This window comes from Tamandua tetradactyla, chromosome 26 (assembly GCF_023851605.1).
Source record: "Tamandua tetradactyla isolate mTamTet1 chromosome 26, mTamTet1.pri, whole genome shotgun sequence".
Classification (NCBI taxonomy): domain Eukaryota; kingdom Metazoa; phylum Chordata; class Mammalia; order Pilosa; family Myrmecophagidae; genus Tamandua; species Tamandua tetradactyla.
Window position 1 is genome coordinate 5,453,180 of NC_135352.1, and position 128,777 is coordinate 5,581,956.

The 128,777-nt window shown below is 46.9% G+C and overlaps 3 protein-coding genes across 9 annotated transcripts; 2 read left to right on the top strand and 1 right to left on the bottom strand.

The window, feature by feature from the left end:
• The first annotated feature begins 26,209 nt into the window (after window positions 1–26,209).
• Window positions 26,210–70,847, top strand: RAB11FIP1 (RAB11 family interacting protein 1). 7 transcript variants are annotated; one of them, XM_077144235.1, is made up of 6 exons: window positions 26,210–26,658; window positions 39,077–39,519; window positions 40,638–41,424; window positions 42,455–44,308; window positions 45,073–45,181; window positions 67,942–70,847. In XM_077144235.1, exons 1-6 carry the CDS (start codon window positions 26,288–26,290, stop codon window positions 68,158–68,160), a joined length of 3,783 nt encoding a protein of 1,260 aa, XP_077000350.1. In that variant the 5' UTR covers window positions 26,210–26,287; the 3' UTR covers window positions 68,161–70,847. The 7 variants fall into 7 exon arrangements, with proteins under 7 accessions (XP_077000350.1, XP_077000357.1, XP_077000355.1 ...); XM_077144240.1 differs by lacking the exon at window positions 26,210–26,658 and adding an exon at window positions 26,769–26,994; XM_077144237.1 differs by lacking the exon at window positions 26,210–26,658 and adding an exon at window positions 26,769–26,983.
• An 8,077-nt stretch (window positions 70,848–78,924) lies between these two features.
• BRF2 (BRF2 general transcription factor IIIB subunit) lies at window positions 78,925–83,985 on the top strand. Its single transcript, XM_077144373.1, has 4 exons — window positions 78,925–80,153; window positions 80,881–80,940; window positions 81,393–81,714; window positions 82,555–83,985. The coding sequence occupies exons 1-4, from the start codon at window positions 80,000–80,002 to the stop codon at window positions 83,258–83,260; spliced, it is 1,242 nt and encodes a 413-aa protein (XP_077000488.1). The 5' UTR covers window positions 78,925–79,999; the 3' UTR covers window positions 83,261–83,985.
• ADGRA2 (adhesion G protein-coupled receptor A2) lies at window positions 82,199–120,379 on the bottom strand. The gene is made up of 19 exons (XM_077144372.1): window positions 120,089–120,379; window positions 108,948–109,019; window positions 96,684–96,755; window positions 96,389–96,460; window positions 96,152–96,223; window positions 95,715–95,878; window positions 95,035–95,248; window positions 94,455–94,619; window positions 93,657–93,855; window positions 92,976–93,125; window positions 92,698–92,859; window positions 91,648–91,863; window positions 91,226–91,442; window positions 89,202–89,410; window positions 88,406–88,533; window positions 87,961–88,084; window positions 87,370–87,515; window positions 86,756–86,845; window positions 82,199–86,593 (listed from the first exon to the last, which is right to left on the bottom strand). Exons 1-19 carry the CDS (start codon window positions 120,349–120,351, stop codon window positions 85,351–85,353), a joined length of 3,978 nt encoding a protein of 1,325 aa, XP_077000487.1. The 5' UTR covers window positions 120,352–120,379; the 3' UTR covers window positions 82,199–85,350.
• Between the last annotated feature and the right edge of the window lie 8,398 nt (window positions 120,380–128,777).

A 128,777-nucleotide genomic window follows, 5' to 3' on the forward strand; every position in this document is an offset into this window, starting at 1 on the left:
TACTCAGGAGGTCAGTAAATCTGTTAACTCTGAGGGGGTGTAGCTTCCTACTGGCATGCTTGGTTCTTCCCCATTCTGTCTTTGAGGCCAACTCAGCACATCACAAATCCCTCCCGTGGGGACTGAGGGCCCAGGCTTCCCCTCCATAGGCTGCACGTAGCTGCCTCCGTGACCTGGACAGTAGAGCTCAACTGTACTCCTCGGGAAGGAAAAGAATGTACAGATGGTATCATAAACCACTTATCTGGTAAAGCATTAAAATTCCTCTCCCCTGATATGTTGGTGACAAATCTCCAAACCCCTGTGTCATGAGACCCTGCTGAAACTCTGTTCTCATACCCTGTGGTATGTCCTCGTCCTAAATCCTTATAAGCTGCCCCGTTGCCCCTCTGCCTTTGCAGAGCACTATTTCTGTTTACTGGATGGCCACCACCGAACACCCTGTCCTGCTCGTAAGCCCTAATAAAACTCATATCCGGGACAGGCAGTGGTGGCTCCATGGCAGAGTTCTCACCTGCCATGTTGGAGACCCAGGTTCAATTCCTCGTACCTGCCCATGCAAAAAAAAAAAATCATATCTGACTCTGTGCCTAGCGTGTTCTTTGGTTAGCTGTCACAAGGGACATGAAGAAGTGAATTTACCCAATATGGAAAAGATTACCAAAATCTCCATTAGGTCTCTCTGTTCTTTCCCCAAAGACCCTGGCTGGTTACCAGCTGCCTCATTATCCCCCTTCCCTCTTGCCTTTACAACCTTTCTTTGTGACCCTGAGCAGTTCCGAGTTCACCCTCCACTCAGCCCAATCCTGCCTTTAGAAGGCAATTTAGAGAACACCTCTTGCTACTGAAGCCCACTCCCTGGGTCACCACTTCCCCTCACGTCTGGTGCGGTTATCTAATCTTCTTCAAACCAAAGTGGATTGGGGGAGAAGGGTGCTTGCTGCATTCAAGAGAAACAAGTTTTTCTTCATTTCACTGCAATGAAAGAATAAGGATTGCCTAGTGGTTAGGAGAATGTGGTTTGGAGTGAGAAAGACCTAGGTTCCAATCTGTGTTCTGAATTTATCAGACTGACCCTAGGAAAATATTTATCATCCCTGAAGCTCGGTTTTCTCCTGAAAATGGGGATTGAAACACCCACTTTCCTGGGTTGGGGTGGGGTTGACTAAAATCATCAGTGTGGAGAACTTGGCACATAAGTGCCCAATATGAGTTGTTAGAAGTCTTCTGGAAGGTTCTATAGTTATTAAAGGCCTTAGGGGAGAGCTCAAGAGACACCCAAGGTCAGGGCCTCTGTGTAGCCGCCTCCTTCGCATTTCTCCGGCTTCTGGAAATGACTGCGGGTTACAGCCCTTCCCTCATTTGTCTACTTCAATCTTTCTTCCTAGTTCTTTGCTTGAATTTCCCTCTGTGGTGTCTCTGCTGCTTTTTTGTTTTCCTCAACTCACTTAGTCCACAGCTATTGCTACCCAAGAGGCAGGGATCCTTTTAGTCATCGAAAGGCTCAAGGAAGGAGCTGGATAAAGGAAAGCCCAGTTGCTCTTAACCTTTGCTGGGTCAGGGGTTAAGAATCTGATGAAAGCACATGAAATTTGCATACAGTTTCAGGGGTTCTGAGGCTCAGGGTACCCTGTCCCAAGCTTCCCAAGTGTCCTGGGGAGCCAGCTAGTCCAGATGACAGCTCCACAGCACCTTGCTGGGCAGCAACAGAAAAAAATAAGTAAAACTCAACTCTTTCCCCCTTCCCTGTGTTCCTGTTGCCAGGAAATGCCAATGCAAGGAAATAATTGACTTAAGGTGCGGGATAGAGGGACAAAAACAAAATAAACCAGTACTAAATTGAGAAACAGCTGAACTGATGGGGCGTATTTCGTGAGCTCTGTGGGGATTCACAGCATCAACGAAGAAATGGATTACAATTCCAGAAGAACTTTAGGTAGGAGAGGGGGGAATAGACGGTGAGAAGTGGGGGAGAATGGCATCGAAAATGTCACCGTGTGTGATTGTGAAAACCTTGTGTCTGATGCTCCTTTTCTCTACTTTATCAACAGACGAGGAAAACATATGGAATAAAAATAAATAATAGGGGGAACAAATGTTAAAATAAATTTAGATTGAAATGCTAGTGATCAATGAAAGGGAGGGGTAAGGGGTGTGGTATGTATGAATTTTATTTTTTTATCTTTTTATTTCTTTTTCTGAATTGATGTAAATGTTCTAAGAAATTATCATGATGAATATGCAACTATGTGATAATATTGTAAATTATTGATTATATATGTAGAACAGACTGATCATAAGTTAAGAGTGTTTGTTGGTATAGTTTTTTTAAAAAATTAAAAATAAATTTTAAAAATCACCAAAAAAAAAAAAGAAAGAAAGAAAATGTGACAGTGTGACATGTCCTCCATGAGAAATTTTAAGGGTCTGATCTCCCAGACCTGGTCACTTAACCACCACTTCCTCCTAGGAGGTGCAGACACTTGATGACAGGTTTGGGTCTAGGACCTCTTTTTTGCAATGGTAAGTTGGTGGTCAAGGAATAGACGTTTTAAGCTTCAGCCCTGAGGTGGTGACAGTGGTGGAGTTTGCATAAAACTATGAGAAGCTGGTGGGTTTTGTTGGAGTAGGGAGAGGAGGTCAGGAGTGGCCAAGGAGGAGAGGGCACACAGCCACCCCTCTCCCTCTGATCGCCTCAGCAAACATCTCCTCTCTCTGGGTTCCTAGCTTTTCAGACAGCAGGAGGTGCTGTTTAGCAATCTTAGGCACCAACGCTAAGAAGAAACCTGAACTTAGTAACTTGGGAAGCTGGGCACCTCTGCCCCATAACTGTCCCTTACCAAAGTGAAGGGTGTGGGAGATGGAAATCGTCTTGCTCCTTAGGCCCTTTAGAGCTCCCCAGCTGGCCCCAGAGAGGAGGGAGGGCTGGGATCTGTTCTCATGTGTCTTTCCCACATGTCTTGGTATCTCAAATGTCTTTGGAATGTGGTGCAGGTGAAGTGCTGGGTGGTGGCCACAGTGGGGCACAGTGGGAGGGGTGAAGAAATTAGGAAGCATTCTCACGCACCCCATCATCAGCTGGGCTGACTCACCCTCTCCCCAGCTCAGGGTGGCTTCCTTGGCTTGGCCTGGACCTCTCAGACCTAGGACTGCCACCACCACCCCACCCAACCTCCTTTCCTCAGAAAGCTGCTTTTAAACTGCTCTGAGGAGTCCACGGTGAGAACAAACCAAACAATGAGAAAACATCTCCTTAAGCTTTTCTTTTCTTTTTAGTTTTAAATTTCAGGATTTTATCCAGTGAACTCAGGTTCCAGAAAGCCTAAGTGGGGAATCCTTGGTGAGCTGCGGGGCTTTCCGTATGGATTAGAGCATGGGATTAAGTGGGTCTCCTCCTCCCCTCTGGATCAAGATTTGATTGTTTCACTGGCTTTTGCCCCAACAATGGTGGGATTCTGAGGAATGAAAACACAACCCTGGTTTGACAGCTTCGGCAAGTTTTAAACAGTCCAGCACTCCAAAGCATTGAGACTTTCATGGCACAGTGATCTTACTCTTAGCATGCTCTGATATCCCTACCCTTATTTTCCCTCTGCATTGCCTTTTTGATGGTGTTCTAATTTTGTGTTGTTTAACTTCATTTATGAGGGCTTGTAAGCAGTCTTAAATCCTTTAGAAACAGGACATGGTAAAAATAAACTGAAAGAAAAACACAGCTCTAAAAGGTTAGATGCTTTGATATTGGCTGAACCTTGTGCTGATGCAAGGAAGTCACCACATCTCTTGGTGACTGTAACATCCAGAATCTTCCAAAACTGACAGTGGAGAGAGGTTCTCCTTATGGAGAAAGGCAGGAAACAGGTAGCCTTGGCCCTTGACCTCCCAGATTCCTCACCTTTCTCTTGGCACCTCTTGATAACCTCTGCACTTACAACAAGCTTTGGGGTAGAGTGGGGCTGGGGACACACTGGCTCTTTAACCGATTTGCCAGTGTGGGATGCATGACCTTTCCCTTAGCGCCCCCTGGCAGAGTTTCTAAAGCTCTAAACTTATAAAGCTGGAATGCTTAAGATGACTTTTAAAGAGAAAGATTATGCTAGTTCCATCCCTCTATCCTATATTATCGACAGCCCCTTCCAACATGAAAAAGTTAGAATGGGCATAGCCCAAATACCCCTAAAGAGTGGGAGAAAGATCAAAGGAGAAGGTGGAGTTATACAAAAGAGATGGGATTTCATAAGTAAATGTGATGGCTCAATCATTATATTGCTATTTCTTTCAGCCTCCAGTACCTTAGAGCAGCTAGAAAGAAAAACCTAAAATTGTAGAATTGTAACCCATATCAAACTCTGCAATCTGTTCTACAACTAATGGTTGCAATGTTCTTTGAAATGTATTGCTTTTTTGTATATATGTTATTTTGTTCACAAAAAAAGAAAAAAGAGAGAAAGAGGAGTATAACAGAGAAGACAGGATTTAACAAATGAGTATGACTACTGAATCATTATATTGATATTCCTTTTGGTCTCCAGTGTCTTGGGGCAGCTAGAAGAAAAAACAAAAAATCGTGGAGCTATAACCCACACCCAGCTTTAAAATCTGTTCTATAACTACTTGTTAAAATGTACTTGGAAATTCATTGCTTTTTGTGTATGTGTTAAATATTTCACAGTAAAAAAGTTAAAAAAAAAAAAGAGAGAGAAAGACTATGAGATAAGCAAAAAATAAGCAGAAAAGTAGCATGAAGCTAGATCATCAATTGTAGCATATGATTTTTTTGTTCGTTTTTCAGTGGCGATCCTTCTTCCCCAGCCTCTAGCCGGCCTCGCTACTTTCTTGGGATTCATTCACACACCTCCTTCAAATCTACACTGAAGGGAACAACGCCTAGAGCAAGAAATAGGAAATGTCCTTGTCAACCAACAGTCCCCAGGCCCTCCTTCTGTGTTGTATTTTCTATCTGATGATCAGATTTTTGTCCAGATAACTGCTATTTGGAATGACCATCCCTTTCAGGATGTGCCAGTTTGAAAGGATGTATGTACCCTAGAAAAGCCATGTTTTAATCCTAATCCTATTTTGTAAAGGAAATCGTTTCTTCTAATACCTATTAAAGTACTGTATGTTTGAAACTTTAATTATATCATCTCCCTGGAGATGAGACTCAGTCAAGAGTGGTTGTTAAACTGGATTAGGTGGAGACATGTCTTTAGGCCGGTCTTGATTACGTTACTCGAATCCTGTAAAAAAGAGAAAACATTTTGGAGAAAGAAGGAGATTCAGAGACAGCAGAGAACGCTGCAGCACCACAAAGCAGAGAGTCCACCAGCCAGTGACTTTTGGAGATGAAGAAAGAAAACGTGTCCCAGGGAGCTGGAGAGAAAGCCAGCAGATGACGCTGTGTTCGCCATGTGCCCTTCCAGCCAAGAGAGAAACCCTGGCCATGCTCACCATGTGTCTTTCCACTTGAGAGAGAAACGTTGAATAGCATTGGCCTTCTTGAACCAAGGTATTTTTCCCTTGATGCCTTAAATTGGACATTTCTATAGACTTGTTTTAATTGGGACATCTTCTCGGCCTTAGAACTGTAAACTAGCAACTTTTTAAATTCCCCCCTTTTTTTTATTAATTAAAAAAAAAGAAATTAACACAACATTTAGAAATCATTCCATTCTACATATGCACTCAGTAATTCTTAATATCATCACATAGATGTATGATCATCCTTTCTTAGTGCATTTGCATCGATTTAGGAAAAGAACTAGCAAAATAGCAGAAAAAGATAGAGAATGTTAATATAGAGAAGACAATTACAATAATAATAATAATAAAAATATATATATATAAAGGAAAAAGAAAAAAACAAAAACAAAAGATACAAACAAACAAACAACAACAACAAAAAAAACTATAGTTCAGATGTAGCTTCATTCAGTGTTTTAACATAGTTACATTACAATTAGGTATTATTGTGCTGTCCATTTTTGAGTTTTTGTATCTAGTCCTGTTGCACAGTCTGGATCCCTTCAGCTCCAATTACCCATTATCTTACCCTGTTTCTAACTCCTGATGGTCTCTGTTACCAATGATATATTCCAAGTTGATTCTCGAATGTCAGTTCACATCAGTGGGACCATACAGTATTTGTCCTTTAGTTTTTGGCTAGACTCACTCAGCATAATGTTCTCTAGGTCCATCCATGTTATTACATGCTTCATAAGTTTATTCTGTCTTAAGGCTGCATAATATTCCATCGTAGGTATATACCACAGTTTGTTTAGCCACTCTTCTGTTGATGGACATTTTGGCTGTTTCCATCTCTTTGCAATTGTAAATAATGCTGCTATAAACATTGGTGTGCAAATGTCCGTCTGTGTCTTTGCCCTTAAGTCCTTTGAGTAGATACCTAGTAGTGGTATTGTTGGGTCGTAATCCATTCTGCCAGTCTATGTCTTTTGATTGGGGAGTTCAGTCCATTAACTTTTAGTGTTATTACTGTTTGGATAATATTTTCCTCTACCATTTTGCCTTTTGTATTATATATATCATATCTGATTTTCCTTCTTTCTACACTTTTCTCCATACCTCTCTCTTCTGTCTTTTCGTATCTGACTTTAGTGCTCCCTTTAGTATTTCTTGCAGAGCTGGTCTCTTGGTCACAAATTCTCTCAGTGACTTTTTGTCTGTAAATGTTTTAATTTCTCCTTCATTTTTGAAGGACAGTTTTGCTGGATATAGAAGTCTTGGTTGGCAGTTTTTCTCTTTCAGTAATTTAAATATATCATCCCACTGTCTTCTAGCTTCCATGGTTTCTGTTGAGAAATCTACACATAGTCTTATTGGGTTTCCCTTGTATGTGATGGATTGTTTTTCTCTTGCTGCTTTCAAGATCCTCTCTTTCTCTTTGACCTCTGACATTCTAACTAGTAAGTGTCTTGGAGAACGCCTATTTGGGTCTATTCTCTTTGGGGTGCGCTGCACTTCTTGGATCTATAAATTTAGGTCTTTCATAAGAGTTGGGAAATTTTCAGTGATAATTTCTTCCATTAGTTTTTCTCCTCCTTTTCCCTTCTCTTCTCCTTCTGGGACACCCACAACACGTATATTTGTGCGCTTCATATTGTCATTCAGTTCCCTGATCCCCTGCTCAAGTTTTTCCATTCTTTTCCCGATAGTTTCTGTTTCTTTTTGGATTTCAGATGTTCCATCCTCCAGTTCACTAATTGTAGCTTCTGTCTCTTTAAATCTACCATTGTAGGTATCCATTGTTTTTTCCATCTTTTCTGCTTTGTCCTTCACTCCCATAAGTTCTGTGATTTGTTTTTTCAGATTTTCTATTTCTTCTTTTTGTTCAGCCCATGTCTTCTTCATGTCCTCCCTCAATTTATTGATTTGGTTTTTGAAGAGGTTTTCCATTTCTGTTCGTATATTCAGCATTAGTTGTCTCAGCTCCTGTATCTCATTTGAACTATTGGTTTGTTCCTTTGACTGGGCCATATCTTCAATTTTCCGAGCGTGATCCGTTATTTTCTGCTGGTGTCTGGGCATTTAATCAGATTTCCCTGGGTGTGGGACCCAGCTGGTTGAAAGATTTTTCTGTGAAATCTCTGGACTCTGTTTTTCTTATCCTTCCCAGTAGGTGGCGCTCGTGGCGCTCGTCTCTCTGCGGGTTCCACCAGTAAAAGCTGCTGTGGCTCCTTTAACTTTGGAAAACTCTCGCTGTGGGGGCGGGTCGCCAGCCAAAGTGGCTTGGGGAATGGCAATCTGAATCTCGCAGTCGGCCCGGGAAACTGCGCGTGGAGGGTGTGGCGCCGGCCACCGCGGCTTGGGGGAGTGCAGGTCCAAATTGCCTAGCTGGCCCGAGACTCCAAGCATGGCGGGAGGGCCCCGCTATCCAACGTTCCCAGTCAGACCAGGAAACCACGTGTGTGGAAGGGACCCTGGTCACCAGCCGCCCCGGCCCGGGGAAGTGCGTGCCCCTCGGTGATCTCACTGCAGCGGATTCTCCCTGCCCGTTCAGCTGTTCCAGAATGGGGTACACTGTCTTTTTGGTCTCTGTCGTGGCTCCGGGAGCTGTTTTGTATTGTTTCTGTTTCTTTAGTTGCTGTTCTGGAGGAGGAACTAAGACCCGCGCGTCTTACTAAGCCGCCATCTTCTCCGGAAGTCTAAATTCCCCTTTTTAAAAGCCATTCCATTTCTGGTATATTGCATCCAGGCAGCTAGCAAACTAGAACACAGAGTTGTCCATACCAGAATAGCACCACATGGTGACCTGAATATTCACGCAGAAGCAGATAAGGACAGTCATCGTTTGTATATTTTACAGTATAATGCAAATTTGATAATACATATACACTCATATGGTACATACATATATGCGTAGTACATGCATACAGATAGTACATATACATTCATAGAGTCTAATACGCATTTTACAGTATAATTTAATTATATTAGTGTTCTAGTTTGCTAGCTGCTGGAATGCAACACACCAGAAACAGATTGGCTTTTAATAAAAGGGGATTTATTTTGTCAGTTCTTCAGAGGAAAGGCAGCTAATTTTCCACTGAGTTTCTTTCTTACATGGGAAGGCACAGGGTGATCTCTGCTGGCCTTCTCTCCAGGCCCCTGCATTCCAACAACTTTCCCTGGGGTGACTTCTTTCTGCATCTCCAAAGGCCTGGGCTGAGCTGAGCTGCTAGTGCTGAGATGAGGAATGCCAAGCTTCTTAGGCTGTGCTATGTTGAGCTCTCTCATGTAAGTACCAGCCAATTAAGTCAAACATCATTCATTGCAGCAGGCACGCCTCCTAGCTGACTGCAGATGCAATTAGCAACAGATGAGGTTCATGTACCATTGTCTCATGTCCACAGGAACAGAAGGAGGTGCTTTCACCTGGCCAAGTTGACAACTGAATCTAACTACCACGACTAGTTACAAACCAAAGCAGTTCTCAAACTGCAGTACCTCACCTCTTCCTCAGCACGATGGTCCTTCTAACCTCTCTTTTCAGGGTCACTTTCAAACCAAATAATGTTCTGTAACCTCCAGCACTGGGCTTGGCCTTCTCTCGTTAAAAGATGAGCACAGCTGTACTGAACACTTAGAAATATTTTCCTGCCTTTTGTGATGCGTTTCAACCAGGGTTGGAGGTATCTAAGTGTCAAAAAGTCATTGCTATCGAATTGGATTTCAAAGTATTTTAGAGCTATAACAGACATAGAAATTATTTAATGCCATTCTTTGGGAGTACTGAGGCCGGAAATGATTAAATGACTTGCCAAAGGTCCCAGAGCTAAAAAGTCTAGACTAAAATTCTCAGACCATTCCTTTTCCCGTTACAATTCCACATTGGCCTTTTTCATGGGTATTACTTCTGAATACAAGTGTAATTGCGACAAACACTTTCTTGATAGTGTTAGATGATATATACATATAGAATATACACATATAGATATATGTAAGATAATAGAAATATATATAATAAGTTATATATAGTATAAATATATATACTTCTGAATACAAGTGTAATTGTGACAGGCACTTTCTTTTTTTTTTGCATGGGCAGGCACTGGGAATCGAATCTGGATCTCCAGCATGAGAGGCAAGAACTCTGTCTGCTGAGCCACCGTGGCCCACCCCAGTCACTTTCTTGATAGAGTTAGATGATGTATGATATATACACACATATAGACATATGTAAGATAATAGAAATATATTTATAATATATATAATAAATAATGTATTGATATATATAATAAATAACATTTTATTACATAATATAACTATATTGTTACATAAATAATATATTATTTGTATTATATATACAATTTTAGCTGCTGGTGATGGGTATCTTAATATATGCACAGAAGAAAATCTGGACTTCTAGTACATGAAATGAGTAAATCTGCTGGACACGTTGAGGAATTACCAAGGAAGAAAGTGGGAGCAGAAAACTTAATTCCTTCCATTAGATGCAGACCACCAGGGGAAACAAAGAAATTTAGACATGGACCTTACCCTTTAGAAGTTCATGAAGATACATACTTAAATAATGTTAATAGAAAGCAGACTTTGATCAGCACTATCACAATTTAATAAGGAGTTCAGGATCACCGTATGTGAGAAAAGAAAAAGCAAATCATAACACAAACAAGGGAACAACAGTAAGTGCAAGCAAATTCATACATGTTATTTTTCACCGTATGGTAAGTATCTCGTAAACAAGGATGGAGTTATTTAGGATTAATTCCTATACAACTTCCAGCTCAGCTTTCTAGACACAAAGATACTTAATGGTACCTATCTTATCTCTTGGTTTGGTCCCAAGGTTCCAGTTCTCTCCTCTCCTCTGAGCTCCAGACCTCTATATTCAACAGTCTGTTTCAAATCTCCTCTTAGGCATCTCTAAAGTACCCATAGCTATGGAACTTGATCCTCTTCCATGTTCCCATTTCAATGAATGCATCATCCACCCAGTTATGCAAGCCAGAAACCTGGCGCCATTACACTAGACACAATCTCCCTAAGGGCAGGGACCTGTCCATCTCATTTTCTGGTGTATCTTCAAAACCTAGAACGGTGCCTGGCACAGAGCAGGTGCTTACTAAGGCCTGTGAATTCATCTCCTGAAAACTCTCTTGAGAGTATTCATTTCTATCCATTTCCACCCTTTCACTCAGTCCAAGCTGCCAGAACTCTCGCTGGCAGTAATGTCAGAGCCTCCTAACTGGGTTCCCTGAGTCCATGCTCACCATTGGCCTGCCACATTGCAGCCAGTGATCCTTCCAAAGCACAAGTGTGATCACAAGACAAGGTTTTTTGTCACAGCCTCCAAGGCTTCGCATAGTCGGTCTCCTACCACGGTTCCAGCCTCATCTCATTCCAGGAGCCCCTTACTCTCTGGATGCAGCCAGGATAGTTTTTCCCCCACTAAAGCAGCAGAGACTTTTAATTTCTGTTAGAGATCTTATTAAAGGTTAATAAGGTTTCAAATTTGAAAGATTAAATGAAACCTTATCTTTTAAAACACATGCAAGCAGTTCAGTATGGCCCCCCCCACCCTTTTTTTTTTTTACATTTGCATTTGCAGGCACTGGGATTCGAACCCGGGTCTCCGGCATGGCAGTGACTCTTCCTGCTGAGCCACTGTGGCCTGCCCTGTCCTTTTTTATTTTTAAAAGGAAGAAATAAACATGTCTTTATTCACAGATGATATGACTGGATATATAGAAAATCCTGGGGATTCTAAAACAACTAAATTGGAACTAATGATTAGAACAAATAAGTAAATTTAGCGAGATGGCAGGATACATGATCATCAGGCAAAAATCAATTGCAGCATTTGCATAATAAAATTAGTATAACAAAATCATATACTATTGCATCAAAACTATGAAATAATTAGGGATAAATTTAGCAAAATACTGCAAAATTTATACGCTTAAAACTATAAAACATTGCTATACAAATTATAGAGAACCTAAATAAATAGAGGCAAAATTTTTGGATTCAAAGACTCAATATTGTTAAAATATCCCCATTCCCCAAAATGATCTATAGATTGGAATGCAATCTCAACTGAAACAGAATAAAAAAATATTTTTATTGAGATATCTTCACACACACACAGTCCATCCAAAGTATACAATCGGTGGCTCATAATTGTATCACATAGTTGTGTATTCATCACCACGATCATTTTTAGAACATTTGCATCACTCCAGAAAAAGAAATAAAAAGAAAAAAGAAAAAAACTCACTTCCTATACCACTTACCCCTCCTCATCGACTCATAGGTCATACTCATAGGTATTCCAATCTACCCATTTTTTTTTTACCCCTTATCCATCCCCCTCCATATATATATTTATTTTTTGTCCTTACAGAATAGCTTTTTCACATTCCCTTCCATCACTTGCCCTCTCCTGACAAAGGACCTTTGCACATTTTTTTTTCTTTGCCTGGACCATTCTTCCCCTCTTTACTCATTGAGCTTCCACTTAGTTTTCAGATCTCAGTTAAGTGTCACACTTGGAAAAGCCTCCTCATCCTCCCTGAATGGATCTGTGCTGGTTTGAAACAGCTATGTACCCCCCAAAAAACATGTTCTTTTTATTCTAATCTTGGGGGGTGTATTAGTTAGGGTTCTCTAGAGAAACAGAATCAACAGGGAACACTTGCAAATATAAAATTTATAAAACTGTCTCACGTGACCGCAGGAACGCAGAGTCCAAAATCCACAGGGCAGGCTGTGAAGCTGACGACTCTGATGGAGGGTCTGGATGAACTCCACAGGAGAGGCTCACCAGCCAAAACAGGAATGGAACCTGTCTCCTCTGAGTCCTCCTTAAAAGGCTTCCTGTGATTAGAGTAAGCATCACTCATTGTAGAAGACACTCCCCTTTGGCTGATTACAAATGGAATCAGTTGTGGATGCAGCTGACATGATCATGATCTAATTCTATGAAATGTCCTCATTGCAACAGACAGGCCAGCACTTGCCCAATCAGGTAAACAGTTACCACCACTTGGCCAAGTTGGCACATGTCCCTGACCATGACAGGGAGACAGCCATGTTCTTTTAGTCCCGATCCAATACTGTAGAGTGGTACCTCTTGATTATATTATTTCCATGGAGATGGACACACCCAATTGTGGGTATGAACTTTTGATTAGATGGACATATGACTCCACCCATTCAAAATGGTTCTTGATTAGTTTTCTGGAGTTCTTAAAGAACTGACACAGAGAAAAGATGCGGACATTTGGGGAAATGCAGTCATTTAGAGATGCTTTGAAGCTCGGAGAGGAGGCCACTGGAACCAGGAGCTGAAAGCAGCAAAACCTGGGAGCAAAGGGCCAGCAGATCTCCCGCTGTGCCTTCCCATGTGACCAAGAAACCCTGAACGAAATCGGCCTTTCTTCAGAGTCAAGGTATATTCCTCTGGATGCCTCAGTTTGGACATTTTTAAGGTCTTAGAACTGTAACCTTGCAACCTAATCAATCCCCTTTATAAAACCCATTCCATTTCTAGTATATTGTATTCTGGCAGCTTTAGCAAACTAAAACAAAGTCAAAAGTTCCCTATTAGGGATTCTTATATCATCATGGATGATAGTGTTTAAAAACTGCAGGTTACAACCAATTAGTGGGGTGTGACATCATTTCAGTGGCTGCAACTAACACTCTTTCTCCAGTGAAACAGAACACAACAGAACACACTAGAGTGAATCACACATGGTAAGGGTATCATTTCATAAGATGCTTATTTCCATTATAAATACGAGTTATATATATGTTTATGTGTATTAGGTCCTGAAGTAAAATGTTTTTGACTGGGAGGTCATAGTCAAAACAATTTGGAAAACAAGAGATAGTTATATTATATATAATAATATAAATAAAATATTAAGAATTATATTATACATCTTAATAATACTTCCTGGTGCCTACCCATGCAAAAAAAGTTAGAATGGCCAAACCCAAATACCCCTAAAGCGTGGGATAGAAAGATCAACGGTGATGGTGGAGTTATACAGAGAAGGTAAATGAATATAATTGCTGAATCATTATACTAATATTTCTTTTAGTCTCCAATATCTTAGAGCAGCTAGGAGTAAAAAACCTAAAATTGTGGAAATGCAACCCATACCAAACTCTGAAATCTGTTCTAGGCTTTGAAATGTATTGCTTTTTTGTATATATGTTATTTTTTACAAAAAAGAAAAAAAAGTTGAATGTGATGATTAAAAAAATATTTATACCTTTTAGCCTCCTAAGTTCTGGAGCAGCTAGAAGTAAAAATCTGAGATGATGGTAAGGTGGCCCATGACAAATTCTGCGATCTCTCCTATAACTATTTTTTGAAGAGTGCTTTAAAAACTATGGCTTTTTTTGCACTGTATATATGTTATATTATACAATTTTTAAAAGTTAAAAAAAAATAGAGTTCAGAAACAAATCCACACACAATGGTAATATCAAAGGGCTGGTAGCAGAAAGCTGGGTCTTCCAAGAAATGGCCCTCAGTCTGTGAAACACCCACTTTGAAAAAAATGAATCTTGAGCCCCATCTGATAAACAGGTAGGGAACACCTTGTACGTCAATGGAAAACTATGCATTATTCATAGCACACTCTCTGAGTTATGTGATTTTAATTCTATGGAAACTATTCTACAACTCTGTAACCTGTAGATATCTGACAGCAATGCAAAATTCATAAAAATAAATTCTGTCTTGTGAGGCCCAACTTTCACCGTACCAAGCAGGGAAAAACCAGTTTTGCCTTCATTTGCACATTCATTTCACTATTCCTGATCTATAGCTGTGTCTCTCCTTCTGATTCTCCTTTGAACTGGTTGTAACCCTTCATCGGTTTCCCCATTAATGAGTTAAATAAAATCTTTAATACGTATTCACTTTTATATCTATATGAAAGTCATAATGTTATCTTTTCTTGAAAATTATCTTTTCACAATACACAAAAATTAATTCCAGATGGATTGCTAATCTAAATGTTAAAGGTAAAGCAACAAAGCTTTTAGGAGATTATAAAGGAGAATATATTCTTGGTTTTGAGGCAGTAAAGATTTCTAACATTGGACACAAAAGCACTAACCATAAAAGATTGATAAATTGGACTTCATTAAAATTAATAATTTTTTTTCACCAAAAAACACCATCAAAGAGTGAAAAGGCAAGCTGCAGAGTGGGAGAAGATATTTACATTATGCTTTTTTGACAAAGATAAATATATTATATACACACGTATCCTACAAATCCAGAAGACAATCGAAAAGAAAAACTGAAGACATGAATAGGTGCGTTATAAGACATATGCAAATAGCCAATAAAGCTAAGAAAAAGTGCAAAGTCTCAAAGTTATCAAAGAAAGACAAATTAAGACCACTGCATACCACCAATAGGGCAAAATAAAAAAGTTTGACAATACCAGGGTTGACAAGGAAGTGGAGACGTTGCTGGTGGGTGTATTAATTGGTATAACAACTTTGGAAAATTCTTTAGTAATATCTCTTAGTGATGAACAGACACACCCTAGAATCCAGCATTTCCATTTTAGATATTTATGTGTGTGTATATACCAAAAACCTATGAGAATGTTTGATTTTTTATGCTTTAAAAAAAAATTTTTTAGAGAAATCGTGTGCTTATGATGACTCATGCTGTGTATAGCAATTTTATTCCTATTAGTCCTGTATTCGTTTCTTGTACTTACCATCACAAATTAGCACAAATTGAGTGGTTTAATGCAACAGAATTTTATTCTATCACGGTTCATTCTGAAATGAAGGTGTCGGCAGGGCAGCATTTCTGGAAGGATTCTGTACCAACGTCTCTTTTAGCTTCTGGCAGCTGCCAGCCTCCTTAGCTGTGGTCTCATCACTTCAAATTCTGCCTCCTTCATACATCTCTACCTCTTCTATTTGTGTAAACACCCTCTGCTTCATTCTCATAAAGACACTTGTCATTGGATGTAGGGCCCACCCAGAAAATCCAGGATGATCTCCTCATCTCAGGAGTCTTAATGTAATTACATATGCAAGGACTCTTCCAAAGTAAGGTCTTATTCACAGGTTCTGGGGAATAGGACAGGGACATTTTTTTTAACTTTTTTTTAATTGTATAATATAACATATATACAAAGCAAAGAAAGAAAAAAGCAATAGTTTTCAAATCACTCTTCAACAAGTAGCTACAGGAGAGATTCCAGAGTTTGTCACGGGCTACCATACAATTCTCTCAGATTTTTCCTTCTAGTGCTCCAGAACATAGGAGGCTAGAAGGAACAAATATTTTTTTAATCATCACATTCAACTTTTTTTCTTTTTTGTAAAAAATAACATATATACAAAAAAGCAATACATTTCAAAGCCTAGAACAGATTTCAGAGTTTGGTATGGGTTACATTTCCACAATTTTAGGTTTTTACTCCTAGCTGCTCTAAGATATTGGAGACTAAAAGAAATATTAATATAATGATTCAGCAATCATATTCATTTACCTTCTCTGTATAACTCCACCATCACCTTTGATCTTTCTGTCCCTCTCTTTAGGGGTATTTGGGTTATGGTCATTCTAACTTTATTATTATTATTATTATTTTTCATGGGCAGGCACCAGGAATCGAACCAGAGTCTCTGGCTTGGCAGACAAGAACTCTGCCTGCTGAGCCACCGTGGCCTGCCCCCATTCTAACTTTTTCATGTTGGGAGGGGCTGTCAATAATATAGGGTAGGGGGATGGAACTAGCTGAGGTTCTGGAGAGGCTGGGCCCTCTAGATTTCAGGACTTATCTGGTCCAGGGACCCATCTGGAGGTTGTAGGTTTCTGGAAAGTGACCCTAGTGCATGGAACCTTTGTAGAATCTTATATATTGCCCTAGGTGTTCTTTAGGATTGGCTTGAATGGTCCTGGTTGGGGGCTGGCAAGTTATGATAGGTAGCAGTGTCTAACTGAAGCTTGCGTAACAGTGACCTTCAGAGTAGCCTCTTGACTCTATTTGACCTCTCTTAGCCACTGGTATTTTATTAGTTATACTTCTCTTCGCCCTTTTGGTCAGAATGGAATTGTTGATCCCATGGTGCCAGGGCTGGACTCATCCCTGGGAGTCATCTCCCATGCCACCAGGGAGACCTTCCCCCCTGGATATCTAGGGACATATCCTTTCAGGGCCATCATTCAGCTCACTACAAAGCTCCCAACTAGAAAAAAATCTAAGTGTCAAACTGTAGAATGAAAAGGAAATTGTGGTTTATTCAGACATGGAATATTATAAAATAAGGATAAATGTTGTAGTACTAAATGAAAGGAGCCAGACCCAAAATAATACTTAATATAGGATTCCATTTATAGAATGTTCGAAAATAGCAGAACTACCTAGGCCAGATAAGTCCTGAAACTCAGAGTTACAGTTTCTCCAATAACATCAACCAGTTGTGCCCCCTACCCCATAATGTCGGCATCCCTTTACAACATGAAGAAGTGAGAATGGTCACTGCCCAAATATTCCTAAAGACTGGGTGAAGGATTAAAGGAGAAGGAGGGGTTGTGACAGAGAGGACAGGATTTAACAAATGAGTTTGACTACTGAATCATCATATTGATATTTCTTTTTAGTCTCCAGCTTCTTGGAGCAGCTAGAAGGAAAAACTTGAAATTGTGGAACTGTAACCCACACCATACTTTGAAATTTGGTCTATAACTACATGCACAATATACTTTGAAATTTATTGCTCTTTTAATAAATAAAACAAGTCTGTATATATTTTATATTTCACAATAAAAAATGTTTTAAAAAAAATAAGAAAAATAGTAGAATCATTCCATGGAAATGGAAGTTAGGAGAGTGGCCCCTCCTTTGGAGAGGAGGGGAACACAGAGATGGAGAAGGGCTCAAAGGGGTCTCTTGGGATTGCTGATGTCATCTAGTTCATGATCCAGACAATGAAAAATCACCAAAATGAACACTTTTGTGTACTTTTCTGCATATATATTTATATTTTTCTTTAAATGATTATAGACATGCTACATTTTAAAAATCTGCACCTATGTTACACATTTTTCTTCTATGTTCTGTGTATATGTTCACACATTACATTTCAATGCATATGTTTATTTAATATTATGACTATTGGAACAATATTTCATTCTCTTGATGGGTTTAAGCAGGACCAGCTCTCAGAAGTGTTTGTACTTGGGACATTGGATGCCTTTTTAGTCTAGCAGGTCTAACAGTTATCACTAGAAATTTGGGGAGTATAAACAAGTGTTCCTGAAACTAGAGCAGTTGGGGAAAGACCTTGAAGAAAACACAACCCAACGGTGCCATGGAATGGGCTGTATTATAACGTGTCTGCTGGCCTTGGTACCAGTGGCTCTCCCTGCTGCAGGCACCCTCCCCACTCTGAGGATGAGTGGTTGGGGTCGTGGCAGGAGGCATTACTTCAGGGTGGATTATTCAGATTTGGGAAAAGTATCAAGCCTCTTGGGATGGGTAACGGGTGGGGTCTCCTGATGGTGAGTGGAGATTCCTAGGAAGGAGTACAGAGGCAAGTAAGAAGTGAACACTTAGGAGAGACTCTGGTTGGATCTGACATTGGTCTCCAGAAGGGATCCCTAGCTAAAGAGCTTTACTCTGGGTCACTCCTCCTTGGATGCTGTAAAAAGTCATAATTCAGCTCAGCTTCAAGCTGCCAGACCTGCACTATAATTCCTTAGGTTGAAAGTCAACCTACCCAACAGCCTCATGCCATATATTGTGGCATCAAAACGGAAGAGGCTTCAAGGCAGGGAGGGGCTGCTCACATCTGATGTGTCTGATGGGGAGAGGCTGGGAAGGGAGCAAGACCCCGAGGGGGAGCGTCCAAAGAACAATGGCCCAAGGAAGAATAAATACTCAAACTTCTGTTCCACCACCCCCCACCAATGCCAGGAAGCTGACTCTGGACAGGTGGAGTGGAATTTGCCTCTACAATTGTTCTAGTTTGCTAGCTGCCGGAATGCAATATACCAGTAATAGAATGGCTTTTAAAAGGGGGAATTTAATAAGTTGCTAGTTTAAGTCCTAAGACTGAGAAAATGTCCCAATTAAAACAAGTCTATAGAAATGTCCAATCTAAGGCATCCAGGGAAAGATACCTTGGTTACAGAAGGCCGATGAAGTTCAGGGTTTCTTTCTCAAGTGGAAGGGCACATGGTGAACTCATTCAGAGTTCTTCTCTCTTCTGGAAGGGCACATGGTGACCATGGCGTCATCTGCTAGCTTCTTCTCCTGGCTTCCTGTTTCATGAAGCTCCCCAGGAGGCATTTTCCTTCTTCATCTCCAAAGGTCACTGGCTGGTGGCTATGTCATTCTGCTCTCTCAGAAATCTCTCTCATTCTCCAAAATGTTTTCTCTTTTATAGGACTTCAGAAACTAATCAGGACCCATCTGAATGGGTGGAGACATGTCGTCACCTAGTCCAGTTTAACAACCACTCTTGATTAAATCACATCTCCAGGGAGATGATCTAATTACAAGTTTCAAACATACAGCATTGACTAGGGATTAGAAGAAATGGCTGCCTTTACAAAATGGATTTAGGATTACAAAATGGCTTTTCTAGGGTACATACATCATTTCAAACCAGAACAACAATGAACACATATTTCTTTAATAATCAGAAAAAATAAGTACACATTATATTTTAGAAAGATGGTAATTTGGGGTCACTGCTAAAGGTGGCGGTGGCAGGGATGGAATGAACTGACAAAGGTTTAAAAGTTATCCGTGCCTGTTCTACTCAGCTTGAGCTGCTTTCCATTTGCAAGAAATTGGGGGAGCTAGAAAGGGTAATTCAAAGGTGAGAAACATGTTTTTTTTTTTTTTTGCCTGGAGAAGGCTTACAGGCAAATAAAGTAAATGCTGAACCAAAGTACAAGAAATAAACCAGGAAATGAGAAGCAATGGAGAATGAAGAGGCATAAGGGAAGGCTGTGTGCAGAAAGAGGGAAGGTAGGGGGTAAACATTTTCTCTGGCCTTTTCCTTAGGACTTCTCTGAAGAGACTTGACAAACTGCAAAGATAATCCTTTGCATCAGCTAGGATGCAAGCTTTTGTTACAACAAGGTAATGCGATTTGCAAGATGGTAGGAGAACTGGTTAGCTGTGTATCTTTTGGAGGGTGGTGGCGGTAGCTAGAGTCAGTTTTCAACTTGGCCAGGTGAAGGTGTCTAGACCTATTGCTGTGGACGTGAGCCAATGATGTGTGAACCTCATCTGTTGCTGATTACATCTGCAGGTTAGGAGGTGTGCCTGCTGCAATGAATGATGTTTGATTTAATTGGCTGGTGCTTAAATGAGAGAGCTCAATGTAGCACAACTGAAGCAGCTCAGCATACCTCATCTCAGCACTCACAGCTCAGCCCAGGCCTTTGGAGATGCAGAAAGGAATCACCCAGGGGAAAGTTGTTGGAACCCAGGGGTCTGGAGAGAAGGCCAGCAGAGATCACCCTGTGCCTTCCCACGTAAGAAAGAACCTCAGTTGAAAGTTAGCTGCCTTTCCTCTGAAGAACTAATGAAATAATTCCCTTTTATTAAAAACCAATCTGTCTCTGGTGTGCTACATTCTGGCAGCTAGCAAACTAGGACAGGGTGCATGGTCCAGGAATTGAACCCAGGTCTCCTGCATTGAAGGCAAGCATTCTATCACTGACGCACCCTGTCTCCTTTTTGACCATGTTTTTTCCCCTCTATATTGCCAGTCACTGCGGCAGTGGAAAGAAGTCCTGATGGCAGAGACGTGGCCTCCCCATGTCTCCCTGACCCCACAAGGCAGGAAGCTGTGCTGCTTTAGCCCACCCCTTGAAGGTCATCTCTGTCAATCAAGTGGGCAGGCAACCCAGGCAGCTGGGCCAGGAGAAGCCAGAGTGTTGTTTACCAAGCACTCCAGCGAGTGAATCACTGGGTGTGTGGACATTTGTCACCACACCCCAGGGTCTGAGGCAAAGGAGAAAGACGACCAGCCGTTACTAGCTCCTCCCTTGGGATGACACATTAGTCAGTGAGTGGTCTCTAGCTTCCCCAGAGATGATTTCTCAGTTATTGCTCCTATAGTTGAGGGAATAATGAAGAGCTGCAGGGAGGGGTGGTTGGCAGATAACAGGGCAGAGGAAGTTTCTCTCTCTCTCTCTGTTAACCCTGTTTTTCCCCAACCCCTGCAGGGCCCTACAAGACCTCTTAGTGAGGGGAAGTCTTCCCAGCTGTGCCTGAATGCAAATCCAAGCTCTCAGCTCAGTGGCCCTTGCCTCGCTCCTACCTGCAGCCGGTGGAGAGGCCCAGCACGGTTTCGGTGGCTGCCGTCTGAGCTCTCTGCTCAGCTACTCTCGGAGGAGGTCAGGTTTTCCTGTGGAACCTGCCAAGGCACCTTGTCGGTGTGCTCACCGCTGCCTGAAACCTTTTCCTCTTTCCGTCAGAGCTGGAGGCGGGCAGAGTGGGACGAAAGAGCTGTCACCTCCCCGCACCTGGACTGTGGCAGGTGTTTACAAAGACTACGGGAATTCACTGAACCTGGGAGGGTTCAGCACCCGCAGGATGGCCTGGCCCACTGTGAAACGGAGGGAGGGCCCGCCGGTGTCAGCACATCCCCCTGTGTAGACTGTGGGTTTATCACACTGGGAAAAGACCAGTTCTTTTTTTTTTTTTTTTTTAATTTGTTAATAAAACTAATCAACATACAATATGAACATTCTTTTTTTTATCACATAGTTGTATATTCAACATTATGATCATTTCTTAGAACATTTGTATTAATTCAGAAAAAGAAATAAAAAGGAAACAGAAAAAAATTCCTACATACCATACCCCTTACCCCTCCCTTTCACTGATGAATAGCATTTCAATCTACTACATTTATTTGAACAACTGTTCCCCCTATTATTTATCTTTAATCCATATGTTTTACTCATCTGTCCATAAGGTAAATAATAGAAGCATCAGACATAAGGTTTTCACAATCACAGTCACATTGAGAAAGCTATATCATTATACAGTCATCTTCAAGAAAACATGGCTACTGGAACACAGCTCTACATTTTTAGGCAGTTCCCTCCACCCTCTCCATTACATCTTGACTAACAAGGTGACATCTATTTAATGCATAAGAATAACCTCCAGCATAACCTCTCAACTCTGTTTGGAATCTCTCAGCCATTGACACTTTATTTTGTCTCATTTCTCTCTAATCCCCTTTCAGTCCAGAAGGTTTTCTCAATCCCTTGGTGCTGAGTCCCAGCTTATTCTAGGGCTTCTGTCCCATGTTGCCAGGAAGGTCCACACCCCTGGGAGTCATGTCCCACATAGAGAGGGGGAGGGCAGTGAATTTGCTTGTCGTGTTGGCTGAGGGAGAGAGGCCACATCTGAGCAACAAAAGAGGTTCTCTTGGGGGTGTCTCTTAGGCCTAATTTTAAGGAGGCTTAGCCTATTTACGGGGTTAAGTTCATATGAACAAACCTCAAGATTGAGGGCTCAGCCTTTTGCTTTGGTTGTCCCCACTGCTTGTAAGAATATCAAGAATTTTCCACTTGGGCAAGTGGAATTTTCCCCCATTCTCATCATTCCCTCAAGGGTACTTTGCAAATACTTTTTAATTCAGTGTTCAAATTCTTCTGGGATTTATTGGGGCATCACTCTGGACAAACCTAGAAAATCTCATGCCCTACTCAAGGTTCCATGTACTTATGGTGTTCAATTAAGCTGTCCACATACATTATATTAGGAGATGTATTAGTCGAAATATAAATTTTGTACCAAATAAACATTTTTTGCTTTAGTCTCACACATAAGTTAAAGTTTTAAAATATTAATTACCACCTATTTTCAACACCCTGCATTATTGACATTCCTTTGTTATTTCTTATGCAAAACATTTTAAAATTTGTACATTTAGTTACTATCATTCTATACTCTAGGCCTTCCTAGATTATATCATCTCAGTCTTTATCATCTATCTTTCCTTCTGATTTCATTTGTGCCCCCAGCCCTCCTCCCTCTATCATTCTCACACTCAGCTTCATTCAGTGTTCTAACATTATTGTATGACAGTTAGGTAGTATTGTGCTATTCATTTCTGAATTTTTATAATTAGTCCCGTTGCACAATCTTTATCCCTTCAGAAAAAAGACCAATTCTTAAACTGAGTGATCAGTAAGTGAGCCTTGAGGGACCATGGGCTCTGACCCGCAGGAGGGTGGAAAATAACCACCCAGCTCTCTAAAGGGGCAATAAACAGCTCCGGTGCACTTTGTCCTGTGCTAGAGCTCCTGGCTTCTCTCTTCTGGACAAATTTCCAGTTCCATAAGCCCCATTCCTGTGCCTTAACCCCAGCCTGTGTCCAGAATCTAGATGAGAAGGATCTCGATTTCTCCCCATGATGGTTGGGGAGGGGGTAATGGGTTGAGGCAGCCCTGCCCTCCCCACACATACCACCTCTTGCTTTAATCACAGAGTCTATTTGTGTCTGACAGAAACTCAACCACGTGAGGGCATAAGGTGCTAATGATTTTTCCTTCCTCTCGTGCTTCCCCCACCCCTTGTCCTCTAACCCTTTCCATGAGTGGAAGAGATGCTTTGTTTCATACTCAGTAAGTGAGGCTGTCCACAAGGTTTCATTCCTTGTCCTCTTCTACCGTGGGAGCACCACTAAAAACCTGAGTGTGGGTGATGGGGGAGGAGGCAAGACCAGAACTGAGAAACCTACTTCAAGAGTGAGTTTTAACCCCCAATCTGTGATTTTGTACAGCTGGGACATAGTGTAGCAGTGGACAGGTAGGGCATACAGATCAACTTAAAATTTAGGATCAATTTAGAATAGGCCCCAGCTACAGGCAAGGGGTGGGTAGATGGGACTGAAGTCCCCAGGTGAAATGAATGAAGCAGCCCCTGGGCTACTTCTACTCATACCTACCTTACAACCTGAAGTACAGCCTGATCATGTTACTGCTCAAAATCCTATGAAAGCTGGCTCTCCCCAGTCTAACACTATGGGACAAACTTCTCAACCTGGTTTTCATGATTTATAGGAACTGGGCCCACTTACCACGGCTGTCTTATCCCCATGTTCCACTCCTCCAGTGTCCTTCTAAAACAGCCTACATTCCAGCCAAATCGGGTGCCTCTAATCCCCAAATATTCATGAACTCTCTGGACTCCATGACTTTGCTTAAACGTTTCTCCTTCTATTTCTTCCTAAAACACTCTCCCAACTGTTCCCTTCTCTGCCCATCAAATTGTGTATTTTTAAGGCCCAACTCAATGCCACTCACTCATAAAAATCGACCTGCTTAGTGAAATCGCTCTCCTCAAAACATCCAAAGCACGTTTACTCACACGGGACTTCCTTTACAGCATTGTCATGGTGTGCCTTAGAAACTGATTCCATTCAGCTCTGTTCCCATAGGAACTCCTCCCACAGGCCTGGCACAGAGTAAGTTCTCAATAAATCATTATGGTGCTGAAATGAGCCGGGAGGTTGAATGAGATTAGTGGAGCCTTAAGAAGGGGAAATGGCACCCAAACAATAGAGTTCTGGTAGGCTTTCCTGCCCCTTACATAGCTGGTGCCTCCTTCCCTTCTCCTGTCTATCAACATCAAATATTTACGGCATACTAAACATACCTATCCCACACCGTAGCCACCTTTGGTTGCAAATCTGAGAGGCATACACTCTGCCATCCCAATGTTCTACATGGCAAAAGGAAATGTCACATACTCATGGTTGGCTGGAATAAGCTGCAAACTCTTCAAGTCAATAGTACCTCCTAGTACCTACTGTGTACCCAGCTTTCTCCTAGGGTCTGTGAAGGAGACACAAGAGACTAAGCCACCAGGTCCCTGCCCTCAAATGTGCCATAGGAAGTCAAACCTCGGAGAAATCTGAGTGAAGCCTGGCAACAGGTAGAAGTTGGGTAGGCAGAAAGGATAGCAAGGGCAGCCAAGGGGACAACATAGAGAGTTCAGGTCTGGAGGTGGGAAGATTATCTGGGCTAAAGATTTGTTTGTTCATGAGATAAAAGAGCTGGAGTTAGGGTGAGGCTAAAATAGGAAATTCCTGAAATCTCTAAATCTGAGGTTAATGCAGTTGGTGGTTGTTTTCGTTTCCTTTGTTACTAAAGCAAATACCATACAATGGATTGGCTGAAACAACGGGAATTTACTGGCTCAGTCTTGAGGCTAGACATCCAGAATCCAGGCATCAGCAAGGCAATGCTTTCTCTGTGAAGACTGTGGGGTTCTGGTCTGAGGCTGGCTGCTGGGGAACCTTGGCCCTTGGATTTTCTGTCACAGGGCAATGCCCAGGAAGGTGTTTTTCTCCTTTCTCTTCTGGGTTCCTTTGACTTTTGGCTTCTTCCCATGACGTCTCTCTGTCTGAATGTCACTCTGTTTATAAAGGTGTCAAATAATCTGGGTTAAAGTCCAACCTGATTGAGTTGAGGCCACACCTGAACTGAAGGAAACTTCAGGAGATCCCATCTACAATGGGTTCACACCCACCAGGATGACAACCAAGAACATGTTCACACTGCGGTACACAGTTCAGTCCGCCAACGGTGTGAAGCATTGCCGCAGGGTGAAAAGAAGGCTAGAGGAGCGATGTGCAGTGTGGATCAGAGGGTCACGCACCTGGACACCAGCTGGGCAACCAGCAGTAGTCCAAGATCGGGTTCCGGAAGAAGCCAAGGGTGCAATTAGAACATCAGACCAGGAGTTCAGAGACCTGGGTTCCAGTCCTGGATCTGCTGTGGGCTCTTGACCAAGTCCCTTCTCTGTTCTGGGCCTTTCTTTAGATGTGACCTTCACAAACTGACAAGGACAGTTGACCCTGTAAACTGGGACTGGAAATGAAGGCAAGCTGCCATGCTAATGGACATTTGGAAGAATGAAGTGGCTTACTGGGTGCCCAGAGATAAAGAGGAGGGAGGGACAAAAGAGGGCTCCTCCAGGAGAAACGGGGAACCTGGGGAAGTCCCTGGGGTCCTATACTTTGGCAATCCCATTTTCAGTTCCTTCTTTTTTTCCTTTCCCCAGTTTGGCCTCGCCTTATTTGGTAAGGGTAGGGCAAAATGGGACACTCCCACCCGGACATCATCACCCCCTCCCCCCCGTACCTTCCTCTTTTCAGATTTGCAAAGGATCTTCCTCCTTTCCCGTCCACCTGACACCATTTCTGCACCCAACTTCCTCGCCTTCCTTCTCATCTTCATGGTTACCAGGCACTGTGCTAAGAACGTTAATTCATTTTTTTTTTTTTTTTTAGATAATTGTGATTTCATTTTACAGACGAAGGTACTGAGACTTAAAAATGCTAAGTGATCTGCACCGGGTCACTAGCCTACCAAACGACGCTGAGGGGATTAGAAATTAGGTCGGACTCCCAAGTCACGGTTTTGGCAAGGTCCTGTTCGGCCGTGCGACCCTCGGCATCCCGGCAACGCATCGCTCACCCACCGCCTCCCAGACCGGAATTCTGGAAGGCTCAGCCCCTTCCCACGCATTCTCCTGGCTCCCGCCCTCCCCCCGGCATTCCGGGTGCACTGAGCTGCGTGCGCGCCGGAGGCGGGGCGGGAGCGCCGGCAGGTGGGGCGGGGTCCCGACAGGGGAAGGCGGGCCCCGGCGGGGGCGTGGCCGGAAGCTTTAAAGAGGCCCGTAGGGTCGCCCGGGCGCGCCGGAGAGGCTGTGGGGCAGGGTTATCTCCTCTTCGTCCGGGGGTGGGCGGCGGGTCGGTCACCATGTCCCTGGCGGCTTCTGCGGGCCGGGGCCCGGGGGTCGTGTGGTCCCCAACCCACGTGCAGGTGACGGTGCTGCAGGCGCGGGGCCTGCGGGCCAAGGGGCCGGGGGGCACGAGCGACGCGTACGCTGTGATCCAGGTAGGCAAGGAGAAGTACGCCACCTCGGTGTCGGAGCGCAGCCTGGGCGCGCCCGTGTGGCGCGAGGAGGCCACCTTCGAGCTGCCGCCGCTGCTGTCCGCCGGGCCCGCGGCCGCCGCCACCCTGCAGCTCACCGTGCTGCACCGCGCGCTGCTCGGCCTCGACAAGTTCCTGGGCCGCGCGGAGGTGGACCTGCGGGAGCTGCACCGCGACCAGGGCCGCAGGAAGACCCAGTGAGTGCGCGCCGAGGGAGGGGAGCTGAGTGGAGGCAAGGGGCCGGCGGGGGAAGGGGCGGATCTTTGCGGGGGAGGGGGGACGTGTGGCCTCGGCGCTGGGATCCGTTTAGAGCTAGCGTGGCGATCACGGCCTTTTGCGTTCCCGGGGGACTGGTGAGGTGACTCTTCGAGGCGGGCCCCTCGATAAATAACAGTGCTCTCAGTAGCTTCGAGTCCTCGGCTGTTGCGCCCCAGCCCTCGCAGCCTTTGAGCTCTTGGAAACCTGGGGCGGCACCTGGGGCGTTTTGTAACCCGTGGAACGCCACTCCGTGCCTGGCACATAGTAAGCACTTGGTGGGTTTTTGATGAATTGAAAATGTCTGTGGGCAGGGGAGTTTCTCTTATTAATGATAGTGTGTGTGTGTTTACTACATACATTAATGTACGTGGCAGATGCCCTCGCTGGACCGGACACCTGGAGCTGAGATTGGACGGGCCAGGGCGCAGCGAGGGTTAACCGGAGTGAGACCCGCCGCCTCCTGGCCCCCCAAGCTAACCCAGGGACCCAGTGAGAGCATTACAGTGGGGGGTGAGGGGGAGAGGGCGGGGGCGGGGAATGCAGGCCGTCCTATGACAATTACCCCCATTCTCCAAAAAGTTGGTGAGGAGAATTCAGCTCTCCAAAAAGAAGGTTAGAATAATTTGGGCTTTCTTTTGTGGTTGCAAATATTAGCAGTTTGCCCTGGACGCTAGATCAGCCATAATTTCCCGATGATGGCCAGAGCCAGGGTCAGTCTTAGCCAAGCCAGCTGGGAAGTAGGCGTGGCTTTCTTTTGGAGTTTGCTAGGCCCCTCGCTCTGGGCCACTCTTGGGTGGGTGGGGAGGGGGTGCGGGGGTGTGTGTGTGACTGCTCATCTGTACTTCCCCAGTCGAGGGTTCAGGGTCAGGGTATCTCCTTTCCTCCCGGAAGGAGGCAAAAACTAATTCACCCCATGGTGACAAATTTGTTCTCTTTCACAGGTGCTGGGAAAGGATAATGCTTAACCCCAGGGAACAATTGATAGCTATGCTCTGGTATACCAGACGTAAGCCTTGTTTAGTTTACATCGGTACTTTGCTGGATCTTCTAGAATATAAGCCAGTCGTATCTTACCCCCTAAACCCTACCATTTATGAAGCACGCTGAGTCACCTTGTGCCTTTTAGATATGCATGATATTTTAACTTTCTCTTGGGAGGGTTTGAAGTTGGCAGGCTCCCTTGTCCAGAGGGTGAGTCCAGTTTCAGCATGCATGCTTGCAAAGAATATACCCAATTTGCCTGACTGACCCAACGATGCTTTTCTGGACTCAAATCGGATAAAATAGAGAGCCTCGATGTGCAGACGGATTGGAGGATCTCTTGTCATCAATTTACCAGCTATAAGGGGAGCAGTGTCCAGGGCTGAAGCAGTGCTCATTTTCCACCTGATTAAATGACACTGGGGCCTTAGGTTGGCTTTCATTCCCGCTTCACCTGGGTGCTGTAGATATGTAGAAATTAACCTCCAAATCTGCCGTCTGTTTGCCATGGAGTATTTTATGCCCTTGAAAGATAGACTGCATCTCCCTGCCAGAGATGGGAATTCCAGATTCCTGTGTCCGGTACCTGCTTTGATCCTGACTCATTGTTGGGCTTCAGGCTGCTTGGTCTCTAAACACCCAAATTTCCCTATTCATAAGTGGAGCTTGTTGACGGGCTTAACGGATAGCTCAAGATGGTTCTGTATTAATGGAGCCATTGTGTAGATTCAGAAGGCTCTATAACTGCATTGTGAGGGAGGAAAACCTCTTTAAGCTCCATTTTTCAGAAAGGTTCAGCCTCTGCATCTTCATTTTTCTCGTTCTCTCTGATGTAATCCTAAACCTCGTTGGTTACTGCTGTCTCTATCATATGAGCTGATTACACTGAGTCACAGTATCGACTTGCAGAGAGGTGGTGCTTTGTTGATGGTTTTTTTATAACTGCAGAGGAAGGCTTCTTTGCTTCTCTACCATTAGGTGAGATTACAGGCTTCCCACTTATCACTTCCTGGGGTTTTCCAAGGGACTGTGGCAACCCTATTCAGCTAAGCCTGTCTGCTGCCCGGGTACATCACTTGGCTGCCCGAAACAGCTAAGCTTTGGAAAATGAGATCAGCACGTCTTCACTCAAGATAGCACTGGAGATGCAGAAGTTTAACAGAAACTGGTTGGGCCAGGAAAGTCACCTGAACCAGTTATTAATGGTTGACTCCACCTTAGACATTAAAAACCAGAAACAAAAGAAAAACTCAGACCTTGGTTCTATGAGAGTTGTGTGTGTGCATGTGTGTCTGTTTTAGTTTCGAGTGAAAAAGAGGTGCTGCTACAGAGATTGACTTTTGTCCTGGATTCAGAAGCTGAAACTCAAGGCATTAAGAACTAACTGTTTTAATATTTCTGTTTGCTCATTTGATAAGCCCCCATCTATCATATTTATTTGGAGTCAAGAGAATGTGCTTTTTATCTTGTCTCAGAATTTGCAGACCTCAAATTTAATGCGATGACACACCACTAAAACACCAGAGACTGACAAACAGATAGAATACGTTTACTAGGGAAGAGTGCATGCCCTTTGAGTTAAGAAGAAATTGGAACGAATTGGTTTTACACTTAAACATCTGCTAGACATGTGAGATCTCAGTGTGCCTTGATTACATGGGAATCACTTGATTCCATAGTCATACCACAAACCTGAATCAGAGAGGCAGAATCAGATAACCATATGTAGGATTCTTTGCTCAGCTCTCTAGTCTTATGTAGTTGAGATCCAGGGTTGCTAAAACCCTTTTAGCATACTAAGCAACAAAATTGGGGTAAGTGGTCTCTAAGGACAGATTAAAACATCTATTCAGCCTAGTGAATGGAAGGCCCTTGCGTAATTAAATATCATGAAACTTAATAGTGTAACAGTCTTCTAGATAGAAAGAACTTGAATGATGGTTTTTTTATTTCTGTTGAAGACTGGAGAAGGAATTCAGTTGCATATGAAAGGATTTGTATATTGTAAAGGTTAGATAGTTTGAAGTGCTATTAAGTACAGTGAGATGCTGAAATAAGTTGCCAAGAGAAATTTGGATTATCAAAAAGAAATAAGGGCTAGAGAGTTATTTTTCTGGAAGAATTGAGTGCATAGAAATCACTTTGATGACCACTGAGATCTATAATTCACAAATTATGAGAAATCAATGTCTGCGCCTTTAGGCTTCATAAGCACATTTAGAGTTTCATAGCAGACTGGAAAATCCGAGCAAGGTTGTTACTGGTTAAGTCTTTCCTTTCTTGGGATTCCCCTGAAAGGTAACATTGGGTCTTCCTGGAAACCCTCCCACCTCTCCCCAGCCACAGTCCCCTCCCACTCTAGTTCAGAAAACTCATAGCTGTGTGCTTAAGACTGAATTCTCTGTAGGATCTGGGATAAACAACTCTAACCTGCTTAGTAACGGAATGAAATGACTAAGAAAAGGGAGGCTAACCTCACAGTTATTGTTTGACTGATGTAAAAGATGTTGCTTGCTGTTTCTTTTTATGGTATTTATTTGGTTATGATTTCATTTAAAGACATCCAGTTAGCATGGGGTAAACTGCCCTTTTTCCTTCTCATCTCTAAAATTCGTCCTTTTTTTTTTTAGTAAATATTTTTTAATACCTACCACATGCCAGGCATTGGGTAGGCAGTGTAAACAGAGGTGAACAAAACTGGCGTGATCCCTTCCCTCATGAAGCTTAGTCTTGAGTGGGAATGGGAGAGAGACATTTAAACAAATGACCTCATAGATGAAGAATCATGTCTTGTGATTAGTTCTTTGGATGAAGAGGAGAGTGTATTGTAAGAGAAAAGAGCAGGAAAGCCATGATTTAAAGAAGGAGACCTTTGTAAGGTTGAGACCCAAAGAATGAATTTTTCCAGTGAACCATGGAGGGAATAGGGGAAGCAGTCTGTGCAGAGGCTCCAAGGCAGGACCATCTGAGGAGCTGGAGCGGTTGTGTAAAATGATACTGGGGAGCAAGGTAGGACTTGAGTGTGAGACTATTGGAATAATCTAGATGAGAGGTAATGGTGGTTTGGGCTAGACTGAGAGTATGAAGATGGACAGAAGTTGATGGATTTCAGAAATATTTTGGAGGTTCAGTTGACCTGACTTGAGAGCAGTTGGATGCAAGAGGGAGTAAGTGAGAAGAGGTAATAAGAATGGACAAATAAAAAGGAGAGCTTGGCATTAAAAGTGAGCCAGGAATGGTGGCTGCTTTCTTTTCCCAGTAGTCACTTGTGATAAAGGGTGGGGTCACCATTACAAAGGCAGCTTTGGCCAGTGGCATCCAAAGTTGCATCTTCTGTTGGAGTGAATTAGTAGGAAATACCATTGAAACCAGACTGTGTGCACGTGTGTCCTCAAGTATTTATAGCTTTAATACAGGCTAAGTCTTTGTTTTGAAATAGTAGAGCTACTGTGATCTGACTGGTGTGCTCTGACACAGCTGAAGAAGTCAGTACTTCAAGGAATACAGGACTAAGAAAAGGAAAAAATAATATATAACATAAGGAAAGATAAATCCGTTAGTAAAAAATAGAACTGAGGCAAGTAAGTAAACCATTTAAATATTTTTCATAGGAGAGAAGGTAAATGTAGAAAAGAGTCATGCCTTTTCCATTTTGCTTAAACTTACTTTGGTAACTGACTTCTATTGTATTTCTATAACTACCAGCAGAGGATGGTTTTTGTAAAAAGTATCTGATATGTCATGTTAACTAATTATTAACTTAAACATGTTTTGATTACATTATAAGCAATACGAGTTTCTTAAAATGTTATAAACTCCAGCATATATTTGCTGACACCGCTCTTCCTTACCCTGTTATAATCTATTATAATTTTAGGTATCTTTTAAAATGCTGTACCTTTAGGCTTCATAAGCACATTTAGAGTTTCATAACAGGCTGGAAAATCCGAGCACCGTTGTTACTGGTTAAGTCTTTCCTTTCTTGGGATTCCCCTGAAAGATAACTTAATTGCAGTGTGTTCTGGAGCATTGTGCTTCCCACCTTGTACTTTTGGAGAGACACCTAGCTCTGGCTTAGCTCCAGAAGGGTTCAGAGCTTTAGCCCTAGGTGGAGAGAATGATAGGAGGTCATTGTAGGCCTTTTCTTCATTTTAGAGCAACTCCCTCACTTTTGATCTGGAACATGCCTCTGAACCTCAGGGCCCATGAGTTCCCCCCAGATCAACACCTAGACCCCTGAATGGGCCTGTGAAGAAAATGAGCTGCCAAACCATAGTCTGTCTTGGAAAAAACTTGGTCATGGGGTCGGCTTCCCTTGCGGTATCCTGGATCAGGGCTCAAGCCCCAGCCAACTCAGAAAGATCGAACTTGACTTCCACTTGCTTTTCCCTTGGGCCAGGGACACCTCTGTCTTGTTCTTTGCTGTGTGACCTAACACAGGAGCTCAGTAAATGTCTTTGTGAGAGCGCAGAGTGTGTGGGCGGGGGAGGGGGGGCGGTTCTTGTAGGCTCAGAATGGACGTGGAGACTCATTCAATCTTCCTTTGAGTTTAGTGAACAAAGTCTAGAGCTGTCCAAAGTATGAGGTCGAAACCCTGCCCCCACCCTCGGTTTTTCAGTTCTGGGTGTGGCTTCCTTATCACTGCCCTTTCTTAACATCAAAGGAGTGGGTTACCTTCTGCAGCTGGGTGGCTAATGATGCCTTTGGCAAAGGAGGCTGTTTTAGTCACTAATGAGACAAGAAATTCCTTTCCTGCAGGGAGAAGTCTGTAGATAATCTGTTAGAGAAAAATCCAGGGCTTTAGTCTCCAGGGTATCCCTGGGGGACACATTTAGGAATGTGCCTTGGAGAGAAAAAAAGGGCAGCTGTAATTAAGTGTCTTTTCCTGAACGCTGGCCTTTGAGTAGAGTAGGGGGGAAGCATTTATTAGAAATTCCAGGAAAACATTTCTAGAGGTAAGCTGCCACACACGTCACTTTAAGTCCTCTTTTATTTAAAAGGACATGGCTAGCTTCTAGGTAGAACAAGTAGGGCTTAAGAAAACCTGATCTGAAAGGCCTCTTGTTATGGTAAAGAATGGGTGTCCTGTTTGAAGGGCAGCGGCTAGCTGGGTCCTGGGACATTTCTCTAAGTGTGTCGGCTCCTAGAGCAGTGAACTGTGACATATGAGTCTCTAAAATGCAACTTTTCATTTTTACTAATTATTTGTTTTTAAATATACGACTTAAAAATGCCTTTTGGTGGTATTTTTCCCCCCAAGGTTAAGTTTGGACTTAAAAAAAATCACAAATACTCTGCTCCAGCGTCAGAAATTCTCATAGAAAGGAGTATGTGAAGTCGTTTTTTGGGGGGATGAGCGGTTGGAATGTTCTTTTAATGTCTGTCATGCTGAAGTTTACTTGTTTGTTTTTCTTTTGTCCTGGCCAAGGGATAGTGAGCCAGACTATTGCATGCTGTTTCACCCTTAAAGTCTCTTGCCTGAACAAATACATCACTGGTATTTACATTTGGGCTAATCTGATGGTAGACTCTTAATATCTGTGGCTTAAAAACATCCTATCAAATGATATAAAAGATAAGTTGATGAATTTACCATTCTCAGAGAATTTTTTTTTTCCCACATGGGCAGACACTGGGAATCGAACCCAGGCCCTCTGGCATTGCAGGCAAGCATTCCTGCCTGCTGAGCCACCGTGGCCCACCCTGTCAGAGAATCTTAAATGCTGACATCTGCTGTTTCCTTTAGTCTCAGCATACAAGAAGTTTCGTTTTGCTGTCAATTTAGAAAACATGTCTTGATGGATAAACTTAATTAAATATGCCATCTTGAATATGAGATATTTTGGGAGCCCTCTTTTTCTGGTTTCTTCTACCTATGTAGAACCCCTCTTCTGAGGATCATTAAATCTCTTGATAAATTACAGAAAAATATACACGATTATTGTATATAAAAAATTCTGATTTTTTTCTTTGTTTTACTTTTGGAAATTACATGATATAAACCAAATACAAAACTCTCTTCAAATGCAAATGAGTGTACTTTGTATTTGCATGGATAAATTTTGGATATATAGGAATGGGTTGATAGCTTAAATTATCCTTTGAGAACCATCTGAAAGGGGAGATAAACTGTGGTATGTATGCACTTTACAAAATATCATCTAGCCCTTAACAAAGATGGGTATGAAGATTGTAAGGCAATTTTACTTGTGAACAAGTAAAATTTGCATGCTGTTTTAGTTGCTAAAGCTGCCAGAATGCAATATACCAGAAATGGAATGGCTTTTAAAAAGGGAATTTATTATGTTACAAGTTGACTGTTTTAAGGCCATAAAAATGTCCAAACTAAGGTATCCAGAAAAAGATACCTTGACTCAAGAAAGGCCAATGTCTGTCACAAGGGAAGGCATGTGGCTGGCATCTGCTCGTCATTGTTCGTGGTTCTGTTGTTTCCAGCTTCTGATGCCTGTGATTTCCCCTCTGAGCATCTGGGTGCCCTCACTTAGCTCCTCTGGGACACTCAGTGGAATTGAGCCCCTTGTAAAAATATTTTTCAAATTCTCCTATGACATGTTTTGATAACCTTCCAAGAGAATTCTGTAGAGCAAATAATACAGAAAGGCCCAATAGCATTCTTAACCTGCTTTTTCTACTGTGTCTCTTCTACCATGTCTTTTACCAGTTCTGAAGATCGAGTTTGATGACTGTAGATGTTCTTTTGCGGCTGTTAGAATGGCTGCTTGTTTGTAGGGATTAGGCTTTAAAAAAAAAAAAAAAAAAGAAAGAAAGAAAGAGCCATTCGCTGCCCCCATGATTTAACAGGAGCATCCTCCAAGGATGAGCAGAGGCAAAGTTCCGGAATGTACAGGGAAGCCAGGTTGGTTGGCTGTAGTCTGTATTTAATGCTAGGTAATGTTGACCAGCAGCCTTCTTCAATAGTACAACTCGTTAAACCACATAGCTTCTGTAGAATACACTCCACAGACTTTTTATTGGCTGTAAACATCTGTCCCTGTTTGCTAAGGTACCATGAGAAGAAAGAGCAGGGACATTTTGCCCACATGGAGTGACTTTTCCAGAGCCGTTTTAAGATGTTCTCAAACACTAACCAAATGATTTTGAGCCTTGTTAGTATTCCCTGGGGGAAACAGTTGATGAACTGCTTTCTAAAATGTCTTCATCTGAGAAACAGCGAGTGCAGCGTCTGTCCCAGACACGATGGCGGGGTCTTTCCTCCTCTTCCGGCTTCCTTCCTCACCTGAGGCCGTAATCCCCTGCGTTGTGCTTGGTGACCTTGGAGACGTCGTGCTTGGTGACCATGGAGACGGCTGGTGCTCTACGGCCTGGTTGAGATTTTGAACCGGAAGTAGACCGTCCACGGCTGACTGGACGAAAAAAACGATCCCTTGAAATCACTAGAACGTCAGAAGTGTGCAAGTAACACATAAAGCTGGGGGTCCTCCTTGCTTTTGCCTTTCCTGGACCCTTCTTTGTTGAAGTCAAGGATGCTTTTTTTTTTCTGCTGGGGCATCCCTAATTAAGTGTTTTTATCTCCCCTGGGGGTTTAATTTAGCTGTGAAACTTAATTTGTGGAGAAATTGTATACTGTAGCAGGAGTTTCTCTTCATGGATCATTATTTTCTCGTGCTTCAGAAAAGAAAGCGGTTGTCCCAACCTAACAAACACTTCTTGGTATTGGGTGAGTCTGCCCTCTGTTTCCTTGAAAAGTGAGCTTTTCATGGGTTGGGGCCGGGCTCTTTTATCTTGGTGTTTCCAGTCCCTGGCATGCAGTAGATGCTCAAAAAACACACAAAACAGCACACAGAACTTGATTTGTATCTTTGAAACCATCATTTCTCAGTGTGTGTCCGTTCTCTGGAATGTTTTAAGGGAAAACCATGTTTTTTTTCCAGCTCCGGAAAGATTATTTTTGAGACATGCAAATCAGCCCTTTAAAAAAACAATTATTTGGTTATGTAAGAGATCATTTAAAGTGTTAATAGACTGTAAGATTTTTCCAGAATATAAGCTTAAACACACACACACAATCAACCAACTTGCTACATTGGGTTAGGATTTTTTCTATATATTCTGCCTTTTGGACTAGGGAAAGGGACCCAGCCCTGGTTTGTGAGCTGTGGCAAGCTCTCTGGGCCTGCCTAAAAGGTAATCCACCCCCCTACCTCACCCCCCATCCTACCTGGGCCGCCACCCCAGGCTGTGTTGCTCAGCTGGGACTTTATTATTCATGAACAACTTCCGTGAGGGCCGGGAATTAAGTGAACTGAAACCCAGAGGGGCAGACAGGCTTGAAATTGAATTGACGTGTTAAAAGCTACAGAAGGGTGAGACATTGAGGGACCCTGACTTTCACTATTCTTACCAAATTCTACCAGTGTTGGATAGCCTTTGCTTCAAGAGGTTTTGAATTTAGTGATAAGTATAACATGGTGATAGAAGGAATAATTCTGCTCCTTCTTTCCGGCTTTAATAAATTCCGATTTTTTTTTTTTTTTTAATTCTAAACATTTGTATGGAATGCCTACCTGCCTGGTTGCCTGGCTGCTTTTCGCATTCCAAAGCAGCCCTGTGTCTTTTCGTGGCTCCCTGGTATCTGGTTTTACGTTTGCACAGTTGCTGGAGTTTCTGTTCACACCTTCAGGTGGTGTTGGAAGTTTCCAGAACAAATCCCACTTTGATGCTCGGGGATTGGACCTGAGCGTCAGGTGTAACAGCCCCCTAGGGAGATTTCTGGGGTAGGCTGTAACTGCCCACAAAATAAACAGGCTTTGGCATGGTACTTTTGAAATGTGGGCTGGTCCTGAGAACTTTCAAGTGGCCTTTGAAGGCCTGTGGTTGTCTTGCCTGCCATCAGCAGAGTGCCCTGACTGACCCTCTTCCCTGGGTGGGGAGGTGCAACCTCTGCCACGTCGGCTGCTGTGGTCATCAGCTTGGCCCTCAGCAGCTTCCCCATTTCAGGTGCCTGCAATTGGTATTTACAGAAGTTCACCACCCATCATCACCAAGGCTACCAGTCAGCACGTGACTGTTAGAGGAGGAAATTATAAATAATCCTCTCAACATCTGAGTGACAAATATGCAAACTATTCCTGGCCAAGCCTTGGAAAATATATTGAAAAGGCATTAGGCCAGCAGGGCTGACGTTGTCTCTGAAGACCTTGCTTCTTCTAGCACCCAGTGCCGCCCCACTTGGGCCCCCTCCAGCTGTGGAGTGTGGTTTTAAAAACCACAAAAAACTTTTTTCCCCCCGAAGGGTCCGATATTTTATCTCACAGAACTTCATCAGATCTAGGATGCATTTTGTTAATTCAGTGTAAATTCTTGATAACTTTGTGTGTTGGACTTCATGTAATCATGATTGATTGGTTGATAGCAAGCTCTGGGTTCCCCCCTTCTCCTTTTGTGACATTTACATTAGAAGCTTAAATTTGTCTTAAAAAGAATTTAAATCTGAGCCCTTAAAACTGAGCTCTTTGTTTTGCAAAAGATAGAAGATAAGTTTGGAGAGAGAGTGCAAAGTGGGGGTCTTTGTGTAGGAGAACAAATGGGAGCTGTGGAGAAATGCAGAGCTGATTCAGTCCTGGCAGCTTAACAGTTGCATGATCTTATGCAAATTACCTAACTTCTGGGTTTGAAATCGTCATCTGTGGAGTGGGTACAATATACACTTCATACCATTCTCGTGAGACTTTTATGAGGATGTTTCTACATATGAACAGTGCCAGGAATGCTGGAGGAGCTGTTTAAATGTTAGTTTCCCACTTCCCTCTGCCCCTTTCCTTCAAGTGCAGAATGAGCTAAGATCCTGGGGAACACTGAGGTGCCCTTCAGCAAGAGGTGGCTGAAGGTGAAAAAGGAAGTTGTGCTTATTTGAGCAAAACCATCATTTCCTTAAAGGTCCCTGCCCTCAGCTCTTAAGTAGGTCACTGAACCCACATCAGAATGTGGGTTCTCGGTGTGTGGGAGTGACCCCATGGATGACTATCAGTAGACCTGTTTTTGGAGAAGTTTGTCCCGTCGTGTTTATGCTCTAACCTGTCTCACTTTCTTGCAGTTCAAGAAAGATATCAGGTTCCCAGATGAAAAATAAATACCAAGGGGAGCATTCCTTTTTCTAAAGTTTGTCTTTCAATGGTGTTGGGTTGATACAATATCATTTGCCATATCTCGAAGTAGTTTGCAAACGTCCAAGTGCAATATTTGAATAATGTTTGAAATGTTCTTTTTTCTGATTATTAAGCGAGGGAGGAATGCCTCCTTTCCAATTTCTCCCTCTCGCTTTCTCTTTTCTTTTACTTTGTCTCATATGTTCCAATTACTTCTTGCTAGAGACTGCTGCTTACAAGCTTCTGATTTTTTTCTGAGATTTGCATATACATTTGCACTTTCTTCTTAGCTATTTGGGGGTGGTCTTTTGCATTTTTACCCTACTGAAAGAAAATGCCAATCATAGGATATGACTTGATGGAATGTTAATTTTATTTTAAAAAAAGCTTGTAAGAAATAGCCCTTTATTGAATTCTAGGATATTAGGTAATTATATAGTTAGTACACAGGCAGACCTGATCTTTGTCTAATGGTGTCTTCTCAAAAATAAAACCACTGTTCTGCCCTTATTGCCCACCCCACCTGCTGCCCCTAAAGAGAGAGAGCATATGAGTGTTAAAAAATTGGTAGTAACAGAGAGAAGTGGCCAGTTGCTGGAATTAGAGATTGCTCTAGTTTGCTAGCTGCTGGAATGCGATATACAAGAAACAGAGCGGCTTTTTAAGGGGGAAATTTATTAAGTGGCAAGTTTACAGTTCTAAGGCTGTGAAAGTGTCCAAATTAAGACACCTGCAAGAGGTTACCTTTACTCAAGAAAGACCGATGAAGTTCCAGGTTTCTCTCTCAGCTGGAAAGGCACCTGATGAAGTCTACTAGCTTTCTCTCCTGGCTTCCTGTTTCATGAAGCTCCCCCGGGAGCGTTTTTTTTCTTCATCTTCAAAGGTCTCTGGCTGCATGGGCTCTCCTGGTTCTCATGGCTCATAAGCTTTTTCTAAAACGTTTCCTCTTTTAAAGGATTCCAGTAAACTAATCAAGACCCACCTGGAATGGGTGGAGTCACATCTTCCTCTAATCAAAGGTTAATACCCACAGTTGGATGTATCACATCTCCTGGAGATAACCCAATCAAGTTTCGAACCTACGGTACTGAATAGGGATTAAAAGAAACAGCTGCCTCCACATTATGAATCATGATTAAAACATGTCTTTTCTAGGGTGCATAATCGTTTCAAACTGGCACAGAGATGATTGGTGAAAATTGTTTAGGCTCTTTAGCTCAAAGGTAATCCTCGGTCTTTCTCTTTGTAGATGGTATACCTTGAAATCCAAACCGGGAAAGAAGGAAAAAGAGCGAGGCGAAATCGAGGTCGACATCCAGTTTATGAGAAACAATTTGACTGCCAGCATGTTCGACCTTTCCGTGAAAGACAAGTCTCACAATCCATTTGGAAAACTGAAGAACAAGCTCAAAGGCAAGAATAAGGATGCCATCTCTGATTCTGCTTCAGCCATCATCCCCAGCACGGCACCGTCAGCCGACAGTGATGACGAGTCTCCTACTAAAGACAAGAAAAAGAAATCGAAGATCAAGACCTTGTTTTCCAAGTCCAATTTGCAGAAAACACCACTTTCCCAGTCCATGTCCGTTCTGCCTACTTCAAAGTCAGACAGAGTGATGCTTCGTCCTGGCAACTTTCAGTCCCGCTGGGGAGATGATGACAATGAGGACGAGTCGTCTTCTGCCTCTGACAGTGAGTTCCTTCCTTTTTCACTAGGCTTCTCTTCCTCACTGTGGCCTAGTTTGCTTTGAGAGAGAGAAATAAAACTTAAGAGAATAATTTGGCTTTTCAGTTACTAAAATGATGATATGGTGGTAGAGGTAGTAGTGATGGAGGCGGTGGTAGAGGTGGTGTTGGTGGTGGAAGTGGTAGTGGTGGTAGAGGCGGTGGTGGTGGTTGGTGGGGGTAGAGGTGGTAGGGGCAGCGGTGGTGGTGGTGGTAGAGGCGGTGGTGGTAGTTGGTGGGGGTAGAGGTGGTAGGGGTAGTGGTGGTGGTAGTGGTGATGATGGGGTAATCTCTACTTTCTAAGCCTTCTGATTTTCTAAGACTGTATTAAAAATACAGTAAAAATACTGTATTAAAAATAACTTCTGGGGTGTACAGGTGGAAGACCCAGGTTTAATTTCCGGACCATGTACTCGCACACAAAAAAACGACAACTTCAAAATTGTCTGGCTTTATAACTGCTGTGCATTTGTACACATATTTGAAGCTAACAGAATGAATGCATCCAAGTTTTTTTTTGTTTTTTTAAGAGTAAAACTAAGGAAGCTTATAATTCTGACATTTCATTAATTCATCAGATATATTTTGAGTTCCTTTTATGTGCTTAACCTTCATGGGATGCATCCTAATGGAAGCTTAAAGAATCCAGTCCTCTTTATTTTGAATAAATTGTGTATTTTTAACTTCAATTTCAGAGACTAAATTCCTACCTCCCATTGACCCATTGTGTTCCTCTACCAAGAATGCTGTCCTTTTGCATTGTTTTAATGCAGGGTTTCTCAATCTAGGCATTAAGGACAGGTTGGCTGAGACAATTCTTTACTGCAGGAGGCTGTCCTGTGCACTGTAGGATGTTAGCAACATCCCTGGCTAAACCCAGGGGTAAATCTCTAACCCCCCTCGAAGAAGTAGAGATTGCCAAACTGGAAGCTGATGCAGAGTCCAACTCTGAACCACTAGATGCCAGTAACACCTGCCTTCCTTCCCTAAGTTGTGGTAACCAAAAGTGTATCTGGGTAGTTAAACAAACCGCTCGTTTAACTTCTTATCCCCTTTCTGTTCTTTGTCCCCCACCCGCCCCACAGTCATGACTCACAAAAGAACAGCAAGTGCAGATCCCAAGCAACTGAATCAGATCAACCTCAACCCTCCCAAGAAGGAAGGACTTTCCTTTCTTGGCGGCCTTCGGTCTAAGAATGACTTACTTTCCCACTCGAATGTCTGCATCAACGGGAACCATGTTTACCTGGAACAGTCAGAAGCTAAAAGCGAGACCAAAGACAGTAGCCCCTCATCCTCCCCATCCCCCCAGGGCTTCAGGAAGAAACATCTGTTCTCTTCCACTGAAAACCTGGCCCCTCGGTCTTGGAGGGAGCCTGGGGAAGCTGACAGGCAGCTCTCTACGTCTCCTACAAAAGACTCTTTGAAATCCATGTCTCTACCGTCGTACCGACCACTGGTCAGCAAAGATGTAAGGGAAAACATGGTGCCGGCAAATTTGGAGGCTGCCAAAGAAACCAAAGAGAGCAAGAAGCCAGAGAACAAGAAGTCCTCTCTGCTTTCTCTGGTGACAGGAAAGAAGGATGTGGCTAAGGTCAGTGAAGGCGAAAACCCCCCTGCCGTCCTGGGGAAGGTGAAGGAAGGCATACCTGTGGGAGTCAAACCAAAGGAGGATGGGTCCTGGCGTACCGAAGATGTTGTGAAAACATCTGAGAAAGATACTATAGCTGTTGTCTCTGGACGGGGTAAATCCATGAACCCTTTTGAAGAAGTGCAGATTGCAGAACCAGAAGCTGACCCAGAGACCAATTCTGAACCTAAACCACCTGTTACCTCTACATGGGCTCCGCAGACCAAAGCCGTCAAACCTCGGTTAGTCTTGCCTCTTTTTGTGAGGGTCTTCCTATCTCACTGCACATGGCATTTAGCAAGGCAATTGGCAGAGAAAATCTTGCTTATTATTCTGTGATGGTGGCCCAGGGTTGACGAGTCTAAGTCCCTACTGTTTGCCAGGCCTGCACAGATTGAAATAATCTTTCCCAGCCCAGAGCCATTGTCCATCTGGCATGGTTTGTCCTTCTCAATAGGATAATCAGACTCCAGCGGAAGTTCCTGCCATGGTTTGTAGCAGATTATGAGGGTCATCGGTTGGGAATACTAAGTTTTTTGGTTGGAGTATGTGCAGAACTTTGTTTAGTAAGGTTTTTTTTTTTTCTTTTTAGCACATTTGCCTCTTTCCTTCTCACACTTTGAGAAGGAAAGTGTGATAGACTGGCACAAGAGACCCTTGGTCCACTCTGGAGTGTGCCTGTGACATTTTTCTGTGTTTGCTCTGCACCTTGTTGCAAGGGTTTGAGCCTTGTGGGGTTTCTGCTTCTTGGCATGACTAACATTCGTACTAACAATATTTCCATGATCTGGGGTGCGAGAGACTTTTTTTGGAGATTCTGCTTTGATCTGATACACACACACACACACACACACGCATGCACGCAGATTGTTCCTCTTCAGAATCTGTACCTGTTGCCTTAAAGTCCATCTTTTGTGCTCTGAACATTTTAGGTGCCTCTGGCCCTGCAATAAGCAAATGCTAGGGGCTTTGCGCTTATCACCAAAGGAAACTACAGGCTGTTGGCTTTACCTGGATCTTGCAGCAGACCTGTTTCTCTTGCAGCAGACCTTTGTGTGGCAAGTGTGCGTGACGATTAAAGGGTTCCTTTCTGTATGTTAAGTATTGGTGTCCTTTCTTTCCTTCTTAAGTTACTGCCCCAAATGCTAAAAAACAAAAAGAAAAATTCTTCCCCTTTGAATGACTTATTTTTACGTGTTTTTTTTTTTTCCTTTTTATCTCTTATGATGCATCTGCAACTGACCTGCAGATTTTATTTTGTCCTTTTTACAGACTGGAAGTGTCTCCAGAGGCTCAACCCAAAGCCAGGCTTCCTTTTCCCTCTGACTCCTCACTCTTTTTTTCTGCTGTCCCTTCCAGTTCTGATCAGATACCTTTTCCTTCTGAATTGGGGCATGGCTCAGAGACACAACCCTCTGAGAGTCCTTCTGTCTTCTCTTTCTCATCTCCCATAGTGGCTCCCATTTCCACATCCACTCCTATTGAAAACTGGCTTTCTACAGACAAGCACTGGGCCAGTTCTGAAGAATCCTCTTTACTTCTTAAAGGAGAGTCACAAAAGGAGAATTTAACACAAGTCCCAAATACTGTTTCTTCTGCCTCAGGATCACTTTCCAAACAGCCATCCATCTCAGTTTATAAGGAAATGGAAGAGGGGAAGGCCAGTGAGGCAGGCACAGAGAATGTCAACATTAAGGACTCAGAAAAATCCCTCCTGGAGAAACCTGAAGTGGAGCAACAAGGAGAGGAGCTTCTGAAATTTTCCCAAACAAAACAGCAAGACGACATCCCTGCATCTAAAGAGTTCCAAGAAATAGCATTTACCTTTTCAGTCAGAAGTGGTAGTACTGAAAACCCAGCTGGGAAGCCTTGTAAGGGAGAAGACGCAGGCTTTGAGATCCAGCCTAGATATTTTGGGGAGAACAAAGTTAGGGATGGTAAAATGACTTCTGCAGTTAAAGAAACTGTGTCACCTCCTAAAGCGGGAGACTCGGTGTTCCCACTTGATTCCAGGATGCAGCAACAGGAAGAGATGGGTCTGAATGTCACTGAAGGCCAGAAGAAAATCAAGAAGCGTGTATCATTTTCGGAACAGCTCTTTACGGAAGAGAAGATGGAGGAGTCCACTGAATTGGTAGAAGAGTACAACTGTAATCCCCAGGAGCTGAGAGAACCTTCTGAGTCTCCTCATACACAGGTGTTGGAGAGGGAAGTCTTGACTGAACCTGGGCCCATTAGTTGCAGTGTACCAGCTTCCATGGCAGAGCGCCTGCTCTCCCCCTCTCATGAGGAGCCGCTTTTCTCAGAAGGCCCCATGAGTGAAGTAAGCTCAGGGAAAGACACTGTACACTTTCAGACAGAGGAAGACGACTCCCTTATAGAGCAATATCAAAGCAAGGCCAGCGATCATGAAGGTTTATTGTCTGATCCCTTGAGTGATCTTCATTCCGCTCCAGATACTAAATCTCCTGTCATGGCTGATCTGAACTTAAGCCTTCCTTCCATTCCAGAAGTCACATCGGATGACGAGAGAGTAGAGCAAGTAGAAGAGGTCAGGGAGCCAGCAAAGATGGCAGCTCTAGAAGTAGGAACTTCTTCTCCGAGCACATTAGGTGCCTGTGCAGAGAAGGAAAAGGCGCCAAGTGGTGAGGCGGATGGATCTGCAGCTGCTGCAGACAGCCTGCATGACTTCAGATCGAAAGCACCCAAAGCATCTGGTGTGGCTTCTTCAGAGCCAGCTGAAGCTTCAGGAATTCACAGACCACACCTTGGCAAGAGCTCAAGCTTGGATAAACAGCTCCCAAGCCCTGGCAGCTGTGAGGAAGAGAAACTGAAGGGAAATGGGAAGCCAAGCCATCCTCCTGACGTGTACCTGGACCCCCCTGTATCCAGTCCCTTCTTTTCTGAGTCCTTTCCTCCCACACACTCTTTCCCTAGCTCTCCACATTCTGACACTCACCAGACTAGTAGAGCAGAATCTCAAAAAAAAGCAACAGCAGAGGGCTCCGCTGGTAAAGTTGAAAATTCTGGCAAGAGGAAGCCGCTTCTTCAGGCCTGGGTCTCACCCTCAGAGACACATCCAGTCTCAGCTCAGCCAAGCGCTGGAAGTGGGTCAGCCAAGCACAGGTGAGAGATGGGGAAGATTGTTTTCTTAAATGTGAGCCCATGTTCACCCCCTTGCTTTGTTCCTGCAGAGGTTATAGCTTCCTAACCACTCACATGCTCTGATCCTGCAACTGGTCTGCTTTGCTGGTAGGGCCTATTTTAAAAGGATTGTCCATTATAGTGGGAATACCTCCAGGCAGCCTTGTGTTTGTAACAAGAGCATAGAAGTAATCTTCAGTGATACCTTAAGAATTGTTCTGCACATTCAGATTTTGAGCTCTAAAATTGCAGAAATGTACTGTGATCAGTATCTTAATAGTCTCAGAAACTATCTGAGATTGAGTGGCCGAATCTGGCAGCGTGGAAACTTCCTTTAAGCACTGCCTGATATGAAGCTGGCATGTTTGTCTTGGACTTTTTCTTTACTTTAGAAGAACAGGAGACCCTTGAGGGACTTCCACAGTATAGTCCTAGGCTACAGTTGCCTCCTAAAGTAAGAGAGCATCTTTAGTGTTCTCTTGATGTTCATAATGAGACAAAAAGTCTTGTGAGAACATTAGGACACCTGGCCAAAGGTGTGCTTTGTTGGCTTGCCTGTGACTGCCCAGTCCTGACCCTTTCATTTCCACAGGAACTTAGACATTGGGATGTGTTGGAATGGAGATGGGCACAGAGCATGTCATCGCCCTTTTCTTCCTTGTGTAGCTTGCTGGCTACCATCTTCGAGTTGGGCGATTTCTTAGTTTGGCCATTAAGGAAAGGATCCCTTTTCCTCTCTTCTTTAGACTTCATCCTGTGAAGCCAATGAACACAACAGCCGCCAAGGTTGCTAACTCCAGTTTGGGAACAGCCACCATCATCAGTGAGAACTTGATCAATGAAGCCATAATGAAGGTATGTCTTCCCTAAGAAGTTGGCGCATTGTTAGGAATCTACCCCCCAAAACACCAGATCTTCTCTAGAGTTACCGTTATGTACAACTCTCCTTGGGCAGCAGGTTATAATGGGATTAGTGTAATCATACTTCTGCTGCTTTTGGATAAAGTGTTTGGGTAAATCTGGAAACCCCCAGATTTTCCACTGAATAATTTTTTCCTTATAGTTATTTATTATTTAATATCTTGTGTCTCAAGCTACATAATTGACATCAGCACATTTTAATAAGGTAATGTCATCCACAGTCTGGCCCATGCAAATCACATGTTTTTATTTTTCCATGTTTCTTTTGTTTTTAAACATCTTTTAAGTTGTGAATTAGAACATATATACAAAAAAGCAATAAGTTACCAAGTACATCTTAACAAATAGTTATAGAATAGATTTTAAAGTTCCACCATTTTTCGTTTTTTCTTCTAGCTGCTCCAAGACACTGGAGACCAGCAGAAATATCAATATAATGATTCAGTAGTCATCCTCATTTGTTAAATCCTATCTTCTCTGTTACGTCCCTCCTTCTCATTGAATAACATATATACATAAAAGCAATAAATTTCATCACAACAATTAGTTGTAGAGCAGATTTCAGAATTTGGTGTGGGTTACAGTTCCATAATTTTAGATTTTGATTTCTAGCTGCTCTAAGGTACTGGAGGCTAAAAGAAATATCTGTATAATGATACAGCAATCATACTTATTTGTTGAAACTGACCTTCTCTGTATAACTTCACCATCACTTTTGATCTTTGTCCCACTCTTTAGGGGTATTTGGGCTATGCCCATTCTAATTTTTCATTTTGGAAGGGGCTGTCGATAATATGGGAGAGGCGGATGGAACTAGTTGATGTTCTGGAAAGGCTGGCCCCTCTGCATTTCAGGACTTCCCTAGTCCAGGGACCCATCTGGAGATTGTAGGTTTTGGAGAGTTACCCTAGTGCCTGAAACCTTTGTAGAATCTTGTATAATGTTGTAGGTATTCTTTAGGATTGGCAGGAATGGTTTTGGTTGGGGTTTGGCAAGTTTGATAGGTAGCGATATCTGAAGCGTGCAAAAGAGTGATCTCCAGTGTAGCCTCTTGACTCTATTTGAACTCTCTCAGCCACTGATACCTTATTTGTTGTACTTCTTTTCCCCCTTTTAGTCAGGTTGGTATTGTTGATCCCATGGTCCCAGGGCCAGGCTCATCACTGGAAGTCATGTTCCACTCCATGTTTCCTTTCTTATCTTTAGGTAAAAATGTGTAATTCTTGTCATTGTGAGCATTGAATGGATAAATTGTTTTTGTAACTATTTTGAAATAATTTCAAACTTACAAAAAAGTCACAAGACTAGTACAAAGAACTCCTTTAATACCCTTCATCCCAGTTCACCAGTTAACATTTTACCAGATTTGCTTTGTTATTCTTACCCCATCTCTCTCCCTTACTCCATCTCTTTATATTTACATGCATAACTTTTTTTCTGAATCATTTGAGAATAAATTACCCCAAATACTTAAATGTGCAATACCACTCAGCATCAAGGGATTGAGAAAACCTTCCCAACCAAAAGGGGGAAGAGCAAAATGAAACAAAATAAAGTGTCAGTGGCTGAAAGATTCCAAACAGAGTTGAGAGGTTATCCTGGAGGTTATTCTTACACATTAAATAGATATCATCTTTTCAGTTAAGGTGTAATGGAGAGGCTGGAGGGGTACTGCCTGAAAATGTAGAGCTGTGTTCCAGTAACCATGTTTCTTAAAGATGATTGGATAATGATACAGCTTTCACAATGTGACTGTGTGATTGTGGAAACCTTGTGTCTGATGCTCCTTTTATCCGCCTTATCAACAGATGAATAAAACATATGGATTAAAATAAATAAGTAATGGGGGAACAAATGTTAAAATAAATTTAGTAGATTGAAAGGCTAGTGATCAATGAAAGGGAGGGGTAAGGGGTATAGTATGTATGAACTTTTTTCTGTTTTCTTTGTTTTTCTGAATTGATGCAAATGTTCTAGGAAATGACCATGATGATGAATATACAGCTATGTGATGATATTGTGAGTTATTGATTATATAACAAGAATGGAATGATCATATGATAAGAATGTTTGTGTTTGTATGTGGATATGTTTCATAAATTAAAAAAAAACGTTAAAGTGCAATTCCTAAGAATAAAGACATTTTATAAAAAATCAGGAACCTTAGTATTGTTATAATTCTATTTTCTGATCTATAAGCCATATTTCAATTTCCCCAGTTGTTCCTATAGTGTCCCTGTTGTAGTTTCCTTGGCCACTCAAGCAAATACCTTGAAATAGGTCAGATTAAACAATGGGAATTTATTCACTCACGGTTTTTTTTTTTTTTTGCTTTTAAAAAGGGGAATTTATTAAGTTGCAAGTTTACAGTTCTAATGCATGAAAATATCCAAATTAAGGCATTCAGGAAAAGATACCTTGGTTCAAGAAGACCAATGATGTTCAGGGTTTCTCTCTCAGGTGGAAAGGCACAGGGCGATATCTGTTAGCTTTCTTTCCAGGCTTTTTCAGCAGATTCCCTGGGGCTCTGTTTGTTCTGTTGGCTCTGTCAGTTCTCATGGCTGTAGAGCTTTTTCCAAAAGGGTTCCCTCTTAAAAGACTCCAGTAAGCAGTCCCACCTTGAATGGGTAGAGATGCATCTCCATGGAAACCATCTAATCAAAGGTTACCACCCACAATTGGGTGGGTCACATCTCCATGAAAATAATAAAAAGATCCCTCCCAGCAATATTGAATGAGAATTAAAGAACTTGGCTTTTCTGGGGTACACAACAGATTCAAACTAGCACATATGGTTTCCAAACATTTTTGCCCATTCTGTACTGTTGTCTTTTTTTTTTTTTTTTTTTTTTGATTTTTTTATTTATTTTTTTTTTATTAATTAAAAAAGAATTAACAAAACAATTAGAAATCATTCCAATCTACATGTACAATCAGTAATTCTTAATAACATCACATAGTTGCATATTCATCATTTCTTAGTACATTTGCATCGATTTAGAAAAAGAAATAAAAAGACAACAGAATAAGAATTAAAGCAATAATAGAAAGAAAAAAAAACAAAAAAAACAAAAACAAAAAACCTATACCTCACATGCAGCTTCATTCAGTGTTTTAACATAATTGCATTACAATTGGGTAGTATTGTGCTGTCCATTTCTGAGTTTTTATATCCAGTCCCGTTGTACAGTCTGTATCCCTTCATCTCCAATTATCCCTTCTCTTTTTTTTTTTTTTTTAATTAACGGAAAAAAAGAAATTAACCCAACATTTAGAGATCATACCATTCTACATATGCAATCATTAATTCTTAACATCATCACATAGATGCATGATCATCATTTCTTACTACATTTGCATTGGTTTAGAAGAACTAGCAACATAACCGAAAAAGATATAGAATGTTAATATAGAGAAAAAAATAAAAGTAATAATAGTAAAATCAAAACAAAACAAAACAAAACAAAACAAAAACCTATAGCTCAGATGCAGCTTCATTCAGTGTTTTAACATGATTACTTTACAATTAGGTATTATTGTGCTGTCCATTTTTGAGTTTTTGTATCTAGTCCTGTTGCACAGTCTGTATCCCTTCAGCTTCAATTACCCATTGTCTTACCCTGTTTCTAACTCCTGCTGAACTCTGTTACCAATGACATATTTCAAGTTTATTCTCGAATGTCCGTTCACATCAGTGGGACCATACAGTATTTGTCCTTTAGTTTTTGGCTGGATTCACTCAGCATAATATTCTCTAGGTCCATCCATGTTATTACATGGTTCATAAGTTTATCTTGTGTTAAAGGTGCATAATATTCCATCGTATGTATATACCACAGTTTGTTTAGCCACTCTTCTGTTGATGGAGATTTTGGCTGTTTCCATCTCTTTGCAATTGTAAATAATGCTGCTATAAACATTGGTGTGCAAATGTCCGTTTGTGTCTTTGCCCTTAAGTCCTTTGAGTAGATACCTAGCAATGGTATTGCTGGGTCGTATGGCAATTCTATATTCAGCTTTTTGAGGAACCGCCAAACTGCCTTCCACAGTGGTTGCACCCTTTGACATTCCCACCAACAGTGGATAAGTGTGCCTCTTTCTCCGCATCCTCTCCAGCTCTTGTCATTTTCTGTTTTGTTGATAATGGCCATTCTGGTGGGTGTGAGATGATATCTCATTGTGGTTTTTTTTTTTTTTTTTTTTTTTTTTTTTTTTTTTTTTTATTAATTAAAAAAAGAATTAGCAAAACAATTAGAAATCATTTCAATGTACATGTACAATCAGTAATTCTTAATAACATCACATAGTTGCATATTCATCATTTCTTAGTACATTTGCATTGATTTAGAAAAAGAAATAAAAAGACAACAGAATAAGAATTAAAACAATAATAGAAAGAAAAAAAAAACAAAAAAAACAAAAACAAAAAACCTATACCTCACATGCAGCTTCATTCAGTGTTTTAACATAATTGTATTACAATTGGGTAGTATTGTGCTGTCCATTTCTGAGTTTTTATATCCAGTCCCGTTGTACAGTCTGTATCCCTTCATCTCCAATTATCCCTTCTCTTTTTTTTTTTTTTTTTAATTAACAGAAAAAAAGAAATTAACCCAACATTTAGAGATCATACCATTCTACACATGCAATCATTAATTCTTAACATCATCACATAGCTGCATGATCATCATTTCTTAGTACATTTGCATTGGTTTAGAAGAACTAGCAACATAACCGAAAAAGATATAGAATGTTAATATAGAGAAAAAAATAAAAGTAATAATAGTAAAATCAAAACAAAACAAAACAAAACAAAACAAAAACCTATAGCTCAGATGCAGCTTCATTCAGTGTTTTAACATGATTACTTTACAATTAGGTATTATTGTGCTGTCCATTTTTGAGTTTTTGTATCTAGTCCTGTTGCACAGTCTGTATCCCTTCAGCTTCAATTACCCATTGTCTTACCCTGTTTCTAACTCCTGCTGAACTCTGTTACCAATGACATATTTCAAGTTTATTCTCGAATGTCCGTTCACATCAGTGGGACCATACAGTATTTGTCCTTTAGTTTTTGGCTGGATTCACTCAGCATAATATTCTCTAGGTCCATCCATGTTATTACATGGTTCATAAGTTTATCTTGTGTTAAAGGTGCATAATATTCCATCGTATGTATATACCACGGTTTGTTTAGCCACTCTTCTGTTGATGGAGATTTTGGCTGTTTCCATCTCTTTGCAATTGTAAATAATGCTGCTATAAACATTGGTGTGCAAATGTCCGTTTGTGTCTTTGCCCTTAAGTCCTTTGAGTAGATACCTAGCAATGGTATTGCTGGGTCGTATGGCAATTCTATATTCAGCTTTTTGAGGAACCGCCAAACTGCCTTCCACAGTGGTTGCACCCTTTGACATTCCCACCAACAGTGGATAAGTGTGCCTCTTTCTCCGCATCCTCTCCAGCTCTTGTCATTTTCTGTTTTGTTGATAATGGCCATTCTGGTGGGTGTGAGATGATATCTCATTGTGGTTTTGATTTGCATTTCTCTAATGGCCAGGGACATTGAGCATCTCTTCATGTGCCTCTTGGCCATCCGTATTTCCTCTTCTGAGAGGTGTCTGTTCAAGTCTTTTTCCCATTTTGTAATTGGGTTGGCTGTCTTTTTGTTGTTGAGATGAACAATCTCTTTATAAATTCTGGATACTAGACCTTTATCTGATATATCATTTCCAAATATTGTCTCCCATTGTGAAGGCTGTCTTTCTACTTTCTTGATGAAGTTCTTTGATGCACAAAAGTGTTTAATTTTGAGGAGTTCCCATTTATTTATTTCCTTCTTCAGTGCTTTTGCTTTAGGTTTAAGGTCCATAAAACCGCCTCCAGTTGTAAGATCCATAAGATATCTCCCAACATTTTCCTCTAACTGTTTTATGGTCTTAGACCTAATGTTTAGATCTTTGATCCATTTTGAGTTAACTTTTGTATAGGGTGTGAGAGATGGGTCTTCTTTCATTCTTTTGCATATGGATATCCAGTTCTCTAGGCACCATTTATTGAAGAGACTGCTCTGTCCCAGGTGTCACTCACGGTTTTGAGGCTACAAGAAAGTTATCCGTCATGGTGATGCTTTCTTCCCAAAGACTGGTATTCTGAGGCTGGCTGCCGGTGATCCTTGGTCCTGGGGCACCTCTGTTACATGACAATGCATATGGCAGACTCTTCTGGCCTCTCCCATCTCTTCCAGGTTCTGCTGAATTTCAGCTTCTTGCTTCTGTGGCTTTCTCTCTGCCTGTATTTCATTCCCTTTATAAAAGACTCCTGTAATAGAATTAAGACCCATCCTGATTGTGGTGGGCCACAAAAGGTCCTACTTATTTATAATGGGTTCATACCCATAGGAATGGATTAGGTTTAAGAACGTATTTTACTGGATTACCTACAGCTTCAAACTACCATATCCCTTTTTAGTTGAAGAGTTTGTTTTTTGTTTTATTTTTTGGTCTAGTATCCAATCCAGGATCACTCATTGCATTTAGTTATCTTGTTGCCTTAGTCTCCTTTATTCTGGAGTGGTTCTTCAGCCTTTCTTTGTCTCTCAGGACATTGGCATTTTAAAAGAATTTAGCCCAGTTGTTTGTAGAATTTTCCACAGTTTGGGTTTGTCTGATGTTTTCTCATAATCTGATTGAGGTGGTACATTCTCGGTAGGAATTAACTGTGTAAATAATGTGTTCTCCTCAGTGCAATGATATAAGGAGGTGCATGATAGTGGTTTGTTCCATCAGTGGGGTTATTAACTGAGAGGACTTAATTAATTTAGGAGGTGTCGCTTTACTGTAAAGCTGACATTTTTTCCCTTTACAATCCATAAGTAATTTTTGGGGAAATAATTTGAGACTGTAAATATCCTGTTCATCACTCTTTGATGTGCAGGCTTTTTAGTGTCCGTTGATACTAAATGTGGTGGTTTTTAAATGATGATTTTCCAACTTCATCACATGCATGGAGACAACTTTTGTTCTCTTTTTTCACTTAACAGTATATTATAATTGTTTTTGCATGCTGCTACATAATTATACTTCAAGATGGTTATACCAATATTTACTTTATTGTTTTCCTATTATTGAATACTTAGGTTGTTTTCTGTTTTTTTACACTATAGTAAATTTCTTACATAGAACTTTTTTCTTCTTTTAGATTATTTTCTGAAGCTAAAGTTCCAGGGAGAGTATTACTGAATTAGAGTGCCTTGTCTCTTTAAAAAGTATGGGCTAATATTACCACCCCACAGCCCCCAAACAAAACAAAACAAACCCTCGGGTCACATCTCTTGATGATATCTGCTTTATGTATCTTCATCCTGCCTTTTTGGATTCTGAAGTCAGAGGATTTAGAAAACTGCCTTCTTGCAAACCCCTGTCTTCTGACTCATTATCACATGGAGGGGGAGGGAAATGTTTACCATGGAATTGATGAGCCTGAGTGGAGAATGTTGTTATATTTCACATATATGGAGAGGAATGTCAGACAGACTACTGGGGATTGCAGTTTGTAGAAATAAATGTTATTTTAATTTTAGTTCGGGGCATCTAAAAGCTTCATTCCATCATAGATTTTACAGTTCCATGGATTTGAGGACAACACATAGTTCCTTTTTTTTTAACGAAACCTTTTACTTGTACCTCCTTCATTTCCGAAAGCATCTTTTAAGTGCTGGGCAGGTGACTGCCCTGGCTTCATTGTTCTTGTTCCCCTAGAAGCTGGGCTTAAGTTCACTGAAAACCCAAGATCCGAGCTTCAGGTAAAAAAAAAAAAAAAGGCTGAGTAATAACTAATTATTCCTGAAAATAAGTTAGCATCTTCTAGCTCTCTTGCCCTCTTTTCTCTTTAGCACTTGCCGACAGGGCAGATGGCAAAGCGTCATTCTCAAACTGGAAATATTCTGTGCCGGGTAAGTATTCTGTACCTAATATGTGTCAGGCCCAGCCTGTATAAATGACCAAATCAGTTTGGCTAGCTTCCGTGTGGTTGATGCAGGTGTTCACTGATGCAGGTGAACAGTGTTTACCAGGAAATGGAACAAAAGTGTAGTATCGAGGAGACAGTAATGAAAACTAGATTGATTTAGCAGCCTCCCATTCCTTCTTCCTTTTAGTGTGCTTGGCTCCAATGAGTAACAAGCACCTAGCTTTCAGGAAGCCAACCCTTGGCTCCCGTTTTATTTGCTCTTCAAAGCTCACTTAATCATGGGCTTAGGTCCTAACCCTGTTTGAGAGAATAACCTGCCTTTACAAGAAAAAAGGCAAGATCTGCTTATTTTGCTTATGATTTCTAAGACCTGCTGCCCACTCTACAGTGAAACTCTGGACCATGGATCTATCCCTGGTAAATATTCTGTGCAGATATGAACAGTGTCCTGCAGACTTTGTGAATGGCCTACCTTATAATGGATACTTTGATAAGATAATGGTTATTTAAAGACAAACAAACAAAAAAAGAACTTTTGGAATATTGCAGAATGAGAGGGAGGTTAGGGAAAGAACGAGCATAGCTAAAGTTATGAAAAGCTAGTTACGTCATTAGTACAGTGACTTTTTTTCTCATTTATTGTTTTAGCACCCCATCCTTTATAGGTGATCTATAACTAGGAGTGTTTTATTTATCAAGGCAGTTTTAATACTTCCATTTTAAAATAGTAAAGCCAGCTAGATCCAGAAGTCATCCATCATTATTATCTAGAACAAGATTTGCATATACCTCATTATTATTACAAGTTTTATTTTAAAAAATTCCAGGGGAAAATATCCTGGAAGGAACTGCGTGATAAGGGCACTGACATTTGTCATGCGCAGGTACTTTCCCTGCACTTCTTCCTCTCCCACCATTGTTCTCTTTCTCTCCTGGTGGAATGTTTTATACTTTCTTTTACTCATCAATAACTAGGATTTTCTTATATCTATGTTCTGTTTTTAAATTTTTTCTTTAGGTTACAGAATCCAAGTCAAATAGCTCTTTGACAGTTTGTATGAAGTATCTTTTTTTGTTTGTTTTTTTAATTGCGAAATCTTCACATACATACATTCCACACATGGTATACAATCAGTGGCTCACAATATCCTCACATAGTTGCGTATTCATTACCATGATCATTTTTTAGAACATTTGCATCACTCCAGAAAAAAGAGGTAAAAAAGAAAACTCATACATACCATACCCCTTACCCCTTCCTTTCATTGACCACTAGTGTTTTCCATCTACCCAATATATTTTACCCTTTGTCCCCCATATTATTTATTTATTTATTATCCATATTTTTTACTCATCTGTCCATACCCTGGATATAAGGAACATCAGACACAAGGTTCTCACAATCACATGGTAAACGTTTTATCGTTATACGGTTGTCTTGTATGAAGTATCTTAAGTGTGTGCATGCCTTTTCAATTCTAGGCATTAATTCTAAGGAAATATTCAGATATGACCAAAGATTTATGCTTATGCATTTTAATAAAAAATGTTTTGTATAAAAATGTGAAAAATTGAAAAACAACCTGTATATCTCCTATAATAAAGAAATGGTTAAAATATAATGGCTCGATTCCTGACCTAAACATTTCCCAAACAAACAAACGAAGAAAAACCAACCAGACAAAAATTCAACAAATGGTGCTGCAATAAGGGGATACCCACATGGAAAAAGAATGAAATATGACCCCTACCATACAGCATACAAAATATATATATATATATATATATATATATATAAATGGAATTTTTTAAAAGCAGTTTTATTGAGATATATTCACATACCGTAGAATCCATCCAAAGTATACGAGTGACTTTTAGTATATTCACAGAGTTATGCATTTATCACCACAGTCAACTTGAGAACATTTTCATTACTCTAGAAAGAAAAACTACGTACCTCTTACAGTCACCCTCAGTCCTTCTGTCCTTGCCCAGGCCTACATAACTACTCTTATATTCCTGTCTCTAGATTTGTTTATATTTACATTTTGTGTAAATCTAATCATACAATGTATAATACCTTTTCTGATTTGTTTCACTTAGTATAATGCTTTTTGAAAATTATTAATGTTTTTTAATTAGAGAAGTTGTAGGCTTACAGAAAAGTAATGTAAAAATTACAGTGTTCCCATATACCCCCCGTAGTTGATAATTTGTATTGGTGTGGTATTTTTGGTACAGTTGATGAAAGAATATACTATTCCCAATAGTCCATAGCTAACATTAGGTATATTTTCCCCGTATACCATCCTATTATTAGCATCATGTATTAGTATTATACATTTTTTATACTTCATGAAGGAACATTCTTATACTTGTACTATTAACCTCAATCCATTATCCACAGTGGGGTTCACTGTGTTGTATGGTCCCATGTCTTATCTTCTAACTTTCATTCTAGCAACATTCATGACCCGTAACTTCCCCTTTCAACCACATTCACATACGTAATTCAGATGTGTTAATTACACTCATAATACTCTGCTACCATCAGCACCACCCATTTCCAAACCTTTACAATCAGCCTAAATAGATATTTTGTACAAATTAAGCCTCAGTGCTCCATTTTCTACCCCAAATCTATACCCTGGTAACCTATATTCTAGATTCTAACTCTATGAGTTTGCATATCAGTGAGATGATACAATATGCATATCAGTGAGATTATACAATATTTGTCCTCCTGTGTCGGGCTTATTTCGCTCAGATTATTGGCCTTAAGATTCATCCATGTCTCATGAATCAGAACGTATTCCTTTTTAATGCTGAATAATATCCCAATGTATGTATATATCACATTTTGTTTATTCATTCATCAGTTAATGGACACTTGGATTGCTTCTGTCTTTTGGCAGTTATAAATAATGCTACCGTGAACATTGCTGTGCAAATGTCTGTTCATGTCCCTGCTTTCGTTCTTGTGGGTATATACCTAGTAGCAGGATTGCCTGATTGTGTGGCACTTGTATACTTAACTTCCTGAGGAACTGCCAAACTGTATTCCATAGTGGCTGCACCATTTTCCGTCCCCATCAGCAATGCATGAGTGTTTCTATTTCTCCATTACCTCTCCAACACTTAGAGTTTTCTGTGTTTTTTTAATAGTGGCCATGCTAGTAGGTGTGAAATGATATCTCATTGTGGTTTTGATTTGCATTTCCCTAGTAGCAGGTGATATTGAACATCTTTTCGTATGCTTTCTAGCCATTTGCATTTCCTTTTTGGAGACATTTCTGTTCAAGTCTTTTGCCATTTTAAAATTTAATTGTCTTTTTATTGTTGAATCGTAGGATTTCTTTATATATTCTGTATGGTAAACGCTTATCAGATATGTGGTTTCAAAATATTTTTTCCCATTAAGTGGGTTGACTTTTTACTTCCTTGACAAAGTCCTTTGATGCATGGAAGTTTTAATTTTGAGGAGTTCCCATCTACCTATTTGTTCTTTCATTTATTTGTGTTTTGGGTGTAAAGTCTAAGAAACCATTGCCTACTGCAAGATCTTGAAGATGCTTTCTTCTAATATTTTGTGGTCCTGGCTCTTATATTTAGGTCTTTGATCCACTTTGAGTGATTTCTTGTATAAGGTTTAAGATAGGGGTCTTCTTTCATTCTTTTGTATATGGATATCTAGTTCTCCCAGCACCATTTATTAAAGACTGTTCTTTCCCAGTTGAGTGGACTTGGCAGCCTTGTCAAAATATCAGCTGGCGAGGGGAGAAGATGGCGGCTTAGTAAGACGCGCGGGTCTTAGTTCTTCCTCCAGAACAGCTACTAGGGGAGTAGAAACGATACAGAACGGCTCCCGGAGCCACGACAGAGATCAAGAAGACAGCGTCCCCCATTCTGGAACGGCTGGGAGAACCCGCTCTGGTGAGATCACCGAGGGGCGCGGGCTTGCGCCAGGCCGGGGCGGCAAGCGGCCGGAGTCCCTCCCTTCCTCCTTCCCGGGCCAGCTGGGAGAATTGGACAGGCGGTCCCCTCAAGCCGCAGCAGCTGGCGCCTCCCCCCACGCGCGGCCCCCCCCCAGATCAACTGGGAGAATTAGATCGGAGATCCCCAGGCCACGGAGAACGGTGACCGGGGTCCCTTCCAAACACGTGGCTTCCCGGTCCGGCTGGGAATGGTGCACTCTCCCTGGCCGCGGCGGCTGGCGCCCTCCCGCCACGCTTGGCGCCCCAGGCCGGCTAGGAGATTTGGATGGGCGCTCTCCCGGGCTGCGGTGGCTGGCGACCCTCCCCGCGTTCGGATCCCCGGGCCGGCTGTCACTCTTCCAAGCCGCTTCGGCTGACAAACCTCCCCCACGGCGAGAGTTTTCCAAAGTTAAAGGACCCACAGCACCTTTTACTGGTAGGACCCGCAGACAAACGAGTGCCACGAGCGTCACCTACTGGGCAGGATAAGAAAAACAGAACCCAGAGATTTCACAGAAAAATCTTTCAACCTGTTGGGTCCAACACCCAGGGAAATCTGACTCAATGCCCAGATGCCAGCAGAAGATAACGGATCACGCTCAGAAAATTGAAAATATGGCCCAGTCAAAGGAACAAACCAGTAGTTCAAATGAGATACAGGAGCTGAGACAACTAATGCTGAATATACGAACAGAAATGGAAATCCTCTTCAAAAACGAAATTGATAAATTGAGGGAGAACATGAAGAAGACATGGGCTGAACAAAAAGAAGAAACAGAAAAACTGAAAAAACAAATCACAGAACTTATGGAAGTGAAGGATAAAGTAGAAAAGATGGGAAAAACAATCGATACCTGCAATGATAGATTTAAAGAGACAGAAGAAAGAATTAGTGATTTGGAAGATGGAACATCTGAATTCCAAAAAGAAACAGAAACTATCGGGAAAAGAATGGAAAAATTTGAACAGCGGATCAGGGAACTGAAGGACAATATGAAGCACACAAATATACGTGTTGTGGGTGTCCCAGAAGGAGAAGAGAAGGGAAAAGGAGGAGAAAAACTAATGGAAGAAATTATCACTGAAAATTTCCCAACTCTTATGAAAGACCTAAAATTACAGATCCAAGAAGTGCAGCGCACCCCAAAGAGAATAGACCCAAATAGGCGCTCTCCAAGACACTTACTAGTTAGAATGTCAGAGGTCAAAGAGAATGAGAGGATCTTGAAAGCAGCAAGAGAAAAACAATCTGTCACATACAAGGGAAACCCAATAAGACTATGTGTAGATTTCTCAGCAGAAACCATGGAAGCTAGAAGGCAGTGGGATGATATATTTAAATTACTAAAAGAGAAAAACTGCCAACCAAGGTTCTATATCCAGCAAAATTGTCCTTCAAAAATGAGGGAGAAATTAAAACATTCTCAGACAAAAAGTCACTGAGAGAATTCGTGACCAAGAGATCAGCTCTGCAAGAAATACTAAAGGGAGCACTAGAGTCAGATACGAAAAGACAGAAGAGAAAGGTATGGAGAAGAGTGTAGAAAGAAGGAAAATCAGATATGATGTACATAATACAAAAGACAAAATGGTAGAGGAAAATATTATCCAAACAGTAATAACACTAAATGTTAATGGACTGAATTCCCCAGTCAAAAGACATAGACTGGCAGAATGGATTAAAAAACAGGATCCTTCTATATGCTGTCTATAGGAAACACATCTTAGACCCAAAGATAAACATAGGTTGAAAGTGAAAGGTCGGGAAAAGATATTTAATGCAAATAACAACCAGAAAAGAGCAGGAGTAGCTTTACTAATATCCAACAAATTAGACTTCAATTGTAAAACAGTTAAAAGAGACAAAGAAGGACACTATCTACTAATAAAAGGAACAATTAAGCAAGAAGACATAACAATCATAAATATTTATGCACCAAACCAGAATGCCCCAAAAATACATGAGGAATACACTGCAAACACTGAAAAGGGAAATAGACACATATACCGTAATAGTTGGAGACTTCAATTCACCACTCTCATCAATGGACAGAACATCTAGACAGAGGATCAATAAAGAAATAGAGAATCTGAACATTACTATAAATGAGCTAGACTTAACAGACATTTCTAGGACATTACATCCCACAACAGCAGGACACACCTTTTTCTCAAGTGCTCATGGATCATTCTCAAAGATAGACCATATGCTGGGTCACAAGCAAGTCTTAACAAATTTAAAAAGATTGAAATCATACACAACACTTTCTCGGATCATAAAGGAATGAAGTTGGAAATCAGTAATAGGTGGAGTGCCAGAAAATTCACAAATACGTGGAGGCTCAACAACACACTCTTAAACAACAAGTGGGTCAAAGAAGAAATTGCAAGAGAAATTAGTAAATACCTCAAGGCGAATGAAAATGAAAACACAACATATCGAAACTTATGGGATGCAGCAAAGGCAGTGCTAAGAGGGAAATTTATTGCCCTAAATGCCTATATCAGAAAAGAAGAAAAGGCAAAAATGCAGGAATTAACTGTCCACTTGGAAGAACGGGAGAAAGAACAGCAAACTAATCCCAAAGCAAGCAAAAGGAAAGAAATAACAAAGATTAGAGCAGAAATAAATGAAATTGAAAACATGAAAACAATAGAGAAAATCAATAAGACCAGAAGTTGGTTCTATGAGGAAATCAATAAGATTGATGGGCCCTTAGCAAGATTGACAAAAAGAAGAAGAGAGAGGATGCAAATAAAAAGATCAGAAATGGAAGAGGAGACATAACTACTGACCTCACAGAAATAAAGGAGGTAATAACAGGATACTATGAACAACTTTACGCTAATAAATACAACAATGTAGATGAAATGGACGGGTTCCTGGAAAGACATGAACAACCAACTTTGACTCAAGAAGAAATAGATGACCTCAACAAACCAATCACAAGTAAAGAAATTGAATTAGTCATTCAAAAGCTTCCTAAAAAGAAAAGTCCAGGACTAGACGGCTTCACATGTGAATTCTATCAAACATTCCAGAAAGAATTAGTACCAACTCTCCTCAAACTCTTCAAAAAAATCGAAGTGGAGGAAAAACTACCTAATTCATTCTATGAAGCCAACATCACCCTCATACCAAAACCAGGCAAAGATATTACAAAAAAAGAAAACTACAGACCAATCTCTCTAATGAATATAGATGCAAAAATCCTCAATAAAATTCTAGCAAATCGTATCCAACAACACATTAAAAGAATTATATATCATGACCAAGTAGGATTCATTCCAGGTATGCAAGGATGGTTCAACATAGGAAAATCAATTAATGTAATACACCATATCAACAAATCAAAGCAGAAAAATCACATGATCATCTCAATTGATGCAGACAAGGCATTTGACAAGATTCAACATCCTTTCCTGTTGAAAACACTTCAAACGATAGGAATACAAGGGAACTTCCTTAAAATGATAGAGGGAATATATGAAAAACCCACAGCTAATATCATCCTCAATGGGGAAAAATTGAAAACTTTCCCCCTAAGATCAGAAACAAGACAAGGATGTCCATTATCACCACTATTATTCAACATTGTGTTGGAGGTTCTAGCCAGAGCAATTAGACAAGAAAAAGAAATAGAAGGCATCAAAATTGGAAAGGAAGAAGTAAAACTATCACTGTTTGCAGACGATATGATACTATACGTCGAAAACCCAGAAAAATCCACAACAAAACTACTAGAGCTAATAAATGAGTACAGCAAAGTAGCAGGTTACAAGATCAACATTCAAAAATCTGTAGCATTTCTATACACTAGTAATGAACAAGCTGAGGGGGAAATCAAGAAACGAATCCCATTTACAATTGCAACTAAAAGAATAAAATACCAAGGAATAAATTTAACTAAAGAGACAAAAAACCTATACAAAGAAAACTACAAAAAACTGTTAAAAGAAATCACAGAAGACCTAAATAGATGGAAGGGCATACCGTGTTCATGGATTGGAAGGCTAAATATAGTTAAGATGTCAATCCTACCTAAATCGATTTACAGATTCAATGCAATACCAATCAAAATCACAACAACTTATTTTTCAGAAATAGAAAAGCCAATAAGCAAATTTATCTGGAAGGGCAGGGTGCCCCGAATTGCTAAAAACATCTTGAGGAAAAAAAATGAAGCTGGAGGTCTCGCGCTGCCTGACTTTAAGGCATATTATGAAGCCACAGTGGTCAAAACAGCATGGTATTGGCATAAAGATAGATATATCGACCAGTGGAATCAAATAGAGTGCTCAGATATAGACCCTCTCATCTATGGACATTTGATCTTTGATAAGGCAGTCAAGCCAACTCACCTGGGACAGAACAGTCTCTTCAATAAATGGTGCCTAGAGAACTGGATATCCATATGCAAAAGAATGAAAGAAGACCCATATCTCACACCCTATACAAAAGTTAACTCAAAATGGATCAAAGATCTAAACAATAGGTCTAAGACCATAAAACAGTTAGAGGAAAATGTAGGGAGATATCTTATGAATCTTACAATTGGAGGCGGTTTTATGGACCTTAAACCTAAAGCAAGAGCACTGAAGAAGGAAATAAATAAATGGGAACTCCTCAAAATTAAACACTTTTGTGCATCAAAGAACTTCATCAAGAAAGTAGAAAGACAGCCTACACAATGGGAGACAATATTTGGAAATGACATAACAGATAAAGGTCTAGTATCCAGAATTTATAAAGAGATTGTTCAACTCAACAACAAAAAGACAGCCAACCCAATTACAAAATGGCAAAAGGACTTGAACAGACAGACACCTCTCAGAAGAGGAAATACAAATGGCCAAAAGGCACATGAAGAGATGCTCAATGTCCCTGGCCATTAGAGAAATGCAAATCAAAACCACAATGAGATATCATCTCACACCCACCAGAATGGCCATTATCAACAAAACAGAAAATGACAAGTGCTGGAGAAGATGCGGTGAAAGAGGCACACTTATCCACTGTTGGTGGGAATGTCAAATGGTGCAACCACTGTGGAAGGCAGTTTGGCGGTTCCTCAAAAAGCTGAATATAGAATTGCCATATGACCCAGCAATACTATTGCTAGGTATCTTCTCAAAGGACTTAAGGGCAAAGACACAAACGGACATTTGCACACCAATGTTTATAGCAGCGTTATTTACAATTGCAAAGAGATGGAAACAGCCAAAATGTCCATCAACAGAAGAGTGGCTAAACAAACTGTGGTATATACATACGATGGAATATTATGCAGCTTTAAGACAGGATAAACTTATGAAGCATGTAATAACATGGATGGACCTAGAGAACATTATGCTGAGTGAGTCTAGCCAAAAACTAAAGGACAAATACTGTATGGTCCCATTGATGTGAACCGACATTCGACAATAAACTTGGAATATGTCATTGGTAACAGAGTCCAGCAGGAGTTAGAAACAGGGTAAGATAATGGGTAATTGGAGCTGAAGGGATCCAGACTGTGCAACAGGACTAGATACGAAAACTCAAAAATGGACAGCACAATAATACCTAATTGTAAATTAATCATGTTAAAACGCTGAATGAAGCTGCATCTGAGCTATAGGTTTTTTTTTTGTCTATCTGTTTGTTTGTCTTTTTTTTTTCCTTTTCTTTTTTTTTACTATTATTATTATTTTTATTTTTTTCTCTATATTAACATTCTATATCTTTTTCTGTTGTTTTGCTAGTTCTTTTCCTAAATTGATGCAAATGTACTAAGAAACGATTATCATGCATCTATGTGATGATGTTAAGAATTACTGATTGCATATGTAGAATGGAATGATTTCTAAATGTTGGGTTAATTTCTTTTTTTTACTTTAATTAATTAAAAAATATATATATATCAGCTGGCCATGAATGTGAGGGTCTATTTCTGAACTTTCAATTCGATTCCATTGATCAGTATATCTGTCCTTATGCCAATACGATGCTGTTTTGACCACTATAGCTTAGTAATGTGTTTTAAAGTCAGGATGTGTGAGTCTTTCAAATTCATTTTTCTCTTTTTTTAAATGCAGTTTTATTGAGATATATTCACACACCATAAAACCATCTAAAGTATACAGCCACTAGTTCACAGCATCATCACATGGTTGTACATACAGCCCCATGATCAAATTTAGAATGTTTTCATTATTCCAGAAAAAAAATAAAAATGAAAAAGAAAACCCTAATCCACCCATATTTTTGACCCATACTGCTGGTGTGGTACATTTGTTACTGTTGATGAAAGGGTATTAAAATATTACTGTTAACTTATACTCCATACTTTGCAGTAGGTACATTTTTTCCGAGATACCCCTCTCTTATTAACTTCTTATAGTACTGTCATACATCTGCTGTAGTTCATGAAAGAACTTTATATTTGTACAGTTAATCATGGACATTGTCTACCACAAGATTCACTGTGTTAGACGTTCCCATGTATAACATGTTTTAACTTCCAGCTTTCTTTCTGATGTTATACATGACTGTTAATTTCCCCTTTCTGTCACAGGCACACACCACTCAGTGCTGTTAATTATTCTCACAATAATGTGCTACTATCACTTCTGTCCATTTCCAACCATTTAAGTTCACCCTAGTTAAACATTCTGCACATATTAAGCAGCTGCTCCCCATTCTTTAGCCTCATTCTATGTCTTACTAACCTATATTCTATGTTTTATCTCTGTGAGTTTACAAATTATAATTAGTTCCTATCAGTGAGTTCATAAAATATTTGTCTAACACCATTAATTGAAGAGACTGTTCTATTGAGTGTGTTAAGGAGCCTTGTGAAAAATCAGTTGACCATAGATACGAGGTTCTGTTTCTGAGCTCTCGATTCAATTCCATTGATGAATATGTCTATTTTTATGTCCGTACCATGCCGTTTTGACTACTGTGGCTTTCTAATATGCTTCAAAGTCAGGATATGTATGATATGTCCCCGTTCATTCTTTTTCAAAATGTTTTTGGCAATTCGAGGCTTCTTACCCTTCCAAATAAAATTGATAATTAGCTTCTCCATTTCTGCAAAGTAGTCTGTTTGAATTTTGATTGTTATTACATCGAATCTGTAGATCATTTTGGGTAGAATTGATATCTTCACAAATTTAGCATTCCAATCCATGAACATGTAATGTCTTTCCATTCATTCATGTCTTCTCTGATTTATTTTAGCAATATTTTGTAGTTTTCTGTGTACAAGTCCTTTACATCCTTGGTTAGGTTTATTCCTGGATATTTGATTCTTTTAGGTGCTATTGTAAATGAAATTTTTTTCTTGAGTTCCTCTTCAGATTGTTCGTTACTAATGTATGGAAACTACTAATTTTTGCATGTTGATCTTCTATCCCAGTACTTTGCTGAACTTGTTTATTAGTTTTATAGCTCTTGTAGATATTTTGGGATTATTAGCTTTTATAATAAGCTCTTGTAGATTTTTTGGGACTTTCTATATATAGGTCATGTTGTCTGCAAATAATGAAAGTTTTCCTTCTTCCTTTCTGATTCGGATGCCTTTTATTTCTTTTCCTTGCCTAATTGGTTTAGCTATAACTTCTGGCACAGTGATGAATAACAGTGGTGACAGTGGGCATCTTTGTCTTATTCCACATCTTAGAGGGAGATTTTAAAGTCTCTCACCATAGAGTATGATGTTAGCTGTGGGTTTTTCTTATACATCCTTCATCATGTTGAGAAAGTTTCCTTTTAGTTCTATCATTTGAAGTGCTTTTATCAAGGAAGGATGCTGGATTTTGTCAAATGCTTTTTCTGTGTCAATTGAGATGATCATGTAGTTTTTCCCTTCAATTTGCTAATGTGTTGTATTACATTAATTGATTTTCTTTTGTTGAACCACCCTTGCATATCTGGGATAAAATCTACTTGATCATGGTGAATGATTCTTTTAATGTGCTGTTGGATTTGATTTGCAAGTATTTTGTTGGAATTTTGCATCTGAATTCATTAGAGAAATTGGTCTGTAATTTTTCTTAAGGGATCTTTATCTGGCCTTAGTTAATGTTGGTGTCATAGAATGAGTTAGGTAATGCTCCTTCTTCAGTTTTTTTTGAAGAGCTTGAGCAGGACTGATACTCATTTTTCTTGGAATAATTGGTAGAATTCATCTGTGAAGCTATATGGGTGTAGGCGGTTTTTTGATGACTTGATTTAATCTCTTATAATTTGTCTGTTGATGTAGTCTGCTTCTTCTAGAATCAGTACAGGTTGTATGTTTCTGGGAATTTGTCTATTTCATCTGTGTTGTCTGATTTGTCAGCATATGGTTGTTCATAATATCCTCCTATGATCCTTTTTATTTCTGTGGGGTCAGTAATAATGTCCCCCTACCCATATCTGATTTATTTGCACCTTCTCTTTTTTTTTTTTTCTTTGTCAGTCCAGCTAAGGATTCAATTTTATTGTTCTTCTCAAAGAATCAACTTCTGGTTTTATTAATTCTTTCTATTTTTTTTTTTAATTCTCAGTTTGATTTGTTTCTTCTCTAATCTTATTTCCTTCCTTATGCTTGCTTAGGAATTAGTTTGCTTTTCCTCCTTAGTTTTTATAGTTCCTGCAGGTGTACAGTTATGTCTTTGATTTTAGCACTTCTTGTTTTATAATTTTTAAAAAATCATGTTTTGGGGAAAAAATAATTCTAATTGATGCTTTAAGGTCTTACTCAGATGTCAGTTCTCTTACTTGTCCAAGTTCCTAAAGCACATTGTAACTTTCTAGACTCTAAATTACTCCCTTGTGGAGTAAGAAACATGTTTTTTGAATAAATAAAGTAACTATAGTCATAATCTAAAAATTCTTGGCTGTTCTATACAAAGAGTACATTTTACTTGATATCAAATATAAATATGCAACTTATTGGTTGAACATTGTTTTGGAAGTCACCAATAAAGTGATCGAGGTAAGCTTTCAGCAAGTTAATTATTTTTAAAAAGTATTTAAGGGAGAAAGAGTTTTTTGAAAAGTAGTCCAACCTCTTTCCTATTTATGTGCCACCTGCATTAGGTTAAAACTCACTCTGTGGATGGAACTGTGTGTATTTTTAAGCAAACATCATACTTTTCTTGGTCAGGAGCAGAGGAGTGGAGTTGTCCTTTGAGTTCTGGCCTCTGTTGGGGCAGTTTCCTAGACTGAACAGGAAAGGAGTGACTGTTGATTCTTCTCTCCACTGAGCTCCTTGTAGAAGGCAGTCACTGTTTAACACTGAAACTGTTTAGCAGCCTCAACCCCGCAGGCAGAAATGTTTTGGGGTAACTCCAGGACTTTGTTTCTTTAAGCTTGCCATCTCCTGAGCTTCTAATTTCAGAGGAAGTTAGGCTTTTTCACCCCCTTACTGAAGGCTTGGTACAGCCTGTTTTTATGTAATCTTCATGTGTGTTTCCTCATGGTTTCAGTCTCCTCAAATTGCACTTGAACTGCAGTCATCCAAGATTATAAATGCCAATAAAGTACAGTAACTCTTCCCGGCTCCTGCTTGTTCATTGGAAGTGAACGTTCAACTCCAGTACAGGTTGCTGTGTTCCCGGAGGCTGCACCAAGGGCACCTGAGGGTGAAGGCTGCAGTGTGATGGCATTTGACTTTGGCTCTGGTTATTTTCCATGACTACAAAGTGACTTAAAGTGGGTCTCTGAGTGGCCACTGCCTCAGTCTAATTGCTGAAGACTTCTTGTATCTTATGCGTTGCACACAACCTGGAGTAGACTATTGTGTTGGGAGGACAGCACCCACATCTCCAGTCTTCTCTCACTAGGGTTTCTTTAGGGGGCCCGCCGGCTTAGGCCTGGCCTCTCAGCTATGCACTGATATTTGGTTTTGCGAGTTCTCAGTGTTCAGGAAGGTGTGAACACTCATTTGAAGGACTGAGTCTTCAGTTTTAATACTCTGTTTAAATTGTGTGACTCCTTAAGCAAATGCCATTCAATGGATTGGCTTAACAACTGGGAATGGATTGGCTCACAGTTTCAGAGGCTAGAAGGCTTGCATTCTCCTGGGGTTAGTATCTTCTGTCTGACCAGAAATCTTTGGAGTTTGTTGGCTTTTCTGTAACATTGGCAACACGTGTGGCAACGTCTTCTCCTTTCTCTTCTGGGTCCCATTGATTTCTGTCTTCTGGCTGCTCCCCGTGGCTTTTTCCTCTGTGGCTTCCTCTATAAAGCCGCCAGTGATTAGGATTAAGACCCGTCCTGATTGAGATGGGATCCTGAAGTGACTTTGTCAAAATGTCCTACTTGGAATGGGTTCACACCCACAGGAATGGATTGAGATCAAAAATATGTTTTTCTGGGGTCCATAACTCTAAGCCACCATATACCCCAAACACAGTCTCATCCAGGGGTCTGTGGCCTGCAAGCTTAGTATACTTTTTACACTTTAATGGGTTGTAAAGCCAGAATGCACAACACAAGAAAACAAAAGGTAAGAATATGCAACAATAGCCACGTGTGTGTGGCCTGCAAGATCTGAAATATTTACTCTCTGATCCTTTACAGAAAAGTTTCCCACCCTCTGGTCTTGTCTTTAAACTTCATCATTCAACAGCCTGTTTTCAACCTAAATTGAAACATAGATTCCCAGGAGACCATATCATTCATAATGTTTTCCTTTTTCTTTTTTTTTTTTTTTTGATGCTTGGTTCCTATGCCAACTTTGTAACTTTTTTCCCCCCTTTCTCCCCTCCCCAAAGAAATACAACCCCTCGGACCCTGCTTTTGCTTATGCACAGCTGACCCATGATGAGCTGATCCAGCTGGTCCTCAAACAGAAGGAAACAATAAGCAAGAAAGAGTTCCATGTTCGAGAGCTAGAAAACTACATTGACAATCTGCTCGTCAGGGTCATGGAAGAAACCCCCAATATCCTCCGCATTCCAGCTCAGGTCGGCAAAAAGGCAGGAAAGATGTGAATCGCCGGAACAAAACACTGAAACTGTTGTGTGAGTTTGTTTCCACCCACTTATGAGGTTGAGGACTTTGTATGCCTGATAACCAGCAGACAGGCCCCAAATCACCATCTCCCTCGCCTGTTATCTGGCAAGGGTCGGTTCTACCAGTTGAAGCCAGGTTAATTATTACAATGAATCTTTTACTGTCCATTCCCAGGGTTTTATTTTTTGAATGCCGCCGTGCCTTAAACTAAGTTGTAAATATTTTATGCCCACCGGAGACATGGTCATAAGGTCTGATCCTGGGCCAGAGAGTCATATAGCACAGGAGGTATTAATGTATTTTATTACTCCAGGGTTTTCTTTTTTTGATGTTCAGAGTTAAGAATACGCATCCATGGGGGTGCAAGGGTAGTTCAGTGGTAGAATTCTCACCTGCTGTGTAGGAGACCTGGTTTGATTCCTGGCCCATGCACTTCCCAAAAAACAAACAAGCCAAACAAACAAGCAAACAAAAGTTCAGCAAATGGTGCTGTAGTAACAGGATATTCACGTGGAAAAATAATGAAATGACCCTGCCACACAGCATACATAAAAACAACAGCGATATCTATTTATCCACCAGCCATTGAAGTTTAGGATGAAATGAGAAGGATTGTGCAATTGGTGCTGAATTACACATCCTTTCTTGGTTTACGTGGGTTTCAGGTGTGGCTCGTTGGCTGCAGATACTAAATTTTGATACCATATAAACCTTCAGGGCTTCCCAGACTTGGCTCTTGTTTTGTTTTTTGACTGTAGTAGATGAGTTTAGGGAAAGCCTCTGAGCGTGCCTGTTAGATTTTGAATGTACTGCCTTTCATAAACATCAGCTTCCACTACTCTCCAGCCTTAAAATATGCTCTGTATAGGTCCAAAGGGCTCTTCTACTGGAGATAGGAAAAGTCGAATTGGCGAATAGAGAATCACTTTTTGCTCACTTAGGAGAAGTTGGTCAAAGTCCCTCGTCTTGTGATAGCAGCGTTCCTCCTGATCAGAAAGGCCTGTTTGGGTGCCTTGATAAGGGGTTGGGTCATCCAGGCACTTATACAAAATAGTCCTATCTGGTATGGAATCATTTTAGTAGGATTCCTTTGGCCATTTAGTAAGATTCCCTGTGCCTTTGCTTGACTTCCTATTTCCTTCGCAGTATTGTCTGAAGGGGGACAGGCCCACCACCTCCTCCCAGACAGAGAAGCCCTTTGGTTGTGTAAGTCATGGCGAATCACAGGGTTGAGCCCTAAAGAACTTGATTTGTGTCCATGTTACTGTCCTTTGTCCCAGCCGCTAACCCAAAGGAAACCCAGAAGTTGTAGTGAGGGGCTTACTCTGGCTAGTAAAATTGAAAAGCCAGTAAAAACAAATGCCTTGACAGTTAAACCATCTCTGCTTTTTCATTTTCCTACAGGAACAGACTCACAGGCATCTTATTCCCCTGTTTTAAAATTATGATGAGTGAGAAGATGGTACTTCTTTCCAAATTGCTGTATTTGTTTTTCAAATGAAATCAATACAGTTATTTTAAAAATGAGAACACTTTTTCCCTTCTTAAGTGCAGACTCAGTGCAGAGTCTTCAGGTAACTTCATTGTTGGTTGCCTAATATTGGAATGAGGATGTTTTTGTAGTGCTCATTTTTTTTTCCTGTTTATGATAGAATCTCATCAAATTTTGACATCTCTTCCGGGGGAAGAATATCACACGCCAATGGAATGGATGGGGCCTGAGGTGGTTATTACATTGGGAAATCTCTTCCATGGTCGTTATGGTTATGTCGAAGTTAAAAGGCAGAATCTCTTTTCAGCATCATGTTTGCTGCAATGTTGATGGTGTCGGAGCACTTTAATCTGAAAGATAGTACTGTAACTTGATTTATCTAATTAGCCTTTAATTATCTACAGCTATTTTATTTAATACTCTCCTACAGTACTGGGACCATTGTAAGTTTCTCAGATGACTTGTATTTTTGTAGTGCTATGAAATATATCTGCATACTATAAAGAACACTGTATATTCACTTGAACTCTGAAAATGTACATGTATATATTTGTTCTATATTATGTTTTATACTTGATATGAATGCATTCTTACTGTGATAACCCATGTGTACTAAGGGACAGGTGTACTCTGAATGGTTCCTGTCCTTTGACGAGCTGGTTTGGGGACCTGCATTGTCTTTGAGAGGTGGTTGGTTTGGAGACATCTGCTAGGGCCTCAGGTATGTAACGGGGTCGGAGTTTGAGAAGGACATCTCTAGGTGGAGGAGTGGATTCCTGGCTTCTGAAATGCCACTTGGGAACTCTGGAGAAGGAAGGACAATTTACTTCCAGGGTATCTGGCTCCTTACTACTAGGGAAAACTTCAGATTATAGCATTCCTGCACCTCTCTAAGTAGATAACCTGGAGATCATTCAGTTAATAACTGTCCTTGAGGGCTTGACTGCAGGGAAGAATTTAACCAGAAAAAGCTGTCGGCTGCTTTGAGCCATGAGCAGAAGCTCGGGGAATTGGGAACACTGGAGCACCTCTGGCTGGAGTATGTCTAAGAACTTAAGCCCAACTGCACAAGGAGAGCGGCTTTAAATGCCTTCGGCTGCTTTAAATGCCAGCCTGAATGATGGGCCCTGAGAGGAGGCTCATGTTCTATAGGAACAGGGGCAGTTTTTTTTTTTTTTTAAAGGAAAGACAGAGAGAAGGAAGGAAGGATAGAAGGAAGGAAGGAAGGAAGAAAGGGAAACATCTTTAAACATTTTCTTGCTTTATTGTATTTTGTTTTTCCGTTTTTTGTTACATGGGCTGGGGCCGGGAATCGAACCGAGGTCCTCCGGCATAGCAGGCAAGCACTTTGCCCGCTGAGCCACCGCGGCCCGCCCCAGGGGCAGTTTTTTTGTGTTTTTTTTTTTTTAACATGGGCAAGCACCGGGAATCGAACCCGGGTTCTCTGGCATGAGGGACAGTTTTTTCTTGGCCTTGCCTGGATAATTCCAGAAAAAGTAGTCGGTACTTTAGGGGAAACATCAGATTAGATACTAAATACATGATAGTGAAGTGCAACTCAAAGTCACCTTCCAGAAACTGTCAATCGTTTGCCTCAGTTGTTTTATATCATTTCATTTCTTGGACTTTGACAGGTGTTTTTTCCTCCTCTTTTCTTTCAGTGTGTTAACCTCCTCAGGGATGCAAAATGGGGGAGAAAGAAAGTCTGCCCTTTGCCAGGCTGGACAGCTGTTGACATGGGTGGAGGGGTGTGTGTGTGTGTGTGTATGTGTGTGTGCGTGCGTGCCTGTGTGTGCATGAATAGGGTAAAGGTGTGTGGTTTCCAGCTTTGCTGACAGTGGAGCTCAAAAGGGCACAGAAAGAGGAAAGTCCATGCCAGCCACATGCTGTATTGAAGACCAGAGATCTCTTAATGTTAAATTATGCAGAATCTTCTCTCCCTTGGTTCCCTCTACCAAGTAACCATTTTTCCTTTTTCAGAACTACTAGTTAATGACCCCTCAAGGCAGAAAGATTAATACCTTAATTGCTTTAGGGGGCAAACCTAACCTCCTAACCTAGTATCTACACCGACCTCAACCCTGTGTGGTTTCTTGATACCTGCAGAGTAAGCTGCTAAATTGACGCCTTGCTCCATTAAAGGGTCACCCAGAATTTTTTGGATTATAAAATTACTATTTCCTGCTCGGTTACTTTGGGAACTTTGAATTTCTTTGGTTTTATTTTTAAGGAACAACTTAAATTTTCCTAGAACACTAAATAAAATGCTACCTTTCAAAGATTTGTGTCTGCAAATTAATATGGATGTCATATGAATTCCTTCTGTCTTTTTACAAAATCAGATGTTTCCCCACCCTGGAAGTGTCTCTCACGTTGACTCCTGCTGCTGTTATCCTGCCTGGTGCCCAGGGTTCCAATCCCCTTTCACTGCCAGAGAACAGGACATCTCTGACCCCTTTCCTATGCCCCCCCCCCCTCATCTTGGCGTGGAGGGACCATGGCATTTGCCAGCTGAACATCGTTTGAACTCTTCCATGAATGCTAAAAGCTGCCCCCTTTCCCACTGTGGTGTGTTATTTTGCCGCACACATGAGAAAGCTCCTTCCTTGATTCCTCTTTCTGCCCACACCCCCCAACACATACCCTTTTCCCAAAGAATGGAATCTTCACTTTGAGGGCATGAGTTTAATTCAGAATAGTTTCAGAGCTGCCACAGATCTGGGAAATAGGCCCCTGCTCTAGTCAACTGAATTGATCCATTTCTGAGCACATGGAATCTCCCAAGTTCCAAAATGCTGAGCCTCGTGATGAGCTTTGGGGCATGCCTCCCTCCTAAGCATAGTCCTGCTCCAAACCCAGACCTCTTGGGAGGGGGAGATAGTTTCTCTTAGAGATGACAGTCACTTGGCAGGGGCCAGAGGCAGGCCATGCCTGTGAAGCTCCTGGTGGGGGCTGGAGTAGGGGGAGTAGCGCGTGCCTGGATTTGGTGGAGGGGCTCACCCCACTTGATGGTGAAACCACCACCCTGTAAAGTAATAGGAAAACAGCCTCTTAATATAACACAAAGCCCTCCAGATTTGACAAAAAAAAAAAAAAAAAAAGCCTCTAGAAGGAGTTTCTCCAAAGAAGGAAAAGTAAAGTAGGCAAGTGACCTTAACTTTTCCCTTCCAGGCTCATGTCTCTTGCTTTTGGAGCTCTCCCAATTTGGCTTCAGCTACTACTGCCACCAAACCCAGCCCTTGGGCACGGGCAGGTTATCGGATCTTTAAAACCCAAATCAAGGAACACAGCCCTCTCCTTTCTTCTGAATTCCCATGGCCTAGCTGCTAAGAGCAGCTTAAAAAACAAACCACAAAAGGGCACGCAAGGGTAGTTCAGTGGTAGAATTCTCGCCCGCCAGGCGGGATACGTGGCTTCGATTCCTGGTCCATGCACGTCCCAAAAAACAGACCAAAAAAATGGTGCTCCAATAATGGGATACTCACATATGGAAATATAATGGAATGGAAATATAATGAAATGTGAGCCTGCCGTATAGTGTACAAAGAAAAGTGAACTTTCCCAAATCTAGGTTTCTGAGTCAAAGGAAGTCAAGCCCCAAAGGTCCAGGAGCCCGTCCCTGCCGCGTGGTCTCAGTCCTTGTCTTGTCTTCTTCGGTCCTTGTCTTGTCTTCTCAACTGGCCGGAGGACACTTGGATGAGTGGGCGATAGTGCTCCTCCCTCCCCTCCACTCCCTGTCCACCCAGTCTATAGATTTCTCCAATTAATGTTAGATGTGCTGTATCCTGGAGAAGAAAAAAATAAAAATCCTCATTTCCCTACTATCAAGAGATAACCAGGTTCTTTTTATTCCAGTTGTTTTTTCCTCTCGTACAAATAGATACACGTAAAAAAAAGGGGGGGGGGGTGGCCCAGTGCATACTGTTGTGAACATTTCTCAGTGCCTTTGGTTAGTGTTTTGCAACAAGTACTGATAGTGGTTCTGAGGAGAGCAACCCCCGCCACAGGAGCTGGGCTAACCGCAAGGTTGACCTACATCTTGGAGCAGGAGGAGGTTCAGGCCACTTACAGGCTGTAGCTGTCTCTCTCCCACCGTGGCCGAAGAGCACAGCCTCCCCTGGACCTTGAATCCGGTCTCTAAATAGATGCATCTCTTTTCCTGGGCTTCTCTTCTGGTGTCATCTTTTGGGCTCCGTGGGTTTCCTTTCTGCCCTGTGTGGCTTTTACCTCCGACTCAAAAATAAGCTTCCTTGAGTACTGTGGGGCCACCATTTCCCCAAACCAAAACGTCTCCTTAGGGAGAATGTCCTAAGCCTTTCGCGGTTGTTTTCTGTGTTTTTATTTTACACAGAAACCTGTGTCCTTACCTGAGCCCTGGAAATAGTCACCCTGATGGCATTTTTTTTTTTTTAATTGAGAAATCTTTACGAACATATGGTCCATACATGGTGTACAATCAGTGGCTCAGAATAGCATCACATAGTTGTATATTCATCACCATGATCATTTTTAGAACATGTGCATCACTCCAGAAAAAGAAGTAAAAAGAAAAACTCGTACATCCCGTGCCTCTTACCCCTCCCTCTCATTGGCCACTAGTATTTCAATCTACCCAATTTTTTACTCTTTATCCCCCTATTATTTTTTGCCCATATTTTTTACTCATCTGCTCATACCATAGATAAAAGCATCAGACACAATTGTTTTCAGAATCACACACTCACATTGTGAAAGCTATATAGTTATACAATCGTCTTCAAGAATCAAGACTACTGGAACACAGCTCAACAGTTTCAGGTACTTCCCTCCAGACACTACAATATTCCATAAACTAAAAAGGGATATCTATATAATGCATAAGAAGAACCTCCAGGGTAACCTCTCGACTCTGGAATCTCTCAGCCACTGACATTTTATTTTGTCTCATTTCTCTCTTCCCCCTTTTGATCAAGAAGGTTTTCTCAATCCCGTGATGACCCTGGTGACACTGAAATGGCTCTCGCAGAGTTGAGAGAAAGCTGCTTTTGTCCTTGCACAAGAGTTGCTCACTTCAGGCCAAATCTTGACTCCAAGTAAGAGGCCTATTTACCAAGTTTGTACTATGGGCTGAGCACCAACATATACTATTTCTAATTCTTACCAGTGTAGACAGGATCTCCGTTGCAGCTGAGCAAACTAGGATTTCAAGAGGCTTAAGACCTATAATTTGTCTAATACCATGAGTTGCAAAGTAGTTAAGAAAGGATTTCATCCCATCACCTATATGACTTGAAGGTCTAGAACATTTTCAAGTGGTTGGGGAAAAAAAAATCTAAAGAATATTTCATGGCACACAAAAATTACAGGAAGTTCAAATTTCAGTAACCATAAATAAGGCCTTATTGGAACATGGCCACTCTCATTTGTTTATGGAATCTTCTATGACTATTTTCACGTTACAACAGCAGGGTCTTCATTGTCCACCAAACCTAAAGTATTTACTATCTGGCCCTTCACAGCAAACTTGGTTGACCCCTTGTCTAGGACCACTGTAGTGCCAAGACGATAATGTCCTGTGATTCACTTGGAATCATGGAGGATTGGAACAGGCAGAGAGAATGGAGACCATATAACTCATTTTGCTGTCTGGACTTTCACACAGGACTAGATAAGCCACAGCCTCCCAGGAGAGAGAAGTTTCAGGCTGGGTGTCTGGTGTTCTGCTCTTTGTGTAAGCAGTGAAGCCTGTGGCCACCCGCTTATAGTTATCAGATGCCTGCATTCTTAGGAGTTCAAGAAATTGAACATACTGACTCTCAGCCCAGGGGCGGGGGTTTTGTGTGGGGTGGGGGTGGGGGACAGAATAGATGAAGAGTGAGTGTCTGCTAAAGAGCTGCAGGGTGGAAAGGAAATCCAACCAGAGAGGCTCCGAGGCCCCATCGAGCTGGCAAGCTTAGTGTGACGATGGAAGGGGCACTAGGGACTCAGAGTGAAACTGGTGACCAGTCAAAGTTTCAGTAAACTGCGCTGGGAAGAGCTGGGAGGTGAGGCCAGATAAAGGCCTTTGAGTGCAGCCTAACCCTCCCTCCTTGCCCCAGATGAGAATGATCCTGCCTCTGAGGATTTCGGCCTATCAGATGCATCTACCAGGCCCACCTAGGGAATTTTGACCCCTGTTCGTAGGAATTGGCCAACAGCCCTCACTGCAGGAGGTAGACACCAGGATAAGAATGTATGATCATTGGCTGCAGAGACCTGCAACCAGAGGGAGAATAAAACCTGTAAATAACTGACCAGAATACATGTGTTTAACCAAGGAAGGGCAGGCTGAGGACTTCCTTCAGGTCCCCTGTCATCCTTTTCATGCCTTCCTCTTCAGATTCCCCTCTAAAAAGAATCCTGGCCTCAACGTCGGTATTTTATATCACATCCTTCCAATGGGCTCCTGTCTCCAGAAGCTTTCTGCTCTAACCCAGCCGAGTCCAGGCACTCACTCTGCATTTCTAAAAGTCTCCATGGTCCCAGTTTCATGCTCTCGAGGGTTGGAGGGGGATTTGTCAAACAGATATTCACCCTCATTGAATGGCGGTAACTCTTAGAAGATCTGTAGCAGCAGAGAGGGCCCCGAGGATGATGTATTTGCCCTAATTTCCCAGAGCACGGCAAATGCATTTGCCAAATAAACCGATTTCTTTCTGAGAAAGCAGACACTCACGATTTAGTAGGGGGCGCCATCTTCTGGCCAGGACCCTGTCCACCTCCCAGCCTGCCCCGACGACGGCTGTGTGGGAGGGCAAGATTCCAACGGGGTGAGGACATAATGAACTTGTGGCTCTACTCCCTTGGGGTTCTGCCAAGGGGGAGGATCATAAAACCCGCTTCTGTTTTACAATGACTCGTGTTGGGGAATGTGTAATTTTAAGGGTTTGGTCATGGATAGGTGGCTCTACAATAAAGTCCCCCTTTCTTCCCCCCTCCCCCAATGCATTTAGGTCCAATAGCTGCACAAAATCGGAGCTGAGAGGAGCCTGGCCCTGTTCTGCACAATAATGTAAATACTCCCAGTGTTAATCACGTTGCTCTTAGGGACCTATTACTTCCCTGGTATGGATGTCAACTATACTATCTGAATCAGTGGGTGTTTCTGAGAGGTAGGTGTGTGTGCCTGCTGGACACCCAGAAATAAATCCTCATCCCATACCTCACACTAATGGAACTTGGAAGGCCGAAGCCCACCCTGGGCTGTGGGGGCCTGAAGCTCCGTTGTGGTGTGGGCCTAGTGTGAGTAATTCAAACTGTGGGGATGGACTGTTGAGAATTATTGGGCCCCTTGGTTGGATGTAGTGATCCTCACATTCCAACAAGGCCCTCTCCTGGGGAGGGGGTGGCGGCCTCAGGTTTGGGTGTCCAGGATAGACACTGGTGTGGATAAGGACTGACATCTTGTAAAGGTGTCTTGGTTTTGTTGTGTTGCTAATGCTTTCCTCTTGACCTGTGAGGATAATCTTATGAAGGTTTCCATTTTGGGGATACTTTGAAATCGATATCATCATCACCCTAAATTCTTCAATCCTGAAGTCTGTGAACGATCTCAGTGGCACAGGTGGGGAAAGTAAAGGAAAGGAAGTTGGGCTGTTTTGTGTTCACAGGTCAACTCACGCCTAGTTCTGCCAGTCCACTGATGTCTGAGGTACAGAAATTTCTACTGTCCAGTAGTAAAGGAGGGGTAGCTTATGGAGTAGCTGTGAGCAGAAGGAAGGGACTTGTGAGCTGGAGGGGCTTCTGCTGAGTGGATAATTCTCATAAGGCACATCACCTCTTTCCTAATTTATATAAGAGGAGAGACATTTAAAGCAGAGAAGACCGAGGTTTAGATTATAGACCAAAGGCAGACTTTTTGCCAGAAATGTCCTGGTTCTCCACATTGACCCAGGGAACACATGGTCTCATTGGGCATAGAGAGAACCCTCTGGACCTGACTGCTGATTGCTCTTTCAAAAGAGACTAGGGCCCTATCTGATCAGATTCCTTTCTTTTTGAGACTCAAGTCTCTGTTTGAGGGCTCACCAAGTACAGCCTGTCTTCTTATCCCTTGAGACTGATAAACACTGTTTTTTCTCCCAAGCAGTAGGGACAACCAAATCAATAGGCTGAGCCCTTGATCTTGGGGTTCACCCCTACGAAATTTATTCCTGCAAAGGATCAGCTAAGCCTACTTATAAGTATGTCTAAGTCACCCCAGAGAACCTTTTATCGCTCAGATGTGGCCTCTCTCTTTCTCTAAGCCAACTCGCAGATGAGCTCACTGCCCTGTGCCCTACATGGGACATGACTCTCAGGAATGTAAATCTCCCTGGCAACATGGGACAGAACCCCTGAGATAAGCAGGGACCTGGCATCAAGGGATTGAGAAAGGCTTCTTAACCAGAAGGGGGAAGAGATAAATGAGACAAAATAAAGTGTCAGTGGCTGAGAGATTTCAAACAGAGTGGAGAGGTTATCCTGGAGGTTAGTCTTATGCATTATATAGATATCCCTTTTTAGTTTATGGTGTATTGGAGTCTTTGGAGGAAAATACCTGAAACTGTTGAGCTGTATTCCAGTAGCCTTGAGTCTTGAAGATGATTGTATAACTATATAGCTTTTATAATGTGTGTAATTGTGAAAACCTTTTGTTTGATGCTCCCTTTCCACGGTATGGAAAGACGAGTAAAAAAAAATATGGTTAAAAATAAATAATAGGGGGGCTAAGGGGTAAAATTAATTGGGTAGATTGAAATGCTAGTAGTCAATGAGAGGGAGAGGGGTATGGGGTATGGGATGTATGAGTTTCTTTCTATTTCCTTTTTACTTCTTTTTCTGGAGTGATGCACATGTTCTAAAATGATCATGGTGATGAATGCACAACTATGTGATGATATTGTGAGCCACTGATTGTACACCATGTCTGGACTATATGTGTGTGAAGATTTCTCAATAAAAATATTTTTTAAAGATGAAGGACTTATAAGAAAATAAACTCTCTTTTTGGTGACTTTTAATTCATATTCAAATATGATACGCCAAATTTCTAATTTGCAAGTTTGGATTTGTGTTTCATCTTGTTCTATGCATGTCTGTGTTAGCATAACCAGAGATTCAATTTTGCTGAAGATTCTTCCTTCTATATTATACCAAGCCAGGAACACTGGAGCCAGAATCAACCTTAAAGCATCTTTAAACTTCAGGTTTTAAAAACATCTGAATATGCTTGTACACTCCAGTTTGCCAAAGGCCACACCAACTGTGTGGATTGAATTGTGTTTCCCAGTTGGGACGCGTTCTTGGTTTTGGTCCTCATTCTGGTGGCGTAGATCCTCTGTAATAAGATCTCTTTGAGATGTTACTTCAGTTGAGGAGCGGCCCTACTGAACCAGGTTGTTTTTAGTCCAGATTATCAGAGTCCTTTATAAGAAGAATAAATGTCAGATGGAGAAGAGAAGCTAGGAGAGGCCGCCATGTACACTGCCATTTCAAAGAAAAACCAAGGACCAAGGATCATGAGCAGTCAGCCAGTCTTCTGTAAGAAAGCATTGCCTTGCTGACCACTTTTTGTAGGTCAATAAATTCCCATTGTTTAAGCAAACCCATTGTAAGGTATTTGTTTTAACAGCTAAGAAATGAAAACACCACCTCATATTCTTTCACTCCAGACTCCTTTAGGCATTCCTTCTGTAGCATCTGTAGCATTTGAGTCTGCCATCTTGGATTTTAATTCAGCTTCCTCATCCCAGAGTTGAGAAAAACAGACCCCAAAACAGGAAGCATCTTATGAGGGCAACCAGCTTGGGGAATCAGAACACAATTTCCCACTCTGTGGCTGCACTACTCTCCTCTTACAGTCACATTTTCTTCTAAGGTCGCAATCATTCACTGCCAATGGGAAGTGGAGAATCTGCGCTTCCCCTAGCGGTTTAGCAAGGAGGAATGTTGGGGGATGACAACAATTACTCGTCTGTTTTACGTGTCCGTGAACGTAGAAAGTTCACTCACATTCAGTCCCCAGCTAGTGGCGCCTCAATCCTCTACAGACAGAGGAATACCCAGTGAGGCAGTCCAGAATAGGAACCTCTTCTCGCAGCTCACGTTACCACCCGTCTGCTGAGCCCACAGCGGAAGTGGCGCGCCGCCGGGCGGCGCAGCGAACCACCCATTCCGCTGTGGCTCCGGCCGGAAAGGGAAGGTGCAACCCTTAGAAGGGCCCCCCCTACTTCCGGTTGCCGTGCGATTTCTGTTGGGTTTAGGCGTCCGGTGGCTTGCGAAGCTGTGGCGAAGGATCCTAGGGTCCGCGCCGGGGAGGCTCTGAGATGCCGCGCGGAGGCAGCTGCCCCGATTGCGGCTCCACAGAGCTCGTGGAGGACTCGCACTATTCGCAGAGCCAGCTGGTGTGCTCCCAGTGCGGCTGCGTCGTCACCGAGGGCGTCCTTACCACCACCTTCGCGGACGAGGGCAATCTACGAGGTACCTGTTCCCGGGGCGCCTCGGACGCTGGGGACAGCCGGGGGGTGGTGGAGAAGTGACTTCAGCTTCCTCTTCCCGTCTCCCTCCGTCTCCCTGTCACTCGTGCACTTAGAAATGGCAGAAAACGAGTGAGCTGCAGTAGGTCGTTCGTCTACTGCCATTCATCTCTGTTATCAGCACCTACCACAGTATCCGGCCTGTGTAGTCGACAGCATAGATGTCGAATAAATTAACTCGAGAAATAAAGTTCCATTCGCCTTGCTAGGTCTGGTCGTGGTGGAAGGTTTGTGGGTCAGTTAAGAATCTAGCCACATTAGCACCCTGAGGTAGCTTTTAGCACTACTTGACGAAAAAAAAAAAAAAAACCACAAAACAAAACAAAAACCCTTCTCTTTTTCCCTTTGTTTCCAAGTTCCTGACTGTTGCATCTGTTTAAATCTGCAGCCAGGAAAATTGCCTGAATTGGATGTATAAAAGGAATGGCTAAATATTTGAAACACTTGTACCACTGGAAGTGTAGTTCCAGCCTCCCCCAGTCTCTGTGTATTTGATAGTGCTTGTGCCCAAAGAAACCCGGATGGGCAATGAGTGTGCAGAGGTGGGCATCTTCTTTGAGCCATGGAGCAGACGCTCAGTCATTGGAGTTCTATTCCCGGGCCTTATGTGGTGGGAGTGCGGGAATGTGGTGAACAAAGGCTAAACAAGCTGTTTGCTAATTATCTTACAGAAGTTGCATATTCCCGAAGCACAGGGGAGAATGAACAAGTTAGCCGCAGCCAGCAACGAGGTGAGCACCAATCCCTTTTGATTCAAACAAAATTATTCTTAGGACCGGTCTCATCTGCCTTCTTTTCCTGTTTTTAGCGTTGGTAGTATAGGATCCAGTAGGAAAGAATGGTGATTGGAAATGAATATGGGGGTGGTTCTGAGAGAGGCAGCAATTCAGTATCTAAGGGTTGGTGATGGTTAGGGGTATGTTTGAAATAGCCTCAAGAAGCCTGATAAAACTTTGGTTTGGCCCTCAATCAAACCAGCCTGCAGAAAACGGTGGACTCAAATATGACTTCTTTCCATAATTATATTTGGACTTGAGAATGACTCAGCAAGTGTCGACTCCTGTCAGTGTAGAGAGATACATTATTTGTGCCTGTGGCATCTGAGATCACTTGACTACAATTTGCCAGATACTGCATAGTAATTCCTTCAACCCCGTCTAACTCTTGCCTTGGGTTTTCTTAGGGCTCCGGAGAGTGAGAGACCTTTGTCGAGTTCTGCAGTTACCACCGACGTTTGAAGACACAGCAGTTGCCTACTACCAACGGGCATACCGGCACCCTGGCATCCGTGCTGCCAGGCTGCAAAAAAAGGAGGTGCTAGTTGGGTGCTGTGTCTTAATCACCTGCCGGCAGCATAACTGGCCTCTTACCATGGGAACCATCTGCACCTTGTTGTATGCGAATTTGGATGTGTTTTCTGGCACTTACATGCAGATGGTGAAGCTCCTGGGGCTGGATGTGCCAGCTTTGTGCCTGGCAGATCTGGTGAAGACCTACTGTAGCAGGTACCTGCCTAGTGGGAGACACTGGGATGGGATGGGTGTCTGTTCCTAAGATCTGAGCCCGTTTAACTTCGGCTTTCTCTTTTTGACCAAAGTCCATCCAAAAGGATGTAAGAGAAAAATGTTTATTCTCCCTGTCCTCTACCTAGTACTGATTGCATTAACCCCATTTTACCTCTCTAGAATGTTGTAATTTTTGAACCCCTCTGTTCTTGCAGCAAATAGAGGATGTAGGGAAGGTAGGTATTAACCATGTTACTGCCAGGTTGCACCCCTCACATTGTACTCTTTGTGAGGGGTAGTTCCTGGAACTGTGCAGTGTATGGCCTGTGGGGCTGTATGCAGCAGCCTTTCCTCAGCAGGATCACCTGTGAGTGGAGCTAAAAAGGAGTAAATGGCAGAGCTGGACTTAGAAGATAATCTTTTTTTCTTTTCTTTTCAAATAAGCTCTGTTCTCTTCTCCAACAAATATAAGTAGAAAGCAAATGCTATCGGTGTCAAATAACCTTGGATTTGAAGCTTGGTTATTTACTAGCTAGATGACTATGGGCAAGTTTTTTCAACTGTAAATGCTCACAACGGTATAATGTAGATTAAATGAGTACATTTGTATAGCGCTTATAATGGTTGACAGGGGAGGGTGCTCAACAAATACTGCCTTCCTTCTGTATTCTCCCTTCACCTAGCAAGCAAAGACCTATCTTCTCTCTTTTCTTACTGACTGGCAAGGTTGAGTGTTCTCAATAGAAAAGCTTCCCCATTTTCAGTGGACTCCTCTTCCTGACTTCGGAAGAAAGGCACAGGAGTAGTCACTGAGACAGGGCCCTCATTTTGTTGTTTCAGCTTCAATCTCTTCCAGACCTCCCCTTCTGTGCCATCCAAATACGTGGAAGACAAAGAGAAGATGCTGTCGCGAACGCTGCAGTTGGTAGACCTAGCAAATGAGACGTGGCTGGTGACTGGACGACACCCCTTGCCTGTTATCACTGCAGCTACTTTCCTGGCTTGGCAGTCGCTGCAGCCTTCAGATCGCCTGACATGTTCCCTTGCCCGATTTTGTAAATTGGCAAATGTGGACCTGCCCTATCCCGCGTCCTCCCGCCTACAGGAGCTGCTGGCTGTGCTGCTGCGGATGGCTGAGCAGCTAGCCTGGTTGCAGGTCCTGAAGCTCAATAAACGGTCTGTGGTGAAGCACATCGGAGACCTTCTCCAGCACCGCCACACCCTGATCCGCAAGGCCTTTCGGGATGGAACAGAAGAGATGGAGGCCCAGAAGGAGGAGGGGCAGGGGCAAGGATGGGGAATAGAGGAGGTGGGGGGTACTTCCTTTAGTTCCCCTGAGGGGAAACGACCCCCTAGTCCTGCCCTTCTCCTCCCACCCTGCATGCTGAAGCCCCCAAAGCATCTCCATCTCACACACCCCATTTCCACAGTCACTGGCGATGAGAACATTTCTGACAGCGAAATTGAGCAATACTTGCGTACCCCTCAGGAAGTTAGAGACTTTCAGAGGGCCCAAGCTGCCATGAGTATTCCCAATCCTCCCTGATTATCACCTTGTTCTGACAGCAGTTTGAGAAGAGACCCTTCATATTTAGAGAAATAAGTGTATATGCATCCTTAAATATTGTCTTGTTTGAAGGAACTGAGAAGGACTCTGCAGTCAGTCAGACTCCAGGCTCTGGAGAAGTCAGGAAGAATGCAGAGACAACCATGGATAGGGGAAAGAATCCCATCCCTTGGTGCCAGGGAGCAGATTGCGTATATTCATATCCTGTGGTATGGTTTTCCTCTTAGACTATTGAGAAAGTGCCATGCTCGCTCTTGCTCCTGTTTGAATTGGACATACTGCTCTGCAGGTCTTTTGGGCCTCTGCTGTTTGTGGAGCCCTTGGCATTCCCAACACTATCAACCCCCAGAGGAGTGGGAACTGAGAAATTCTCAGCTCTGTGTCTGTTCACGAGCATGGTGGGTTTATGTGTATGATGTCATGAGATCCCTTACCTCATAATAAAAGGATCGTGGGTGGACTAATGCTGGAGCTCAAAGGGCTTTGCAAAGTTTTAATATATTAAAACAAGAGGCATCTGCTAGAAAACATTCTATTGTATAAAACCCGAACTTTTAAAAACATGTTTTCTTTGGCACTTTTCATTCCCTCCCTCCCCTCTCCCCAGCGTATTGCAAAAAGCTCTCCAGTGCTAAGGCATTGGTGGGGTATGTAAACAGCAGCCAGCATATGTGAAAGAATAATACAAAGCTTTTTTTTTCTTCTTTCCCTTTCTGTCTAATACTGTCTGTGCAGCAAGCATAAATAACAGGGTCCATCCTAAAAAGTGTTTCCCCCTTCCCCAATGCCCTCTTTCACCTTGGGGATTGGGTTGGGGTGGCATAGAGCCTGGGACGGGACTTGGTCCAGGCCTGAATTTTCTGTTGCTTTTCACAAAGCCAAGAGGCTCCCGCTACTTTAATTTGATCTTATAGTAAAAGGCTGGTTGCTTTTCAGGTGGGGGGAAATACGGGTGCTGGTGTTGAAAGATAGTTAAGGCATAGGCCCTAGATGACCTGAGACTCCAGCTACTGCTTTTGACGGCTTCTGTGAGGCAGGAAGTGGGTTTGGTTTTGGAGGGGGTTATTGGAGCTAGAGATGGAGTTAATGGGTTGGCTCCTCCTCATGGCCTCACTGAGGCAGGGAAGTGGTTTTCCACAGCTCTGTGGTACTGGAAGGCTGAGGGGATAGGAGTCATGTGATGGAACCCACCACCACCCAGAGCCTTACAGTGGAGCTGCTCTTCAGACCATTGCTTATATGACTAGGTGTAGGCCATGACTATATTCTGCTCAGAGCCAAGGACCAGTTCTCTTTGTTTCTGTCCTGTCATCCCCAGGGTCCACTAAGTAGGACCTTAGTGTTGCCTGAAGTTCCTCCCTGAGCCCTGCTTTGTGGTTTGTGCACCATTCATGTGGGAATGGTGTTTAGATCGCTAATTGTGTACCCTTTCCACCTGCCCCAGCTCCTGGGACTGGTCCACAATGGCCCTTCCTGCTGCCCCAGCTTCCCTTCTTGCATAGGTTCACCTTAAAAGCAGCAGCACCTTGTTGCTTCCTGTTGGTCCTTGTAAACTGGCTCATCTGCTGGGCTGGCTCCCTTAGCAGGAAAGAGGCCCTAGGCTCTAGACCCAGCCCAAGCTAACCAGAGGAGGGCCCTGTGGAGAGACCTAGGTCTGAGCTCTCCTTATCTGTGTTTCCCCATAAGCCTGCTGACCACCCAGGAGGCAGTATGGGTGGGACGGGAGCGTACCTAAGGAGGAGCCCACCGGGGTTGCACTGTGCACTTGCCCTCTGTTCACAGGTCATGCCATAACTGAGGACCTTCCTCCCTATCCTGGAAGGCACCAACAACTTGCCTGGACAGGCACGAATATACATCCTGTTTGCATCTCTGGGATTGTCTGTCGCTGCCCTAAAGGGATACCCCTCTTGAAAAGTGACAAACATCTTCCTACTGTTCCGAGACTAAAGCTGGCCGGAGCAGGTGCAGTCATGAGCACTGCCCTCCTCAAGCCAGCCGTCCCCGTAAACATCGCGGAGGGGCGCGGGGGGTGGGGGAAGCAGTCCCGGCCAGCCTGCCCCTCAGCCCTAGACGGTGGTCTCGCTCTTCCACACGCCGGTCCTCATGCAGCCGCCTCCCGCCGCCTCGGCGCCCGCCAGGTGGAGGTCGTCGTACTTGCCCGCCCGGGGCCCGCCGTTGAGGCTGGCGGCGTGGAGCGGGTAGGAGCGGCGCTGGCCCTCGTCCCGCGCGCCGCCCCCGAGGCTGTCGCGGCTGCCGCTGCGGCGTCGGCCCGGCCGCGCGGCTTCTGCGAGCGGGGCGGCGCTTGTGTCGCTGCCCTCGGACGGCGTGAGCGGGGGCTCGGGCTCGGGCCGGGGCCCGGCGCGCGGGCTGGGGCGGCCGCCGTCGGACAGGCTGGTGCGCAGGCTGCCGCTCTCGCTGGACGCCAGCTCCGGCGGCCCCTCGCCCCGGCGCAGGGCCCTGAGCCGGCCCTTGCCGCCCGCGTCCCCCGCGCGGTGCCCCTTGGCCCGGCCTTTGTGGCCGCGGCGCCCGTGGGGCAGGTTGTTGGGGGGGCGGAGGGCGAGGCCTCCGCGGGTGCCCAGGGGCTCGGGCTCCCCCTCCCCGCGGGCGGGCCCCACAGCCTCGGCCCCCTGACTCCGGGCCAGCTGCAGGTTGGTGAGCTTGCAGGGGCCGGGGCCCGGCGCGCGGCCACTGCTGCCGCTCGGGGAGGACTTGAGGGAGGGGGCCTCCTCCGTGAACGCCGGGGCCCCATCCTCCGGGGCCGAGGGCAGGGCCCGGGGCGGCCCGTGGGGGGCCGAGGTCGGGGGGCAGCAGGCGCGCCAGGAGGCTCTGACGTCCCTGCGCCGGGCGCAGTGGTGGGTGAAGACGAAGAGGCCCAGGGCCGAGGCGGCCGCCCCGTAGAGGCAGCTGCACACCACTCGGGGCAGCCAGCGCTGCGACACGGCCAGAGCCCCGCAGGCCCACATGGTCAGGTACAGGAAGTGAGTGGTCACCAGCGCGCCCAGCTGGACTCCTGGGGAATAGAGGCCGTCGACGTCCTCCGGGGGCCCCGGGGTGGGCGCCCCCGCGCTCCCGGCAGCCAGAAGGGAACCGGAGTCACTCAGGAGGGCGCCACTGCTCCTGAGCCTAGCGGGGCCCCTCAGCTCCTCCCCCGGCTCCAGGGAGACCCTGCCGTGGCCTCCCTTTGGGCTCTGTGCCAGAGGACCACGTAGACGCAGCCCCGCACAGAGCAAGTAGATCCAGGTGACCAACAGAATCAAAGCCACAGGGATAAAGAAGGCTCCGAGGCTGGGCCGCCACACCAGCCAACAGCTGAAAGGAGAGAGAGGTAGTGGATGAGGAGGGGGAGCACGTCTGGGGGGCGCCCAAAGGCTGGGGTGGTTGGGGAGACTGAGAAGGAGGGACTAGCTTAATCAGCATGCATGGGCTCTGGCTGGGTAGAGGGCTTTGGGGGCAGGAGGGGATGGTGCTCACTAGGGGCTGTGGTCCCGGTAGTTGTGGATGTTAACAGCAGCCGTGATGCCGCAGATGATGAGTGGGATTCCTCCAGCAATCAGGTAGAACCTGGAAAGGAATGGGAGTTGGAGGTTAGGGAGGTGGGAAACGGCAGGGGAAAGACGGGGCGTTCAGAGCCCTTGGATTCAGGGTTTCTATTCCGTGCTCTTTCCCCTTTAAACTTAAAACTTTTTGCCTAGGATGCAAGTCCCTCCCCACCCACCCCACTCCAGGGCATGCCTAGTAAATCCCCAGGGAACTTGCATTCCAAGGGACAGAAGGCCAGAATTGCCTGTTCTCGCCCTAAACGGTGCAGGAATCAGGGGTGCTGCTCAGGTTCCTGGGGTCCCTGCCCAATGCCCTTTAGCATCACTTCCTTCCCAGCCTTTATTAAGACTGCAGAGTCCTCAGGCTGCACCCACTCCCTGGCCTGGCACGACATGGCACCACCTAACGCTTTGCCTCTCCTTTCTTCGGAGTGATCTCCCAGGAACCTTGGATTCCCCCTTCCTCCTCTCTGCGAGGGCAGACCTTGGTGTCCTCTGCTCTCAGTCCCTCCCCCCACCGCAAAGGTGACAGTTGGAAGCAAGTACCGGAGCATGGGACGGGGAGGAGGCGGGGTGGGGTCCCCTTCTTGTGGCGGGGGCACCCTCCAGGTGAGCTCCTTGTGGAGGACTCGGGCTTTCACACCCATCCAGAGCAGCGTGGACAATGAAGAGTAGTGCAGAGTGATGCCCACCTGCGTGGCCAACGCACAGAGGCTGAGGCACCCGGGCTGCAGCCACCAGCCCCAAGCCTCATCCCCGCCAGCATTCTTCCTCCTTTCCTTCTCCAGCCCCCAGCCGGAGCTCTACCCAACCCATTACCCAGCCGCTTCTCAAAGGTGGGTCCTTGCTGCTCCCTCTATGCTACGACACCCTGTCGTCTGGTAGCTGGCTCATCCCTGACCTCTCCATTGCAGTTCCCACTCTCCATTTTTAAGTCTTATTTTCTTTGACGTGGTTCTCACCACCCCCTTTCCCCAACCCCTGGCCATGCTGCATAGGGAGAGAAGAATAGAGCTGGGGGCCTGTTAGCCTGATGCTCCTTCTTCCTGGGCAGCGTCCTACCCCCCACCTAGGCAGCTGTCAGCAATCTTGGAGCCGCTCCACACACACCACCCCCAAGCCCCTTCTCCCGCTTACCGCCTGGCAGACCATCCCATAGTTGGTAAGTGTGATGCCTCCCGCAAAGACGGCAGAGGTCATGGCCATATGGAAGCAGAGGTTCAGCAGCATGTGCCAGCCCTTTCGGGAGATGTAGATGGAGCTGCCCCGGAAACAGTCTCTGGTTAATGGGCCCTACAAGCCCAAGCCCAGGCCCGTGGTGTCTCAAGGCCTGTTGGGAGACTCAGCGGGGAAGGGCAGATAAATATCTCTGCACATGCATGTGAGTGTATGTGATAGGGGCCACCGGGCGGGAAGTCCTTAACCCCCAAGGTATGTCTTGCACGCCCAGAATCTTCAAATAAAATCCTGGGCAAAAGCCCAGGAAGGTCACCTGACTCCACCTGAGAAGGAAACACTGGACACGTCTTAGTGACCCCACTGCCTGTCCACCCTGGCCCTCCCGTCCTGCAGGAGCCCTCACCTGTGGTTGAGGATGTAGGTGATGATGGTGGAGAAGAGGCAGAGCAGTAGCAGGGCTGTGCAGGGGTACACAACGGGGTGCAGCCCGGCCCCTGAGCCCCCAACCTCCCTGGGGAAAGCACTCAACTCCTGGGAGAGAATAGGGGAACAGAAAGTGAGGTTTAGGACACCAGGAGAGGCTGCCCCAGGGAGATCTTGCCAGCACCCCCACCCCAGGCCAGCTTTCCTCTTCCCAAGCCCTGCCAGCTTTGGTCCTGAGCGTTGGCCTTTAGAATCTGGGTGGCCATGGGTGTAAGCATCGGGTATCACTCTTAGAAAGTCAGGCTTTCTGCCTCCTGTTATCCTGACTTTCCCAAAAATCAAAGATGAGGAAAGAGGGAAAAGGTTCTACTGATAAGACAGCTGCAGGTCTGCTCAGTATCTGCAAAAGTGGGGTGGGGAATATGATAAGGGAGGGGAATTGGACAGGGATGAGTGAGGATGGAGAAATGAAAAAAACAGGAGGAAGGCTCCTAGGCTCGGTGGTTTTGCTTTTGTTTCCAATTTAAACATCTGGGTCTGAGAACGTGCAGCATTTGAAGGCCTGGTTGTGTAGATCCTGATTCCTCTCTCTTGAAGTGGGACTGGAAAGGTGTGGTGGAAACCAGAGAGGCAGTCATGACGGTTAGTGGAGCCCAGTAAGCCTTCGTCCCTTCTTTATTTCTTTGGGGCCCAGGCAACAGAGTACCACTGCCCCCCACTTGAGCACGTCCCCTTGTTCCTCTGCCCCCCCGCTCCACAGCCCCCACTCTACCCACCATGAGCACAGCCACATTGCCCAAGTGCTGGCAGTGCAAGGAGCTAACGTTGGGCTGGCTGGACCGGAGCTGGCACCCCTCGGAGCTCCAGCCCCCGGGCCCTGCAGGTCCCTCCTGGCTCCACGAAGCTGCCACCGGCTCGGCCCCGTCTGCCCAGTGCCGCAGCGAAACAGCCACTGGCTCCGTCAAGTTTCCCACACCACAGCCACCTGCAGGGTGAAAGAGATGTCCACACGGAGACACACAAAGACCGCAGTAGGGGCTGGCTCAGGCCGGACTAAGCAGCAGCAGTCAGAGGATGTAGGAACACCTCTCCTAAGGGGCAGGGCATCGGGCTGGGGGGAGTCGTCAGATGTCACATAGGGGTCCCGTTGTCAAGGGTCTTCAGTCACGATGGGAGGATAAAACGGTAAGCACTGGGAAGTGACCCACTTTCAGTACCAAGTGAGTGGCGGTGACAGAAACAAGGACTCTGGGCCTGGGGTACCCACGGTCAGTATCCCAAGAAGGCAGAAGCTAACGTTGAGGGGCTCAGTCTTAGCCCTGCAGAGAAGGGTCAGGAGGATATTTTTGAAAGGGGGTGTTGGCACCCCGTTTAGGCAGGTGGGGTGGAGGGAGGAGGCATTCCCAGCCAGGGAGAGGAACGCTGTCAACAAAGCTGGGATGGGGCTGGAGTAGCGAGGGGATTGTGTTTGGTATGTGGGATACACATAACCCGATACCACGCACTTTTCTTTAGTCACACCTGTCACTCCAAGAGCTAACAGGGAACCCAGTGTCAAATAAACTGCCTATTCTGGTCCTGAGCTAAGACCATTCTCTGATGCGCTACTTGTGTGCTACTTGACCATACAAGCTGCACTTGTAAAGACTTGTTCAGGGTGTGTCTTCTCTGCTGGGTTCTATGTCCCTTGGGACAAGGACACAGCTGTCTTATGATCGGTGCCCCCCCCAAGCCCCTCACAGGGTGGGGTGCATGTCAGGTGCTCAGTAAGTTTTCACATTCAGAATGAATGACCTGAGGAAAGGAGAATGTTCTCGGAGCCGGGGATGAACCGAGGGTAGTGGTAGCACAGCCTGCTGGCGGTGAGAAGGGGACGGGCCCCTGGAGGAAAGGAGACCCTGTTCCAATGGCAGTGGGGAAATCTGGAAGGCGTTTTTGCGGGCTCTTAGGTTTGCGGGGTGATGTTTTAAGAAGATGAATTTGGTGGCAGTGTGTGGGATGAACTGAGGATGGAGAGAGCACGGCTAACAGAAATCCAGGCAGAAGGCCAGACTGGGAGACCTGAGGTCAAAGCTGGAGTTAAGTTTCAGCCTGGATGGTGGGAGGGAAGGCAGGAAGGCATGGAGCGACTGGCATGGGAGAACAGGTACCGCATTTGGTAGGAAGGTGAGGATGTGGGAGCAGGTGGATCCGTCCAGTTTCCTGTGTGCCAAGCCCCAAGCTAGAAGTATCCTGCCCTCCACACCTCTGCCCCCCGTCCCCAACCTTCTTGGTGTCTCGGTGAAATTCTGGTCATTCCCCAAGATCTGTCGATGTCGATGTCGGTCCCACCCCCGGCCACATGGCCCACAAAAGTCCAGAGTGTTATTTAACCCTTCAGTGGCTCAACTAGCTGGTACGCTCTGTGGGAGCGGGACCATGTCTTCTATGTTTTTATTCTTTATAACACCAAAGGCAGTGCTGAGTTTCCAGAAGGCGCTTGCTCAGTATTGCATGTGTGCAATACTGCATGCATTGGAGCGGGTGGGGCCAGGGTTTGTGCTGAGAGCCCTCTTGAAAGGTGGGTTATTGGGAATATAAAGTCCAGTGTCTTCCTGAGCCTTTTCTCCACCAATCCCTCCCCCTGTGGGGACAGTGCTTCTCCCCACCCCACCTCGGGAAGTGTGAGGAGTCCACCATCTCCTCGGCCAACTCCACCAGGGCTTAGGGGGTGCCGTGGGGGAGGGAAGGGCAGGGTGGAAGGGAGCAGGGCAGACCCTCGGGAGGGACCCTGGGTGGTGTGGAGGGGCGAGTCCCTTACTGGTGCCTGCAAAGATGACAGGGGTGGCCACACCACGTCTCCTGCCAGCCCCCGTGGCTCCAGGGCGAGAGGCGTTGCCTTGACTGCGGAAGAGGCGGCCGTTTCGGAAGATGAGCAGTTGCAGGGTGCAGTCCGGGGGCATGGGGGGGGCCAGGGCCGCCGGAGGGGATGAGAACAGACTCGGGGGCAGCTGGATGGAAGCCAGGGCCACGCTGTTCTGGGGGGACACGGAAGTTCCTCAGAGACACACCCCCCCCCGGGATCCCGTAGGCTATGTCAGCCCCCCTCCCCCTCCTTCCATCCCCCCTCCTCCCACTGCTCAGCATCCGGTCTCTTAGACCACCCACCGCCATCACCACCCTCAGGCACCTCCATCCCCTCCCCGCTTAGCGACCTCCCGCCACCCTCAACCCAGCGCCCACCTTGATGTGGAAGGACGACAGGGAAATGTTGGGTCTCCCGGTGGTGCAGCGGAAGCGGAGCTGCTGATCAGCCAGAGGCTCGGGTTCGGGCAGGGGGCTGTGGCCCGGGCTGCCTGGCCGTGCCCCTGCCTCCGTCCTCTGAAAGGCCATGCAGGTCAGGCCCACGTAGCTGTGCGGCTTGATGAGGTAGGCCTCCAGTGCCACGTTCCTCGAGTTCTAGGGACAGGGACCCGGTCACCCCTCGCTCTGAGAGATGACACTCAGCCATGCTGACCGCTCTGCCTCCTGTCCCAGATGGCACATGTCTCCTCTGCGGATCCGCCGAGGCTGTGCCCTCTACTATTCACCATCTTCTAAGGGCCTGGGCGGTCCTAAGTCTGCGAGGAGTTTTCCCCAACCTCCCTCCTCTGAACTCCTAAGGGACTGATTTTCCTGCGCGCTCACACCCTGCCTCGTGTCTCGCTCACCTTTAACACGGAGTAGTTCCGTTACCCCAGCCAAGCCATAGGGCATGGACCACATCTGATCTTTACATCTCATCGCCAGAAACCTAGCACGCTTGCTTTGCTTGCTTGTTTGTTTGTTTTTTTGCATGTGCAGGAAGCTCTCCTGTGGTTGTCAGCTGGTTAATTATGCCACCAGATTGGAAATGTCACCCTCCTCTTGGGAAACAGCATCCCCAGGACTCTTCACTCTGTCTCAAGTGCCGTTCGCCCCATTACCACGCTGTCGTCCGGTTCCTTCTACCCCTCTACCCTCACTCCTATTTATGTCCATCCGGCTACCCTTCAACTCAGTTCCCCGCCACAAAGTCTTGCGTAACTTCACCTGCATCACTGACCCCGCCCCCCCGCACACCGCCCGCAATAACTTTAAAGAATTTAGTCCCGCGCTGTTTTCCGTGCTAGCTGGGCTGGCGGCACGTGTGTACTGGAGAACGGAGACCTGAGAGAAAAGCACATGCCTTCTCCCGGAGGGCGAGGGCTGGCCCCAGTCGCCTCCAGGGTCCCTCCCCGTGCTGTGCGCCCTCCCACAGGGACCCCACGTTACCACGGAGATGTGCTGGGCGTGGGGGCTGAGGGCGGCTCCCCCAATGCGCTCCAGGGCACCCACGATGCCACTGCAGGCCTTGTCCTCGCGCTGGGCCAGCCACAGCAGGTGCTCGTCCGCCAGCATCAGGTTGCTGGCCATGTCCACCATCACCTCGACCAGCTGGGAGGGAGGGGGAGTCACCTAGGGCCGTGGGGTTGGGGACCCAGGGGCTTGGGGGAGAGGAACCAGTGGGGGAGGGGGTTTCCAAGGGCCCTCGAGATCTGGTGGCACCTCACCTCTTTGATCTGGTCCACGTAACCCAAAAATTTCTGGATCATCTGCGCCACATAAACTACATCCATCATGTCCGAAAAGCTGGCCGCCTCAGCCGTGTACACGCGCAGCTGGTGGGCCAGGGTCAGTGCGTTGGAGGCATTGATGGGCATCTGGAGATGTTGGGGGAGGGGAGAGGGTCATCCCATGCTGTCCTCCTCCCCGGTAACTGTCCCGAGAGGGACCCTCTCCTCTGCACTGCTGCTAGGGGTGGCTGGGGAGAATTGGCACACAGCTGGGTCTCATCAAGATAGGGTGGCGTCTGAGGCAGTGAGTGCAACACAACTCAAGGGCACTCACTGTCAGCATCCCCAGCCCAGGGCTAATGGGAAGACCTCACCCTTTCCTTGACTTGGTTTCCCCTGAAGGCTGCGGGTGCATAGGATGCTTGGGGCAGCTGGGGTATGGGATGGAAGACCCACACTTCCCTTGTCTGGTCAGGATGGGATCAGGCATGGAAGAGGGCAAGCTGGAGACGCACCCACCCCTGCTGTGCCCACTCAAGGAGCCCCGGGGGGAGCCAAGGGGCATCCTTGCGTGCAGGTCCCCCCTTGCCCCTTGGAGTCAGTTAGGCTTCCTCCCTTCCCCATTCTCTGGAACCAACGATGATGAGGTGCCCCTGGCACCCCATCTCCTGGCCTCACCAGCACGAAGGTGTACAGCACGCGGGTGATGTCATTGGTGTACAGACAGTGGGAGTAGTCCCCGGGCTCCCAGCGGCCAGCACGGTCACACCGGCGGGAGGCTCGGCTGCCCGGGGCACCCCCGCTCAGGGGCACCGAGGTGAAGGGGTACTGCAGGCAGGACTGGTAGGCCGTGATGCCAGCCAGAGTTCGAGGCCACCTGGGGGCAGAGGCAGGTCAGGAGCTGAAGACCCCGGCTCCACAGGGTGGGGAACCCTCCACTGCCCTTAGAACCTGGTGCCAGATCCTCCCTGCCTGGGGGAAGGGTCAGGAGAGGAGTTTGGATCAGCCTTGGGGGAGGGGAGGGGAGGGGTGACTCCCTAACCCCACCCTCCAACTCTGTTTGTGCTGACTGTGCTGTCATGGCTGGACTCAAGAGTCCTGAGTTCAAGTCCAAGTTCTGCCCCCTATTGGTTATGGCTCAGATAAGCCACTTATCCTTTGGGGGTCTCGATTGGGAGAATACTTGCATCACCCAACCGAGAGGGCCACTGGGATATTAAACTGGGGGAGGCTTTGTAAATTGTTAGCTAAGGAAGCACTTCTGCGTCCAGGATCTTATACATAGATAGGATCTCTCCACAAAAGGTGGTGTTTTCTCCAGCTCAGACACTCAACTGAGAGCAGATGGAGGGATCCTGGGCACCTACGCTCTCAGATTCAAGAACAGGGGTGCGTGGGGATCTGGGGGCCACCGGCCGGGGGTGCACGCGGGGCGGGGCCTGGGGGGGGCCGCCCCCTCGCAGCGCGGATGGGCACCTGAAGTCTCCGCGGTTGTTGGCCACACGCTCGGCGGGGCAGTAGGAGGCGGAGGTCTCCAGCACGACGATTTCCACCCTCTTGCTGGCGTTGCCCTGCGCGGTGGACACGCAGCACTCCCACTCGCCCGAGGCCCACACGCCGATGTGCGACAGGATCAGCTCGCTGCGGGGAGACCGCCGGGCCGGCTCGTTGCGGCGTCTCGGGCCGCGCGCGCCTGGCTCTGCGCGCTTGGAGGCAGCTGCGCACGAGCTCCGGAGTCTTTTCCTTCTTTTAAAACATTTGACTGAGGGATCCAAGTACCTACTCCTTTTATACGGATTAGCCTTATGGCATTATTCTTCTCAACTCAGACCTCCTCACCTTTATCATGGAAATAAGGATCTCTGTCTTGCAAGCCTGCCCTAGAGACTAAATCTGATCATATGGGTGCGAGCACTCTACACCTAAAGAAATGTCAAGGAGAAACCTTTTTGCACTATGAGGCCTTTGATTTCTGTCCTCCATTCAGACTGTCTATACTTAGGCCTGGCTTTCCACGGGCTGCACCCCCCCTCTCTGTCGTGCACCCCCCACGTACCTGGTGATGAAGGTGCAGTCGTGGATGAGGCTCTCCGCCAGGAGGACACCCGCCTGCTCATCGCCCTCCACCGGCGCTCGGTTGTGGTACCAGCGAAGGCGGGTGTCATTGCCCAGGTAGCTGGCAGAGCACTGGAAGGGCAGCCGGTCCCCCTGGAAGACCACTTGGCGGAGGGAAGGGATGAGGTGGTGCGTATGCAACTCCAGGGGCCCCTCTGCAGGAGGAGACGCCGGCGGTGAGGCCTGAGCGCACACACGTGCACATGTCCCCAGAAGGTGAGGGTGCAGCTGGGGGCAGGGCCAGGCCCCCTCTCCCTGTAGCCCACACCGGCTGGGGAAGGAAAAGGGGGTCAAGAGAAGGTCTCCAGAGATTAGAGCAGAGTTGAGGAGCAGGCATTGCTTGGACAGACAGAAGTGCTCCATCCTATACAGCACACGTGATACTCCAAGAGGTGGGGCCAGATGAAAACAGAAACACATAAGCAGCCCCTGAAGAGGCACCTCCGTGGAGTCTGAGGGAAGGAGGCTGCCCTGGAGAACGTGTCACCCCCACCCCCCAAGCACACTGAAGGCCAAGAGAGTCTTGGGCAGCCCTGGCTGTGGGGGCAAGGGAGGAGGTTTCTGGGAGTCCTGGGTACAAGCAGGGTCCCCAGTCAGTGTGCGGGGTGAGGATTTGCTCACCGCAGCGGAGCTGGGCCTCCTGGAGGCTGCCCAGGGCCTGGGCATGCAGGGCACGGGGATAGGCGCAGAGCGTGCGCTCGGACAGCTGCAGAGAGCGGTTCCCAGCCCAGGGCAGCAGCCAGCGCAGGTGACAATCGCAGGTCAGGAACTCGGTGCCGAAGTCCCTGCGGGGCGGGGTGGGCAGGTGGGTCTTGACGTGGAGCAGTGGGAGGTTTGGGCCTGGGGGAGGGGGCTGGAGAGGGCCAGCCCGGGCCTGCGCGCCCGCCCCCCCACCCTTGGCCACCACGGGAGATTGAATGTGGAGGGTTTTCAGGCACATTCCGTTCTGTCTCTCCACAGTGTAAGGCTGTCCATGGTGAGCACATACATATGGGTCTCTCCCTCGGGCAGAGGAAGGAAGCAGGGGTCCAAGACCTGGGACCGGGGAAGATACTCACACAAGCTTAAGGGCCGGCAGTTCATCAAAAACCCCAGGTTGCAAACTGGAGAAGATGTTCCCAGATATGTTTCTGCGGGGGGGGCAGGGGGCAGGGGGCAGTGAGATAGGGTCCTGGAGTCTCCCCAGGCCAGAGGGAGGGAGGGGGTGGGAAGAGAGAGCCCTGCTGTGCTCTTTCTTCGCAAGTGAATCCCCCCCCCTTTCGCTGCCCCCTCCCCAGCGCCCACCCCTCACTCACAGTCGGAAGAGCCTGGGGAGGCCTTGGAAGGTCTCAGAGGTCAGACAGCCTATCCGGTTGTTGGAGAGATCTCTAGAGAGACACACACCACCTGGGCACATGGGCCACACAGCAGTACACGGGTGTGTTTGGGTGGGTGGGGGGCACGTCTGTGCGGCTGGGGCTCCAGCAGGAAGGTTGGGGCCACTCATTGGGCCCCGTGCAAAGGAGAAGGAGCCACGGGACGTTCTCCAGGGGTAAGGGGCAGGGGTGGGGTGGGGTGGGGGTGGGGCGGGGGGCAGGACAGCGCACTCACAGGCGCCTCAGCTCCCCCAGGCCCAGGAAGGCGCCGGGCTGCACCGTGCTGATGACATTGCTCTTCAGGTCCCTGTGGGAGGCAAGTGGGGGACCCTCAGTCCTCGGCCCTTCTGCCGGGGTGGGGTGGGGGGGCACACAGCCGTCGCCAGAAACGGCTGAGTTTCCTCGGGGCTCAAAGGACTCTATTCTGTTCTCAGTGGCATTTAGAGACCCCTCCCCGCGGGCAGGCAGAAAACGGTTAGAAGGGATGCGGAGGACAAGAGGTGGACCCGAAGGGCCCTGGAGGAGGGGGAGGCAGAACGCGCGGGGAACAAGGAGCGGAGACAGCGGTAAATGGGGAGGGGGGAGGCCATGGTTTCCGTGTCACTCTGCGGCTGAGCTGCCCTGAGCATCTCACAGGCTTGACGTGAGAGTCGTCTGAACACAAGCATTCCCGTTTTTTGGTAAATGACCATACAAAGGTAAACTCTCACTGAGCCTGGCCTACAGGAGACGTTTTTACAGCTGTCTTATCCCCCTGCGTCCCTCCGTTTGACAGTGAGGAAGCAGGCCCTGCACTGGGTGATGACCACGTGGACTCCAAGCTGGGTCTGTAATGCTGGGCCAGGTCACAAACCATCTGTCTGGTCTAGTCCCCACGTTTTTACAGATGAGGATGCCGAAGCCTGGCGGGGAGTGGAGAGAACCAAGGCTCGTTCTAGGCCACGGGAGCCCGCAGAGCCAGGAGAAGAGGTGGAAGGGGAGCACCACCTGCAGCTGAGCCCAAGCGGGTCCCAGGGCTCCAAGGACCGAGCGCTGCACCCCCAAGGAGTGACCGCAGGAGAGTCGTCCGTCCGTGGGGCTCCGGTACCTCAGCCTGGTGGTTCCCCCTCCAGCACGCTCTGCCTCCTTTCTCACCTCCCCCAGGCAGTCGGCAGGGGTGGTGCTGAAGGGACAGCTCCCGCCCACCAGAGACCTGCCTGAGACCCACCTGGCCCCAGCCCCAGGCCACACCCGTAGCCCTCCAGGCTCCTGGAGCAGGGAAGACCTCTGAGGGCCAAGGGGAGTGGCCTTCCTCACCCCACCCCCCGTGCTGGCCACAGTCAGGGGGAGACACCTCGATGACAGGGGGTCACTCGCCCACCTAATTGAGGATGGCTGGGGTCTTTCCTGAGCCAAAGCAGACAGGCTGGAGGCTCTGTAGAGCCCCAGTGCTCAGCCCGGGATCCGTCTCCTGGGGTCCTGGCGTGGAGGCTCCAGCCACCCTGCCTGCTCCCTGTGTTCCCGTGCCCTCCCTGACCCCCACCCAAGCTCCCATGACACTGTGAAAAGCAGGGTGGAGGTGGAGGATTCCTGGAGTCACCAGCATATTAAAAGGGTCTGGGGCCCCCACAGCAGTAAAATGGGAGACTGCTCCAGTGGTATCTAGGGCCATCGGCTTTCCAAGCCCCCCCCACCCCAACCGCCCCCACTCTAGAGGGAGAAGGCTCTCAGCTCTGCCTGTCAAAGCCCTGGGGACATCTCTGGATTCTAGGCAGGAGAGAGTTAACTGAACCAGCTCCCTGCTGGGAAGGAGAGGAAACGGGTGTCCAGGATGGGGAGGTGCTGTCCCACCAGGGGGCCTGTTTGTGCACAGGCCAGTCCAGGACATAAACACCCAGAGAGAGAGAAAACACCATGCTCAACCCTGCCACAGCCAAGGGGTCTCACCTCAGCTGCCTCTCACCCCAAGGGCGAGGCTTCCACAGCCCCGAATCTTCTTGAGAAAGAGAGGGAAGTCTCCAGAAAGGGGGAGCTTCCTAGAGTAGGGATGATGGCTTTGGTACCCAGCTGTGCTGGGAGGTGGCCCCAGGGCGGTGCACAGGCAGGGAGGGTCCAAGTACTCAGGCCCCACAAGTACGCGCTGTGTGCAGCAGAGATGGGCACGGGATGTGTGCCTGCCAGGGTGCCCCTCCTGCCCGCCGCCCCCCCTCAGCCTGCCCTCCCCGGCTGTTCCAGCACGCGCCCCCTGGCCCCTGTTGGGGTCTGGCCGTTCTCAGGGTTCTGTCTCCCACCCCCATGCGGGGGGCGGGCAGAGGGAAACACATTCCTCATTGTGTCATTTCCCTTCATGGGCTGCCAAGGGGCTGAGGCCACAGCCCCTCGCCCCTTCCCTCTCTGCTCACTTGTGTTTATTCTCATTTCCTCCCTGTCCCCCCTCACGAACCCCCACCCCGCCTGCCCCACTGATGCTTTGCAGATGGGAACACGGCTGCTCGGGCCCCAGCCCCTCTTCCTGCCCTCGATTTCCTGCAGCCCAGAGCCAGGCTGGGGCCTCTTTGAGAGGGGAACTTCCACCCGACGTTGGCATGCCTCCCCTCTCGCCTCGCCCGCTGAGAGTGGCTCCAGGGGTGACCAAGGCGGCCCCTGCGTGCCTGCCTCACCCCTGGCAGTTGGCCTGCTTGCCCTGACAGGTCCTGGCGCTCTCTGGAAGCAGCATGGGCACCGAGCTGGGCTGATATGAAATGTCTGGCCCCCAGGCAGCCGATGCCTGCTGGTCCCTCCTAGCCTTCTAAGAGAGGGCTCTTGGGCTGCGCCCTTCTTCGGGGGTGGCGGAAATGCTGCCAGAGAACCTGGATGTGTTTTGGATCCAGAAAGCCGTTTTACATAGGTGGTTCTGCACCTTTCTGATTTAGCTCATCTTTTCGAAAATCTGATGAAAATGAAAGCAATGGACTCTCCAGAAAAATCCACTACACCCCAAGTTTTGCATATGATTTCAGGGTGTGCCTGAATGATCTATTCTGGTACCTTCATTTGTTCAATGAGGCTAAGAGGGCTAAAATCCAAAGACCCCCAGATGCTTCTATGGATGTGGCATCTCTCACTTCCTGATCTGTTTCCGTACAGCCCTGTTCTATGGCTGGGGGCGGGGGTGGGCGACATGGGAAAGGCGCAGTGCGCTGGGGGAACTTCCCCTCCCCACCACCAGCCCAGGCTCTCCTAGCTCCGGGCACACCCCTGTCCTGTCTCTATGTCCATCTGGAGGACAAGGACCCCTCGTGTCAGGAGCAGGCAGGGAGCATTCCTGGGGATTTTGCTCCTGCCTCTGTCGCTGTGATGCCCCCCACCTCTCTTGGGAAAACAGCAGGTCAGGAAGTTGGGTGTGTAAGAGTGAGTGTGTAAGCACAAGAGAAGATTGATAATTGGACGTAATGAAAATTTAAAATCTTTGTGTTTCAAAGGACAGCCTCTAGAAGATGAAAGATAATCTGCGGGGTAGGAGAAAATATTGGCAAATCACATATATATCCGATGGGGGACTTCTATCCAGAACTCTTACAACTCAGTAATAAAAAGACAGACAGCCCAGTTTAAAAATGGGTAAAGTTTCGAATAGATTTCCTACAAAGGAAATACACAGATGGTTAAAAAGCATATGAGAAGATGCTCTGCATTATTAGTTATTAGGGAAATGCAAATCAAAACCACCGTGAGACGTGACTTCACATGCAATAGGGCAGCTGTAATGAAAAAATGACAGATGATAACAAGTGTCCGTGAGGATGTGGAGAAATTGGAATCCTTGCACAGTGCTGGTGGGAATACACAATGATGCAGCTGCTTTGGAAAACTGTTTAGAAGTTCCTCAAAAAGTTAAACATAGAGTCCCCACGTGCCCCAGCAATTCCATTCCTAGGAATATATCCAAGAGAACCGAAAACGTACATCTACACGAGAGTTTCTACACAAATGCTCAAAGCAGCATTATTTACATTAGCCAAAAGATACAGACGACCCCAGGGTCCATCAACTGATGAATGGATAAATACAATCCTGTTGGCCCATACAATGGAATATTATTCGAACTTAAAAAGAATGTAGTGCTGATACGTGCCATGATACGGATGAACCACAAAACCATTATGCCCTGGGAAAGAAGACCATATATTAAAAGTGCAGAATAGGGAAATCTATAAAGACAGAAAGTAGATCCGTGATTGCTCGAGGCTGGGGATGGGGGAGAGAGAGGGAGGAAGGATGAGGAGCGACTGCTAATGAGTCCAGGTTTCTTTGAGGGATGATAAAAATGTTCTAAAATTAGGTTATGGTGATGGCTGCACAGCTCTAAATATACTAAGACCTACTGAATTGTACACTTTCAATGGTTGAACTTGACGGTATGCAAATTCTGTCTCAATAAAGCTGTTAAAAAAAAAAGGAGTGAATGTGTAAGTGTGTAGGACTGTGTGTGTGTGTGTGTGAATGTGTACCCACATTCTTGACAGGGTGGGGCACCACAAAGTTGGCTTCCTCTGCCCCCCACAGACCTCCCTGCTTGTGGGTTTGGAAACCAAATTATAGGTTCTGAGGCCACAGAGCAACTTTGCCTGCGCCCTCCAGGACTTCTAGGGTTCATTAGAAAGTGGGGACTTGCTGGGCTGGAACACCACCGCTGGCTGGTAGACAACGGTCTGAAGGGATGAAAGAGAGATTCGGGTGGTCAGGAGGAAACCCAGGGTGGCCCCCCACCATCCTGCACCCCCTGGGGTCCCTCCCATCTCCGCTATCATCTGGCAGGTGTCTCTTGAGCACAAACTCTGCCAGGCACCGAGGCTGCGCCAGCCAACAAGAGGGCTGTCCCTGCACCTCTGAGCTGCGCCAGGGCCTGTGGAAGCGTCTCTGCCACATTCCTCCTGAGTTAGTGGGGATGGGAGGAGAAGGAGGCCCATGGCCCAGCAGGCCTACCCTGGGCCCCGCCCACAGATTAATGGAAACCACCTGGCCCACGGTCTCGGCTGCTCCACCCCTAGGGCCCCACTTGCCTTCATTCCCATGAGCATCTGCTTCTAATGAGTGCCCCAGCCCCCACCGCATACCAGCCCCCGGGGCTCATTAATCTCATTAGGCAATGACAAATCATCCTGCGCTGACCAGGCTCCCCTCCCCAAGCTCTTTCCTGCAGCCTGTGCACATGCCTCTGGGGACGTGGGTCCATGCAGATCCACACACTCGCGTGCTCACGGAGACAGGAGCCCTTCGCCTCTTCAGAGGACTGCCTGCCACCGGGCTAGCTCCATCCCAGCCCAGGGGCGTCCCACAGTGACCTGAGCACCTTTGGGAAAGTCCGCGGGTGGTGACTGGACAGATGCAAGCTGCAGGGTGGGGCCGGGATGCGGGACCAGAGGAAGGAACCTTCAGGCAGCAATTTCAGCACTGGTGTTCCAACTGCATAATGGCCTCCCCAAGGCTGGGCAACGCTGGGCAAAGCCTATGCCACCGAGGGGCACCCAGCTTAACATCTGGGAACTTGGAACTCTTTACAGAGGAAGGGGACTGCCCTTTATGGAAAGCCCATGCTGTCCCTGGGACTCTGCGTGGATGAACTCGTTTATTGCCCTTAATAACCTGTTGGGGAATCACTGCCCCATTTTCCAGGTGAGAAACCTGAGGCTTGGAGAGGCACCCAGAAGGGAAAGGACAGAGATGGGATTCAATGCCAGGCCTCTTTTGACTCCACAGTTGAGTCCCTATAAACCCCCTGGTGGATGGCAGGGTCCAGAGTGGAGGGCTTAGAGGCAGCTTCACACACACCTGGACCCATCTGGGCCCCAGCCTGTGGGCTGGCCAGGTACTGCTTCTGCTACACACTGTTTCAGGTTTTCGAGCCCACCTGCCTGGCCGATAGAGCCTCACAAAATGTGTCCCCCCCCACCTCGGTCTCCCAGGAGACCATTTCAGAGGACTTCCCGCCCAGCACCCGTTCTGAATCCCTTCTGCTCCCCCCACCCAGGATCACAAGGAGGCACTTCATCCACCAGCCGGCCAGCTCCCTCTTTCTCGTGTCAGGAACCCACGTTGCTTATTTCTCACTCTTGGCCAGCAAGGAGTTTCACCACCCAACACAGGCATGTTGGGCTCTACCCATTCTGGAAGGCCAGGGGCTCATAGCATAAGAGGCAATGAGGGGCAGTTCTGGTCATGAGGATGACAGACGGAGCCACTCCAGGGCCCCCGCTCCTCACAGAAGTTATAAACAACAGTGATGAGCTGGAAGAACAATCATTCTCAAAGCTCCAGAAAAGTGAAGGGGTTGCAGTGATAGGGCAAGTGCCGATTCAAGAAAAAGACAACTTAAAATCAGTAGGATGAGTGGCACTCTGGCTGGCCCCCTCTCCCATCCTCTCGGTGGCTCAGTGTAGAGCTGGCCCATACTCCCTGTGCAGGTTCCTGGTCCCAGTTCTGGAGGGAGCAGAGCAACCCTCTTGCATATACTGGGAGCAGGTGTCTGTATCCATCTGTCTGGTGGCAGCCTGGAATGGAAGGACATATGCTGCAGGCTTGCTGTGCCAGAACCTGCCCTGCATGTAGCTAGCAGCTCACAGAGCTCTCCTGTTGGAGCACTGTTGGAGCAGTCAAATCACAGCTGCGCTGGGAAATTACAGCTGCTGGCTATGGGATATCTAGTGCAGTGCCCAAGACCACTGTTTCCTAGGAAAATGGGGAAATTTGGATCTGTGTAAATAGGGGAATTTCTAGGGCCGTGCATGCATGCCCATGACAAGACACATTTGCAGAAAAGACCCAGGAGGAGTCAACACTTGAAACTCAGGCTATTTTCTAAACGTATTGTTGAGACAGCTAAACCGTGAAAGACAGCACTTGGCACAGTCTAATCTGCAAGACTGAGAACGGTGGCTCTCTCTCTCTCTCTTTCTTTCTGTTAGCTCCTGGCATTCAAAGAAATCTCTGTCATAACACTAGCTGGATACAAATTTCCAAGATGCCATGGTGTTTAAATTTCAGATACAATACTTCAAAATATCAAAATGTCCAGCTTGTAATCAAAGGCTACAAAATATAGAAAGAAACAGGAAACATGGCTTGTGCAAAGGAGCAGGATAAAGAATCAGAGACTATCAATGAGGAAGACCAAAACTTAAACATAGCAGATAAAGACTTTTTAAAAATGGTTCTAACTATGCTCAGAGAGCTAAAGGAAAACACAGACAAAGGATTCAAGGAAAAAAGGAAAATGACTGATGAACACAAAGTGAGAGAATGTCGATGAAGAGATAAAAACCATGAAAAGGTGCCAAACAGAGCTGAAGATCACAGTAACAGAAGCAAAACAGAGGGGTTCAACCACAGATTGGAACCGGCAGAAGAAAAATTTGGTAAAATTGAAATCAATTGGAATTAGTCTGAGAAGCAAAAAGAAAAAAAAAATGAATGAAGAAACACAAACAGAGTCTAACAGTACTGTGGGACACCGTCAAGCGTACCAATGTGTACATCGTGGGAGTTCCAGGAGAAGAGAGAAATGGTCAGAAAGAAAATTTTAAGAAATAAAGATAGGAAATTCTCAAATGTGGTGAAAGACATGAATATACATATCCAAGAAGTTCGATGCACTCCTTAGAGGATAAATCCAAATAGACCCACACTGAGGTATAGGATAACCTGTTGAATATCAAAGACAAAGAGATACTTAGGAAAGAAGCAATGTGTCAAGTACAAGGGAGCCTCCTAAGACTCAGTCCCAGGTCCTCCCAGGAAACCATGGAGGCAAGAAGGCAGTGGGATGGCATATTTAAAAAAATTAAAAATTGCCAATCAAGAATTCTGTATCTGATGAAACTGTCTTTCAAAAATGAGACGAGCTTAAGACATTTCCAGATAAACAAAAGCTAAAGGAGGTCACTGCCATTGGAATGGCCCTGCAGGAAATTCTAAGGGGAGTTCTTCAGGTTGAAAGGAAAGGAACCAGACAATGGATTGAAGTCACACAAAGAAATAAAGACGTCTGATAAAGGTAACAATATGGGTAAATATAAATACCAATCCTATTGTATTTAAATTTGGCTTGTCACCTAACTTTTTATTTCCTACAGGATCTAGAATGCAAATGCATAAAAAATAATGATAAATCCATAGTTCTGGACTTATAACCTATAAATAAATACTTCTCAATAAGAACTTCATAAAGGTAGGGGGACAGAGGAACATAGTGTGTATATTCTATTGAAGTTAATTTGGTATCAGATCAAAAGAGAGTATTATATTTAGGACATTAAATTTAAGCCCCATGAGAACGACAAAGAAAATATTGGAAAAATAGGCACAGAAGGAAATGAGAAAGGTTTCTAAAAAGTTCACTATGAAAACCATCAAAGGATTTGAATAGCCATTTCCCCAAAAAGGATGTACAGAGAGTCAATGAACACCAGACTGCTCAATATCGTTGGCCGTTGGGAAATGTAAATCAAAGCCACCGCGCGGTCCCACTTCACACCCACTAGAACGGCCATTATTTAAAAAGCGGGAAGTAACAAGTGCTAGCGAGGATGCGAGAAAAACGGGAACCTTAATACACTGTTGGTGGGAACGTGAGATGGTGCAGCTGTGTGGAAAGCAGTTTGATGGTGCCCCGGGAAGCTAGGCATGCAACAAACATCTGATGCACAATCCCAGTTCTAGGCATACACCCTAGCGGCCAGCGGGTGGAGCCACCCTAGGGTCCATCACCAGATGAATGGATAAACAGAGTGTGGTGTACACATAAAGTGGGATATAGTTGAGCTCTGGAGAGAAGTGAGATTCTGATGCATGCATGCATGCTGCTCCATGGATGCACTGTGAAGACATTATGTTGAGTGAATTAAACTCAGACACAGAGGGACAGATATTGTGGGATTCCACTTGGGTGAAATAGCTAGAAAATGCAACTTCATAAGGATGGAAAGTAGAGTACAGGTTACCAGGGGAGGGGAGGCGGGGAGGGCAGTAACGCATAATGGGCACAGGGTTTCTGTTTGGGATGATGGGAAAGTGCTGCTAACGGATGGGGGTGAGGGTAGCACCGCACTGAGTGTGATTAATCCTGCTGAATCCAACAGCTGGCAGGGGTTGAGATGGGAAAGTTCATGTTGTATAAATGGTTCCACAACTTAAAAAGGAGAGAGAGAGAGAGAGAGATTAAAGAGATAGTAACAACTAAAGGCAATACACCACCCAGGAATGAACAAAGAGAAAATGCCCAAAAAGACATTTTTCGAACATATGAAAAAATTGGAGTATATACGGTAAGCTTTACATCAATGTCAATTTTTTCGAACTTGATAACTGTCCTTGAGGTGGTTACATATGTGAATATCCTTGTTCTCAGGAAACGTATGTAGAGGTGTGAAGTGGGCAAGGAGCATGATGCATACAACCTGCTCTGAAATGTTTGAAAAATATATAAATAAATAGAAAGATAGATAGATCGATAGATAGATAGATCAATCGATAGATAAATGAAACAATATAGTAAATGCAGCAAAATATTAAAAGTTGGTATCCGGTTGGGGGCATGTTGGAGTTCTCTGTATGAAGGTGGTATTATTTTTGCAACAGTGCTGAAAGGATTTCAAAATAAAACATTAAAAAATAAAGAGACAATGGCGGGCATTTTCTTGTAGTAGCAGAGCCCTAACATTTCAGTTCTTAGACTGGGTCCCAACCCTCCCACAGGCCTTGCTGCTTAAAGACCGAGGGGTGTGAAGTTGCCATGGCCTCACAGCTGCCCAAGTCTAGACAGCTGAGCTGTCAGGACAGAGAGAGCAGTGTTTCCTGAGCACCAAGTACATGCGAGGCCACAGTGCCTTGGGATGAATAGGCCCACAGTCTAGAGGTCATCTGGCCCACTGGTTCCCAACCTTGGAAAAGCATGAGAATCTCTTGCATCCCATGCAGAAAATTCCCAGGCCCCATCTGACCTGACGGGTTAGAATCTCTAGGAGTGGTACCCAGGAGCTGTATTATTTAAAAGTCCTCTCCCCACCTCTGGGATGGGTTGGTGATCGGCCAGATTAGAGACCCTCTGGGCGCCTCTAGCTCCCAGGTGGGATCCCGCTGAGCCCAGCACCTCTTCTGCCCAGCAGGTCTCCCCTCCTCTAGAAAGCCCACCCTCATTATCTGGCTCCCTGATCTTCTCCTTCCCGCAAAATATCCGTGGATATCATCCGTGTCCCAGGACATTTTAGTCTGGAAGGCCCCTTCCAAATCATCCACTCCACCCCTCTCTTTTATACACGAGGAAGGTGAGGCCCCAAACCTGGCACTGTCCCTGCATCTCTCTAACTTCATCTCTTACACCTCATCTCTTGTATCCCCTCTTCCCCCTCACTTTCTACCCCCCTCGCCTTGCTCCGTTTTTCTTTGCAACACTTCTTTCTATTTTCTGAGTCCCATCAGTGGAAGGTAAATTCCCCGAGGGCCAGCACTCAGAATTTGTTCACTCCCGCACATCCAGCGCTGAGAGCAGAGCCTAGCACTTAGAGGGGATTTAATCAATATTTATAGAATGAATGAACAGAATGATTTGTGACAAAGCAGAGGCTCGAACTCAGGATTTTGAATTCTCACGCTGGTGCCCTTTCTCACGCCCAGTGCCCTTCCCCTACTGCACATCTCGGCATGTAGTCCCATGCTGTCTCCATGTCAGAGGGACCGCCAGAGGCTCAGAGCAGTGCTGGCTCGTGCGAAGGAGAAGGAAGAGTCACCGTGAGCGGTGACGGATCCTGGCAGAGCAGGGCAAAGGGCTTGGAGAGGGAGCTGCGGTTTGCCTTCCTGCAGAAGCTCCCTGGAAGGAGCCTCTGGTTTGCTGCGCTTTGGCTTTCTAAGACCAAGTCTGGGCTGAGGGCAGGCATCAGAGCGCCTGGTACTTAACTGCTTGCGGGAAGATAAAAGGTTCCCTCCTTCTTGGCACCCAAGGAGACATTTCAATAGCAGCTTGGTGGTAACCCGTTCCCCTGGTCGGGACCACTGTGTCTTTGAGCAGACGTGAGAGGGGCACCGTCATGGCGCCAGGAGCACACCCTACAGTCTACGTCCCAGGCCCCCAACCCCAGCCCGCCCCAGATCACTCAGAATCTGCCCTAAATGCGGATCTGGCTTCCTCCCATCCCCCCAGGCTGATAAGCTTAAATCAGGGCCTCGGCCTCAGAGGAACTGGGTGAGGACGTTTCCTTCCACTGTGAAATGGGTGTAAGAGAGGTTACCTTCTGAGTTCGTGATGGTTAAAGATCTGGACACCCTGTGAAGTGGACACCGCCCTCTCTTCACACTTCAGCCTCTGTTCTCCCTCCTTGGACCCTTATGGAAATCCCCACCTACTTAACTCAAATATATATGGCGCTGTTTGCGGTGGTCTCCAGCCTGCCAGCCGGGTCCCTACTAGATCGTACTCTCTGGTTCCCTGAGAACAGAGTTCAGGTCTCATTCTCTTGAATCCCCCCTTGCATCGAACTAGAAGGAGGCAGGGGCCTTGCTGGAGGAAGTGGGGCTGGCCAGAGGACAGGAGTAGAGCTAGGAGGCAGGGGTGGGGCGGGAGTGGGGGATGGGGCTGGGAAAACAAAATTCGGTCTCCAGGAGAGTTGGGAGCCCCAGGTCTCTTTTGTTTGGGAAACAAGGACTCAGAACCATTGCACAGGCAGTGACTCCTGGAACACACCAACTGAACTGGAAAGTTGGAGACGAATTGATCCGACCCCCTCATTTTTCAGCCCCCCAAATTGCTGTGTCCGGTCCTGTGCCTGCAGCCCAGGGCTGGTCCCACCTCTCCCCAAGCCTTCCGTGATGGGGGCTGAGAGGTGGGGCTCCTGGATTTCCTTCACTTCCCTAACAACACACCACCACCGCCAGATCCTCCTCATTAACCTTTCCCATAGCTGCCCCCCACCCACCCTCAGGGGGTCCCCAAACCCAAGGACAGGGAGGCAGTGAGTGTCTGCAAGCCAGCAAGGCCCCTTGCCCCTTGTCCTTCTATGTCCAGGGCCAGCCTGCTCTTAGGAGCCCCAAACCAGGGGGGAGACCCCGACACAGCCAGCTTTTTCCCATGCAGCCAAGGGCTCTGCCCTCCCGGCGCATTGTTTATTGATTTGTTCTTAGGAAAGTGGCTTCAACCACACTAAGCCTTCCCAGGCCTTACACAAGGTAGCCTTTTCATGCTGGCCTCCAGCTGGGAGGAGAAGGCAGCTTCAGGCCATCTAAGGGGCTCGGTCCTCCCAGCTAATTGCCCATTAAAGAGTGTTAATGAGCTTCCCTTAGCCCCACCCCTGCCCAGGCCAGGTTTCCCGCTCGTCTCCGACTCTACCGGCAAAGGGGCAGGTCTCTGGGTCTGAGACCAGCCCTTCCCTGTCCTCTGCTCGCGGTCCTTTGGTCAAGGGTCCCAGCGGGCTCGGGAGGGAGAGGGACACTCTGACCCATCGGTTCCATCCACCTCCCACCCCCTATGGCTCCGCCTTGCCCAAGGACTTACAACTTCTCTAGCAGAGACAGTCCCAAGAAGGATCCGTTCCGGAGACCCGTGATCCGGTTGTTGCTCAGGAGTCTGAGGGGACGGGGAGAGCAGACAGAAGACGCCGTCACCAGCCGAAGCGTGCAGCGGGAGTGAGGAGCTGGGTTCGGCACCACCGCCGCCCGTGCCGCGTTCCCGTCGCCTGTGCTGCGTTCCCGGCTCATGGTGCCCCCTGGGGTTGTGCAAAGTCCCCACACTCTGCTCCAGGAGACCGCAAGGAGGAGCCACTCAGCGACTCAGGCTGACTGGTCAACCCACTGACCCCCAAGCTAGACATTTCACCTGCCCGGAGGACCCCATGGCCCGGCCCTGATTTGAGGCTCCGTGTGCAGCAGGGAGTGACACGCAATGCACACGCACACACACACACACGCACACACACAGACACCCAGCTCCTTCCACCATGGATCCACAGGGCAAACGCCACCGTACCCCCCCACCATCCTGTCCCCGCGTAAGCCCTCAGCCTGATCCCCCAAGCATAAAGGGGAGGGAAAGATGGGTCCCTTGAGGACAGTCGTGTGTCTGGGCTCTGCTTCAGATGGGCCAGGAATCCCACAGGCCTGGGGCAGACGAGAGGAGCTGCCCTTCCTTGAAGTGCTCCAACACTCTCTCCTGGGAGCTGAGGGCCTCCCCAGGAGGTGTCCACCCCCAGCCCTTGAAGATCTCCAAGCAGAGGCTCGAGCACTGTCCCCTTGCCTGGCCAAGCTGGCCAAGCCCAGGCCTCAGCACCCCCAGAGTTCTGTTTATTTATTCATTTGACCTTAAGGGTGGAGGAGAGAGGCCCCAAGCAGACAGAGTGTCTCCACCCACCCACTCAGCCTTTCTCCGCCAGGCTCCCCGCTGGGAGGAGGGGGTGCTCCAGGGAGTTCCAGGAGGCCAAAGGCATCCTCCCTCCAGTGAATTAGTGATTCAAAAGCTTGACCGCGCTTCTCAGCTCAAGCTTTTGCCTGCCCTGGGTTGAAACCCAAAGGTTTCCCTTCTTTCCTCTGCTCTTCGGGTGGAGAACTGACCTGAGAAGGCCAGAAGGACAGGCCTCGGGCTTTCTCTTGATGGCAGCCCCTGGGCTGGCCCGTGAGGGGGCAGGACGGAGGGAGGTGGGGACAGGACCTGGGGCGTGCCACGGTGGCTCAGTGGCAGAGTTCTCACCTGCCATGCGGGAGACCGAGTTTGATTCCCGGTGCCTGCCCATGCAAAAAAAAAAAAAAAAAGAGAGATCTGCCCCAAAGCTTAGTGGAGTGGGCCGGTGGTAAGAGGAGCCCCAGGCGTTGGAAGTCAGCTTCTCCATTTTCAAGAGCTTGTGGGGGAACAGACCAGTGCACCAAGGGGCTGGGGTGGGGGGCGGGGAATGCCCATTTTCCCAAAGGCATCTCACACACCATCATCGCGACATTTCACAAATCACATCACAGTAGTCTTTATAGGAAAAATCAGAACCTTTACGAACTTCCTCCTTCCCATTTTACGGGTTACGGTTGTATCATGTCTAGCTCCATGTGGCTGGTGGTGGAAAATCATAACCTCACCAGCTCCCCCGGGGGCCCTGGAGGTGGCATTTAGGCCCAGGTAAGGCTGGGGTGGGGTGGGGGCGCGCCCCAGTGTGCTGGGCCCTGGGTGCCGGGGCGAGGGGTGGTGTGCTACCTGCCCGGAAATCCAAGGCCTGCCCCCCAACACCCCCTCCCCATGCACTCCCTTCATACACGTTCAGAGTGTGAGGCTCCGAGATGACACTAAACATCTGAGAAGCTGAGAGGCCGCCTCAGCATTCTTAGGGAGGTCTGGGAGGGGTCCTGAAATGTCAGGAGGATGGGCGCAGAAAGGGGGTCCGTGCTTGTCTCCCCACCTCCACCCTGGTCTCTGCCGGGGCTTGTCCCCACATGCATGGGGTTGGGAGTGAGGGAAAAGGAAGTGCTGATGGGATGGGCATATGGGGAGAGGATCGGAGCTACAGAAGGGAGAGCAGCGGGTTCCCCGATATCACTGCCCCTGCACCTAAATGCGCATCATTTCCCTGGGGAGATGTCTGAGGACCCTAGTTTGAGAAACTTTAGAAACTCAAATTGTCCGCTAGGAAAATGCCTTCTCCTTGAAAATCATCTCTTCATAAGACAAGCTTTTTTTTTTTTTTTTTAATGGAAAACAATTGTTAAAAGATCACTAAGATAAAAAAAAAATTTTTTTTAATTCTCAAATTCCCAAACCCCGAAACTATTAACGAAGGATCCCAGTTTGAGAACCCTTTCCAGAGGGGGCGGGGAGGGGTTCCCCATATTTCCCACACTCTTTAGCCTTTCACCTTTTAACCCTTTAAACTCTTCCATGTACCCTCAAATTCTTTCACCCAGCACTGGCCGAAAGAAATGTAATGCAAGTCACACGTTACTTTCACATTTTCTAGCAGCCATATTTTAAAAAGGTAAACAAAAATATTACATTAATTTTAGAATAGATCTTATTTAGCTCACTATATCTGGCATCTTCTCTTTTCACGTGTAACTAATATAAAACATTATTAATCCAATCTTTTCCTTTTTCTTCTTTTCTGCTAAGTCTTCAATCTGCTTCTCCACCCCCTCGCAATTCAGACCAGCCAGAATGCGAGTGATAACTACGATGGGTGGCCAGCAGCTACTATCGTGGATGATGCAGCTTTCATCCTTAAACTGCCTCCTTGCAGCCAGCGACTCCCCAGGAGGAAGTCTGGGCTGTTTGAGAGATACAGAGCCACCCAAGGTAGTCTGTGTGTGTCTCTCTGTGTGTCTCTCTGTGTGTCTCTGTGTGTCTCTGTGTGTCTGTGTGTGTCTGTGTGTGTCTCTCTGTGTGTCTCTGTGTGTCTGTGTGTGTCTCTCTGTGTGTCTGTGTGTCTCTCTGTGTGTCTCTGTGTGTCTGTGTGTGTCTCTGTGTGTCTGTGTGTCTCTGTGTGTCTGTGTGTGTGTCTCTCTGTGTGTCTGTGTGTGTGTCTCTCTGTGTGTCTGTGTGTATGTCTCTCTGTGTGTCTATGTGTCTCTCTCTGTGTGTCTGTGTGCGTAGGGGGGGCTGGAGCAGAGCCAGAGACCCAGGGTCCAGCCCTTGAGATAGCAGAGATGAGCCCAGAACTCCCTGTCTCTGGGTCTGGCTGCCAGGCCAGCTCCCAGACGCGTCCCACCCCCTCTCCCCTGAGCCCTCGAGCAGGCCAAGACCTCTCTGAAGGCCTGTGTGTGTGTGTGCGTGCTGGGGAGGAGAGAACAGAGGAGAGCAGGGGCTTTAGCCACAGCCCACACTTCCGGCTTAGCCGGCCTGGCACAGAACTCCAGTCCTAAAAGTCTTGAGAGGAGATATTTTTCTTGCCGCAGAGAGCCTGTCCCCAAGCTCTCTAACACACTCACAGGAGCAGGGCCACTAGTTTCCATCCTTCTCCAGTCGGCTCCCTTCTTGCCGCCTTGCCAATTCTTGGACAGAATTCAGATAGCTCACTGTACGACTGGAGTCCCCAGATAGTCACAATTGGATTTTTTTGGCCTGAACAATCTGGAGAGTTCTTAGGAAATTGGCTTAATACCTGGATACGACTTAATTTTCTGGATTATCTGGAGACTGCCTTCAGCCATGCTTGCCAGTTCAGTTCTCCTGACATCCCACATATGGGCCTGGGCAGGGAGGGAGGGTAAGGATTCTGCAGAGAAAGCCCTTGGGTCTGGGGTTCTTAAGAGCAGGTAGGAAGCTGGCTAGGGCAGGCCCACTATGGGGGTGGGTGAAGACACACCCATGAGACCTAATCCATGGGAAGAAACATGTCCCATCACTCTGGGCTGTCCCCCGGGAGGAAGGCAGGGCAGGGACAGCCACAAACACTGGGCAGAGAGGGAGGCAACAGCCGGCCCCAGAGTTCATCCAGCCACTGCAGACACAGCACCAGTCTGAGTCTCTTTAAACCTCTCTGGACATCACCTCAGCCCGCAGCTCCCTTTCACCCTAAACCACATAAGAAGCCGGGTTTAGCTCCTAAACCTACGGAGCTCAGACTCACCCAGCTGAACATCGTCACTTTCTTTCTCTCCCCTCCCTCCTTCCCCCTCCTGCCACCGCATCTTCAAACTTCTCACGGGAAGGGGAGCCAGTCAGTCCCTGGAATTCAGAGTCTGAAATCTGGCCAAGGAGAAGGGGCACCTGGAGTCCATTCCAAAACACTCTCTCTCTCTCTCTCTCTCTCTCTCTATCTCTCTCTCTCTCTCTCTCTCTCGGCTGGGGTCCTATTTTGGGGGGGAGAGAAGCAAGCAGAGTGACCACTAATGAGGCTGGCGGCCAAGGGAGGGAGCGGCTGACCTCTATAGAGAGGTGCTGGAGCCTCTGGACGCCACGAGAATGCCACAGATACAGCCCAGAGAGCTCAGAGAGGGCCCTGTAGTCAGCACGAGGGGTGTGGGACAGCCAGGCAGGAACCAAACGGTCCTCAGGTGTGCAGGAAGAGTCACACAGGGCACCTCCAACACACACACAAACACGTGCACCTAATACACCTCTGGACACACAGGGTCTCCTCTCTCCAGGAATTCGGATCCTGGAGTCTCGGAGACTCTGATCTGAGAAGGCCACCTCGGCAGGGGCGAAGGCCGCTAGACACGATAGGGCGGAGGGTGGGCTGCTGGTGATGCCAGAAAAGACCCGAGGCCCATACCCCGTCAGGCTAGGCTGAAACTCCCCGCCCTTCCTGGAGCCCATTGCCCAGGGCCTTCGAGCATCCCCAAGGCTCACAAAGATTCCTAAAACCTAAACCACAATGACTGCCCCTGCAACAGAAAAGCTGCACAATCAAGCATTTATCAATCTTAATTAGATAACCACCAAATGCCATCCTCATGTCAACCGGTAATAACTATTATGTTTAATGAAGGGCGTGGGTACATTGTCACATGGTTGAGAATGTGGCCTCACCCAGGGAAGGGCTTTTCTTCCTGGTGGGCACGGGGAGAGGAGCTGGATCTGTGTCCCCAGAGGGCAGTGCTGTGGGGGGCTCTGTCCCTCCTGGACTGGGGGTGCCTGCTGGGAGGCGAGCCTACCTACACCCACCCTCGCTGCTGAGTGGCGTCGGAGGTTGGGCCTTCCATTCCAGCTTTCATCAGTCATTGAGCATATTTCCGTCAGCTCCCATCTCAAGTGAAGAGAGGGAGTGTTGCTTTATGCCCCCACCCCTGATTTCCAGGACCACGTGTCTGCATTCTGGTTCAGAAAGTACGGCTGTCATCTGCGTGGTGCCGAATGCTCTGGGGTCCCTGCTAACTGAGGACCCAAGTAAAAGCTCCCAGGAGGCCAGAGAAGCTTCTCTCTGACCCATTTCCTGCCCCTTCACTCCCTCCTCGTGTTGCCCTTGCCTCGGCATCTCCACCCTCCACCTCCTGTAGCCTCGGTTACAGTGGTGGGTGTCTGACCGGGCGCTGTGTGGTCTCTGGCAGACCAGTACCCTCTCTGGGCATCAGTTTCCTCTTCAGTAAAAGAGGAGTCTAGAGTGGTCCCTCCATGCCTGGTATGTGATGCCCTTTCCCATCCTGGATACTGAGTCTCCAGAAACCTAGAAGTCCTAGAAGCCTCACTGCCCAGTTCCCAGCAAGGCAGGGAGCCCTGGGGAAAGGGGGGCCTCCCAAACCTTCCCTTCCCCTTCCAGCTGGGAGCTGTCTGGCCCCTCCAGCTCAGGCGGCAACTCCCTCCTGCAGTCACACTCCTCCATGACAGATTGGCTCCCCTGCCCCTCACCTGGCCCCATCTGTCTTGCACACCCCTCGCTCCCCCTTCCCTCCCCATCCCAGGGGAAAACCGAAGCACAAGCAAGAGCGGAGAGAATGGGGCCTGGGAGGTTGGCCACAGCTTCCCTGGGTTCCCCCCACCCCACCATCGCCCCCCCACCCCCAATCCTCAGAGCAAAGGAATGTTCTGGAGTTTGGGAAGGATGGGGGCCCAGAGGAGGGAGGAAGGGGAGGAGGCCGCTCTGTCCTGTCAGTGTCTGAGCTCGAAATAGAACGGAATGGCCCGGCCGGCCGGGCGGGCTGGGGGAATGAAAACAAACAGCCCCTCAGAGCAGGGCCATTTCCCTCCTCTCCCCTCCCTGGGCTCTCTGGCCGGTCCTGAAGCAAGGGGGTGGGGAGCGGGCAGTCTCGGCCTCAGGGGCGTCAGAGGCAATGGGGAGCCGGGGCGGGGGGGGGGGGGACCCCGGTCAGGGCTGTATGGCATTCGGGGGCCCTCCCCTCTCTGGGCTGGGACGAGGACAGTGACCAGCCCCTCCCTGAGTGGAAGGCCAGGGACCCACGCAGAGGCGGCTGGGACTATCTCTCCGTCAGCAAAGGGTTCTTATCCCAATGAGTCCCATGTGGGATAAACTTAGAAACACTCTCTCCCTTGAAAAACATGACCCCCAATTTAAGGGTCAATTTATGGTCAGGTTCAAATTACACTGATTTCCCTCAAATGATACTTTGGGGGAAATTTAAGGACTCACCCCGAGGACTAGAGTTTGCCTCCCTGCCCCCCCCCCCCAGTCACTGCGGGGTGACCGGTCCCTGGTAGCCAACGGGAAGTGCCATCCTTGGGGTTCGGGGGTTCCTGCACACGTTTTTGGATAATTCAGGCCAAAGAACCCTTTCTGAGGCGGGACTCACTAGGGGGGTGACTTATAGGTCCCTGACGGTTAGAGGGATGGCCTCTGGTCTCTTTGGTGGCAGCGAAGCTCAGAGGCTCTGCTTGTTGTCCAGTGCTCTCCTTTAGGTGGGAGAAGGGAACCCCAAGAATCCCTGGAATCTGGGCTGGCTGCCTTCAGCTCTCAAGTGAGAAGAGTGGGGGAGGCACTTGGGGTTTTCCTCACCTCCCTCAGACAGGCAGGGGTCTGGGTGCCCACCCTGGGGTGCAGCTGAGACGTATAGGAGCATGCTGGAGTCTCTTGGGTTCCTCTCATCTTCTCTGCCTCTGGCTTCTACCCTCTTTTCTTTCCCTCTTTCTCTCCGCTCTTTCCCCCATCCCCCTCCTCTCCTTCACAAAAGCTCTCTGTACACAGCCACTTCCTCTGGCTGCTGTCTCGGAGCCCAGAGCTTATGAGAACCATATGGGGGAAAGAGGGTGGGAGAGAAGGGGGTGGGGGAAGCCAGCGCGGGCCCGCCCCTCCAGCCAGCATCTCTCCCCTCCCATCAGGCACAGAGATTGGCACACTTTGCCCCAAACTTCTCTAGCTGGACCCTGGCAGCTGGGGTGAGGTGTGCCAAGGTGAACACCTAGTCTAGAGAGCTGGAGGTGGTCCAGAAGCAGGAGGGAAGATATGTGGCTCCAGGACCACTTTCCTGAGGCTGGAGGAGAGCAAAGGGGCGGTGAAGCTTCCTCACTGCCCTTCCCGCCTAACTCACAGCAAAAGGACCCAGCCAGTGGTAGGCAGGTCTGTGTGACAAACAGCTCCTTCTCCGCTTTGTGGGCAGCCTTTGGGGTGGGCAGCCCAGCCCCCACCCCTGAAACGCTGGAAGTCGAGAAGACCCTGGGTTGGCCTGTCCTGGGTAAATACAGAGTGACCTGTCCCGTGCCTGCCCCCTCCCCACCCAGTCTTGGAATGTTCCCAGGTCAAAAGGGCCTGGGTCCTGCCGGGAAGAAAGCAGGTTTTTTAAAAGCAGCTTTTGTGTCTCCTGTGTCCCAAGTCCACCCAGGTGACCCCCAAGCCCCTCAGCTGCTAAGCTAGTACTTAGAGGGTCTACCCAGCTGAATCTGAGCCTGGCCCAGCTAGCTCTGTGATTTCTAGTAAACCTTACTTCACTAAGCTCTAAGATCTGGCGTTGGACTCTTTAAGGCCCCTTCCAGGACTGACATTCTAGGAATTTATGACACCAGGCTGGTATCTGCTGTAGGGACTGCTCAGATGTCCTGGGAAGTCCTCAAAGTGGATTTCCTCTGGTGCTATATATTATCAGTCTTTTCCTGAAATTCCTTTTTCCCAGACCCCCAACCAGCACTGAGAACCAGGGAGCAGGCCCATCTGCTGTAGCCCAGAGGTGGGGGGTGGTGGGAGTCACCCTAGTCCCCTCCCTGTCCTAAGTCCCCCCACCAATGGGCCTTCCCCCTTCAGCCAAAGTCCATAAAGGCTCCGGCTCTGGACAGGGGTTTGAGATCCCAGGACCGCCCTGCAGACTGGGCCATGAGACCGGGTAGGGGTGGGTGGGACGGATGGCTCAGGAAGGAAGCCAAGCGTTCTGCTTCCTGGAAAAGTGCAAATGAAAATCCATTAAAGAAAAAAAAACAAAGGGTGGGAGAGGAGGTTATGTAGTCTATAAAAACAGAACGCAGAAGTTGAGATATTAGGGTGGAGGTGAAGGAAGGATTTTACAGTGAGGCAAACAGGACTCTTCACAGAACTGCCTGTGAACTGCTTGGAGGTCCCCGAATAGAGATTGTAGGCCCCTTGCAGGCAGGGCCCTTGTATAGAACTTTCTCTGCCTGAACAATTTTGGGAGTCAGGGTCTCTGAGGCTTCCCAAGGTGGAGTCCCCAGTTTCCACCAGGGTTTGCAGCAGGGTGATGTGGGAAGGGTCTGGCAGTTCATGCTCCATTCTGGAGAAAAGTGAGGCAGGGGATAAAACAAATAATGCAAAAGCTATTGTTTGCACAAGGTGACAAGCTAAGAGAGAACTTGCATGGAAAAAAAAGTGAGGAGAGTAAGGAGGAATTTGGGGGGTGTGAGGCTGAACATTTATGAGAAGGTTTTCATGGCATTCTTTAGCCTTCTCTAACAAAAAGAGAAGCCCTTCTCTTCCTACCTCCCTGAGGATGCTTGCTGGAGTAGGGTGGGTGTGCTGGAGGGACTGAGTCCCAGGAGAAGAATCCTTGTCCAGTTTCTGCTGGTAAGAGGAACCTGGGTTCCTTTCCCTTTAGGAGCCATCCAGCAGAGCCTGCTCTTTGAGGTTCTGTCCCTTTTATGTGAAGTCTGGGATGGGGTGGGGAGAGCCTAAGAAATATGTCCACGGCTGTGAGTCAGTCACATTGCAGGCGGATGGGCCAATGTGCTCCGAAGGACCTCCCTGGCTTGCCTCGCTGCTGTCCCATGGCCAGCTAGGCTTAGCGAGACAAAGGCCCTTGGGAAGGTATCTGAAGCCAGCCACCTCGATGGGAAGGTGAGCTAAGAGTCACGTTTGCTGCCACCTTGTCACCATGTAGTTTCCCCAAGTGTTGGCCTCACTTGGTGCTTGGAGTGGCATTGATAGAAATTAGCCATGGCTGGAAAGCATTAGTTGCCAAATCATTCTAAGCTGTACTGCAAAACCATCTTTGTAGTTTTTCCCCCTTCCTTCTGCCTTTGGTATATTACGGTTCCCTAATCCCAACAGACACACAGAGAGACAGCTTCCCACACATGGGAGAGGCATCATATGTGTGAACACAACAGGAGAGTGTACGCACATACACACACACACACACATACACACACTTTTTTGCAGCTGAATTTTCATAGTGCAGCTGGGATCACAGAAACCAGCCAGATTATTCCAGACAGCAAGCAGTTTTCTCCTCCAGAAATGAGTAAGCTGGGGAATGCTCAGGCCTGCCTGGACCCTTAAACTCCGGTGGACACTCGGAGAGACCTGGAATGGACAGCTGTAGCCCTCTTTCTGAGCTGCAGGGAGGCGGGAGAGAGCAGACACCGCCCCCACCCCCCAGCCCGGAGCGCGCGCGCACACACACACACACACACACACACATACGCACGCGCGCGCGCGCGCGCACACACACACACACATACCCCAGCTGGGGAAAATGCAGGCCTGGCGGCCAACGTCAGAGGCTGACCAGTCGTGTCCTGTCAGGAAGCAGGCAGCCTCTGAACTCGCCCAACCAGAGGCGTAGCTGCATTGTTCTGGACACAATCGGCCAGACTGTGAGCCAGCCTGGACCCCGGGCAAGGGGCGCTAGGGAAACGGTGGCCACTGGGGTCAGGAGGACAGGGAAGGGGAAGTGGCTTGTAGGTTGGATCCAGGACAGGAAAGGAAGGGACCGCCACCAGGGCCCTCTCCTCAATTCCAGGGCATACGTGGACCCCCAAGCACGTGGTCAGCTCAGGAAACCGCTGCGACGGGGAGGGGTCGCTAATTCTCTGGCGGGTTTCAGGACCTCAGACTCCCACGGAGGAGGCTTGGGGTCGGGTTGGGGGGCAGCCGCGCACACTGCCAGCAACCCTGAGCACTTGCTAAGGGCCTGGCTCTGGTGGGAACCCGGATCGCCGAAGGAGGCCCGGGACGCACCCGCCTTCCCCACAGCCAGCTTTCATCCTTTACCGTCTTTGCGCAAAGAAATCAGTCAAGAGTCCAAGCTTGTGCTACCTCCAGAGGAGAGCGAGAAGCTGGAGGGATGCAGTCGCTAGCACCGAACCCATTTCACAAATGCGCGCGGCGGGGAAAGTGGGAGAAGTACCGGGGGGGATACCCGGGGGGACATGAGGGGACCCGAGAGGAATGGGTAGGAACGGGGAAGCCCGGGTCCTCTTCAGACGCTAAGCGCCCGCCCTCCCAGGCAAGGCTTTTGCGAGCCCACCCTCCCTCCTGCCCTATGGAAACGATTTGGAAGCGGGGCGGGGGGGTTGGGGGGGGGTGGCAAGCCCGGGGTGTGGGGTAGGGGGTCTGGGGTGCTGCTCCCACTGTTGGAATCAGGCTCGCCTGGTACGCGAGACTCCCATAGGTCAGGCCCGGGACCCGTTCGCCGTGGTGACCACCAAAGCGCCCAACGGGCCGCGGGCGTCGATCTGTCCTGCACTTTCTCCCATCCCACCCCACCTCGGGTCACCAAACTCTGAGACACCAGCCCACGCTGGAAACGTAAGGGGCGCGGGTATTCCGCCAGCGCGCGTTCCGAGTCACCTGTACAGGTGAGTGGGTGCCCGCGGTCCTTTCCTTTGGGGACGCCTCTGAGTCCCCGAAGCCCCTTCCATCCTCCACTCGCCTAGCTCCTTAGTCTCTCCCTTGCTTCTCCAAGCCCCTCCTCTCGGCGCCTGGACTAAGGCCTGTCTTACGGTCCCCGAAGCGGCCAGATCGCTCCTTTCCCCGGAACCGTCTGTCTGTCCCTGAGCGTCCCTCCGTCCCAGGTCCGGCCGGGCCGGCGGGGTAGGGTACTCACAAGGTAACGGTGCCGTTGGGTAGAAGACCGGGATCCGGAGGCTCCGGGAGGTCCCCGCCGCTGCACACCACCCTCTTGCGCGCGGGGTTGGGGGCGCCGCTGCCAAGTCCCTTGGGCCGCTCCCCCGAGCACTTGCAGCTGCGGATGGGGACCGGGCAACCCGGCGCGCCCAGGGTGGCGGGCGCCAGGAGAAGCAGCCAGGGCAGCAGCGGCAGCAGCAGGCGCGCGGGCGCCCCCCGCATCCTGCCTTCCCGGGCGCCCATCAGCCCATCGCCCCGCGGGGACCGACAGCGCTGGGGCCCGGCTGCGCGGCGGCTGGGGGCACCCGAGCGAGCTGGGGACGCGCTCAGCGGGGACCCAAGGGCGGCGCAGGGGGCCCTGGGCGGAGGCGAGCCCCGGGGTCCCCGCCGCCGCGCCCCGGGGGCATGTCCCACGAGCGCCCCGGCGGGGAGGACACGGGCGCAGCTGTCAGCGCAGCTCCGCAGGCCCCGCGCGGCGCGGCCCGAGGCTCGGAGTCGGACTTCTGACCGGGCGCAGGTCGGGCACCCCCGGGCCGCTGGCTGGCGCGGCGCGGGGCTGGGACCTAGCGGATAGCGCCGCGCTCCTGCCGCCGCCGCCGTCGCTCCGTGCCATGGATGGAGGCAGCCCCGTGCGGCCCCGCTCCCGCCGCCGCCAGCCCCCGCCCGCCCTCCGGGGCCCACGCCCTCCCCTCGCCGGCTCGCCGGTCCGCGAGGCCCTAGCGCCTCCCGATGATCAGCCAGGCTGGCGCTCTCCTCGGAGTGGGGCCGCGCGAGCTTGCTCTAGACTCCCCAGATCCCCTGCCTTCCGCTCCTCCCCACCCCCACCCAGAACCTAGACTTCCTTTCCCTTCTTCCTTCTTGCCCTCCCCTACTCCCCTCCCTACTCCCCTCCCCACCCTAGGGCCACGACTCTTCTCAGACCTCTAGGCCAACCCCCATCACCTTGCACCAGCTCTCCCTGGCTCTTGCAGCCTGCTCTCCCAGGCACCTGGGCCTTTCACTGACCTGCGGGCCTGGCCAGAGAAAGATGGTGCTCTGTGTTTGGGCTGAACTTGATTCACGGCCCTGGGGTGACTGGAATTTCATTTCTAGGAGCTCCTGAAATGATGGGCTAACCTGGAAGCGGCTCTCTCGTACACGGCCCTGCTTCTGCCAGCAAGCTCACCCCGGGGTCACCGCAGAAAGGACAGAAGCTGACTCAGAAGTCAGCAGACCTCCTCCCCTCCTGCCGCGGGTGGTCTCGCCCAGCGGGGGTGCAGGTCATTCAGTCAAGGAAGGGACAGAGGCCAGGCAGACGTACTTAATCTGACCTCTCACCTTTTCCACCTCCCAGTGTCCCGGTATTTGTGAGTTGGGGCTGGGGAGCAGTGAGGACGAGGGAAAATGAGAGGGGAAGTGGAGGGGTCTGTGCCAGGGTGTGGAAAGAGGACCCACTGTGAGCCAGGAGACCCCCATTCCAGGCTCAGCTCTGCCGCTTTTAGGCAGAATGACTTTGAACATGACCCCAGGTCCCGGGGTCTTGGGATGGAAATGGGGCTCTGCCTGCCTCCTAAGATACAAATGTAAGTTGTGGTGTGAGTTGGTGAGAGAGAGGGAGAGAGGGCACCGGATTTCCATAGGCAGAGGACCAGCAGTCTCGGGCAGGCTGAAAATTGCCCATGGGTCTTGGACTATAATGCAAGCTGGGAATGATCTGGAGACAGAAGGAAAAGAGAAGTGTGGCCCAGCCTTCTACCCACTCTGTTTCCCCACAGAGGCTGGCCTTCGCTGCGGAAGGGTGGACTGCCAGGGCAAGGGTGGGGGAGGTCCCTGGGCAAGATTTCTGTTCCCCATTCTTCATTGTACCACCAAAAGGGTCCCTAAGGTGACCACCCCCTCCTTTCTGTGATCTTGGCCCTGATGGAGAGTGTGGCACCTTTTCCGTTTACTACCATGGCCTGTGGGCCAAGTCCCCCCACCCCCACCCCACCCCCGCCTTGTGCAGGAAAGCGGAGTCTCTCCCTTGCCCATTGGCTGCAGATTCTGGCCCCAGACATTGGCCTCTTCACTTTCTCTCCTTGGCTCCAGAAGTCTCTCCAAGTTGCAGGCTCTGGTTCCTTGAACTTCCAAAGATAAATAAATAGCAATTGCAAATGGAAGAAGAGAGGAGGGGAATGGGGGCCCCCAGCAGGAGCCCTCCACAGGCAGGCGGGCTGAGATTACATTCCTCAGGAAAGGAGCTGAGATGTCCCAGAGCCACAACTCACAGGCAGAGACCTGCCAGACCACCCCTCCTGCTCAGGGGCCAAGACTACTCCTCAGAGAAGTCGAGCCTCTGGCCTGGGTCACACAGCTCTGTGTCATTTCATGTCGCTGAGAGGAATTCTGTGTATTATCCCACTCCATCTCTGGAGGCCAAATAGAGGTCAACTGAGACTTAATGAAGCAGATGCTTCCCCCCCAGGTGGGAATGATGGGCTCTCCTATTGGTCATTAAATGTGACTTTTGTACCCTTCTGGGGAGGTAAATGGGGCAGGGCTTATCTTCCCATTTGACAGGGGTGGATGGGGAAACCAAGTCACCAAGAGGTCAGGAGTCTGCAGTCTGGGGAAGGGGACCCACCCTGTGACTCTGACAGCATGAGTGATCTCCTGTGTGCCAGGCAGTATTTCAGGCACAGAAGAAGTAGCAGCGAAAGAAAGCAAAGTGTAAGGTTTCCCGGAGCTAACATTGGAATGGAGGGGAATAGGCAGTACAGGAACAAATAAAAAGTGTGCCATGGTGGGGCTTGGGGAGAGATATTCTATCAATGGAGCAAAACCAAGCAGGTAGGGGAACACTGACGGGAAGAACTGCATGCAGATTTTGGGAGACAGCGTCTCATGCAGAGGGGATAGCAAGTGGCAGGAAGGTGGGACAGCATCGGGTGTACACAACAAAGAGCAAGGAGGCCGGTGTGGGTGGCATGGAGTGAATTGGGGGGGGGGGGCGAGGGCTAGAAATAAGGGCTGAGGTCACAGAGGTAGGAGTGAAGGTCACATAGTGCCTTGGGGGGTCTTGGGATTTTATGCTGAATAAGAAGAGGAGCTATTAGAAGGGTTTGGAAAGAGGAATAATCTGACCCAAATAGGGTTTACTTTACGTCTCTGCCTCCTAGGTGGAGGAAAAACCACAGTGGGCAGGGGTGGGGTGGGGTCAGCAGGAGGACCTCCAGGACACCTGAGGTGGGGAAGGGGGAAAGGGGGAAAGAGAGGTTGGATCCTGGATATATCTTGAAAGCAGAGGCCAACGAGCTTTCCTGACACGCTGAAGCCGCGGGTTGTGAGAAAAATCCGCCAAGAATACCCTTTAGGTGTTGGGTGTAAACTCTGAGAAGAATGGAATTGCCATCCACTGAGATGGAGAGGACTCAGGAAGAATAAGATTTGGGGAGGAAAACGAGAGTTTGGCCGGTCTACTCTGCTGTGTCAGGGAATACCGCAGTAAACAAAAAAGACACTGTCCCTGCCCTCGTGGCGCTTACAGGCCCGTTGGGAAGGCAGTTATTGAAGAAATACACACAAATGACTCTATAAATAAATACAGACCATGATTCCTGCTGGGAAGGGCGGGGCTGTAAGGAGCACAGTGGGGGGTCGGGTGGGGGCAGAGGGCCTTCAGCCTCCACTGGGCTTCAGGAAAGACCTGTCCTGGACAGGAAGGCTAAACTGAGACCTGAAGGCCAAACAGGTGTCAGCAGGCAAAGAGGGAGGCGAAGAGCTTTCCTTGGCCCTGGACGTGGAAAGAGCCTGGAGCCTTAGACAGTGGAGGGTCCATGTTGTGGGAGGGAGTGAAAGCGAGAAGGTAGGAGGCAGGCGTGAGGGCTGGAGGCCCGCCTGCTCCTCCCTGAACTCCTCCTTGTCTCCTCCCCTCTTTCTCCCTCCTCCTTTTCCCCCTCCCCCTCCTCCTCCTTTCCCCCTCCTCCCCCTCCTCCTCCTTTCCCCCCTCCTCTCCCTCCTTTCCCCCTCCCCTCCTCCTTTCCCCCTCCTCCCCCTCCTCCTCCTTTCCACCCTCCTCCCCCTCCTCCTCCTTTCCCCCTCCTCCCCCTCCTCCTCCTTTCCCCCTCCTCCTCCTTTCCCCCTCCTCCTCCTTTCCCCCTTCCTCCCCCCTCTTCCTTTCCCCCTCCTCCCCCTCCTCCTCCTTTCCCCTCCTCCCCCTCCTCCTCCTTTCCCCCTCCTCCCCTCCTCCTCCTTTCCCCCCTCCTCTCCCTCCTTTCCCCCTCCCCTCCTCCTCCTTTCCCCCTCCTCCCCCCCTCCTCCTTTCCCCCTCCTCCCCCTCCTCCTCCCCTCCTCCTCCTTTCCCCCTCCTCCCCCTCCTCCTCCTTTCCCCCCTCCTCCCCCTCCTCCTCCTTTCCCCCTCTTCCTCCTTTCCCCCTCCTCCCCCTCCTCTTTTCCCCCCTCCTCCCCCTCCTCCCCCTTTCCCCCTCCTCCCCCTCCTCCTCCTTTCCCCCCTCCTCTCCCTCCTTTCCCCCTCCCCTCCTCCTCCTTTCCCCCTCCTCCCCCTCCTCCTCCTTTCCCCCCTCCTCTCCCTCCTTTCCCCCTCCCCTCCTCCTCCTTTCCCCCTCCTCCCCCCTCCTCCTTTCCCCCTCCTCCCCCTCCTCCTCCTTTCCCCCCTCCTCTCCCTCCTTTCCCCCTCCCCTCCTCCTCCTTTCCCCCTCCTCCCCCCTCCTCCTTTCCCCCTCCTCTCCCTCCTTTCCCCCTCCCCTCCTCCTCCTTTCCCCCTCCTCCCCTCCTCCTTTCCCCCTCCTCCCCCTCCTCCTCCTTTCCACCCTCCTCCCCCTCCTCCTCCTTTCCCCCTCCTCCTCCTTTCCCCCTCCTCCCCCTCCTCCTTTCCCCCCTCCTCCCCCTCCTCCTCCTTTCCCCCTCCTCTCCCTCCTTTCCCCCTCCCCTCCTCCTCCTTTCCCCCTTCTCTCCCTCCTCCTCCTTTCCACCCTCCTCCCCCCCTCCTCCTTTCCACCCTCCTCCCACTCCTCCCCCTTTCCCCCCTTTCCCCACCCCTCTCCCTGTCTCTCCCTGGCCAGCCCCTCGGCTCTTCAGTGCTCAGGGGAAAACGCGGTTCTGTCTTGTCCAGGGTCTGAGGGAAGAAGGCCCAGGCTCGGGAGCCCCCAGCCCGCAGCATGGGGGGGCCTGCAGAGGGAGGGAAGGCCTTTTCCGGCGGGGTGACAGGCCACGCTCAGTGCCTGTCAGAGTCCATCTTCCCGTCTGGTTGCGGGGCTCCCTGGGGCCTGGGACCTGCTCTCCTAGGCCGTCCAGTCCGCAGTCAGCTGCCCGCTTCCTTCGGGTCGTGTGGGGTGGGTAAAGGTGGGAGGTGGGGGAGCCGGTGGCTCGAGGCCAGCATTTAACTCTGGGGGTGCGGCTATGGGGCTTCAGGGGAGGAGAAGAGAAAATACCAGAGGAGGAAGACAGCGACCTTGACCTTCAGAGGACAGGGCTGAGGCACTGAGCACGCCATCTAAGTCTCACGCCCCCCCTTCTCTCTCACAGGGGAGACACGGGGAGAGGGTGAGCGGCGGGGCTTGGGCCCCTCACTGGAGCTGCTGGATCCTGGCCCTGCTGATGCCCGCCCCTCCCTTCCCCATGTTGCCCCCTAGGATGTGGCCGGACTGGCCAGGTGTGACTGTCTCGTCCCCCTCACCCAGGTCCAGTCCAGGGTTTAGGCCCTGGACTTCCGTGCCCCCTCACACCCGGTAGGGGGGCCTGACTCAGCCCCTTCCCCCTCCCCCCAAAACCAAAATGGGAGCAGAGAGCCATTTTGGTGGAGAGGCATTTTTACTCCAGGCGGGAGGAAGGGGTGAGAGTGACACAGGCCAGGCGGGAGTGGTTGGGGTCATCTCCAGGGCGCTGGGCTAGGAGGGGACTGCTGAGAGTGAGGGGTGGGCTACCCCCCATGCAAGGCCTGTAGCCAGGAGCCTGAGGCCGAGGCAAACCTCAAAAGTTAAGCTAGAGCCACAGCCACGGGTTCGATTCCCAGTGCCTGCTCATGCAAAAAGGACACACACACAAAAAAGTCGAGCCCAGCCTACATCCAGCTCTCACCATTATTTTCAAAGATTATTATTTTTTAAATTAATTTATTAATTAAAAAAATTAAGAACAAACAAAAATGTTAACATATCATGCCGTTCTACATATCTAATCAGTAATTCTCAATATCATCACATAGTCGCATATTCATCATTTCTTAGAACATTTTCATCAATTCAGAAAAAGAAATAAAAAGACAACAGAAAAAGAAATAAAATGATAACAGAGAAAAAAAAAGATTATACATACCATACCCCTTACCCCTTGCTTTCATTTATCACTAGCATTTCAAACTAAATTTATTTTACCATTTGTACCCCCTATTATTTATTTTTATTCCATATGTTCTACTTGCCTGTTGACATGGTAGATAAAGGAGCATCAGACACAAGGTTTTCACAATCACACAGTCACACTGTGAAAGCTATATCATTATTCAATCATCATCAAGAAACATGGCTACTGGAACACAGCTCTACCTTTTCAGGCAGTTCCCTCCAGCCTCTCCATTACATCTTGAATAACAAGATGGTATCTACTTAATGGGTAAGAATAACCTCCAGGATAACCTCCCAACTCTGTTTGGAATCTCTCAGCCATTGACAACTTTGTCTCATTTCACTCTTCCCCCTTTTGGTCGAGAAGGTTTTCTCAATCCCCTGATGCTAAGTCTCAGCTCATTCTAGGGTTTTTCTCAATCCCTTGGTGCCACGTTGCCAGGAAGGTCCACACCCCTGGGAGTCATGTCCCACGTAGACAGGGGGAGGGTGGTGAGACTGCTCGTTGTGTTGGCTGGAGAGAGAGGCCACATTTGAGCAACAAAAGAGGCTCTCTTGGGGGTAACTCTTAGGCCTAAATTTTAAGTAGACTTGACCTATCCTTTGTGGGGTTAAGTTTCATATGAGAAATCCCCAAGACTGGGGGCTCAGCCTATAGCTTTGGTTTTCCACACTGCTTGTGAGAATATCAAGAATTCAACTTGGGGGAGTTGAATTTCTCCCCGTTCTCATCATTCCCCGAAGGGGACTCAAAGATTATTTTTTAATCAGAGTAATTCGCGCATATAGTTAAAAAATGAAGTTGCGTGGAAGAGCTTAGACTAGAAAAGTGAAAAAGACCCTTCCCCTCCCAATTATATACCCTAGAGGCTACTGCTGTTAGCTCCTCCTGCTCTTAGTTTTCTCTGCACTGTGTTGAAGCGGCTGCTAACCAAGGCTCAGTACTGTGAGAGAGGTACTGTTGTATGGTAAGTTTTTGTTTTGTTTTGTTTTACTTCTTTTTTTCTGAAAAATAACTTATGTACAAAAAAGCAATGCATTTCAAAGCACAGCACAACAACTAGTTGTAGAACAGATTTCCGAGTTTGGTATGGGTTACAATTTCACAATTTAAGGTTTTTACTCCTAGCTGCTCTAAGATCTTGGAGACTAAAAGAAATATTAATGTAATGACTCAGGAATCGTATTCATACCCTATCTTCTCTGTATAACTCTACCATCACCTTTGATCTTTCTCTTGCTCTTTAGGGGTATTTGGACTATACCCATTCTAATTTTTTTTTTCTGTTGGAAGGGGCTGTCAATAATAAGGGTGTGGAACTAGCTCATGTTCTAGAAAGGCTGGCCCCTCTAGGTTTCAGGACTTACCTGGTCCAGGGACTGCACTGGAGGTTGTAGGTTTCTGGAAAGCTACCCTAGTGCATGGAAACTTTGTAGAATCTTATATATTGCCCTAGGTGTTCTTTAGGATTGGCTGGAATGGTCCTGGTTAGAGTTTGACAGGTAGCAAGGTCTAACTGAAGCTTGTGTAAGAGCAACCTCCAGAGTAGCCTCTTGACACTATTTGAACTCTCTTAGCCACCGACATCTTATTTGTTATACTTCTCTTCCAGTGCCTTTTGGTCAGGATGGCATTGTTGATCCTTTGGTGCCAGGGCCAGGCTCATCCCTGGGAGTCATCTCCCATGCTGCCAGGGAGACTTTCACCCCCCGATGTCATGTTCCACCTAGGGGGGAGGGCAGTGATTTCACTTGCAAAGTTGGGCTTAGAGAGAGTGAGGCCACATCTTAGCAACAAAAGAGGTCCTCCAGAAATGACTCATAGGGGTACCTATAGGTAGTCTAAGCTTCTCCGCTACCTGCATAAGCTTCACAAGACGAAGCCTCTAGATCAAAGGCTTACAGTCCTAACAGACACCTAGGGAAACAAGGGTTCCTGGGACCAGAGAAACTTTCTAGAAACCTACAACCTACAACCTCCAGATGGGTCCCTGGTCCAGATAAGTCCTGAAACCTAGCCCAGCCTCTCCAGAACATCAGGTAGTTCCATCTCCCTACCCCATATTAGTGATAGACCCTTCCAATATCAAAAATTTAGAATTGCCACAGCCCAAAAAATCCCAAAGAGAGGTATGGAAAGATCAAAGTTGGTGGTGGAATTATACAGAGAAGCTAGGACTTAACAAATGAATATGAATGCTGAATCATTAAATTGATGTCTTTTGGTCTCCAGTATTTTAGAAAGGCTAGAAGTAAAAACCTAAAATTGTGAAATTGTAACCCATGTCAAAGTCTGACATATGTTCTACAACTAATTGTGGTGCTGTGCTTTGAAACTTATAGCTTTTT

What these genes read in the sequence shown, in the direction of transcription:
- RAB11FIP1 (XM_077144235.1), top strand. Translation starts at nt 26,288, where the DNA reads ATGTCCCTGGCGGCTTCTGCGGGCCGGGGCCCGGGGGTCGTGTGGTCC. An exon ending in CAGGGCCGCAGGAAGACCCA is followed by an intron (nt 26,659 to 39,076) that starts GTGAGTGCGCGC and finishes TTCTCTTTGTAG; the next exon opens with ATGGTATACCTTGAAATCCA. An exon ending in AGTGGGTCAGCCAAGCACAG is followed by an intron (nt 44,309 to 45,072) that starts GTGAGAGATGGG and finishes TCTCTTCTTTAG; the next exon opens with ACTTCATCCTGTGAAGCCAA.
- BRF2 (XM_077144373.1), top strand. Translation starts at nt 80,000, where the DNA reads ATGCCGCGCGGAGGCAGCTGCCCCGATTGCGGCTCCACAGAGCTCGTG. An exon ending in TAGCCGCAGCCAGCAACGAG is followed by an intron (nt 80,941 to 81,392) that starts GTGAGCACCAAT and finishes GGGTTTTCTTAG; the next exon opens with GGCTCCGGAGAGTGAGAGAC. An exon ending in GTGAAGACCTACTGTAGCAG is followed by an intron (nt 81,715 to 82,554) that starts GTACCTGCCTAG and finishes TTGTTGTTTCAG; the next exon opens with CTTCAATCTCTTCCAGACCT.
- ADGRA2 (XM_077144372.1), bottom strand. Translation starts at nt 120,351, where the DNA reads ATGGGCGCCCGGGAAGGCAGGATGCGGGGGGCGCCCGCGCGCCTGCTG. An exon ending in CTGTCTCTGCTAGAGAAGTT is followed by an intron (nt 96,756 to 108,947) that starts GTAAGTCCTTGG and finishes TGCCTCCCACAG; the next exon opens with GGACCTGAAGAGCAATGTCA. An exon ending in TGTCGTCCTTCCACATCAAG is followed by an intron (nt 91,443 to 91,647) that starts GTGGGCGCTGGG and finishes GTGTCCCCCCAG; the next exon opens with AACAGCGTGGCCCTGGCTTC.